Below are 144,179 nucleotides of genomic sequence, written 5' to 3'. Positions count from 1 at the left end.
GGGTGGTACAACCCCTGGCAAAAAGTGTGGAAACAAGTTGCACTTTGGAATGACCTTATTATTGCATCATGTTTTTTGATCCGAGTTTGTTCTGCAGAATAAAATGTCTGAATGAGTGTTCATCCCAGACTGGTGATTCTATACGTTTTGTTAGGGTTTGTAGAAGTGCCTCTCTCCCCTCACTGTCGTGGGGTTGGGGAAGTCCTGGCTGCTCTTCAGTCTCATTGCTGTTCCACCTGCAGAGGCTCTGTGCCAGCTTCACGCCTCCGTACTTGGCATGGCTGATCACAGAGCTGTGATTGCTCCTCTCCACCCCACTGAGCTCCATGCCTAGTCATAGCATGTGTGCCACTGTGCTCTTTCGGATCATTCTGTGTTTTAGCCTTCAAGTGTCCCAGTATATTTACTGGGACACTATCCTCCAGACTCCATCACAACAGGCAGCAGAGATGCGAATGCGGCGGGTACTAGCGGGTTGTAATCACGAGAGGGAGGGGTTAGAGTCATAGGTGAACAGTGGAGGGAGCCGAGGTGGTTAAGAAATTTTGAACAGTGCAGAGGCCCTGTAATGCCATGCTGAACAAACTGCAAGATAATGCACCAGAAATTGGAGAGGAGCCTAGACAAGCCACAGACGTTATTAAACCAGCATTTGGTTTTGCAGACACTGACTGCAATGATGGTGTATCTGCATGGTCATAATCTGTACACCATAACAGAGAATTTAAAAATACATTCTGCTGCTTTATGCAAGTAAGCCCCAATCTCTAATCCAGCGCAACTAGTTCAACCGACATTTTTCCTTCTATTCATTTTCTGACCTGAGGAATGCCGCTGGTAAATTATGGGGAAACTGCTGCTGGACCCGTTCAGAACTGCTAGTAAAAGGAGCACGAATGCTGTGAAGTCTCCACAAGCATATGTAAGGTTTGATAGCCCACTGAGAAACAGCCCCAGAAGGAGCCATATGGAGCTACTGGCAAACCCATCCTGTGGCTTGTGAGGAAAGTCTTAAAAACAAACCATTAAACAAATAAACAAAACAAGAAGAGAAACAGACATGGCAGTTCCAGCCAGGGGCTAGAGATGAAGCAAACAGTGAAGAAGAAAGAAGAAGAAACGGTGAACCCACCCACTGCCTCAAATGCCTCAGTAAGTAAATGTGCGTCATTCCTTTCCTATAGGCTGAGAAAAGCCCCTGACTTTTATTGTCCACTCCTGACTTCCCAGCACAGGTAGAGCTTGTTTTTACTGAAGAGGGAGTGAACCATATTCATGCCAGTGACTCAGTGGTTTTGCATTTCTATCCTAATTCTTTTTTCCCCCCATTTGAACTGTTCAATAGGATACACCTATGGAGGATAACTCAGACTTGCAGAAATTCAGTTACTAGGCATGCTGCAAAACTTTAAATAACTTGTATGTAATCCTATGATGATAGATTCCATTTACTCCAGCTATCTAATCAAATCATCAATCTAATCAAGCATTTAGCGAAATACCACCATAAACAACATGAAGAGTTTCTAAAGAAAACCGAAGACAAAAAGAAATGTCCTACACAACTAACACTGGCAGAAACGTTTGTAAAGCATAAAACTGCCACTTTTTAAAATACAATTTACAATATTATTTGCAGAGTTGTATAATTCAGGTTCAGAAAGTAAAAGTCCTCACCAGGATTTTGCTCAAGCTTGCTAGATTTTCTAATTGGTGCAATCCAGGTAAAATTTGTGGAATCAACACAATCCAGGAAGCCTGAGCAAAATCCTGGTGAGGACTTTTAATCTCTGAACCTGGATTATACAACTCCGATTATTTGCATTTATGGATTTTTACTGATTTACTGATGCCATTTCTGTTTATTTATTATTTTGTCTATTTTGAGTTTATTAATTGCTAAGTAAACAGGTCAGTTTCTCCTTACCAATCATTGTGTATTATTCAAACACACCTAATTCAGCTGGCTACTTGTTATCAAGAGTAAAACGCTTTTCAACATGAGTTTGACAACAAAGTAAGTTGGCTAAATAACTTTAAACTTTAATACATGCTCGGATAGGCCATTATCTGTATAGGCCAATATCGGTATCGGATCGGAAGTGCAAATAAATATCGGTATCGGATCGGAAGTTCAAAAAGCTGGATCGGGACATCCCTAATAACTATAATTCCATACATTTAGATACTCATTAGTGAGTCTCAATTATATTGTTTTTGTTTACAGTTGTGCAAGACAATTTCAAGCCCCCGTAGAAGAAACCCTAACCCTAGTGTTGCATCATTCACTTTATTTGCTTCAGATGCATACATTTTATAAAAACAAAAAATATAATTTTTTTTTATAATCAGTATAATTTTCAAGCACTATGTAACATGCCAAAAATATTCAAGTAAACCTTAGAATTTTCTTTTCATGAGTGAAAATTGAGACCAATTAATTTTCCAGGTGCATTTTGTAAGTTATTATATTAGTGTTACAAAAACCTCTTTTACTTTCTCTTCTCTGTATTCCATTTCCCTTCTGCCATGATTTCATTGAGGGACAAGAGATAAAAAAAATCCTAGCCATGGTTTAGTGATGTGTGACACTGATGTGTTTGTCTCCTTCTAGCCTTATCGTATCTGACCAACATCTATCCCCAACATCCATAGACGCATGAATAAAATGTACGGGTCATCTGTCTATTTACATACATGTCCACATGTATGACTCACACACACCATAGCTGGCCAGCTCATTTGGCCGCAGGACATCCTGTCTTTAGGCTACTATTAAAAGCCATTACTGGCACTTAATGCACATCCACGAATGTGCTAAAGGAAACACAACTGATGCGCAAATGCATTAAATAATGTGTTAGCATGAAAAGAGCAGACAGGGCCCCAAGAATAGATGTTTTGGCAGTGGTGGGGAAGGTAAAGGTCTCTGGTAGTGAACAAACCACTGGTGAGATGCAAAGGTTTGCAATCCAGGATGGATTATATGAAGATGTGCGATAGTGAACCAGTTTCACTGCACCAAAATTTCCAATTCTTAGGATTAACTGTGATAACATTTCTGACAATTGCTATTACAAAATGAATAAAATATTAGCTAAATGAACAGAAACCTTTAATTTGTTAAGAAAACATTAAACAAAATGAATAATCTTAATTGGATCAATCCTTCAAGATATTTAATGTTCACCTACATTGTTTTCTTTTAAGAAGTTTAGAGAATAGCATTATTTTAATTCTCAATCTGAATTAAAGTTGTGAAGTGCTTTAGCACCATTTCAACAAACTAACTTGCTCACGAGTATTAGGCAAGTTAAAGCCAGAAGAAAAGGATTTAGATTATCATGATCTAAGCCATTCACTTACATGCAGATACATGCAGCTAATAGAATTGGACACTTTTGGATGACTGAGGGTGAAAAGTGAATCCAAATCCACTTGTATATACAAGTATGCAATTCATAGCCCACCGCAGTGCAAATTAACATTGCTGGGTACCTTTCCTATGGACCATGTGTTACAAGCAATTCTCACCAGTTTTGTGCAATCCAATGTATATCCTGTCCTGTGGAAAGCCACAGTGATCCATCGTACTAGTACATCGCAATCTTCATGTGCAGACAAAGGCTGCAAGTCATTAAAAAAAGTGAGAGGCTCAATGTGACCACTACAGCTCACATATCCCATCCTTACCCCAGGCAGAGCAAAGCAGCCACACCACTATTCCTTATGCACTGAAGCAGTACTGGAGCCCCACGTGGTTGGATCAGTCATGCAGCAGTGTTGTCATTGGTCAGAGACCAGCTGCAGAGTAAAAAGCTCCTGGGTAAAATGGAAAATTCCTCACCTTTTGGTCTCACAACAATTAATGTTTTCAAATCTATTTCTGCCCTTCTCTTTAACAGTGCTTATGTGTCTATTGTACATTTACACTTGCGGTGTGTGTGTGTGTGTGTGTGTGTGTGTGTGTGTGTGTGTGTGTGTGTGTGTGTGTGTGTGTGTGTGGTTATTTTTCTATTACACCCCCCACAACAACAACTCCAGGTTATACCTGCAGTCGACTCAGTGCGTGGGTGGAGAATGAATATCTCACATAAAGTAATGTGCCTGCATTCCTCAATCTGCTTGTTGCTTGTGTGCAACAGTTTCTTGTAGGCCAACAGACATTTACTAGCAACTGCAGAGCAGGCAGCAGCCTTTGTGCATCACAGGAAATGCCCGAGCCAAACCGATCTGGAGGTTTATTATGCAGTGTGTGTGGAATGACTATGCAGTGTTTATTATGCAGTGTGTGTGAATGAATGTTGCAGCCACACATGAAGACATATGACTCAAGCATCTGCTCTGAAAAGACTTGTAAACCTGCTGTTGAACTCAAATGGTGGTACAAGTGGGGAGACTTTGTAAGCCTTGGGCTCTACAGGTGAAGATGCTAAATCTTCACCCATGCTAAATGCATAACTACTCTACTAAATGTTAGACCTAGAATCCATGACCTGAGCTCAAGATTATATATCATATATGGGCACATGCTGATGACTCTGATCTTGACATAAAGGAGACATGTACATATTCAAAATTCATATGTACAAAACACTCGTGCTCAACTTCAACTTGAGGCCCTAACATAGCTACATCTTTGTTGCTATTGCCCGAATTGAATATGGGGTTGTGCAGTATTAAATTTTTTACATACAATCATACTTCCTTCCACTATTCTCTGTTTGTATGTTTCAGGTGTGTTCCTGAGCTTTGCTTTACGTTTGGATTTCCTGTTGTAGTCTAGATATCTCTTTAGCTTCTGTCTAGCTTCTGTTCTAGCTTTTTTGTGTGCTGTTAATTCTCTTTCTAGTTTGTATTCGCTTGTTCATGTATTTTCCCATGTATGCCCTCTACTTTTACCTGGTTTGTTGTACTACGTTTGTCTTTCAGTTTTTTTTTTTCTTTAGCACAGTGGTGTGTCTTCATATTATTTTAATGATTAATTTTGTTTCATGTTTTAGTTTGCTTTCTTATTTGGTTTTTGCCTTGTCCATGTTCCTTGTTTCTGTTCATTATGCAACATCGATTCCATAAACCCAGTCCTTGATTGTATGTTGGAAATTTTACCATAGCCCGGTCTTCTTGTGCTTCAAGTGAATTTTGGTTACTTACCGCATTAGTGTAATACACAAAGTGTATTAGTGGATTTGGTTCTTAAGTATAGTCTGAATAATAAAAAAAAAAGTCAACTCTTTGCAACTCTGGATTATTTTATGCCAGAAGCACTAGTGCTACTGGATAAAATATTACCGTAAATCCCAGAGAGGAGTGAATTTATTTAAACCTGAAGCAGATGTAAAACAAATTTTAAAATAGGCCTGCATGTTCTAATTGTCACGTTGACAGCTCCGGACCCTTCACTGTGGGCGTGTCGTTATGTCGTCTGCGTGCCGTTATGTCCATGTATGTAGTTCTGTGGGTGTGGGCTGTGAGCATGTTCGTAGTCGCACCTGTGCCTTGTCTCAAGATCACGAGGGTATGTGTTAATCACGTATTTAATGTGCGTTCGCGCAATGTCTTGTGCTCGTCTTTGTCTAAAGTTTTGTGCCTGCGTGAGTGTCTGTCTATTCGTGCTTACTCTCCGCACGGAGCTTACATGTGTTATTTGTCAATTAAACGTTCTATGTTGCACCAGTCAACACTCATCGTGTCTCCTCCCTCGAGTGTTACAGAAAGATGAGCCCCAGGATGCCAGGCTACACTTCTGCTCGGAAGAAGGGGAAGAAGAGGGCTAAGTGCAGTCACACCTCTTCCCCTGCGCGTCGCCGCAAGGAGCAGGAACCAGAATTGGAGATGCAGCAGGATCCAGTGTGTGCGAGCCTGCTGCGTCAAGCTCAGGCGGCCGACACTGAGTCGGGAGCAGAGTGCTTCCAGCTGGCCGCTGAGCGAATATGGAGCAAAAGGCGCAGCGCTCCGCCTCTGGCATTCCAAGAAGAGGAGTCTAGTGCGCCCATCATTGTGGGTACAGGTGTCTTTGCCCTGACCCCCCCCTGAGTTCGAGTTTGGGGGCGAGGAGGAGAGTCCGCCTTCCTCCGTAGACTCGGAGGAGGAGAGCGAGGGCAAGGCCAGCTGCTCTCCCTCCGTATCAGCGGCTCCCAAGACTAGGGAAGAGGTCAGCCCCCCCCGTCTTCGTTGTGCTCTGCACCAATGGAGCACTACGGTGAGGAAGAAGAGGAAGCCTGCCACACACATTTACTCGGCCCCCACCGAGTATTACGGGGAGGAGGAAGATGCCAGCTACCCTCCGTCCATTTACTCGGAGCCTACCGAGTATTACGGGGAAGAGGAAGACGCAAGCCACCCTCCATCCATTTACTCGGAGCCCACCAAGTATTACAGGGAGGAGGAAGACGAAAGCCACCCTCCACCGTTTACTCTGAGCCCACCGAGTATTACGGGGAGGAGGAAGACGAAAGCCACCCTCCATCCGTTTGCTCAGAGCCGACAGAGTATTACGGGGAGGAGGAAGACACCAGCTACCCTCCGTCCGTTTCCTCTCCCCCCTCCGAGCGTGACAGCGAGGGCTCGGAGGAAGACAGCGCCTCGGTACGCACAGAGGAGACCGTTCTGTCGGAGAAGGGGTGCCGGAGAGGAGAGGAGGTTCCCTATTCCCTCTCGGAGGGAAGCAGTATGCTCTTCTCACCCGTCCCGTCCACGGAGGAGCCCATGTCGCTAGACCGGGGTGACTCTGTGCAGGATGAAGAGATAGAGACGTCAAGGGGCGAGGCGGCACTGTCCCACGGAGCGCGAGCGGGCGCCGGTCCGGTTCGCGGCCCGATGTGGGGGTTCAGGGTGCCCGTAGAGGCACCTCTAAGAGGAGCCGGTAAGTGGCAGAAAGTCAGCCCTCCGGTGGTGCCCAGAAGAGCAGCGAGAACGCCCAGAGCTAAGCAGGAGGGTGCACGCTCGCCTGGGAGGCCAACCAGCGCCGCACACGTGGGGGACTTGGTCCCAAAGACCGGAGGGACTCCGCCTCCTGTCGGTCCTGCGACCCTAGGAGAGTTCGCACTGCTGGCTGCCTTCTGGCAAGCGGCCAGAGCCATGTCGTGGCTGCCTGTACCTGTCTGTTTGTCTGTCCCCGTGTTTCTCCCTAACCCCCTTTTCCCTCTTGTGCCATTCGTGTTCAATGTCCCTGTATGTGTGGTTGTGAACATGCCTGTGTTTAATGTATTTTCCCCTGTCTTCCCAGGGAGGGTGTTCTAGAGCTGTTCGCGGCGGTTCTCGCCGTCGGGGGAGACGGCTCTCGGAGGCTCGTGATCCCGGCGGCTCCGGATCTACCCGTCGGTGTAGGTTCGGGACTTTCCAGCTACGCGGGACGCTCCAGGAGTAGCGAGCCCCTGGTGGCGGGCTCTGTCACGGTGACAGCTCCAAACCCTTCCCTGTGGGCGTGTCGTTATGTCGTCTGCGTGCCGTTATGTCCATGTATGTAGTTCCGTGGGTGTGGGTTGTCTGTGAGCATGTTCATAGTCGCACCTGTGCCTTGTCTTGTCTTGTGCTCGTCTTTGTCTAAAGATTCGTGCCTGCGTGAGTGTCTGTCTATTCGTGCTTACTCTCCGCACGGAGCTTACACGTTATTTGTCAATTAAACGTTCTATGTTGCACCAGTCAACACTCGTCGTGTCACTTCCCTCGAGTGTTACACTAAATACACTGTAACTCTACTATCCATGAAACTGCTCCATTTTATTAGTTGCAACCATGCAACTATGGTGCATATACAATGAGGAAAATAAATATTTGAACACCCTGCGACTTTGCAAGTTCTCCCACTTAGAAATCATGGAGGGCTCTGAAATTTTCTTCTTGAGTACATGTCCACTGTGAGAGACAAAAAAAAAAAACCCGGAAATCACAATTTATGTTTTAATAATTTCTTTGTGTGTTACTGCTGCAAATAATTATTTGAACACCTGTAAAAATCAATGTTAATATCTGGTACAGTATTTCCTGTACATTTCCTGTAGTTTTTCACCAGGTTTCTGGGCTGTCACTGAGAAACACAGAGTTTGAGCTCCCTCCAAAGATGTTCTATAGAGTTTAGGTCTGGAGACTGGCTAGGCCACTCCAGAACCTTGATATGCTTCTTACGGAGCCACTCCTTGGTTATCCTGGCTGTATGATTTGGGTCATTGTCATGTAAGTAAGTAAGTAAAACTGTATTTATATAGCACTTATCTAGATTTTATCACAAAGTGCTTTACAAAGGTAGATAGCAATAAAATACAACACGATCATAATAATACAATAAAATCCTACTTAGGGTAGAAATTAAATAAAATACTCAAAAATACAATACTGAAAACATCGATCAAACACTGTTAAACGCAAGAGAGTAAAAATGTGTTTTTAAACGTTTTTTAAAAATCAGAACCGACTCGGAAAGTCTGACATTAACAGGGAGATTGTTCCACAGTTTTGGGGCATAAACTGCAAAAGCCCGGTCCCCCTTAGATGTTAATTTTGTACGGGGGACAGTTGGCAACCCCTGATCTGAAGACGGCCTGACAAGTAAGCATTAAAATTTTAAAATCTATTCTGTAGCCTACCGGTAACCAGTGTAAGGAAGCCAATATGGGTGTAATATGTTCCGCTTAGTCCTAGTGAGGAGACGGGCAGCTGCATTCTGAACCAGCTGAAGACGAGCCACCTCTCTCTTACTCAAACAAGTAAATAAGGCATTACAGTAATCCAAGCAGGTAGAGACAAAAGAATGAATAATTTTCTCCATTTCAGAAAATGGCAAGAAATTCCTAGCTTTACTGATGTTTCTTAGATGGAAAAAGCAAGTTTGAAGAAGTCTCTTAACGTGTAGTGAGAAACTAAGCTGGGAGTCGAAAATCACACCGAGAACGGGCGTTGCCTTTAAGCCAATACAGTCAAGAGATGACTGTACCTTCTTGCACATTACCTCTGAACCCACTATTAAAACCTCTGTCTTTTCATCATTAAGTTTAAGAAAATTTTGAGACATCCAGATTTTTATAGCTGCCATACAATTGGTAAGATTAGCCAATCTTCCAGTATCATTTCGCTTGACAGATAAATAGATCTGTGTGTCGTCGGCATAAAAATGAAAAGAAACATTAAAACTTCGAATCAGGTTTCCTAAAGGCAGCATGTATAAAGAAAATAAAAGAGGGCCCAAGATAGACCCTTGAGGGACCCCACTGCTAAGGGGTGCAGGATCAGACACCATGTCGCCCACAGACACCACAAATGACCTTTTAGTTAAATAAGAACCAAACCATTTTAATGCTGTCCCGGAAATTCCAGCCCACTGATTTAACATTTCCAATAAAATACCATGATCAATGGTATCAAAGGCTGCACTAATATCCAAAAGAATTAGGAGTGATACCTCACCAGAGTCAGCATGCATTAAGAGGTCATTTAAAACTCTTAAAAGAGCAGTCTCAGTACTATGCTTTGGGCGAAACCCAGACTGAAATTTTTCCAGGATGGCATTATCCTTAAAAAACTGAAGTTTGAATTGAGGCTATCTTCTCTAAAATCTTGGAAATAAAATGTAATTTAGAAATCGGCCTATAAAGCACAAACTGATGAATCAAGGTTTGGTTTCTTAAGAAAAGGTACAACACAAGCTTGTTTAAAAGAATCAGGAAAACAGCCTGAAATAAGAGATGCATTTGTAATCTGCAGTAAACATGGAGCAATAGTTGGCAAAACCTTTTTAAAAAAGTGAGATGGCATAATATCAAAAGGAGAGGAGGCTGGACGAAGGCTGTGCACGATTGAAACTAAAACCTCCAAAGAAATTGGTTCAAATTGATTAAAAAGAACCAAATTAGAAGGAGGAGAAAAGAGCACTGGACTATTGGATGGCAGAACAATACTAGCTTTTAGATCCCTAACCTTATTTACAAAAAAATCTAAAAATTTCCCACAGTCAATATTAGAAGCTGAACTATTAAAACGGGCCCCATTCATCAGTCGGTCAATGGTAGCAAACAAAAATCTGGGATTACGCTTATTATCATCAATTAATTTTTTTAAATAATCTCCTCTTGCGTCTCTAATGCGTGTATTAAAAACAGTTAGTAGGTCTTTTAAATAAAGATAATCAACCTGCAATTTCGATTGCTTCCATCTACGCTCAGCTTGCCTGCGTTTTTTCTTCAGAGCTATAAGTTCCTCATTTAACCAAGGAGAAGAATTAATCATAGATTTAACTCTGGTTCGAATAGGGGCAATCTCATCTAGCACTGTGGTGCACAAATCATTAAAACAGCTGACCAGATCATTCACCTGTTCACAATGAGTCATGGAATTATATGCATCGGAAAAAAAGCTTGTAAAAGTATGCACAGCATCATTATTTAGGAAGCGAGAGCGGATAGTACGCTTAGGTTTTGCAGCAGGAGCCTGAAGCTCTGTATGAAACAGAACACTACTGTGGTCTGACATTACAAAGTCCACGCATACAGAGTACACAGGCAGATCCAAAGTCAACACCAGATCTAACGTGTGGCCTTTAGCGTGGGTGGGGCCCACAATATGCTGGCGAAAATTAAAGGATTCTGTAAGGCTTAAAAATTGAGAGGCAAGCACATTAGCATCATCGTCAACATGTATATTAAAATCACCAACAATTAGAACCCAATCAAACTTAATAACAATCTCTGACAGTAAGTCAGCTAACTCATGTAAGAGTGCACTGTTTGCTTTAGGAGGGCGGTAAACAATAACACACAACACTGGGTCTGCACACAACTTTAAATGCTAGGATTTCAAAACTCGAATATTGTCCAAAACTGACCAACGAGCATTTTATGCTGTCTCTGTACACTGCAGCTACACCGCCTCCCCGACCACCGCTCCTCGGCAGGCTTAAATACCGGTAATCCTGAGGATATAGTTCAATAAGCTAGATATTTTCTCCTGCTTTAAGCCAAGTTTAAAATAAAATATCCAGTTTTTGTGAAAGTATAAAATCATTTATAAGAAATTTTTTATTTGATAAAGACCTTGTATTTAATAAAGCCAATTTACAAAGTCTCTTATCGTTTTTTTGAGAGCGAGGAATGATGTGCAGATTCGCAGGGTTTACACCCCTACGTTTAGCAGCAAGTTTCGCTGGTGTAAAGTGTTTGGAATGCGCACATCCGTATGCACCGGTCCAGCAATCTGCGGCTTCACCTGCTGGGTAAACAACCCGAAGCCATACATACTGGTCATCCCATGAGCGCGGGGCGATGTGGTAGCCTTCAAGGTCATCTGCCTCTACCGAGATTGCAGGATCATCCAGCAGCCGCCGCTTCAGCCGCACGAGAACACCAGCTCTCCTACCACGCTTCCTTTTTCGCCGACGCCGGCAGCCAGCTAATCCTCCGGGGAAGTCACAGTTTACTGGAAGCTCCGGTAGTACCAGTGAGCGACGAATGTGCTCAAACTCAGCTCCCAAATTAAACTTGGGGTCAGGTATAACAAAGGATTGAATGTGCAGTAATGTTTCTTTATCATAGACATATACAGCATGTATTTGAGTAAGTAACGATAAAAGTAAAACAGTTATAAACAACACAGGTAAAAACACGCCCAATGGCGCCATCTTGTTGGACCTGAACATGTGCATGTTGAAATACCCAGCCACAACCCATCTTCAATGCTCTAAGTGAGGGAAGGAGGTTGATATAAGGAGGAGGTTATATAACTATATGACCCTTGACAAAGTGTTTCAGGTCTGCACGCATGCAAATTTTCCTCCGTTGTCACCACTGGCGAAATCTGACTTGTTAGAGTCCTTCTAGCATTCATTACAGCATTTTACACTGAGCAGTTGTACACAATTTATGCTGCACTCCAGGGTCACATGTCTTATTTTGATATAGAGAAGCTCAGGGAAGAACAGACCTATAGGCAGGCATATGAAGGATCTGTCTGAAACATCCTGCTTCTCACTTGTTTCTCATGTGTTATGAATTAATTTTATGATTTTTTTTTCTTTCTTCATGTGTCTTCTATTAATTTGTGAAAAGAAACTCCACTAACAAAAAAATGTTTGTAAGCTTGTTTACTTAGCCATTGCAGGACATGGGTACAATCTATAAACAACATGTATTCTGCAGTAGCCAAAAGGCAGGTGGAGAGGACGTCTGTATCCTGTACCCCTGGAGGGGAATGATCTGTCCTCTCCATCTCTTATACACACAGCCTGTCAATGTGAACTTGCCCTCAGTCCCCTGCAGAATATCACTAATAGTCCTGTGTGATGTTTTGGCAGTCTGTTTAACTGCACCAGATAAGAGCGGACACAGACACCTACACACAAACATTCACACACAACCAACACCTGCTGAGCAGACAGATGTGATAAATACTTCATGCTCCTCACACCTGTGAGAGCACACCTACTTCCTGGTGCATAACTCAAGGAGAAGTAATGAAGCCAGAAAGGCCTTCTAAATCTTTACAACAGGGTGATTAGGGAGAACGCTTAAGAAGGAAAGCCACATACACTAAACTCCACAAAGCTCCAGGGAACTACAGTCTGGTACCTGCTAGCCTGGAGCCTTGCAGACTGAAGTACAATTAGACAGAAGGACACCTTATCCAACAACTTCCTGTTAACACAATTTCTAACTTGGCTTACCCAGCTTATGCCAGACAGTTTTATAATAGGAACTATCTTGACCTGAAAGGAGCTCTACTGCACCTTCCCAAAATGTGTGATCATCTTCGTCTCCTTCCTGATCTGCTCTCGATCAGTCCTATGTAGGGGTGCACAATATGACTATATAAAATCGTGAATTGCAATAACGAGTGGAGAATCGCAGGCGATCTAGCAAATTAGAGAAATCGTATAGATCGCTTTTGCCAATCAGCGCAATTACTTTTTTTTAAGCCGATTCCCGCCGATGCGGCCGACGTAGGGCGTAGGACTGACCAATCACAGCGAACTGTGCGTCTTCCACGCCTCCATGTTTTGTGGCATCCCAAGTAATATGCCGAAAGTGAAACAATGTGGGCAGCGGGGGCAGCCATCTCACAAGTGACCATAGCGCGCGACTCCGCCACACCTCGCGCGATCAATATGTGGTAGTATAAAGAAGGAACATTTACTTGACGAATTTTAATGTTGCTTTGTGTTTCAGGTTTGAAAAGTGCTGGAATTTAGGCTACGTAGCCTACTTGAAAATGCTTGAAATTGTAACTACTTCCTTTCACAACAAATAGCTGTCTGACTGAACAGTTCTCTTGTATTACATTAACAAATACGAGCCTCTTGTAATTCCAGGACGAAACACAAGAAAACGTGAAGACGTTAAGATTGGGCGTTTTGAAAATAAACAACCATTAAAGAATGTAATAAAGCGAATTATATTGAATCATTTCGACTATATGTATAAATATTTAACTTTAAGTTTAACGTGCTGGGAAATATTTAGGGCAATAGTGCACTTTAACAGTGTAACGTACTGCATGACGCAGAGCAAGGAAGCGGACACAAACGCTGAGAAGAGCGAGATTTATTGAATGAAATTCCAATGGCAGAGTCGTAATACGGGGCAGGGGTCATAACAGGTAGGCAGTCCGAACATGAAATATAAATGGGCATGGTGGCACAAAACAAAACAAGACAGGGGAAACAAAGACTAGGCTGAACGTACTTACGACGAAGACAAAACAGAAACAGTTAAATCCACTAGAGCACGAACGAGGCAAGAGAAAAACAGGTAAGTAGCACAAAATAACCGATACAGACATGGGAGACACGGGGACTATAAATACATTGAACTAGACTAGAAACAGGTGAAGAGAATAACGACATGGGCGTGGCGGACGTGGGGAAACCATAGAAACAGACAACAAGGCGGGCTCAAGGAGCAGGGAACAACAGACACGAGAAACAGGGAAACCGGAGTGACAGCTAGGAGAGGGGGGCGTAGCCCTACGTGACAAACAGTGTCACGTGTGTTGTTTACATTTTTTGTTTACAATGTTTGCACATGGAAAATTGCAATATCATATCATTCATTTAAATCTGCTTAAAAAGAAAGCTTTGTAGCCCCAAATTTTTTTGGATGGAAGATCGTGATCAAAAATCGAAATCGTGATTTTATGAAAAAAAATCGTGATACATTTTTTCCCCATATCACCCACCCCTAGTCCTATGTATCTCATCTGGCTTTGGGAACCAGCCAGGCACCCTGGAACCCAGGACTTTTAACCAGATGTGTTCGTGCTTTAGTCAAGGTAAACAGGACATAGCAGGGAGCCAGCAGGGTGAGAAAAACAGCATAAAATGGTTGTGAATACTTCACCTGAAGAGATGGTCTAATATATATATATATATATATATATATATATATATATATATATCTTGTATAAATAAACTTCGTCCTGGGAATTCGCCAACCTCATAATCTCATTTGCCGTTTCTAGTAAAATGTCAGCCATGTTGCTGTGTGCTGCCCTCTCTGGATTTCACGGGAGGTTATGTAGTTGTAGCTCCGCCTACTGTTAATTTACATGTATTTGCATGCTGGTGAAGTTGAAAACGAAAAAGAAAAGTGGAAAATGAAAAAGAAAAGTGGAAAATGAAAAAGACAACCACCAGCAGGTAGCGCCAATCCTCCTTTTTTATTTTAATTTTATTTTTGTCACGTATAACCTGTGCTCGAGTGAAACATTAAATTGCAAATTAAGTGATTTCATTTTATTTTTAATTTTGTAATAATATTATTTTCACACATCATGTCATAATATTTTCACACATGTATGGAAAAAGAAATGGCAAAACGGTATTTTCATTTTCATTTTAGTGTTTTCATTTCAGTTTTAATATTGGCAGGATCTACCTTCCATAAAAAAACAAGCACAAAATGAATGTCAAAACAGACATAGGTGCTCAAATCAATGCAATACCTACAAAAACATTCCACCAGGTGTATACAAGTGCAGTCTTTAGTTTACCGTCCAATAGACTCTCAGGTTACCATCGGCATTATCTTGAAGGGTTCATGTAACTGACGGGCAATGAATTCAGTGATGCAGTCCTTTGACATTGCTTCCACAAATTCTCCACAAACTCATACAAACCACACACACTCAAATGACAAACTCTAAATTTATATTACACATCAAATGTTTTTTGGGCAGTTATGTTCTGTCAATTCTCCCTGTGTTTTTCATTAGAACAAACACATTTTATTTGGTGTTACTTAAAAGGGGTGTGGTGACGCAACAATTAATTTTTAATAGATCAAATGTTGCGAATGCACTCGACAGCAAAATTCTTAATCTTCACTTGACAGCTATAATAAACTTTGTTTTTACCTTTTAAGTGTGGGTTAAGTGTGGGTTACCAACATACCCTTAGGGTCAAGTTCTTTGCAGTTTAGTTAAGTGGCTGAATTTGATATTTGACTAGCTAGCTAGCTAACTTTAAATCCCCCCACGTTAGCAAACTATACTAGCTAGTTTAGCAAATTGGACAATATGGAGTTGAAGTCCTTCACATTAAAGTTCATCAAACAAAAGTCCTTTCACTTTTTAACCTCTTTGACAATTTGCGCCCCCTAGTGATCCCGTCGCCGGGCAAAATCTGTTTATCCACACAAAATAATTAATATCGCCAAAAATTCTTAAAACGCAAACACAACACACTGATTGTATTTTTTTAACTAGTATAACATCCTGCATACCGATTTTCAGCCATCTACAAGCAACTGTTCAAGAAATCCCCTTCTGGACACACCGTGTTTGCAACATGTGGTTTACACGTGCAACTTGACTCGCCATTTAAATTGTCCTTTTAAAAAGTATACGAAGTAAGATGACTTCATGTTTTGTCACCTAAAAATCGTGTACTAATAAGGCTTAATTTAAAACCTTAACATCGTATATCCGTTGTGGATAAATACCTTAAAAAGCTTGCTCACCTCACTGCAAAATTTTGCGTAATCCACTTCCTGAATGAGACGCTCCGACAAATCTGCCCCCTAAGCATCACCGAAGCGTTTTGAAAGTTGATTTGTCCTCTTATTACAAAGCTGAAGGGGTTCTGCTTTGATTTGAGTGTTTTTTATTGGTCAGAAGGGGGGTAGTGACTTTGAATGACAGATTTTACAACCTCTCCCCCGGCGAGGTGCGAAGTGGGGGTGTGAACCTATAAGCCCACAGAGACAAGCTGGAGCCTTAGAAGTGATTTAAAGCTGTTCTAACCAATAGTTTACTTCCTTCTGAAGCTAACCAGCCCTCATTTGCCATGATTGGTCAATTATATTTTTACTAACCCTAGCCCACGGAAAGTCGCCGTTCATTGCCAATGTCGGTCCGCTAGCATAGCAACATAAGCTAACCTTTGCACCCCAGAACACACTGTTCGGCGAAACTGAAGCAGCCGTGGAATATTTTGTTCGTTTTTATTCCGATTGCGGATACTTTCGAACATAAAAGGATTACTTTGTATAGAATATGAGCAATTTTCGGAATTTTCGCCAACCCGGAAGTGAGACGGTACACCCGCATGTTAGCTTGGTTGGCTAAGGGTGTGTATCGGGTAGGGTTGCAACGGTATGAGATTTTCACGGTATGATAACCGTCTCAGAAAATACCGCGGTATCACGGTTATCATGGTATCACAGTTAGTTTGTATATTATTAAAAGATACACCCTTAAAGAAATTACAAGTTTTTTTTGTTCAATTAACTATTTATTGTAGAAACCTGCAACTATTGTATACAAAATGTCTCCTTTAAAAAAATATGCTGTAAACATGTTTATATAAATACTGCAAAATTAGAGAAACCTAAATCATGGATTTCAGTACAATTATTTAAGTTTAAATTATTTAGTATCTGATAAACTCAGCCTGGGTCAGTGATCAACAACTGTTGTAAACGTCCGTTGTACTGCCAAGTTAGAATATAACCAGATACTGCAGAAAGAGATGATTTATTTCTGACATCATCACAATAGAGATTTTTATTTTAAGGCTTTCACCCCGAGTCTGGTTTTAACATATGAAAAACAGGCACGTTAGAGTTTGAAAATGAACGCATGTAAATTAATGGTGTCTTTCACGTCCAGTGAAAGCAAGGACCATAAAAAGCTAGATTTATACTTTCATAGTGACCGTAGCGCGCGACTCCGCACAGTTCTTTTGTATAACGTTAACAAATACGAGCCTCTTGTAATTCCAGGACGAAACGAGAGAACGTGAAGACGTTAAGATTGGGCGTTTTGAAAATAAACAACCATTAAATAATGTGACGAAAAAGTGAATTATTTCGAGTATATGTATAAATATTTAACTTTATTAAGTTTAAGGTGCTGGGAAATATTGAAACGGACCTTTAAATGACGTACAAGTGCTTTAATTCCACCTTATAAAGGTGTATGAACCCTGCAAATATGACTTTGTTCATTGCGCTGAGGCGCGGCGCGAGCAAAGTTACAAAATTCGAGAGGTGCACGACCTCGCTAATCGACAGCGCGTGAGACCCTCGCGCACGGGCGGAGCCACCGCGATTACGTCATTTTCGCCGCTGACATTAGTTTAGCTTTTTTTTGTTAAAAAATGTGTTAAGTCTGATACACTTTCTGCCATTCTCACCGCTGTGCTGAGTAGCTGAACCGGAGTGGAGTTGCGCATGCGCGGGTCAGTTTCTCCGCTGGCTTGCTTTTTACCGGTAATAAGCAAACGCACACGGTATGATAACCGTGCATTTTAATACCGTGGTATACCGTGAAACCGGTTACCGCTGCAACCCTAGTATCGGGTGTGGCATATTTGAACAGGGTGTGGTGAACTTGACATTCCTTGGAACAACTTTGCAATGCTTGCATGGATTTGCTTCATTTTTTCTGCATTATTAGAAAAGACCATAGCGGAATATATTGCAAATTTATAGACCGTATTGAATAACTATGTGAATATACATGCTTGTGATGCTCAAGTTCAAGTGTGCATTTCTGACATTCCTGGCATATTTGCATGTGCGATAGAGGTTCAAAATTAAAACAAACCAAGGAATATGATATTGAAGTGTATCAATATATTCCCCCAACTGTCTACTTCAGTTTGAGCCATGAATGATCATTTTCATATATGTACAACTTGAGATATCTAGTTTTATAGTGGACTATGTCGGGCATCTGAGGAATTTTAAAAATGGCCGCTGGAATGTAGCTGCACAAAGGGGTTAAAACTTTTATATCTTTTTATATTTGACTCTGTTAGCCAATACCTTTATTCACTTCTACATTTTTTAAGTGAAACAATATCTGTTGTTCAGCAGTAGCCGGCTAGCTTAGTTCTAACAGACCCTCTGGCTTAGTTAGTGCAACTACATGTATTAGTGATCGGGGGTTGGGGCGGATATACTGTCCAACCTAGTTTCTAATGAACATGCTCTGGCTCCAATTTTCATCAGCGCAAGCGCATCCAAGATGGCAGCTCCTATAATTACCATCTTGGTGGCTTCAAAAATTTACAGTTGGAGTCAATGGCGATGTACCATCTATGGTTCCTACGGATTTTACTTCAGTTAGATATCCTCCACAATACACTGTCCCAAAAATAAGGAAACACATATAAAGTGAACATATTCTATGAAGAAATGTTGCTTGTGCTAATATTCAGCCATATGTGTTTTGGTGAAAGTTTATCTGGAATGCAAGAAACGGGAAGTCTCAACACTCATTTCATTTTGTATGGACGATTCCTGACTTCAACAGCGAGTTAGATACTGGAGACTACAGGTATAATGCCAGCTGAGTGTCTGTTGACCTCTGTGACCTGCATAAGGCCCTTTAAACACTGGATTTGGGAGATGCAAATTTTTGAGGCTTATTTTCAGCATCAGCACAAGATGAGCTCCAAAGGCACACAGACAAATCATACAAAGGGGCTCCAGGGCGTTTTTGCCATTGTGGACAATATCCTTATCTATGGTCGCAGCAAAGAAGAACGTGATGCCAAACTGTGATCTGCAATTGGTAGATCCCAAGAAAAGGGAAATTAAATTGAACCCAAATAAAAGTGTAATTCACATACCAGATGTGGACGAAACCAAAAAGGCATCATGGACATATCCTTAGAAAAAAAAAGAGCTTCCTTACAACAAAGCCAAGCTTGAAACCATGATAGGGATGGTCACCCATCTTTCCACATTCGCCCACAGACTGCATGAAGCTTTCTAGAATGGTCTAGATGCAGATTTGATTAATTTGCGAGTAATATAATTAATTTACTCAACAGTGGCAAGAGGTGCCAAAATAGCATTATTACCATTTTTATGGGGAACTATTATTTGCCAATGGAAAGAATTTTTCATTTTCTTTGAGTTTGTATTTTAAACGTTAACTGATAGGCTACATTTGCGCCCAGCCACATGTACATGTTTGCCTATCAAAAAAGCATGCATGCTCATGAGAAATCGACCAACAAAATGACTCAAAGTAGCGTAGCTGAGCCTTTAGCAATAAGCTTTATTGCTTAACTTTTTTATTTTTTCACACAACAGAAAGACAGGGTTACCACACCTTGGTTAACATCAAATTCAAGGCCCTTTCAATGACTTTCCAGAACCAATTTCCTCAAATTCAAGGACTGCACCTGGCACCATTTACCTACTGTTACCCCTGAATATGCTACACATACGTTAACTACATACAGGAAACACTAGCTTTCGGTGCTGAACAAACAGGAGAATGACCAAACTTTTGCAAAGTAAAAGTCAGCATAGGCCCTGTAGATATCAATATAATTTTAAATTAACTTGTGCAAAATAATGATACGTTGACAGTAGACAAATAATAATAACAACAATACACATATGCATATACAGGGTTCTTGCAGGTTTCAGTAAGTTAAATTTAAGACTTTTTTAAGACCTTTTAAGACCATTCTCAGTGAAATTTAAGACCAACACAACATATTACCACAAACAATCCAATGATCCCAGAAACTCTTAAAACATTTTATTTTGATTAATTTAGTTACAGGATTACATTAATTCAATATTAAAACAGATAATCAAAATAGTAACATTCTCAACCCAAGCAACCTTACCAACACAACACTAGCATATCTACATACAACCTCACCCTACATATCTCTGACTTCTTCCTTTTCAGTACCAATCTCAGGGCATTTGACTTGGAAAGGAGCTGAGCCATCTTGGATCCAGCCTTGCCCTCAGCTTCTTCTGCAAGAGAATTTGCCACTCTAGCAAGACAAGTGGACACGTCTTCCAAGCTTTTCTTCCTTTTCTTAAGGTACTCTAAAGACTGCTCAGTCAGCTCTCTTTTCTGGCTCTGGGATTCCTTTTCTTTCCTGATTCATTCCTGATCCAGAAAGAGTCAGTATTTTGACCGTGCTGCACCCACAGATGCTAAGAGTTCCTTGGTGAGGGGAACCTGTGACCCCTCCATGCATTGTGACAGTCACATATGAGTCTGTGTGTGCCAGTTGTGTCCTCTTGCATGTTTTCTGCCTCCACCTCCTTGTTGGAAAATAAGAAATAAAAAGAGAGACGTACACCATCAAATTAAATAATCATACACACATTATACATTTAACAACATGTAGACTCAGCCTATCTTCAAGTATGTCTAAGGCATGGTTTGACCAAAATCCTCACACCCTGCAGCTGATAAAATTTATTAAATGTTACATTTTGGTTAAATTACTGAAATAAATGAAATTATAAAATTAACTAATTAAATAAAGGCTCAGAATTTTCGTTCCCCAGGCCATCCGTATCTTAAAACACACAAAACTTTTTTAACCCCCTACCTTCTTTTCTATTTATTATCCCGATGAAACCAACTTACTTTGTCTAGCCATGCTGAATATGAATTTGAATGTTAACATTGAAAACGTTGGGACACACTACCTGTTTTTACCCTATGTATATATGCCCACTAAAAGGCAATACATCAGTACAATGTAAATAAAACCATGTGCAATCCATGAAACAGAGCATGGGACAGTGGAACATGTTTCAAAACATGACATAACCCATCTACAGGGCATAGTTGTTTTTTTTTTTTTACATTTTACATGATTTAACACAGTAAATATATTTTTATTTCCTCTAGCTGGGATTTAGCATGCATTGAAACATTTCTCTAACTCAATGCCATGGACAGTACATGGTTCTGAGATGTTTTTGTATTGTAGCCTAATTGTATAAAATGGTTAACACATTGAAAAGAAGACTGTGGAGCATAAGTAAGGATCACTTACTTTGATAAGTTTTGGTAGGTCCTGCGCTGTTTCATGGCCCATGAAATGAGAGCCCATGTACCTCGATTGCACATATCCATTGCTCCAGAACCGAACATGAAGATCCAGCTGTTTGGATTTTGTGGTTGAATTAAAGCTTTCATCGAACATTAACACATACGGCCCGGTAAGAGCGTATCAACTCTCTCTTGATGAAGTCTGCCAAGCCAAATCTAGCTATATATGCGATTTGTTTAGTCCACACGAAAACTTTTTCGCGATATTCGAACCAGGGAACATTGCCGTCACTCTATCCAAATGTAGCCCGAATATCATTAGCCGAAGCACTAGTGATACTGCGGTGGAGTCCGGCGGGACCCGGCACTGACGATAGCGAAGACGGCGGGGATGAGGCACAAAATTGCGTGAAGGCTTTTCGTGACAAGGGCCGTTTCCTGCCTGCGGTTATTATGGGTTTTGTAGTTTAATTAATTAACACGTACCAACACCTGTAGCCCCGCACAAACACAGACAACACAGAACTGACTTCCGGACGTTTCGATTAAACTACACTTTTCTAAAATTAACTAAAGGTAAAATTTTAAGACCTGACTAAATTAAATTTAAGACCTTGGATGAAAATCTGGCTGTTTTTTAAGTCTTTTAAGGCCTTAAATTTAAAGTTTTGAATTTCAGACATTTTAAGACTTTTTAAGACCCCGCGGGAACCCTGATATACACATACAGTACATACATAAAACAGAGGAGCAAAGCCATATAATGAGATTAGAACTATAGATTTCTAGAGAAATCTGGTGAGATGATTCTAGCATTAATCTACTTAATGAAGAATAATATGAATTTAATTCATTCATAAAGAGAAAAGAAGGATTTTAACCACTACACTTACTGTAGCGAATGTGGTATTTTGCTAAAAGTACGACTACATTTATGGCATCAGAGAAATCCGAACTTAAGTTTTCCGCATAAAGTAAAATGGAATCAAAAGAAAGAAATGTTAAGTTTGAGATTAATCGAGTTTCTAGTGTCCATGCAAAAACTTTGTGAATGTTGACATGAAAAAACAAATGCTCCTTGAATTCATCTTCTGACTTACAAAAAGGTACATGAATCCACATACACTACCGTTCAAAAGTTTGGGGTCACTTAGAAATGTTCTTATTTTTTAAAGAAAAGCAGTTTTTTTTTTATTTAGCTAACATTAAATGCATCAAAAATACACTCTAGACATTATTAATGTGGTAAATGACTATTCTAGCTGTAAACATCTGGTTTTTAATGCAATATCTACATAGATGTATGGAGACCCATTTCCAACAACCATCACTCCAGTGTTCTAATGGTACATTGTGTTTGCTAATTCTGTAAGGAGGCTATTGGATATTTAGAAAACCCTTGAAAACCCTTGTGCAAGTAGGTTAGCACAGCTGAAAACAGTTTTGCTGATTAGAGAAGCTATAAAACTGACCTTCCTTTGAGCTAGTTGAGAATCTGGAGCATTACAATTGTTGTTTCGATTAAACTCACAAAATGGCCAGAAAAAAACAACTTTCAATTGAAACTCGACAGTCTATTCTTGTTCTGAGAAATGAAGTCTATTCCATGCGAGACATTGCCAAGAAACTGAAGATTTCCTACAATGGTGTGTACTACTCACTTCAGAGGAGAGCACAGACAGGCTCTAACCAGAGTAGAAGGAGAAGTGGAAGGCCCCGCTGCACAACTGAGCAAGAAGACAAGTACATTAGAGTCTCCAGTTTGAGAAATCGACGCCTCACAGGTCCTCAACTGGCAGCTTCATTAAATAGTACTCGCAAAACGCCAGTGTCAATGTCTACAGTGAAGAGGCGACTCCGGGATGCTGGCCTTCAGGGCAGAGTGGCAAAGAAAAAGCCATATCTGGCTAATAAAAGAAAAAGATTAATATGGGCAAAAGAACACAGACATTGGACAGAGGAAGATTGGAAAAAAGTGTTATGGACAGATGAATCAAAGTTTGAGGTGTTTGGATCACACAGACGAACATTTGTGAGACGCAGAGCAACTGAAAAGATGCTGGAAGAGTGCCTGACACCATCTGTCAAACATGGTGGAGGTAATGTGATGGTCGGGGGTGCTGGTAAAGTGGGAGATTTGAACAAGGTAAAAGGGATTTTGAATAAGGAAGGCTATCACTCCATTTTGCAACACCATGCCATACCCTGTGGACAGCGCTTGATTGGAGCCAATTTCATCCTGCAACAGGACAATGACCCAAAGCACACCTCCAAATTATGCACAAACTATTTAAAGAAGAAGCAGGCAGCTGGTGTTTTATCGGTAATGGAGTGGCCAGCGCAGTCACCAGATCTCAACCCCATTGAGCTGTTGTGGGAGCAGCTTGACCGTATGGTACGAAAAAAGTGTCCATCAACCCAATCAAACTTGTGGGAGCGGCTTCTGGAAGCATGGGGTGAAATTTCTCCAGATTACCTCAGCAAATTAACAGCTAGAATGCCAAAGGTCTGCAATGCTGTAATTGCTGCTAAGGGAGCATTCTTTGACGAAAGCAAAGTTTAAAGTAAAATAAAATTATTTCAAAAAAAAAAAAAAAAAAAAAAAAAAAAAAAATTATTTCTACCTTGTCAATGTCTGGACTATATTTCTATTCATTTTGCAACTCATTTGATAAATAAAAGTATGAGATTTCAGGGAAAACAATTGTCTAGGTGACCCCAAACTTTTGAACGGTAGTGTAAAGTTTAAATCTTCTTTCAAGAAACATGGCTACAGGATATCTTATTTATTACCTTATTTATTATTTTGAAATGGGTCTCTTTTACTTTAGAGGATATGGGCCATTTAACAAGCCATTGTGGTTTTATAATTTGCATTAGGATATTTCTTGAAAGAATCTCTATTACATCTTTTGTCTCATACCATCAGTGATAATCTTGTTATTACACTTGAAGTCAACCAAGTTAGTCATTCACTTTTAACATGGGCATCGAAACAGTCAACTCTTAATATAAAATGACATTTTTGATTAATTGAATTAATGCTAAAGGAATCACTTACCAGACTTTCTTAAAATCTTTATAACAACCATCATATCAGATCATATTTTTCAACAAAGGATGAGAAATTTAAAACATCATGACAACCATTTTCATAGCAATCTTTTGTAAATATTGACTTCCTACCAACTGTGCCCTATTATTCCTTGACTGCGGTCTTCATCCATGTGAAATTTAAACCCCCCAATATATTCAAGGATGGCTGTCTTTTATGCCTGTTTAACTTATTTTTTCAGATTCACAAACTTTCAAGGACCCGTGGGAACCCTGGAATGACTATTATTATTATTATTATTATTATTATTTGGTGGCTATAAAAAAGTTACCACCTGATTTTTTCATTCTAGGAGCCACTGGCTCATTGAGTAAATGTTTTGTCTGGAACCATGTTACTGATTTTGAACAAGCCCTTGCCTAATCCCTACAGCTAAAGATACTATGTAGCGATACCTACAGTTAAAGAAAATCCATCCAACATCGCAGTATTGGATAAGAACACCAATAAAACAGACATGTTTACATTTACAGACATTTACAGAGCTAATTTTCCCTGTTTTATTTTCTTCACATGGCTGCCCGCCTACTCGAGGAACACTAAGATGAGGAGAGACAAGCCTTTTCCAGAGATCCTGGGCCGGCCACCTCCTGCCTAACCGGATATGCCTACACCAAAATGGACATTACATGTCTAAATCTGTTCTTCTGTCCAAGTTGTTGTCATTGGCATGGTGACTGGCGTCGGCCAGAGGAGGATGTCTCCCCCCCGAGTCTTGGTTCCTCTCAAGGTTGCCCTTGGCTTGCTCACTGGGGGCTAGGACTCAGACACTTGTAAAGCTGCTTTGTGACAACAACTGTTGTAAAAAGCGCTATATAAATAAAATTTCATTTGATTTGATAAAAAAGTGAACGTTTTTTTTTCCAAAAAGTGAAAAAAGGGTTCACTAACACAGAACTAAAATTCTCTCGTGTACACACAGGACACCTAGGGTGAGACATCTTGTATTTTGACCAGTGATGGGTAGGCAAACTGAAGCATTAATGGCATCGTGGCACACGTGTTGGGAGCAACGTAATTTAGACAACAAAGAAAGAACCAATGATTCCAAACCCAATTCCTGTACAACCATGTCAAGTAATTCCCACCAACATGTTCACATGGAACATGATGGACTATATAGTATCCATTGACCATTACGGTTGCTATTCTGGAGGTGAAGAAACTGTACAATTTGATTACATCAGTTATTAACAAGCCTACAGCCATGCTTACACAATGTGGAATACCAGAGATAGTAATTAGTGATAAAGTGCCTTGCTTTATTTTGTGTAAGTCTAGAAACTTCACTCATGCCTGGAGTTTCATCCAAACCACAAGAAACCAGCTATTGCATCAGAACAGTGGGTTAGCAGAGAAAACGGTCACTCATGAAAAAAGGTTAAGATTAAGCTACCAATTTGTGATTTTACCAACAGATCAGTACAGTGCACACATGCCCAGAACAGCTGGGGTTAAGTACCTTGCTCAACATCACTTCAGTCATGGCCTAGCTGGGAATCAAACCCACGTCCTTCTGACTGCACAAAGCACATGCAGAAAGAGATAATATTTACCTCAGTCTGCTAGAATAGAGAAACACACAGTAAATGGCCTTATGTCACCAGCCCAGTTCCTCAGATGACTTTGCTCCATCCTCCCAACTACAGGTTAACAGCTGTAACATCTGTATTGCAACTGGAGCTACAAACCATGTTGAGCATCCAGACAGGCACTGGAAAGCTGCCACTGTCATCAAGCCTGCAGGTACATCTAGACCATATAAGCATCACCTTCTGCAACAGCATGCAAACAATGTAACATCAGATGACCACAAGGAGGTGCCAGAAGACAGAAACAGAGTCCCAACAAAGGGCCAAAAGCTGAGAACCATAAAAAAGTCAGTGCTTAGGTATCCAATCAGATTGTATTGTAAAACCAAGGGACATACTAGACCCAATAGCATTTGAGGAATATCAACCCCAAAGGACAAAATGCCAAAGATTGAAAACATGTAACACATGTAAACAAGTAATGTTATAATGTAATCTTTGACTGTTGTATTTATAGGAGGCATGCAATAGGTTGGGATTTTCTTATTGATACAAGAGCAAAGACATAGAAAGAGTAGCCAAGTGCTGCATAATATCCCATAAGGTATCAACAGGGTGCTGAACAATGTTTATAAACATATATGCACGGAAGTCAGAGATTCAAGTCAGTGCCAAGTTACTGAAATGTATCTTGCATAATATCCTTGTATGTACAGAGTCAGTTCATGTTTTTTCTTTACATTTCTGTATATTCCGTATCTTCTTCTTCTTTTGGCAATTCCCATTTAGGGGTCGCCACAGCGGATCAAACTCCTCCATCTAGCCCTGTCCTGAGTGTCCGCCACTGACACACCAGCCACTCTCATATCCTCTACCACTGCATCCATAATTAAAATGGAATTTCCGTATATTCCGTGTATTGTATATTATTCTGAGTCACCTTCAGTCTTCAGCCAATGGGTAATCATAATTTAGATATGTCTGTGGTGCGAGTACACAGTAAGAAGCTGCTAATTAATAACATTAGTATTCATCCTCTCCAAGTCTTAGCAGTCTATTCATTTGTATATACCAAGTGACACAAATAGTGGCACATAAATAAGGAAATGCTACAAACAGTATATTCATGTAATAATTTTTCCTTTGAAAAACTGTTTCTACACCTAGAATTGCTAGCTAGAAGATTCTGCACTCATTGATCCTACTTTGTTCTCCTAGGGAAGATAGCGTTGTAATGGACCTTTTATTTATGGCCAACATTCAGGTCCCTAATGTGATGTATGTATTCACAGTTCTCACAAGCATTTATGTCACCTTGAAGAGAGACTGAGACCTTAAAATAAGTTTCCGTATAATGTCACATTTTGTTTTAAACAAAAAAGCATAGTACATCGAAAAAATCTATGGCTTTTAAGAATGTGAGCGGCTATGCTATAACAGTAATGATTGAACTTCTTCACTCCATAGCCAGGATCAGTTTAAAATATCTATTATAAGCAAAGTTCCTTATTCATAATCAATTTTCCACATAAAAGAAACAGTAATATTCACTGTGCTGATAGGCCAATATATATTGTTCATGGCTCATTTAGAACAGTCCAGTGAAATCAAACAGATTGCACAGTCATACTGGTGCAGAGCAGCAAAAACACGATTCATGTAATTATCACATGCTGAAATTAAGCCAAAAGCATTAAGTCAAAGAAAATACTGATTTATCAAGAAAACATGTTATCCCATAAAACAGCATGTTGCATCACGACATAACATTAGGAACATTAGTATTTTGTGTGCCAGCTCACTAACTGCAAAGAAAGAACCCGATTTCTCTTGACGGTGCTTTCTCGCTCAACAACTTACTGCACCAAAACCCTGCAACCTGCGCCTACCTTCTCTTCCTTGGCCATATGCCCAAACCCTGAGCAAATCCGTCCCAGAATGAGCTGCAACTCTGCTTTGAGCAAGTGACACAGGCAATGCTGTGGAACCCCTGCATTCTGATATGATGAGCAATGTAGTAATCACATCGTGAAGATTCATGCAGTCACAATGGGCTGTATGTAGTTTGGAAACATCAAAAGCTGAATTGTGTTGCATAAAAGCAGCATTTGTAGGCAAGAGACAGGCACTGCAGCAGGTAGAATGAGGATACATTACCTCTGGTTGACAAATGTCAGCTGAAGAGTTGATTTTCATGCAGCTAGGTTGTAAGATAAGTCATTCTTGTGCCCAAACATACATTAAAGAGGACGGCTTGCATTAAATGCGAAACACTCAAGGGTACAGGCAGACAAAAATAACTGCCGGTGCAATACGGTATGCAGGTATGCCTCAGTGCAGCAGCTACAACCAAAGGTTGAGAGCAAGAGAATGGTAATGACAGAGACCGACAGCCCTCTCTCTGCACAGCATATGTCCTTTACATGCGGGAACACATACACACGCACACACCCCTTCAGACTCACGCTCAGACAGACATGGGGGGTGGGGGGGGGGGATTGGGGGGGGAGGAAAAAACGAGGGAAGAGTGACGACAGATCCATTCGTGGTTCTCGATTACCCACCTCTGTCTTCTGCCGATGCCTGATGCAGCGCTCCCCTCTCGGCAGGGTTGGAGTGCTGGGCGGCCTTAGCCGTGTCGCTGCGATTGAGTAGCAGGAACGGCCGCGAGAGACAAGAGAGAGGCAGGGAGGGGGACAAAGTAGAGCTGTGAGCGGGTTCGGTCTCACTGCACTGTGCTCCCGTCAGTGTGTGTGCGCCTATGAGCCTGAGTGAATGCGAATGTGCAGGACGGAGGGAGGGAGGGAGGGAGGGAGGGAGATGAGAATGCAACAGAGGAAGGAAATAGCAGAAGGGCAGAGATGAGGAGAGACAGAAAGGGCAAGAAAGACAGACGAGAGATTGTGGCGGGTGAGTCTGAGGAGTGCACGTCACTGACTAGAGTGCAGAGCAGATACATTAAAGGCAGGCTCACACCCCTTCGCATGACACAAACACACCTCTCAGCACTGTCAGCGCAAGAGTAAGCATATGGAGGAACAGTAGGCGTAAGACACAGAGATGGATGCGAGGAAATGGAGGAAAGCTGCTCTATTTTGAAGGCTTTCTGGTGAAAGTCCCATTTTAAGCAGCCTCCTGAATTGAGCGATCATACCACTCCAGCAAAACAGTATATTTTCATAAATGAATCTAGGAATTTGGGATGCTTCATGTTTACCAAGGTAAGGTAAAACTGTCCAGAAAGCACTTGGAAATGCTTATGAAAAAGCCTAATTTTTTTCAATTCATTTGGAGAATTTAATTTAGTTCAGGATGGGATGCGTGAGAGCAATAGTGTTGTGTCCAAACAATTCCTTTATACTTGTTAAGCATCCCCTAAGCTCCTCACACACAAAGCTAATCCAGTGGTGCTGGGACACATGACTGTTTTCAGAACATATAATTTCACTTGAATCAAAACTCATGAAAGTAACCCTACAGCATTCAGCAATGTTCAAAAGGCTCCAAACCTGCTAGAAAGCACCCACCTTGGACAACTTGATAATTGCAACCTTCTATTCCATTAAGAACCCAGGGTTATAGTGTCCATCCCACAGGCTACAGTAGTGTGCACCTCTCTGCTAGTCTTGGCCCAGAGCCGTGGTGACTACATCAGCTCCAGCATGGCATGCTGCTGCGTGTTACTGGACTCTGGCTGTAGACCATCTCACCGCTCCGCCTCTCTTTCGCCTGCTCTTGCAGTGGCCTGTCCACGTGAACTCTGTGACACCAAAGCTGGCACTGGTATGCTGTCCTCAGCAATTGGACAAAAAGTTCAGAGTCAGGATTTTTCATACTCTGCAACAAGGCAAATGAGGTGATGTAAGGCTTAAAGCAATCAGATCTAGCCCGATCTAGATTTCCTCATTTTATAATGAGCTGGATACTACAAACTTGAGGAAACAAGTATACAAAATATAAAATACAGAGATGTAGTCACAGTTAGGCAATAATCAATTGTATCATTTTAGCCTCATCCCAAATCATGCTCGGTGTCCAGATTTTAGTTTTTAATATACATTTTATATGTTTTGCTGGACATACAAAGCTAACGGAGTTTACAAGTGAGAGAAGCTTGTAAAAGACCAATTAACACTGAAAACTGTATGTGAACACACCTCACTTAGTATGCAGTTGTTCAGTAATATCAAAAACTATATGATATGTTATATATAGAGTAAATTTAATTAAATTTTGGCTTAAGGATGGCTGCAAAAACAGACATCATGGTGACTCAGTGAGGAGTACTGAGCTAAGTAACTCCTATTACTATGACTATTTTTATCCATTTTCGATTTTTTCCTATCAAAAGGTTCCATAGACATACATACACTCCAAGGTTTCTTTCTACAGACCTACAATCTCATATTATTCATGTCAAGTTTTCCTTCTTTTCATGATCTTAGGGAGACTAATCATCACAATGCCTGTAAAATCTGTTCTGTTATGTTCTGTAAAGTCAAGAATTACCAATTGATTACTAGTATTATTTTTTATTAATGGAGGATTTTGTATTAATGGCTACATTCTACAATTCACTGCGGTTCCTGCAAGTACTGACTAGGGATGCAAATGATTAATCGACTTTCGATTAATTGTCGATTAAGACGTTACTCGATCAAAATGTATTAATCACGATTAATCATTAGAGAGCGCTCCTGTATTAACTTGAACAGAGCGTAAGAACGAGAGGTGAACACGTGTCGCGAAAGACCAGAGTGGAAAACAAAATGAAGCGGGCGAAAAGACGTGCGGTGTGGGACCATTTTGAAGCGTGTTAGGGAAACGAGGCAGAAACTGCGTAATCCAGAAAATCCCAAGGAGGGAAACTTTATTTTCCACGCAACTCAAACAACAGCACTGTTCTCTTCCCCTCCCCTGGCGCGCGCAGGCGCCGCTCTCCCAGTGTCACTTAAAGGGCCAAGTGCCTGTCTGTTAGGGAACTCGCTGCGAGGAGTAGTAGTCGCTACAATTTCAACATTGTTAATTTAGGCTAAGAAGTCAAATGTTCTGTGTGTAATGCGGTATTGAAGTACAACAGTTCCACTAGCTCACTCAATTATCATTTAAACACCATGCATGCAGCTGTCCTGCAGATCACCAGTGCACCTGGTCAACCTAAAATCACAGCTACACTGGGAAGGCGAGCGTTTTCGAAGCTCGCTACAAAAAAATACGAGTGAGCTAAAAACAAAGCTATCTACTGCTACTACTGTAGCCCTTACAACAGATTGTTGGACGGCTCTAACAACAGAAAGTTACATTACTGTGACGTGCCACTACACTGACGAGAACTGGCAGCTAAAATCTGCAGTGCTGATTACGACGAACATGTCGGATAGACACACCGCTGACAGTTTAACTGACAAGCTCAATGATGTTGTGGAAACTTGGGCACTCTCCGGTCGCATTACAGCATGTGTTCACTACAAAGCTAGAAACATTGTCCAAACATGGGCTCAATAATATTCTGTTTGGCTCTCTATTTAATTTCTTCTTTTTTTAAACATTTTTTAAAATGTCTAATGTTTCAAATTGAACTGAGCCAGTCCTTAATTTATTCCTTTTTTAAAATGAAAGAATGTATTTTGTTATACCATAAAAATTTCCTCATGCATAATTACTTGAGCAATATATAATATAATACAATATAATTATCATAATATAATATATACTTTTTGAACAAAGTGTTTTAACTACACTGCTCAAAAAAATAAAGGGAACACTTAAACAACACAATGTAACTCCAAGTCATCCACACTTCGTGTTCAGATAGGAAGCAACACTGATTGTGAATCAATTTCAACTGCTCTTGTGCAAATGGAACAGACAACATGTAGAAATGAGAGATTTTCAACTGATTTCAAAGATTTTTATTAATTGAGATCTAGGATGTGTTATTTTAGTGTTCCCTTAATTTTTTTGAGCAGTATATTTAGCTGATATTTTTAAAAGCCCTATTGAAACACTGAAATTCAGGTGAAAAACGCCGCTTATCGATTAATCGAAAGTCGATCGATAAGATCAGTCAACTAACGATTAATGAATTAATCAATAATTTGCATCCCTAGTACTGACTATACTGTGCTTTCATATTGTATACCCCAAACCTCAGAAAACATTTCTGATCAATGAGTGATACACAAGCGACAGTACCCATAGAGATTACATTACTTATGGCTCTGGGCCAGACAGCTGTTCCTGACTCATGTTAAGACTCCATACACCTTAGTACCAGATGTGCAATTAAAAAGGACAAGAAGAAAAAAATTAACACCAATCAATTATAATAAATCTCTGTACCACCAGACACACTGAGACACAGTTGAGACTGCAACCTGGAGCAACATCAACATGGTTTCTAACATTAGAAGAAGAAGCTACAATTAGAACACTATATAGGAGAGCTGGGCATTGTACACATTCAGCCCTCTGACCATCTCAGACTGGCCCTCATGAGATGGTTGGTAAATTAGTTGGTCAAAAGTAAATGTGCAACTATAACACATTACATTGTTATATTATTATGTATTACATATTATTTTTTACATTTTATTTTTATGGCAAATGTTTTTTTATATTTCTGCCTGTCCGGTCAATCAAACGTGTCAGCGAATGTTGGGTGGCTTTCAAGATAGCTGTTAGCTTTTCATAATATCAGGTAACATTAAAAAAATGAAAGATTGGTGCAGAATGCAAATTTTTTTTTTTACAAAAAAACGCAAGTCAAAGTTTACTGAACTTTACTGAAGTTAAAGGTAAGGTTGTGTGCTTGGTGTTCTGGAAAACAGGATTGAGGATTTGAGGATTACAATTTGAATCATCGTTACAATTAGGGCTGAACGATTTTGGAAAATAATCTAATTGCAATTTTTTATCTATAAATTGCGATTGCGATTTAAAATCGCGATATTTTCCAACTGTTTTCAGGAAACTTTCGGCATTTCGGCATTTTTTTATACAGCTCAGATACAGGGTTGTCAACTTTTCAAGATTGCTTGGAGTGAGACTTGAACCTGGAGTGGGTGGCGAACGTAATTTGTTGTTATGGGGGGGTGTAAAATGGACTAAATGTAAATATTATTATTATATCGTGATCGATCGCCTGTGGTTGGCGCCAGAGCGAACTAGTAACTTTTTAGTCTAAGACGCTCAATGCGTAAGAGTTGGCAACCCTGCAGGTATAGCAACTTGGCTAAAATATGTGCGTGAGGGCATTTGGTAGCGCATATCCAGTGTGTTTAACAAAGCCATGAAGCCGGGCTTGTTCACTATATTAAAGGACATGTCTTTCACTCCGTTACTGCCAGAGTTATTTCAGCGTGCCGCTTCGAATTATATCCATAAGGAGTTACGCTTTCAAACGGTTCGGTTAGTGAAGCCTGTCTGCTGGACCGCGGTTAAGCTATCCGCGCTTTTGCGATTCATCCGTGCTTTGAATCGTATTGCGCCTATATGCGTGATTTTACGGTATTTCGCTGCTCACCGCATACTAAGGCTGTATAAGCGCAGATAAACACTTGCATATTTGAAGATGCAGCACTGGTCGTTGGCATTTTAGCCTTACAAATATCATACGAGGCTTTGTGGTGTTTTTTTTTTTTATGCTGAAGAAGGTTTGTAGTGTTACCTCGCGTCGTAGCAACAGTAGCAAGGCACGTTTTGCAGGGTACCTGACGTTGAGCAGCATCTTTTTAAAAGCCAAAGTAATTTCACACAACTGATGTGCTGCCCCTCTTTGGTATCAGACTTTCAGTTGTGTCAGCTTCTGTCAAGCCTGAAGCCATTGTGCAACAAGTTAAAGTGCGCTGTGTTAACTTCACTTCTCCACCTCCCTGCCTCCTGCTCGGGTTTGCTCCGTTCGTCCTCGGCTCGCTCCCAAGTCACATGACCAGTTTAAATCCCAGCCTGTGCGATTAGAGAATCGCGCTTTAAAATATCGCTAGATTATCGCAAATGCAATTAATCGTTCAGCCCTAGTTACAATAACATGCAGAGAAATACAAGACTCATGCAGAGCAGGCACAGGCATCTGAAGATTTAATGCAAAGGCAGCAAGGACTTTTTACAAAGCTCCACTCAACCAGAGATGTAGCAGTCAGGACTATCTTTGTAATATCCCATAAAATTTAATAAAATAAAAAGACACCGTAAGCCACTCTTTGATGGGGGTTTGTCAAAGAATGTTCGGTGGACTCTGTAGCGCCAATTTAAAACAAAACATTTGCAATGTATGTCTCTCTAGGCGAGCTGTAATGAGAGGGGTCGAGGACATCGCATGAATGTGGAGCTTCAGCTGCAAAACAAAGTGGATAATTTTTACTTTTTTCCCTTGGCTCTGGACAAGAGCTTTGATGTCAATAACACAGCCTTGTTACAGATCTGTATACGAAAAACTTTGATATTACAGAGGAGCTGTACATATACACTATACAGCATATATGTATTGAGCACAATGGAGTACATTAGTCTGGCCCTCTAAAACCATTCCAATTTGACACGTGGCTCTACGGGGAAATAAATTGCCCACCCTTGCACTATAGCATAGTTAATTACCATCAAGAATAGGTAGAGGTATTTTAGCCTTTGCTAGGTAGTGTATGGATGTGATTTGCTGGAACAGAGAACTTGAAATAATTATCAGTCTTGCCCAACATGATCATTCACAGGGTCCTTTGGGGAATAAACTTTTAAACCATCGTCACATAAACCATCAACAGAACTCCATCTCAGTCTGAAATTACTATACACAAACAAAAGTATCAAGCTTACAAAAGAAATGTCTCTGAAATCTTGTCTATACATTTGCTATGAAATTTTTGTTCTCAATTGCGCTTTCTGACTAAGTAGTAACTAATTGCTGACTGTTTTGATAATAAATCCAACAAATTCTGCTTCAATTAATCCTTCCATTTAAATGTATTTAATTTTCAAACAAAAAGCCAAACTTCATCTTCCACATTGATGCATCATCATGTGCAGAGTGCTCCTAAGTTCTGAATATTTATTTTGTTCTAGCATGGTTAGAATTACACAATTGTAGATTTTTAAGTTGTCCTTTTAAAGATACTGAATCTTTATGATTTTTGCTTAAGTGTGGACAAATAAACATACGAAAACACATTTGAGCATTTACAGTACAATAACCCAAGATTGAAATTGATACAGAATTATGCCAGAGCAGTTATTGTCACGGAGCAGCTCCGGACCCCTCCTTTTGGTCATGTGTTTATGTTGTCTGCGTCTGGTTAGGTCCGTATATGTATTTCCGTGGGTGTGGATTGTAAGAGAGCATGTTCATCTGTCTCACCTGTGACTCGTCTCGTGATCACTGGGGATTGTGTAGTTCATCTATTTAAGGTGTGTTTGCGCAATGTCCCATGCTCATCTTTGTCAAAACCGTGTGTACGTTTGTGTTTAAAGGTCAGTGCTGTGCGCTATCCGCGCTGGACGGAGAGAGGAATTCCACGCACTGCTGAGGGAATTATCTCCCCTGGCAGATCTGGAGGAAGGCACAGAGGAACCATCGGTGTTGGGTGCAGGTGTATGGGACCCCCCCCCCTCCTAGGTGTTACCCCCCCGAGTTCGAGTTGGGGAGTGAGGAATCAGGAGGGGAGGACAGTCCGCCACCCTCCAAGTGCTTGAAAGGGGAAAGCGCGAAAGGGGATTGCTCTGACCAGAGACCCGTTGTGCAGGTTCTGTGCCTCTGGGGGCGCCCCAGAGGAGCGAATTACAAGTGGCAACAGGCAAGCCTTCCGGTGGCGCCCAGAGGAACTGCAGCCGTGCCTGCAGAGCGAAGGAGGCTGGTGTGCATTCCCCTGGAGCGCCAAGTCTTCCCAAGGAGGGTGTTCTAGAGGAGTTTGCGGCGGGCCACGCCATTGGAGGAAGATTACTCCCGGAGGCTTGTGGTTCCGGCAGCTCCGGATCCGCCAGGGACTTACAGCTACGTTGGACACTCCGGGAGTAGCGGGCCCCTGGTGGGGGGCTCTGTCACAAAGCAGCTCCAGACCCTTCCTCTAGGACGTGTGTATGTCGTGTCTGGTAATGTCCGTATATGTATTTCTGTGGGTGTGGATTGTAAGTCAGCTTGTTCGTCGGTCTCACCTGTGTCTCGTCTCGTGTCCCATGCTCATCTTTGTCAGAAGCCTGTGTACGTTTGTGTTTAAATGTCAAGAGTGCTGTACGCTATCCGCACTGGACTGCAACGTGTGTGAATTAAACATCTGTGTGTTACACAACACTTGCCTCGTCGTGCCTACTTCAATCACTGTTACAGTTATTTGCATAAAGAAAACAACATTTAACAACCCAACTATCATTTGAAATTATTTAATCGGTTACCTTTTTAAAAATTATGCAAAACAAGTGCAATGCATAAACATGCTTCTGCGTTTACATAGGTACAACCTTCTTTTTTTATTACAAAAAGAAGTTTTACTTCTAAAACAGTGTTATAATGTCTTCACTCCTTGATCAGCAAGAAATGTTTCAGTGCATCAATAAATGGAATGACATCTGCTACTGTCAATAAGGAGGAGCTGACTTCTTGATCCTACTAGACCTAGTTGAAGGGCTTTCAAGAGATGTCTCCAATTAGTCCTCATTGGTTTGCATTAAGGCAGGGGTGGGCAATTAATTTTCCCACATGGGAAACTGGAATGGCTTTAGAGGGCTAGACTAATATACTTAACTTGTTTCTGCACTAGTGTTGTCAAAAAAAAAATAAAATAAAATAAAATAAAAAAATTAAAAAATCGATATATCGATATGTATCGATACTGAACATTCTGAAACAGTACAATACTCATTTCTCTTAAGTATCGATTCTTTTTACATAAAATGCGCTTTCGTTTGAGCCACCCAAGCTGCCGTAATGCACAGGACAGTTTGTAATGCTAAAATGGCAGCTAAAGCAAACGCAGTGCTGTTGGATTCGAAGCACATTCAGATGGAAAACCGAAGGACACGAACAAGCCAGTTTGCAAGCGGTGCTTTTGGAACATTTCAACGAAGGGCGCTAAAGCCTGGTTGAGTGACCATAGCGCTCGACTTCGGCCACCTCGCGCGAAACTCCGCAAGCAGTGGAGGCATTTATACTTTCCGCTTTGCAGTGTTGTCCGAAACTATATGTGGTAGTATAAAAGAAACACCCCTCAACAAAAGGGGAATGAACACTTACCTGACGAATTTTAATGCTGCTTTGTTTCAGGTTTGAAGGTGCTGGAATGTAGGCTAGAGTACTTTAAAATGCTTGAAATTGTAACTACTTCGTTTCACAACAAATATCTGTCTGACTGAACAGTTCACTTGCATTACGTTAACGTAATTCCAGGACGAAACATGAAGAGACAACGTGAAGACATTAAGATTGGGCGTTTTGAAAATAAACAACCATTAAATAATGTGGTAAAAAGCGCAATATTTCGAATCATTTCGAGTACATGTATAAATATTTAACTTAATTAAGTTTAACGTGCTCGGAAATATTGGTACAAGCGCTTGAATTCCACTGTAACGTCTACTCCGCCCCAACCTATGTGAGATCTTCGTGTTTCCCTTAGTTATGTTTTTTAGTTGAATCTCCATAGCGTTCTCCTGTCATGCCCCTTGATCTCGCCACCCATTGTTAGTCTTGATCAGCTGTTTATGTTTAACTCCTTGATGTGTTTGGTTTATATTCCCATGTGCCCAGTCTTTCCTTGTAAGTCCATTTCTGGTATTCATTGTTGCGAGAGTTGTATGTTCTGTTCCCCGTGTTTGTTATGGATCTGCCCTTGGTGTTTAACTTTGATCATTGTATGTTCAGCGTTTGGTCCTTTCGATTAGATTTGTTTCGAGTTGTTTCGCAGATCATCCTATGTTTGGTTTTGTACTCTTTATTGAGTCAACGAGTTATTGTTTCCTGATGGTTCGTTAGTGAAGTTAGTTGATTTCGCCAGGTCTGTTTTGCATTAGCAAACATGACTTTGTATTGTCCTTTTTGAATGAGTTTGTTTGTTTACTGTTTGTGTAATAACTCGTTCATATTTTTGTATTCCTTGTCATGTCAGAGGTGTTGGGTAACTAGTCTGTGTACTATTGTTCACTCAATGAGTTTTACCATTGCATTCGCAGTATTTCGTTGTCTGAAGCTCCGAGTGTTAATGTAAATGAAATGCCTCGCCATTCAAGAGCGATTCGAGCCGATCAGGTTAGGAGACGGAAACTCCTACTCCTACCAATAAATCTGACTCTCAGCAGCATCTGTGTCCTTCTCCTAGTTCTTGCATGTTACATCCACCTTATGAAGGTGTATGAACCCTGCAAACATGACTGTTCATTGCGCTGAGGCGCGGCACGCACAAAGTTACAAAATTCGAGAGGTGCACGACCTCGTGCGCCGCGCTTCAGCGCAATGAACAAAGTCATGTTTGCAGGGTTCATACACCTTGTGGAATTCAAACACTTGTATGTCACTTTCAAGGTCCATTTCAATATTTCCCAGCACGAGCAAAGGCACTTCCTCAGACGTTCAAAAGACGTCTACTGAAAAGCCAGAACTAAAGTTTTTGCAACGTCTTTTTTAAACGTCTTTTGAACGTCTATTGCTGCCGTTCAGTTGCAGTTTTTGCACGTCCACTGACATCCAATAAAGGTCCTAGTCAGACGTTCAGATAGAAAACTAGTCATAGACGTCCATGTTAGGTTAAGGTCCTAGTCACACTGTCAGATTTTGAACCAGTTTTGAACGTCCACCAGACATGCAAAATGGGTCTGGACTGACCGACGTGATACAGACATGATTTTAACCTCTTTCTGATATCGCATGTTTGTTGGGATAAGTTAAATATTTATACATATACTCGAAATTATTCGCTTTTTTATCACATTATTTAATGGTTGTTTATTTTCAAAACGCCCAATCTTAACGTCTTCACGTTCTCTCATGTTTCGTCCTGGAATTACAAGAGGCTCGTATTTGTTAACGTCATATAAGTGAACTGATCAGTCAGACAGCTATTTGTTGTGAAATGAAGTTACACTTTCAAGCATTTTTAAACACAAAGCAACATTCATTTGTTTGTTTATAAAAAATAAAAAGGCTTTAAAATGGAAATTAGCACAGTATCTGACTTTGGTATCGAAAATGGTATCGAATTTCAATATTTTTTTAAGTATCGAAGTTGTAATTCTTAGTATCGTGACAAGCCTATTCTGCACTATACAAATACTGTATACACTATACATACTATATCTTAATAAAATAAACACTAAATGAAACATTATAATGATGCAATAAAAATGTTAATTAATGAAAATCATTAATTAACTTGTGATCAGTTTAGAAAGTATTTTTATCTGTAAAAAAAAAAAACTAGCATCACCGCACAGCTGCAGCTCCTCCATCATCTCAAAGTTTTATATTACCCCACCTATAAAGATCAGTAACTGGGCTGTATCATCACAGCACATATCCAGAGCCAGCACAAGAAAAGTAAATCTCTGCTTTGTTTTACAGCTGAATGTCCAAATTCCCCTCGACCATTTTGTTGTGGTTCGCATGAAGGACACATTTGCAATTCCTTTTTCTCAGGACAAATTAGCACTGCAAAGACCAAACATCCTTAGACAAACTCCATCAGAGAATGTCTTACTGTTTATTGCAATGTTGTGGGATACCACACAGCTGTTCTGACTGACATCCCTGGACGAGTGCAGCTCTGTAAAAAATCCTTGCTGTCTTTGCAGTTTCACTAGCAAATTTTCAGACACCCGTGTCGGTTATGCATCAGTCAAGTTCTTGTATTTCTTTGCACATTTATTCTCGTAATAGCGATTCAAATTGGAATGCTTAAACACAGCTAAAATTAGAATGTTCTGAACATTAATGTGTATGCAGTTCTGTGAGATAATGGACACTTACCAAGTTTGCCTTGAATGGCACACGTTTCATTTAGTGGTAATGAGTGCTCTCACAGCTCAGCATTAATTGCTGGAGTGGTGAGAATTGTTGGTTAAAACATGCACCTCTTGCATACTACCGTCTTCAGAACATGCACATACTTCCATCTGACTATCTTTGACCGGCCTGTGTGAAATTGTTGATAAGATAGAAGTCAAAAGTAAATGTGTGACTGACACCTATTACACTGTGATGAAATAAAACTTCACTGTTTTTATTTTTAAGGCAGCTGTTTTTGTCTTTAAATTTGTGTCTGTCCGGTTAGTTCGCTCATGCACCTTCACTGAAATGTCTCTGCAAATGTGTTGGACAGCTTTCAAGAAATTAGCTCTTAGCTCTGTATGTCAGCTAACAGTAATAAAGAATGATTGATACAAAATGCAGTTTTTATACAAGGAATGAACTTCTAAATATTCATTTACTGAAGTAAAATGTAAAGCTATAGATTGCGGGGGAAGACATTTTTGAGCCTCTTGTACTAGTACACTTTAACACTAGTTATCTCAAGTTGTACATGATAATTCAGGGCTCAAACTGAATTAGACGGTTGGGCCAACATATTTATTCACCTCCGGGCTTAAATTTCCATAATTTTGGTTATATTTGAGAGTGTCTAATACAGAAGTAAATGTCCAAAAAACATTGTACAGGTAATGTACAGTGGGGATGTAACCTACAGCAGATTTCTGGTCTCACTTTACTTGGCGTACCATCTTGAGAAACTCATAGTCACGTAATAATACTGTCAGTTTCAAACTAAAATCAATGTAATGTGTATTATTTTAAGCTGGACTACAACCATATTAATTAAATGACAAAGTGCATCAGTTATGTATAACTGACTCAAAGTACAAAGTGGCCAGGCATTATGAGTCTTCTTTTCTAATTGCACAAAGATCAGATGCCCAAATGTCAGATCCAGACGGTACTGTCACACTAATTCTCTTCATGGAATCATGGGTACATAAATATTGAAATTGGTAAATAATTAAAGTTGAAAATTTTGTAGTAACATCACAATTACAGGGTGAACTTTCAGGGACTCCTGGTGTTTCTGAAGCAGCTTCTCAAAAGTCCTGGTTGGCTTTCTCATATTTTTCAAAATATGGATAAGAATATTTTTGCTAATATGAAATGTGAATTTTGACTAGTTAGAATCTACATGGTAATAAGTAATATGCATCACGAGATTTGAAGTCAACATCAAGAAAACGTGATGCTGAATCCACCCAATTTAAAACAATTGCTGAATTGTTGTTATGGGTCAAAAGATTGTTTCACAACAGAGAAGCAACACAAATCAAAACTGTACCAATGGAGTAGGTGCGGAAGCACTCAATCGTAAATTCGTAAATTAGATTCGTTTTTTTTTTTTTTTTTTTGCACAAATTATTCCTTGGTAAGAAAAGATTTTGATGATTGGTAAGTACTTCCTTTACCTAGAAATGCATCTTCTAGTTTGAAACTAAATTATACAGAGCTTACAATTAAGGACAATTTGATGGCTATTGAAACTGCTAGCAAAGCTGATCTTATAAATAGTATGTTATAACTAGTGGTGGGACTTTAACGCGTTAATTTCGATTAATTAATTACAGGAAAATTAACGAACTAAAAAAATTAACGCATTTTAACGCATTTAACGCACGAGACACTTTTGCACCGTGGAATGTTTCTCAGTGCACGAGTTCCAGACGCTCAATAAGATGAGCATGATGGAGATGACTAAAGCAACAAGAATGATCTTGGTGTGACAGCTCATATTATAGATGATCCAGTCATTTGCTTTGAGCATGCAGAAGACCACTTCTAGGCACTATGGAGATGCCTGTGGCAGAGGCCTGGGAAATTTTTTAAAAAGTATACCATCTAAAATGGTATTAAAAACATATTCTGATTTACTTCAATTCTTCTTATTCTTCCAATATCCTGAGCAAAACTCCCAAAATTAAACATCATTTTTGGTCAGAATTTCCAGTGTTCTGAACACTGTTTGCTCTGTTTTCTGCACTCATCTATTGGTCTGTGTAGTAGACTGGTGGAAAAATCAATCAATCAATCAATCAAAGTTTATTTGTATAGCGCTTTTCACAACACATGTTGTCACAAAGCGCCTTACAGGATTTAAAAGGTTAACAATACTACGGGTCCAGAACCCGTAATAAACAAGATGTTAAAGTTTATGATTATGTTCATTGATTCATTCATCATTCAAACTTAAATTAGGGTAAGTGTACCCATTAAGTCCATGCACCCTTTAAGCCCACTTTCAACTTTGACGTCAATTTACAAACAAAGGAAAACATATATTTTGGCATCCATTACTTCATCTAATCAAATGGTTTGTTACTTCCATAACATTTTTTATTGCATACAAATTGCATTTTCCATTGTTGAGTTAGCCTAGCCCAAGTGTATACAGTCTAGAGACCCCTGACAGAAGACACTTAAAAACTTTGGTGGTTTGAGACCTGTCAGGAATCATCAATTTTCAGCTATTGTCAGCCATATCTTTGGTAAATACATTAATATAATGTCAAATAAGAGCTAAATGTACCTGTTTTGATATGTATATCATTAGAATTTTACCTAATTATACTATTTCCCTTCAAATGGAAATATGAGTTTCATGAGCTAGCAAACATAGCTAATCTCATGCTAACACCCCTAGCCCTGTTAATGCTATACTTCCACAAGAATTAAGGTTGTCAGCTACAAATAGTAAGCATTTTGTTATACATTTAACATTGATATTTAGATAAATGCATCATAAATTGTTCTGTGAAGCCGATTAATTTAATAAATTAGCTTTTTTTTCAGGTGGGCTTAAATGGTACATCCCATCAAAATGCATGCAAACTGCAGTGAGCACATGTTAATATTCAATGACAAAAACTTTATATCTCTGAATGTGGGCACAGTAGTAACTGCTTTAATGTTTGATGCAAACTATATTTAAGCTTCATGCATGGATTTGTGAGCATATCTTACATTTTAAAAGGAAATCATTGTCTTTTTTCAGCATGTTTACTTTAAAAACCAAATCATTAAACAAGTTTATTTAATCAAGGGCTTATTTGGAACACACATGGGTTTAAATGGTACTATGGTACCAATTAAGCCCATACCAGACTTGACGTTTTCCCTAAAATTTCTTAATTATGTATTTTGAAATGTACATTAACTAATTAATAAATATTCAAATGAGAGTTAAATCTTGCCCTTTAACAAATTATGTCACTTACAAATTATGTCAATATCTAGACAAATTTGCAAAACTTAGATATTGGTGGGCTTAATGGGTACACTTACCCTAATATTTCTCATGTTAAATGCTGAAATGCGATTAAAATGCGATTATTTCGATTAATTAATTACAAAGCTTCTGATTAATTCGATTAATTTTTTTTTATCGTGTCTCACCCCTAGTTATAACCTGTATAATTCTGTTATTAATGGTTGTTACTATGATACTAGTTAATTAGGACTAGCCTACTCATCATTGATTTCAATTGGGGCTACTTAATCATTTATTTCAATAACATCTAGGCTACATAATGAAAAACATTTTTGCAATCAAAGAAAGTTCAAAGTTACAGCTAGGCAATATGGCCAACAATGCTACCACGCTACATTTTTCGATATTTTGATCTCAATTATCACAATATAACTTTTCATAACACTGTCACAGCTTTTAAAGAATACATTTATATTTAAAAAGGCAGACTGAATGCATACAAGCACAGTATATGAAAATGCAAGTTCCATTGTGATTACCTTGCCCAAATGATAAAAACCTTACTTTTAACATTTTTATAGTAGGATGTTATGTGTGTTCTGGATCATGAAAACACTATTAGGGTTTTTTTCTTCTTTCGTACAGGGTGAAGGTCACCACTGTTGACTACTGTTTAGGGGAAACACCACTGTTTGATGGCTGGCTAGCACCCCTGTTTAGCGGCTGGCTAAAAAACATGTGAGCATAATTTTTTTACACTTTCTGTGTACTCAACTAGATGGTATTTTTTCCAAAGAAAATAAGTAATATTTCCAGACTTTGTTTGCACTGTACATTAGCATATTTTATATTTTGAGCTTAATTGCTCTCGATCAGACTTGAGATATCCAACCCACTTCCATAGGATGGATGTGAGGTTTCGTTTCTTTGTCATCAGAAGCCAGTGTGCTGTAATTGCATCATTTAAATCAATGACACTGGTGCTGAAGCTTGTGACCACATTACCACGTTAAACAAAACATTTTGATCGTATTTACTCAGATATGGTTATAATTTCAATTAAATATAAATTCAAAATGATTTTTTAAATATTTGAAAACATCTTAACATGTTTAATATACTGATATTTGATTTTCCAAACTAAACTTGGGTTAAACTCTCAGTCACATTACCCCTGCACCCATCCCTAGAGCTCAAGAGGCACTACAATACAAATTTTCAATACAAAATAAACTGTCAAATATTAAAGTGTTGAGTACAAGGTAAATTTTGGAGAACCTTCTAAAACAAGCACTTAGCTCTAATTGCCAGTGTCTAAATTCACCACTAGCAGACCATGACTAATAGCCTCTGTTTAGGTATTGTGTGCGTCAATACAGAATCTTATCAAGACCCCTTTTGTTAATCTATTTTCTTAAAGGATCATCGGTCAACAAGTTAACGGTTATGAGTAAAGCATATGATGGTAACAGCCGTACAGGGACAGGCCCCAATCAAAAATAAATATAATCAAATAAATGTACTCTCTTGTTTTTGAAGACACAACAAAACTCAAGACCCTGACTCTTTGGCCCCGACATGAAAAAAGCAAAAAAAAAAAAAAAAAAAAAAAAAACAACATTAAAAACCACAGACACCCAGAGTCTTCAGCGCGCAAATACAGACACAGCTACAGACATTTGTCCAGGACAAAACACCCGCACGCTCAGTACCTTGTCCTATTATTTCGTATATTTTTACATATAGCTAGTCAGTATGTCTGTGAAAAATCTTACTTTCCTTAAACACAATCATGTTGTTGGTTTGCTTGACACGGTTTCAGTCTAAAACACAACTTGTTCCGGACAACGACACGTCTATTTTTAGACCAGCCGCAAAGGACCGCGACTTCTCACTACGGAGATCTCTTGAACCGACTTTCCTGTGCAGAGCACTTCTCGGATTTTGTCAAGACGGCGGAGTAAAAAAATGCAGCCCCGCTTAGCTGAAGTGTGAAAACCAGCCACCGGCTTTCTTGACATCTTCAACCGCAACTCCCTGAAGGGGAGGGAGCTAGCCAGCTACTATGCTCGATATACATGTAACAGTTGGTACACACGACAAAGACAATTATTTGAGCTAGAAAGGTTAAAAAAGACCAACGTGTGAATGACAAAATTGTATTGAGTGAACTGGAATAAGGATCCAACACACAGCTGGTCAACTATGGCCATCGTCTTGGCCTCAGCTCACCCGTGTTAGCGGGCTTGCTACGGTGAGTGAGATTTGAAGCCCATGAACGAACCCAGAGAGCTCGCCTGTGCTCACGGGTGAGAAGGCGCTTACACAACGGCCACTTTGCTACGAACACGACCTCGCCGCCCCCCACTACAGCACGAAGCGGCGGTTAAATAAGACTCGGCGGAAACACCTGAACGAACACGTCACGAAACTAATAAATACGCGAGCTTGAGTGGCGGTTCGGCGTCGTTGTCTGGGTAACGGGAATATCTGCAGTAACGAAACGACAGCTAGCTAGCGGAGTTAGCCTACAAGAAACGGTCCAGGTCGTGATTGATAAGGACGGTGAAGTCAATGAATCGAATAGTATAACTTGCATAACACCTACCTTTCAAAACGACAATTCTCATTCAAAAGAGGACAGGATTCGCCGTTCCTTTCACAAATGAACGCCCGAGTCTGGAGGATGTAGCACCGACGGCGCGCAACGAGGACGACGGTGACTCTTGTTTTTGCCGCTTCACACCTTCCACGCGCGCCATAGAGTGCACGCGTGTTTTATACAGGCGCGTTCTCATTGGTCCGCTGTAATACACGACGACGAAGCGACGTGTTTCATTGGCCTTTTATTCTGCCTTTGCTTTAAAAAATATTTTTGACACGCGTTCGCTCCAGTAATTAGGTAAACAGGTAACACCATACCAAATTAGTATTACCTTACAATTTTCTTAATGCCTACTTCTTTTTTATGTGTACAACCACCGACTCCACTGAAAATCTACATTTTATAGTATGATTTATAGTAGGGGATATATTACGAAAACTAGATTTTTCAGTACATATGCACAGAAGTTCAAAATCACATGAGGATTTGATTACCTGAACTTCCATAAAAGCTATTTAATTTCATATGAAGTGGTCACCACATGTCACACCACAGGATATTTACATCATTGTGTCCATGTTGAATCCTTTCCATACATAAATGGAAATACAAAAATGACCCGCCACCACATTTAACTAAAGAAACTGTATACTCCTTAATGATCTTTTTTCAACATGAAATTTTACGATTTTCCTTTAGCGTTTCCAAGATTTGACAATGTTAACAATAACCTTTGTTAATTTTTCCATTAAAGCTATACACCTCCAGGGTACAAAGACTTTTCTTGGGGTAATTTTTGACCCGCCAGTTATAAAATTACTTACATTCCACAAAAACTACAAAAATGCACACTCAGGTTCACACACATGGACAGTCTTGTGCTAGTCCACATTAGACATAATCTAGCTCAGTTCATACTAAAATTTATTAGTTTATGTTCATTTTTTAAAAACAGTGCAGATCACACACAATGTAATCCAGTACAAGTCTGTCCACTTCTTGGGAAACAAAGGAAGCAGATCCCTTACACAATGCTGTGAGTTTCATTTGGGTGAATGAACTGTGCCCTTGTTACATTGTAGTTCTTAATTATTTCAACCCCTGAACATTAATCAAAATGCAAAATGCATATGCAAAATTGGGCCATATCTCATAACTCATTACATTGAACAGGTCTTAAGTAGAAAAGCTCTTTAAATGTACGGTAGCAAGGTAGCTATTTAGACAGAAAATAAGTTGTGTTAAATGGGATTTTTTTAATCAGGGTTTTTTTAAGCCTTAGTTTATGTCTAAATACCTACCTAGCTACGTTTACAGAGCATTTAGTTTATCCATGATATAAGCAGCTAAGGAAAAGTCAGAATTCAAAGTCATTTAAATTTCAATATCTAGTGAGACAGATATGCATTCCATATGTGCTATACTGTAGTCATAATTGGTTGAAGAATTTCTAAAGATGACTCAACAACACAACCAATAGTCATGCAGTTTTTCGCAAGCATTTCACAGGCTTTGGGCAATCTACATGAAACTAAACATGGAGGCACTTTCTAAAAGCCAATTAAATACCGTGGCTCAATCCCAAATGGCATACGTAAGCAGTACACACTAGATTTCAATGCAATATGTTCTGCTCAACCGTTAAAGCAGTACACTCTTTCAGCAGGTGACTGGGCAGTATGCATACAATCTTGGACACACTACGTCTGCCATTTATGTCACATGATCATAGTTAAATGCTCCAGTTGAATCTTAGAATAGGACAATTGCATACTTCAAAATGGCTCCCGATTCAGTAAGCCATCCAGGTATTTCTCACTTACTGTGTAATGAATTCTATGTATTTTGACATACTACCCTTTATTGCCTACTGCTTTTGTGTACTGTATAGGAGGGATGTACGGCATTTCAGACAGAGCCCATAACATTTTGCCAATTGAAGGAAATTATGTTGAAGTCATTATGAAAAACACACATATTTCTTAAAGTGCATCAGAGTAATCAGAATTGCTACCTAATGTCTAGGAATGCTGGTTAAATAATTGACCCAGGGTTAAATATTTCTCCATTTTACTGGATTTGCATAACAGCTACTTTTCTAAATTAGTTCTAGATTTTGGTTTCAATTCTCGCAAATTTAATATCCATAAATTCACAAAACACTGCCAATATCAATAAACATTCACATTTGTACACAGCCTGACCCACATATGTCAAAGGCAAGGCCCGCGGGCCAGATCCGGCCCGTGAATTGATTATCTATGGCCCCCTGGATGATATTTAATTACTGTTAGAACCGGCCCGCTGGCCACAGCCGCCCGCTGGTGTTTTGCACGCACAAACACTACATTCCCCACAATGCAACGGTAGCCCGCGAAGTCACTGCAGCGCGCACAAGCGGCGAGGGTCAGCGCGGCGAAAATAACGTAATCGCAGTGGCTCAGCTCGTGCGCGAGCGTCTCGCGCGCTGTCGATTCGCGAGGTCGTGCATCTCTCGAATTTTGTACTTTGCGCGCGCCGCGCCTCAGCGCAATGAACAAAGTCATGTTTGCAGGGTTCATACACCTTTACAAGGTGGAATTCAAGCACTTGTACGTCACTTTCAAGGTCCATTTCAATATTTCCCAGCACGTTAAACTTAATTAAGTTAAATATTTATACATGATTTGAAATAATTCGCTTTTTATTCACATTATTTAATGGTTGTTTATTTTCAACACGCCCAATATTAACGTCTTCACGTTCTCTCATATTTCGTCCTGGAATTACAAGAGGCTCGTATTTGTTAACGTAATAAAAGAGAACTGTTCAGTCAGATAGCTATTTGTTGTGAAACGAAGTAGTTACAATTTCAAGCATTTTCAAGTACTTTAGCTTAAATTCCAGCAATAAACCTTTATTACTTTATTCATGTTTGCTTGTTGAAAAATATTTTCACTTGAAATTACTGACAGATCCATAAGAAAATATTGCTTTATTCATTTAAGCATTAAATAATATACACTGTGTTAGGTCTTGGTTCAATAGGCTATGTGCAATCATTTTAATATGTTTTAATAAACATTGAACCAGTCCGGCCCTCGGCTTGTAGCAAATTTGTTTTTTTGGCCCTCGTTGTATTTGACTTTGACATCCGTGTCCTGACCTCTACATGACAGTCATTCCAAAGTGTGCAAGGTGTGTTCATGCAACAGCTATAAATTAGAAATTTGGATATTTTAGAAATTATTGACAGTAATTCTTTTTTTGTCTATATTGGTTGATCAAATGCACTGTTTAAACTAGTCATTATACTCAATAAATTGGACATCCTTATAAATAATTCTGACACAACCTGTTGATTTTTAACACAATATAGCTGCAAAACATCTAATTCCAAGAGCAAATTCCAAGGAGTGTGAGACTACCACCAAACTTAAATGTACAAACATTTGTACAAAAACACATGCAAAGTTTGGACTGAACATTTTGTTGACCTTTGGGAATACTATCATCCTCATCTAAATGACTGCCAAACTGATATTAAAAAAAACAGGAAACAAATGAATCCTTGATTATTGCTTTATAGCAATAAAACACCCCTCAGATACAAAACCCAAAAACACTGGTGAACCTGCATCAATATGGGCAGCTATCACAACTAGCAAAGACAAGCTACAACATGCATTTTATTTTGATGAAACTTGAGGATTATGGTATAAACATGTAAAAATCAAATGTAAAAAAGCATCGAATTGGATGCTTTATGTAGTTAGTCTGCATACAAAATTACTGTTCAGGGTCTGATTTGCCCTGTAGTTCATAATGGCAATGGAAAATGTAGCTGAAACTTTATATATAATCCATTTGTTTTTCTAAACTCAATAAGTAATGCAGTATTGACATGCACAGCTCGTTGTATTGCAGTGTAGTGGTTGTCTGTTTTACATGCCGAAACTCATGTACTGCATGGGGGTTTGAACCCCAGTGTAATAAGATAATATAATCCTATATAATTTATATAATCTTATATAATTTATTATACTCTAAAGACACAGGCCGAAGACATAAGGCTGGTGGTTCAAGGCTCCCAGCCAGCAGTAACCATATCTGAAGTGCCATTGAACAAAGTACCTAATCCCCCAACTGCTCCCTAGGTATCACTGCAGGTGGCTGCACTCTACTCTGTTTATGTGTGTATTCAGTCCAGATGGGTCAATTGCAGAGAGGGGATTAATAAAAGGTACTTATTCCTGACCACCTCTGTAAAAGAAAAAAAAATATATACACTATATTGCTAAAAGTATTCGCTCACCCATCCAAATTATCAGAATCAGGTGTTCCAATCACTTCCATGGCCACAGGTGTATAAAATTAAGCACTTGCTTGCAGAGTGTTTTTACAAACATTTGTGAAAGAATGGTTTGCTCTCAGGAGCTCAGTGAATTCCTGTGTGGAACTGTGATAGGATGCTACCTGTGCAATAAATCCAGTCGTGAATTTTCCTCACTGCTAAATATTCCAGTCAACTGTCATCTGTATTATAAAATAAATGGAATTGTTTGGGAATGACAACAACTCAGCCACGAAATGGTAGGCTACGTAAACTGATGGAGCAGGGTCAGTGGATGCTGAAGTGCATGATGTGAAGAGGTCACCACCTTTCTGCAGAGTAAATCACTACAGACATCCAAACTTCATGTGGCCTTCAGATTAGCTCAAGAACAGTGTGCAGAGCTTCATGGAAAGGGTTTCTATGGTCGAACAACTGCATCCAAGCCATACATCACCAAGTGCGATGCAAAGCGTTGGATGCTGTGGTGTAAAGCACGCCACCACTGGACTCTAAGAGTAGAGTGGAGGTGGAGGTGTGTTCTCTGGAGTGAGGAATCGCTCTTCTCATAATCTGATGGATGAGTCTGGGCTTGGTGGTTTCCAGGAGAATGGTACTTGTTTGATTACATTGTGCCAAGTGTAAAGCTTGGTGGAGGGGGGATTATGGTGTGGGGTTGTTTTTCAGGAGCTGGGCTTGGCCCCTTAGTTCCAGTGAAAGGAACTCCGAATGCTTCAGCATACCAAGACATTTTATACATCCAGCTTAAACAAAGCTTAATTTGGAGCCTGGTGAGCCTGGTGCTCTGCCATTTGTGAGCAAGCTCTGCAGTGGTGGTAAACAGTCTTGATGTTTGCTTGACTTTTTTGGGCCCCTGAAGCCTTCACTGCAACTGATCCACTCTCCTTAAAGCTCTTGCTGAATGGTTAAATGGATGATTGGGGAGCAAGTAGCAATGTCCTTGCCTGTGAAACCCTTTTGATGCAGTGATGACTGCACGTGTTTCTTTGACAGTAACAATTGAAGAAAAGGTAAAAGCACAACTACCTTTTTAAAGCAACCCACCTGCTCTTCGAATCAGCATGACAGAGTGGTCAGCGGTCTTGTCTTCTTTAACCTTTTCTTCTGAGTGAACGAGATCACCACTGAAATGATGTTAGCAGGCCTTTTTGTAGGGCTGAAATGCAGTCATTTTTGTGTTGGTAATTTAATGGACAGGGAACGACTCCAATTATTTGCAACTCATCTAATCACGCTACACAATCTAGAATTAATACAAATTGCCACCATAACAAACTTGGAGAAAACCAAAATGTGTGCCATTCTCAAAAAACCTTTGGCCATGACTGGACTTGCAGGCACATTTTTCTTCACCTTTTCATCATGCAAGGACGAATACAATTCTGTCAATTTATTTTGAGTTGAAAGATTACTTGACTCAGGTCACAAAACATTTTCACAGCAAAAAATAAGTTACACAGTTGTGCATCAAAATAAATGTATTTATTAAGATTAAGCTTTTACTCGATTTCATACATTTCTTCTGGGAAATCCAAGCCCTATGCCACATGGAGAGGGATGGCATAAGCATTTAGAATGAAAGGGTTGCTTCTCCATTTAATGGATCTGGAAACAGTATAGAGGCCTTGAAGTATGATTAATCCTTCAGGATCAGGGGTGCTTTGACCTGTGCTGCCACCTCAGCGCCCATAAGCTCCTCTACTATTGCTAGAGCAAATTCAAAGCTGGTGCCTGGGCCTCGACTAGTGATCAGCTGGCCGTCTTTCTGAACACGAGCCTCTGAGTACTTGTAGTGATCTGAAAAACATCAAAGCAGCAAATACTAAATCATACATGGGATTCAAGAATGGAAACAACTTCTCTTTTTTAAAGTTGCTGATTTCAAAGTTTAAACTTCCACCTAACCACCAAAGAGGTCCCTTTACTCACATGCCTACCAAAGAAATGCACGCTTAACCTGAGCTATCCCTTCTGTGTGATGTGTGCACATACAAAATAAATACAGGTATGTCCCTATGAGGACATATCCAGTTTGGCTAATTGGTTCATTTTTAGTTACCAGGGCTGCTGCTTTCCCCCCCTTCAAACCCAAACTCTAATCCCATTGTTAAATATAAATGTATACTTATAAATAATGAATTACAAAAAGACACACAATCATGTTTCTAGACTTTACAAATGTGTACATGTAGAAACAGATCATAATAAATAAGTCAGACATGAACATTACCTCCAGTCATCATCTTGTCTTTGGCACCTGGGTGGGTGGTGACTGTGCTGCCGTAAGCAATGCCATGAGCCAAAAGCGCAGTTGGCCCTGATGGCAAAAAAAAAAAAAAAAAAAGACATTATTACCACCAAGAATTACCAGTATATTCAATACATCAGTACAGTCATCTAAGTCACACTACTGTACTACTACTACTGTAAAATTCTGAGTCAGGACAAGAGTCTCAGTGGGCAACATTAGGGCTACAAAGTATTACAAATGTTATTCTCAAAAATTTGCTTGTTTTTTCCCGCTGAGTTAAAAAATACTGTCAATTAGTTCAAACTCAATACACTTAAGGAAATACCCAAACGTCTTACTGAAAGAGTGAATGTTTCAAATGCTATTTAAAAACATGAGTCAAGTCATCTTCGTACAGAGACAAAAGTGACCTCAAAGAGGCGCATAGCGTACGAGTATCAGCATAACACATTGATATGGTCTTTGCTAATATTTCTGACATATTCAGTTTCCATCCAGCTCTTTGGGCCATATTTAGAGTTGCTGTAAGCCCGGTTGATTACCATAGACACCATGCTGACTCTGCAGCAAGCTCGTCCAATGTCTTCATAAAAAATGGCCCTAAATATTGATTATGCGCCTTGGCAGTCACCCAGCGTATCCTAAATATTACAGTTTTCCCATCAGAGCAGATGCGCTCGAGTTTAAATCTCACTCCTCCTCTTACATCGCTCATTTATCTATGTCAAGTTTTCCCAAAGGTGACCAAGGACATAGAGAGCAACAAAAGCTACATCCTAAAGTGTAGGACCAAATATTCATTCCTCGGCAGCCAAAGAATACCTATTTGCCCGCCACCATTCATAGTTGAGTGTGTACGACTGCTTTTCCCTAGATGGTTTTACAGCTGAAGTGGCATATCAATACCAGGCTGTGGGAAATGAGCGCAACCTTGTGAAGGAACACCAAACGAGTCACTGCTCACTCATCAGAGATCCCTGCGGGGGCCTGAGTGGGTTTCTAGGACGCCCCTCTGTGCAGCCGTGCACATGGGCCTGACGGCCTCATTCACTGTGTCCTTCAGAACCCTTTTGCAGCACGGCACTGAACCTTTCTCATCAAAATGTACACACCTGGCACCTTTTTTCAACACTGGACGACTCTGTGCATGTGCTCAATTCCAAAAACATTAAATACACTAAATACATGTACACACATGTATGTACAAATACAATTACATATTTCTGTTCTAAAGGTCTCATTTCTTTGGAATCCTTATATATTTCACTGCAATCAGGACTAATATATCTCAATTTTTTCTCACATGCATATGTATTTACACAATTAACGCAAATGTCAAATCAACCAATCACATAGCATGGCCATGTAGACATGGCCAAGGCAATCTGCTGCAGTTCAAACCGAGCATCAGAATGGGGAAGAAAGGTGATTTAAGTGACTTTGAATGTGGCATGGTTGTTGGTGCCAGACGGGCTGGTCTAAGTATTTCAGAAACTGCTGATCTACTGGGATTTTCACACACAACCATCTTTAAGGTTTACAGAGTATGGTCTGAAAAAGAGAAAATATCCAGTGAGCAGCAGTTCTGTGGGCGCAAATGCCTTGTTGATGCTAAAGTTCAGAGGAGAATGGCCAGACAGTAAATCAAATAACCAGTCGTTACAACCGAGGCATGCAGAAGAGCATCTCTGAACGCAAAGTGCGTTGAACCTTGAGGCGGATGGGCTACAGCAGCAGAAGACCACACCGGGTGTCACTCCTGTCAGCTAAGAACAAGACACTGAGGCTACAATTTGCACAGGCTCACCAAAATTGGACAATAGAAGATTGGAAAAATGTTGCCTGGTCTGATGAGTCTCGATTTCTGCTGAGACATTCGGATGGTAGGGTCAGAATTTGGCGTCAACAACATGAAAGCATGGATCCATCATGCCTTGTATCAACAGTTCAGGCTAGTGGTGGTGGTGCAATGGTGTGAGGGACATTTTCCTGGCACACTTTGGGCCCATTAGTACCAATTGAGCATTGTGTCAACACTATAGCCTACCTGAGTATTGTTGCTGACCATGCACATTTATGACCACAGTGTACCCATCTTCTGATTGCTACTTCCAGCTGGATAACACGCCATGTCATAAAGCGTGAATCATTTCAGACTGGTTTCTTGAACATGATAATGAGTTCACTGTACTTAAATGGCCTCCACAGTCACCAGATCTCAATCCAATAGAGCACATTTGGGATGTTGTGGAACAGGAGATTTGCATCATGGATGTGCAGCCAACAAACCATCAGCAACTGCGTGATGCTATCATATCAATATGGACCAGACTCTCTGAGGAATGTTTCCATGTTTCCAGGAATGGTTCTGAAGGCAAAAGGGTCACCAACCAGGTACTAGCAAGGTGTACCTAATAAAGTGGCCGGTGAGTGTATATATACATACATACTGAGATTTTTATACATGCACAGTATTAAGATGGCAAGAAGAAAATTAATCATGTGTATGAATGTTTTTTGTTCCTATATGCATGCTTATCATGTGCAGTGAGCACAGTTGTTTGTCAGGGATGTTAATGTAAATAGGGAATTAAACAGTACCTGCACAGATGGCAGCAATCAGCCCCTTCCTGCTCTCCTGCTCCTTCAAAACCTCCTTCACAGCAGGAGACTGCACAAGTGATAAGGAAAAGACCATACACAATGAATCGCACCCACAATGGCATAAGTATGCTAAGCATCCAATGAGAGCACCCACATAACTGCACAAGCCTTACATGACTATGCATCAATTACGCCATTTTAAACATAGAGTAGAATCTGACTGACTTCATACCTCAGAAAGGTTCTGTGCACCAAGTGCTCCTCCGGGTAAAACAACCACATCAAATGGGCCCTAAAGTGTAAATAAGTAATTCATATCATCCCTCAGTTAATCAATAAAAACAATGTGGAGCTAAAGACGTAACTAAAGACACTAAACTGGCCATGCCAATTAATTGGACATGCACCATCCATGAGCTCATATGCTTTTAATCTGTAGATGCAAGGAAATGGTACATTTTGGTACCATTTAAACAAGAGACAAATTCTAATGTTTTTTGACAGATGAGAAAAGTTAAACATGTGTAATACATTATAAGGTATCAAAAAGCAATCATTTTAGAAAACATCCCAGTAAGGGTCTATTGAGAGCAAGACATGGTCCACACCTACAGCTCCAGACCCTGACGTGGTCCACACCTACAGCTCCAGACCCTGACGTGGTCCACACCTACAGCTCCAGACCCTGACGTGGTCCACACCTACAGCTCCAGACCCTGACGTGGTCCACACCTACAGCTCCAGACCCTGACATGGTCCACACCTACAGCTCCTACAGTCTAGTCTTATCAGTGAGGCTGAGGAAGACAACCTGAAATCATCACAAGTGGCTACATATGCAATCTACAGAATGGACCAACCCTCAGCCATCTCCTCTACATGGATGACATCAAGCTGTATGCCAGAAGTGAAAGACACACTGGCTCACTAATCCATCTCAACTGGATTTACAGCAACAATGTCAGAATGTCATTTAGACTGGATGTTTAATGGTTAGGAGGTCAGGTGGAAGTGAGGGGGATCGTACTACCTACATTTTACCAATCATCAGATGCCGTGCTGACATAATAAGATGGTGAAAGGAGGGGGCGCAAAGTAGAACTGACAAAGAAAAAAAAAGTTATCTCCTCACAATGCATGGAGAGTTTCACCCCAAATCCAGCACTGTACACCAATCTGAAGAAGGGGGCCAATGACTAGTGACTGAACTCATACAGATTTTTAGAACACTGACCTTTTTGGAGGCTTCCTCTAGGCTTGAATCTGGACAGATAACGACATTACGGCTACACTCAACTGGCTCCTTCCCTGTCAATCCTGCTACAATAACAGAAACCTGTGAAAGAGAAATAAAAGGCATAAGACAATGTGCATCACATTTAACAATGTAATCTAATAAACCTATGAATATAATTATGTGAAGAAACATTCCATTCAAGATTTAAACATACAATCAAGATTTATTTCAAAAAGTGTTCAAAAATCTCGTGTGCTAGCCGTTGTATTGTTTAGGCAAACCGATTCCATGCTTATTAGTCAGGCATCGGACAATAACGCAAGAGCAGGCCGACGGAGTAAGCCTCAGGAAAGTGGTTTGAACTGGCCAGAGATATTGGGAGGACATGCCTGCTATAAACAGCTGTCAATCACGCCATGCAGGGTCGATCAGACATGGTTTATGCCGATATATTCTATGATTCACATCGTGAAGAAAAGAATATCCTGCTTAAATGCTATGTTGTTAAATCGAGAAAGTGGTCGGGCTGACTGCCAACACGATAATGCCAAAGTCTATATCAGTGCTGCAGCAAACTTTGACATTTAGCTAGCTGGAGCGCACTCTCTCTGCAGGACTCCAGTCATGCGGCTCGTGTCCAGCCCCTTTGGCTACCTGGATACATATCAGCTGGCAATCTAACAAGCTTGACCAACATGTAAAAACAGATTGGCGAGGCGAGGCTTCTAGCTAGATACTTCTTACCGCTCCTGCGTCCGAAAATACATTAAGGTCAACTTGCACCAGCTCAGTCGTTCATGTTTAATCCTTGTACTAGATCAACTGCATAAGGGAAAGCCAGGCAGACAGCGGTATATCCGCAGGAAGGTGTGCGCACGTCTCGCTAGCCAACGGCTAGCTACATATTTGTAATAAACAGTGAGTAACGGAATCCAGTATCCACTTCTTTCACTATAAGAGCATATTCACGATAGTTAAGGCTAACTACCAACCCCAGCTCTACGCATGACGTCCACTGGTATAACGGTTTCCATCTCCTCTGCACCCTTCGACAAAATCACTAATGCTCGTTTTGCAGCCATAGCTGAAACGAAAACCTCAGAAACCCCGAGAGATCTGTGGCGCAACTAGCACAGTAGATTAAACAGAGCAAATAAAAGTACCGTTTCCGTGAGAGTGGAATTATGGGAAACCACTCTACAAAAATAAAGTCTTTTAGCTTGGTGTTGGTCTCTGGAATTCAAAGTCCGGGTCCTACAGATTTTCTACCTTTCCCTTACCTTGGAGTCAGGTGTGATGACAAAGTGCCCAACCAAGGCCATTCATCAACTACAAGGGATTAAAATATCCAGAACCTTATTAGAGGTCCAAATTTGATTATCACTGGTAGATATGTTTTTACTGTGTTAATTTTTTTAAAGAAATATTTAGCTGTCAATGTCTTTCATGGCCAGGGGCCTCTGACTGCCAGGGTCCACGAGGATCTCAGACCACAAGGCTCAAGACAGTTCAAAGAGTGCCAAAGCACAACTGCAGGTGTTTAAATTATCTAAATAAGTTAATTAAAATAAGAAATGTAATTTGTCCTCAAGTTAAGGGTTAGGGTTAGGGTTAGGAATAGGGTTAGTATTAGGGTTAGGATTATGCTTAGGGTTAGGGTTAGTGTTGGCCACCTTATCTGTCATCCACAGTCACTTAGACTATCACCAGATTAATTTTGTCATTCAGAATTAGGCCTACAATTAATTGTAGTGCATTCAAAAGGAAAAAGGAAAGGAAGCAAAGGAAGCAGTTTAGTTTAAAAAAAGTGAAATATTTTAGAAAGCTATGTAGAAAGCAAAAGTTATGATACCAATGAAACAGCAAAGTTTAACAAGAATGTTAACTGGAAGGTTTAGGTGATCAATTACACCATATATATATATATATATATATATATATATATATATATATATATATATATATATATATATATATATATATATATATATATATACATACTAACATACAAAATACTGTAGCTGACGTTCCAAAAGGATATTTTGGATAGTGTGTGATCATAGGATTAGACTCTCCTTATTAAATTTTAGAAAAAAATGTGTTGTGGGAGCTGGTGGGGAGGGGGGTCTAACTCATATAATAGTGGCTAATAGTGTCAGTGTAAGATAACCAAGAAGGCTGTGACATGTTCAGGCTGTTCTTATAATATATAAAGTTATGATTTTGGTACGGCATTAAAGTGTAATTTCTCCATCTTTTCCAACCACTAGAGTGCAGTGTTGGCTGAGATATAGAAAGTTCTTTATTCTGGTTTAGTAAACTGATCACACTTTGTGGACAAGTTGCCACACAGGTGTGTGGCCTTTGAAAAATGATATAAAATGTCATACATAGCCAAATTAATCTGTTTTTTAAGAACAATTTTTTTGAGTATTACAAGAGGTTGGGGTTATGGGTACATGTAATTAGATTAATGTGGTTTCAGCTGCTGCAAAGTAAAACGAATTAATGTTTTATAACATAGGTTACTTCTATGATAAGCATTACATGCAAATCAAATAGAGACTGGCTTCCATAACTGAAAGGCATATTGGATGATCTTAGACAATTTCCTACGCCAGATGAAGAGACAACTCCACAGAAAATTAATGGCACTTTCAAAGGTCTTTACAGAAGGTGTGATATCTCGAAGAGACATCTGTACTCACAGGTCAAATGAGACCCAGAAGAGTTTCTGGAGCATGAGTGAGAGGCTTCTGTTCTCAATGTACAGAGATGACACTGAGAGACGACAATGCAATACAGCAACAGACAATGGTGTTGGGTGGGAAAAAACCCGAAGTGTGTGGGACCAAGTTACTGTAGCTCATTTCTCTACATTTATGCTTATTTAATTGATTATTCCCTTCCACCCTTTATATAATACACACATGTACAATCACACTTACAAAATACCCATTAAAATGATTTGTAACACAGGTACCCTGGTGTGGCTTTCGATTAGTCTGTGAAGCACAGATGTTGCTAGAACCTCTGTATGGGTCTGGGATGGAGAATTAGCCTGGTGCTTATGCAGGAACCTCCAGGAACCAAGGAGAGACGAAAAAGCCCATTCAGGGTTTAGTGTGGACCACTGTGTTGGTGTTGGCTTTGTTGTGTGCTACTTGTTGTTTGACAGGGTTTCCTTAGTCTAGTTATGTGTAATCTCTAATACAACACCTCACTGTACCCTGAAATATTGAATCAGAATATCTCTTAAATTCTTACTACCATGTCTTAAGACAGGAACAGAAACAAAAATAAATTGATGTTATTGTTATTATTTTATTTTATTATTATTGCACATAAAACAGAAAGCGTTTTTGTATGTAGTTTGTTTATAAGAAATATTATTTTCACAGCAGAGAAGTATATAAGTGTAAAAAAATAAAGTCTTTAATATTATTATAATTATTTTGTTGTAACGGCAGCATTAGTGGTTTGTTTTGTATTTAGGATGGCTAAATTAAACATTACTTGAGTGGTTTATGGATTAAGATCTTTGACAACCAGCCAAGTAATTTTTCAGCAGATATCCGCCAATGTCAGTCACCTACAAAAGAGGAAGTGTGGACAGATAAGAGTCCCCAGAGCACACAGAAACATGTAGTCTGTTTCTGCTTAGCGGTTTGTGGAGTTCAGGAAAGAATCGAGGAAGTGTCAATGTGCCACGAGCACATGAGCGGAAGCCACAGTTCACTGACAGGCTTGGAGCCCTCCCAACAACATGTCCCACCAACACAGAGCTCAAGAGAACTAATACAAACCAGATTCAATGTGTAAAATCTGCAGAGAACGAACATGTAAGAAGGGACATGACAAGTGTCAGCGTATTTCATCTCCAATTGCCAGCCCTGCGAAACATGATGGCTTTTTCCTTTTCTTTTTATTACTTTTTTATTGCTGGTATTGTATGTGCTCTGTATGCAAGTGGTTGTATATGTTTGGCCAACTGAATTGCCATTTTTTTGTCTAATAGAAAAGGAGCACTCTTAGTGTTACTCATCGAAGTTTTGTAGTTCTTTGTCTGGTGCCTTCCTCTGTGGTTGCCAGACACTGTGCAGACTCAGCCTTATTTAGTGCAACACAAAGGTTTCCACTCTGGAATATAACCACTGGGGATCCTTTAATACTGTGGGACTTTTTAAAAAGAAGGCAACAAAGAGACATAAGAAGTCATGGAATTCCACAAATTCTTGTTTGTTACTGAGTAATCCTGTTACCAGGCATGTGAATAAGAAATGGTGTAAACATAGAAATAAACACTTTTGCTGTTTTTTTTTGCAGGGACAAAATGCATACGAGGGACCTGTTCTGTTAAGGAGACAGGCCTGTAATGATATCCTCACATAAGATTTCCCTCCAAAAGACAACACACTCCAAAAGTGTTTCAGTGCAGTTGGTTTACAAGAGCAAATTAAAATGTTACACTGACTTTAAAAGAAACTTGGGAAAACATTGATAAGATGGAAGTTTCACATCTGCTTCCACACTACAGCCAAAAAACGCTTTCCAATTATTGCAGTGATTTTTTTGGATTAGAAATCTTTCAGGCCATCTCATTTACAGAATGTGACACTAGCTGGATGAAGGTTTCAGAAGTTTTAATCAGTAGTTGGAACAAAACCTCCATTACACACAGAAATTGGCATATAGAAAATTACAAAGTAATGAAATATTATCCTTGGCTGTGTACTTTATAGAAACAATATATATTTTTATACACTTATGAAACTTAGTTTTTTTTTTAGCCATTTTCTTGAGTATTCCCATTATTTGCAGTGTACCATAAATCGATGTCTTGTGCATTGTGTGTGTACCATCAGTAGTCTGGTGTTGTTTTCAAGTATTAACATTGTTCCAAGGGCATTTGGGTTCATACTAAAATCCTAGCCAACAGACTATTGTGATCCCCCACACTGTAAGAGAGATTTAATGTACCCCCCCCCCCCCACCCCCCCATACCAGCTACCATTAGATCATTTAATACCATACGTGGCCCATCTTCAAACTTAGCTTCATGATGACATTCGGATCTAGAACATGACCTCTTCAACATGTGTTTCTGGAAGAGACAACATAAATGAAACAGATGGATTATTGTGGCAGGGCATAACTGACAGTGCCACACACCAGCTGGCTTTCTCCCTTACCTGAGTCTGTAAAACTCTCAATTATGATTGCCCATGTTCCTGAATCAGAGAATAGAACAGGCTAACCTGTGGTCATAGGACATTATTATCACCATCAAAGAAACAGAAACCCCTAGTTTACTAAGAGGCTTTTCCCCAATTTGCTCTTGTATCATATCACATCAACACAGTTACTGTTTAAAATTAAAAGTTGCAAAACCAGGAGAGGAGACCACACTTAGTCTCAAGAGTGGTTTGCCGCCAGCCTGTGTGTTGGATAGCGCTGATGAATAGCAGCATATGGGAGCAGTCAGGTGGGAGAGGCAGCTGTTTCATACGTTGTCCCTAAACAAGGAGCGTGACGGATCCTCACGTTCCACTCTTCCATGGCCGGGCCTCCTCATCTCACACTGGCCGTCTCAAGCCATGAAACGTGCCGGCTCCTAGTTGCCTGGCTAATGTAATTTGCTGTGGAAACCCCGGCACATGCACATATGGAGAACATCAGGCCCAACTCCCGCCACTCACTCCTTCCCCCATCCTCACGCCACCGACCACACTCTGTCTATGTGGTGAGGCTTCTCACAAAAAATCAGTTTGCTTTTGGCCTCGGTCATGCTAACAAGACTCACATGCTAGTTTTCATGGTCTGATTAGATAATACTTGGCTAAGTTTACATGTTCATTCACACTTGATTAGCAGAAACCAGTATTCTGTGTCCTTAATAAGGGTTACTTGAGACAATAGCAGTGGAATGCTGACAGGCTTTCACTGTGATTCACAACACACAGCTTTTAATTAAGTTTTAAAAATAAAAAAAGCATCCCTAAATAATCTCCCAGCATCAATGTCAAATACTTATATGAAGTCGTATGCAAAATGTACCCATATGGTAATTTTATGTTACCAGCATGCTGCAATAAACCATCAGTATTTGAAATGAAAACATGCCAGACTGCCTATGTAAGTACTATATAAATATTTTCACTTGTATTCCAAAAGCACTATGAGGAGAAAATATTCAACAGGCCTAAACAGAGGTGGGACTTTAAACCAAGAATTTCTGGACATGCTGCACAAGCGTGCTGATTGGAACCAATCAGATTACACTCCACTTAATTCCATATTGAAGCTACAGTAGTTGTAGTGGATCCAGATGTCTTTACGGACATCAAGACAGCTGAAAATGGGACGAGCGTTGCATGTAACTGTTTTGTAAGCTATTTTAACAATTATTGTGTTGCCTATGGTCTGCACTTTTTGTCACATGGTGTCATCCATGGCATTTGTGTAAACATACATATTTTCACCTTTTTAATACTTAGAGTTAATTAATTAATTAATTGTAAAATCAAGTTGGCTTACGCTTTTGGTGTGAAATAAAAAAAAATACATGATTATTGTCTCGTTGCAATTATATAGTCCTGTCCCATTGAAATGTTACATTCATTTAATAATCTCCACTGTCCAGCTCATTTTATTAACATAATAAATTCATTCATTTTCTAAATGAAATTTAAATTACTCACCACCAACCCAAGCACAGCAACACCAACAAAACATTTTTTTATCACTGATAGGAATCGTTCAGCCTAAAGAAGAATGTTCACTGCTATCATATACATATACAAACAGACGGCCCCATAATTCATTTATGTCTCCAGACTGCTCACCACATTTATGATTTCCACTTTAAAGGCCTGCATTATGCAAACATTCTGATTGGAAATTTTCAATGGTCTGACAGAAGAAGGTTTGTTGTCCAGTGCAGATAAGGCTATTCGTGTGTGATCCAAGCATCTGAAATGGGGGGGGGGGATAAAGAACTCAGTGACAGACAGTTCTGTCTTCTAGAGCACAGTGGGACAGGAAGGTAGATGAACGGAAGCCTTTGAGTGCAAAGCTCCTTTAATATCTCTGCCACTGTAACATCAGCCAGGTGACATTTCAGCTCCGCCATCAAGATCCAACAGTGGCCATGCTACTTCTGTAATCAGTTAGCCATGCATAACAGACCAGAGCTGTGTATGACATGAATGTGCCAAACAGCAGCCATGTCATCCTCCCAGTTTTTAAGGAAAAGGAGCCTCTTTTTCAAACTGGGAAGAAGATGAAGAAGAAGACGATGATGAAGAAGAAGAAGAAGTCAATGTCACAGGACTGGTGAGAAGAAAGGTGGAGAACCTGAGGCACAGAGGGAGAGGGAGACAGATATTATCTGTCTCTGGGAGACAGAGGGACAGGGAGTGCAGGATCCTCTCTGCCTCACTGCTCTAGCTTACCAGTAAAGACATCATCCTTCCAGTCAGAATCGCTGCCATGCTGTAAACAAAGTGAGCATAATCAGTGAAAACGATCAGCATTCATTTGGAGGTGGAACTTAATCCATGTCATTTCCGACAGCTGTGCTGCCTACATTATAACACTAATATATAATTCCCACCCTCCCTCAGTCATATACAAAACAGCTCTAGAAGACATCTCAGCTGCTGCATATGTTTACATCAATATTTGTTTGCTTTAATAGCAACAAATATTGCAAGCAACAAAAGTTTATGCCATTTCTTTCTTGCTTTGAATCACACATTTCAAATCATAATCAGCATCATAAGCAGCATCTTCGAATCTCTTACATAGATGGTTAGTGAAAAATGAATGACTTATTTGAGAATTGAATGTTACCCTCAGAGTTTTGTACCCTTCACTAATACGTGGAAATACATTTCATTTGGGCCTCACAAATAAATCAACTTCAGATGTTTTCCAGAAATTGTTTGATTAAGAGTTTGATTGAATTAAACTTTGAGAATGTAAAATCATTTTACAAGATCCCCTGAGGGATATTATAAAGAAGCCATGTATTATGAATATACCAAATTTATTTATGACCTCAGTGTCACATATACCGTGTACACCTCTTCAGTCTTGCAGAAAACCAGCCTGGGCAGATGCCAAGCAGCAAGAAAACCCCAGAAACAAACACCGGGAAAACACAGATCCCTTACTGACCCTGTACCTTAAACTGCTCTCTGCATTCTGGTCTTTTGGTGCTCTGAACTGCACTGAAACACAGCAGAACCTCCTCTGCTCCCACCACGTCAGATCTGTGCTGATTTCTGGCAGGCTTTCCTGCTACTGAGGCTTCTGCCATCCAGCGCTCTGGTAAGCTGCTCTCCTGAGACGAGCAGCGGCCGAACGCCCTGTGCTCCGATCCAGCTCCGCGCCCGGCGTGTTTAACAAACACCACCACTCTGCCTCTTCATTTCCATCTGTATGCTATCACAGAGCTGTCAGCGCTCATACTGGCCTGCAGTTCAGGGGATGAAAGGCAGAGGGAGATCCTGTTGAGTGAATAATCTCGGCAGTTTACAGAGCGAAGAGCTGGAGTCAACTTGACAGACTAAGAGTTGCACACAGGTTTGCAGATTCGTGAGCAATCCGCTAGTCTCTTTAAATCTGGACGAGTGAATGTGAAATCAATGGTACACCCATGTAAGAGTTCGCTTGTGTGGCCTTCATTGGCTTAGAAATGGAATAAAAGTCTCACATTTTTTAACCTTAAGGGATAAGGGATGGTATAAAATGGAGACCGAGCTTGCTTTTATGAATACAAAGTTGCATGGATATTTTGCATTGACTTGGCAAATCTCAGTATTCAGACACTGATGCCAGGAAAGAGCATGAACACTGTAAAGAAGAGACACAACAACACAGAAATCTAATGGGATGTCTAAGGAATATATACGTCCAAACGCTTGTGAATTACTGTTTTTCAAAAATGTCTAAAAACATATTTTACCTTGATTAAAAATAGGCACTGTTTTAAGAAAAACATCACATTTTTGGAAGAACAAATGTGTCCTCTTTACAAGTCTCACCGGCAGTTACATTTCAGGAGAATTAACAGTGAGTCAAAAAAACAAACAAAAAAAAAACCTTTGCAAGGTCTAGTCTGTAGGTGGCAGCATTACAAAATGCCTGATGTGCAACACTGAACAGAAGAGTACACAATAAAGGTTAACTATTCATATATATTGCCCACATGTCCATGTGTTTCTAGATTATAATACAATTGGTCTAAAGAAGTTGCAAATAACATAAATCTGTCCTCAGAAAACATCTGTTTCCCTGAACAGAGAGCAGAACTTTCACAACAGTAATAAAACTGCCTCGCGCTCTTCAGGCTTTGGAGACTTCACAAGTCTCTAACTTTAATTATTTGTACCAATTTAAACTATTTACATCTTATATTCTCATTATATGGGAAACAGGAGTGAAAAGTCTCATTCATGATCACAGATCATTTTTTGGCACTAGCCCCATGTCTCTCCACCTTTTAACAAAGAATGATAACCTGTGAGTGATAACCAGCCTTGCAGAACTCTCAGCATGAAGGCCACGGTCTTCAGCCTCTTTTGGAAGTGTAACAGCTCTACTGATACCCAGGCGAGCTGGAGCTAAGGGCACAGCGAGGAGAACAGCAGGGGCCTTGCCTTCCCTTGCCTTCGCAGAGCGGGCGTGCCTCACTGTGCCCGGGCTGAAGTTCACCCGCCCCTCAAAACCTGCAGTGACGTCAGCGGCAAAAGCAAGGGCCAAGTGTACAGCAGCATGTGTAATGAAGCATAATGCACTTACCTCAATGCCTTCGTTTGTGTTGAGCCTATCAAAGACAAAGCCAACAAATGTCGGTGTTCATGTTGGTTTGTGAAATAGCGAAGGGACGTGTCTTTTATGGGGTATATTGCTTTTTGTTCATTCATGCCAAAGAGAGAGAAGGACAGAGAGAGGTATACTGACCGAGTGTTAAACCGAGTGTGTGGAGCACACAACGCTAATAATAGGTCTGAAAAAAAACCTCTTCTACCATTACTAAAGCAAAAACAGCAGTTTAATAGAAGGCATTAATTATAGTGCAGGGATCCTGTTACATCTGTTAATTGATGAGAAATGAGGTTTCTAAGATACTGCACATTAAAGCATTCCTATATAGTCCCCTGTGAAAATGCCCTAAATGGGTTACATTCTTGCAAGTAAGAATGGCCTAAGATTCAGCACCAGTACTGCAGAAGCTATAGTGATCTAGGGAATCTCTTATTAAAGCAGCTCCGCACTGGGCCTGCAGGTAGCTTCCAGGGCTGTGCTAATGCCAAGCCTGTTTGGTTTCAGGGTTTTTTTATTAGAACGGATCGAGACTTAAGCTCCGTATCGGTGCCTCGGCCCCTCTCCCAGGCGCAGACACCCTTTCCGCTGCTCCCTGACCCAGCCCACAGTGAAATTATAGCAAAACAACTGGTCCATCAGAAACATGCCGCAGAGCTCTGAAGCTCCCTCCAGGCCCAATTCCAGAATCCTACTAGGCGGCCACCCACAGCATCTTACATCATCCGGGACCGCTTTCACCACGCGCTCCGCTGCTGCCAGCTGCCTGGCTGTGACATCACTTCCTCCCCCAGCTGTGTCAGGATGGTGGCACCTCCCACACCCCAAGCCCTCTCCCAGCATTTAACATCACTCCTAACAGACCAGGGAAGGCGGACAAATTGGTTGGCTTCTTCTGACTCATTTCACACCTTTGTCACCCATCTGGGGTGGCACTGGTCCCTTGTGCCCCTTCCATTCTGGGTGTGGGAGAACACAATGAACAGGCACTGGACCATGACAGGGCAGAGCAGAAGAGAGAGTGTGAGATCCAGCTGCTCACCATACTCACCTATTAGTGCAAAATGTCACTAATCACATATCCAAATTTTAGGTGTGTCAGAAGAGGTAAAGGTAATAGAAGTGCAGTTTGATTTGGAGAAAGATTTTTCACACATGGAAATACATTATCTCACAAATCCTTACATTTAAGATACACATCACTCTCATTACAGCAGCTCACAAGCAAAAACATATGATGGCAAGGGAGCAAGTAAATATATGAGAAAAAGTGAAATGTGTGATTTACTTCATGTGAGGACTCCCCATTTCTCAAAGTTCGCCACTTTCCTGAAACTTTGTAAAGTTAGCAATTTGCTTATTGTTCTAGGGTATGAAAATAACCCCCTAACACCCATACATTCTCATACTAGCAAAAGGTCTTAAAATGAGTCTTTATGTTTCATACACACAGCATCTCGGTTACTCCAATAATCCTGCAAATGAAATCGATTCCCACCCCTCTCCGTTTCTCCAATTCAGAGCCCAGCTGGGTTTCCCATATGTGCCAGTAATGGGCGGGTGGGGAAGGGCGGGGCTCGATCCCATCTACCGGCATACCTGCTAAAGCTGGAGCTCACCAGAACATCCAATCCTATTGTAATTACTTTCAATGCAAACAGACGCTTTCCATTACCCCACACGTATTTGAATAAAGCTACTGCGACTATAGCGACTGCATGTTGGGTTGCTATTGCCATAAATATGGATGCAAGAATCTAATGAAATTCATTACATGCCTCTCAGTGCTATGTGCTGACACTAAGGGAGGAAAAGCCAAGGGAAGCAAAAGAGTGTGTGATAGAAAGTAAACAGATATACAAGTTCGTTACACATGTTGTTATAAGATTATTGGTATCTTCTCGAATGTCTAAACCTGATGAACTTGGGAGCTAAGGGAGAAACAGCAGTAATCATTTACAACACATGGATGTGATATTTATTTAGAAATGCCATATTTTCTTGTTGTGGTTTCACTTTTTGAGTTAAAGAAACTGATTTTCCTCACAATTATTTGAAATGGTTTCTCACAATTGACTTGTTTTATGTACCTTCTCCAGCTGTTGTCATTATGAATAAACACTAGTTTTATGGCTAAGATGATAACTAAAATTAGATTAGATTATACTGGCCATCTTAGTGCCAGAGCAATACTTTCTGTGTCAAGTGAAGAAGATAAGATGAACCAACATTCCCTTGTGGTAAGTTTGCAGGATGTTTGTATATGTGTGTGTGTGTGTGTGTGTGAGAGAGAGAGAGAGAGAGAGAGAGAGAGAGAGAGAGAGAGAGAGAGAGAGAGAGAGAGAGTTGAACATACAGACTATTGAACATGTCTGTAATGGTGTGTTGATATTTGGTCTGGACTGATTTTACTCTCCAGTAAGAGTTAGAGTTCTGTATACTTTCCAATAAAGTCTTATATTAGTCTATTCCTTAGTTACCAAACGTATGCTGTTGTTATTTTATTTAGGGCTACATTTTGTTTTATTACACTCCTCTAATGAACATTCAGGAGTGTGTGCGTACTTTAGCGGGCGTGCGATGTCATCAGTGTGTCCGCTCAAGGGTGTCAGGTGTGTGTTATCTGGGTCATGGCCTCCGGGAGCTCTTCCACAGCAGTGCCCGTTAGTCCGTCCTGCTCTACTGCTGTAAATCACTCACTAAACAGTGCTGCATTCTGGGGGAAAAATCAATTATTTGACCCCACGTACATTTCACAGTGCATTTTAACATGCTGTAGTGAATTAAATCCTGCCAGGGACAAAAAACGCTATTTATGGTATTCCCACGATGACCTTCCTTGTGCCAAACTGCAGACGGTGAGTGTAACGCGCCCGGTAAGCCCACCTCTCTCTCTCCGCTCAAATCTCCTTTAATGCACTATAGGTGCCGCACGCTGACCCTGGGGAGAACTCCCCTCTGTTCACCGCACCGAGCGACCTCTTCGCCAGCTGATGACAGGGACTTGACAGCTTTAATGAAAGCTGATTACCGGGAGGCATCCATTAATTTGTCCTTAATCACGACAAAGAGAGAGGCAGCACTTAACAGCTGTGAAATGGCAGTCGCTATTCGGAAATGAGGCGCGGGAAAGGGAAAAAGGACGAGGACGAGGGGTTAGCGCCTTCGCTGTCATTACCTGTCCGCTATTGTAGTGCTCCTCCACCTGGCTTAGCTGCCGGTAACTTTATAGCGTCGTATTTGTCCGTCAATTCACCTGGACTCTTTGTGAGAGAGATCGACGGTGGAGAGACCCGTGGTGGTGGATGGTGGCGGGGGAAAGGGAATTGGTTAGCGGTAACTGTTGCAAAGCTCTTGTGATCCAGGTGAGAAGCTGACAGTAACAGGTTTAAGCGCACCCTATTTATCTGCTGCGTGTGAGGGATTGAGCTCTGATCCTGGATAGACTAAAGGAAAACAGGAAGTCCATCGGTGCTGGGGTGTTAGCCAAATAAAAGCACACCACTGACCTTTCACTAACAAAGGCCAGGAAAAGGGAGGAAACGTGAACAAGTGTAGGCCAAAAGATGCCTCCTGTTACCATGTGCCTCTCAGATGCAACAGTCAGTTATGGAAGGACACCAAATGTCAGGATTATGAAAAGAATACGCTCAGTCACGGAGCGCTGATCAATGGTCCGTTTCTAAGGAACCTAAAGCCAAGACTGCTAATGAATATTGTGCTGAGCTCCATCCAAATAGCCTTGTTATGTACAAACATTACAAGGCATCTCTAAGCCAATATTTGTGTACTGTCTGCAGTATTCAATAGCGGCCCTACTATACGAACCGCCCTACACTGTTTGAGTGGCTAATAGGTTTTATAGGACCCCTGGGAGTGTAAACGCATTGTGACTGTCACGAGGGCCTGTGAGCTTCCAGCGCAGAAAAACAAACTGAAACGAGACAAGGTGGATTTCGCGTTCTTGTAATTATCTCATTGTGTGGCGCTTGGGCAAGGAGATGGCCTCCATGTTATAAAGATGCAAAGGGAGAAAGAGAGCCTGCTAGTGTGCCACACACCCTCCACAATGACGGCACGCGCTAAATACACTGAATTCGCGAAATGCCAGCGCGCGCCAGCACGACGAAGGAGAAAATTCCGCTAGCTGGCAGCCGCCGGCACCCGCCGCGCCGTTACCTTTTATTACCGTCGTAATTAGCGACCCGCGGTGCCAGGCTGGTGGAGAAAGAGGCTTTTTGAAGTCATCCGCTCGCAGGGCGTCAGGAGGGACCGAGAGGAGGATCCAGAAAACGTTCAATTAATGGGGAAGAGAAAGCTGAGCTCGGAGCCGGAATAATATGACAAACAAGCCAGAACATTTCGTTTGGCGTCGTTTGAATTAATCAGTCAAACGGCAGTGAACGCGTTGGGCAAGCAGACGTTTGAGTCATTTTAGAGGGCCTGATGGGGGACAGTGATTAAATTAAGGAGCTCTCAAAACGTAACCAACGTGTCAGAGGGAAGAGACAGGCCTACGATGTCAGCAACGCTCGAAAGAAGAGCCCAATAGACACTGACAAGCAAATAGTCTGATGGTGTCTTTGGCCACTCTTAGTACAGAGCTAATTGCCTCGTTAATGATTGACAGAGCAAGTGCTTGTGATTGCCTATGACCATGAAACAGTCATACAGAGGTTTAGGGCTACCCCTAACACCAAGAACAACACGCATAAACCACCGTGTAGCTTTCATGCCAGTAGAGAAAACTATGTCAAGCTGAGCTGTTTAAACTCTATCCCAGATAAAATGTAGGTCTATAAACGAGTTATTCCATGTATTGGTTGCATCGTCACAGGTAAAAAACAACAAATGCACTAGTCAGATGTTGAGTTATCTTTTAACTTTATTTATTTCCAAAGTTGACCGAGAAGCTCTAAAGGTTACTGATCCATTCTGACATACACAAACAAATATGGATGGTTATCCTAGATAAACAGATGAGGGCAAATTATACCACACGCCTTATCATTCTGTGAGGAAAATTAATTATTACAAAAAATGAATCATTACTCAGCTCATTGACATTAATTATGCTTGATTCGTTCACTACTAGCTTCAGTTATGATTAAAAGTGCCTGCTTAGGTAAACACATTTCCTAATGTTGCTTCTCTCTGTCTCTGTCTCTCTCTGTCTCTCTCTCTCTCTCTCTCTCTCTCTCTCTCTCTCTCTCTCTCTCTCTCTCTCTCTCTCTCTCTCTCTCTCTCTCTCTCTCTCTCTCTCTCTCTGTATTATTTTGAAATAGGCTAGAGGATTAACTGTAGGTTATATGCTAACAAACTGCATGCAAAGGGCTCTGAGTTCTATTCTCAGTCTTGATCACAAACCTCATCATATTATGAACAAACATATTTGCCATCAGTAACTGAACTCCTGACTAGGTCGAGGGCAATATTTGCCTCTTTATTTTTTTCTGCACGCATTTGGTAGACCCACCTCCATGTTTCTCTCTCTCTCTATGTCTCTCTCTCACACATACAAGTTATGCTCCAAGCGCACTTGAGGACCCAGTAAGCCACTTAAGCCCTGTTACCATGGCATCCTCACAGAGGCTTTTCGTCAGCCTGCTGAGGTGTTGCTTCTGTGGCTGAAATCTGAGTTTGCACCTCAAATATTAATGAGCTAATTACATGAGCATACACCACGGCTGCTGTTTAGAAACACTGGATAATGACGCCTATTTACATAAGTTAATTACGAGAAACTGGGAAGTTAATACGCTATGTTATTTATGTATTTTTCAACTGTGCTAGACTGAATATTATGAATAGGAAATAGACTGTTTAAAAATGACCTTAAATACATAAACAGCTATTTAGCTCTTTTATTTACAGACCTTTCAGTTATTTTTAATCATTACTGGTTTGGGAGCTGCCCAAGATGGATGATGAAGTGTGTGTGTGTGTGTGTGTGTGTGTGTGTGTGTGTGTGTGTGTGTGTGTGTGTGTGTGTGTGTGCCTGTATGTGTGTGTGTGTGTGTTTGTGTGTGTGTGTGTGTGTGCATTGTTGCAAAGATGAAATGCCTATACCTCTACAGAATTCATATACATTAACTCCAGAAATACACATACACTCTCACTGGGAGAAGTGAGGGGGTAGAAGGCGAGGGAGGGCGCTACCCCTACGGAGGCCCCCATGCTGTGAACCCAGGCATTACATGTGAGGCAGCTTGAGACAATACACCCCCCCACCACCACCCCACCCTGCTAAGTTTGCAAAGTCCAATTTTTCAGCTAATACGGAGGTCGCGGCAGTGGCACGGAGGGCCTGGTAGGACATAATGGCTACGGAATTGTAAATATTGGTTGAAGACAGACCCAAATGGAGGGGCAGGCACAGAGAAATTTCCATTGAGTGTGCGGCACCTCCACTGGAGGCTTTTGCTGCGGTGGAATAGATTTTCCATTCTAGTGTGTCACATTAGATTTTCGGAGGTGCTGGGTGGCAGGTACATGGCATTAGTAACACTTTAGCACGGTAATGAACCTTTTTATTTATCCATTGCTGCTCTCATGAATGCATAAGGAGGCTCTCAGCTGCCCCCCACCCCAGGAGAGGGGCAGAGTGTGGGAAAGCATGCCGACGGCCTTTGGAGCATCTCCCACTAAATGGAGGATAGGGACCAGGGGACTAAAGGCTATAGGCATGACTGTGGAAACCTTAAATACACAAGATAAATACACACACACATGTACTCGCACACATTAGCGCACCTTCACCGCAGTGCCCAGGGGTGCTGATCCGACACTGTATTTATACACTCACTTACGGTCCTCTACTCCATCGGCACACCTGACAGCCACTTAAGCAACACATCACTCAGAGGAGCTCCAGCCCTTAGGCAAAAAGGGGGAAAACACAGTGGGAAGAAAATGGTAGTCCATCTGGGTTGTCTGTCGTGCCTACAGGCTGCTGGCCAACCAAAGCAAATGCTTCTTTAGAGGTTCTTATTCTTATGTGCAGTTTTTTTATATTGCAAATTTTCACAGACCTTAAGTTGATATTTGAAACACTAGTCATTTTTGCAGGCACAAATGAATGCACACGTGCATGAATGCACACACACACGCACACACACATGCACACACACACACGCGCACGCACGCAAAAGCACACGCACGGACATGCACGCGCGCACACACACACACACACACACACACACGGACAGACCATCAGATGTGGACATGAGTCCAGTGGCCCAGTGAAGCCATGACATAGTTTCACAGAAGCATTTAACTCCATGTAATTTTCCTGCACTGGGCTCTCAGATGCCTAGGGTCCTTTCCACCAGTTAAGCAGACATGGATTGGCACCTTAGCCCACTGTGGCCTTTTACAACTACAATGTTTATTTAAATGCATCGGCTCCATTGATTCAATCTTGCTGCAGTAATGAATTTTCCATTTGAACATTTTCACTTAACAATAATGAGAAGAATGAATTGATCAGTTTTCTTCCTGACCATGATATATGTGACATTTAATTTGAGATGGGAAAAAATAGTATCTCACATTAAATGTGACAATAAACACCAACATCAGAACACCAACAACTAGCATCATCATTTGAATTTCAGAAGTGGATCTGATCGTTTTCATTGGTCATTAACTCTCCGGCTAGTTGCAGACCCTCCAGCTCACTGCGGTGTTCCTCTGGAGGTCACCTCCCCATACCTCCACTCTGTGTCCCTTCCCAGAGTTCACTGAGGCAGGGCAGCAGCCTGGCTGGGGCCCCGTGCTCACCCCCAGCATCCTGCCCACTCATTTCCCTCTTTCATCTTTGGTGTGAAATTGTTGCTGGTGTGCTACTGACCCACAGCATTAAGAGGTCGGCTATTGAAATCTGATGTGTGCCTCTCGGTCGAGAGGATCCCACAGATTGGAGGGGGAAAGGAAGATGGGGGAGATCAGACTTTAATGGGCTCTCTCTGGGCATTGTAGTGTCAGTGCCTGTAGCACATATTGTCTGGTCATATGATCGGGCCGCGGGGGAGGGTGCACTCTGGTGACCTGTAATAACACCACTAGTCTTTGCTTTCTACTTTAACTGTTGTTAGCTTCGCTGCACTTTTCTTGCATATATAAACATGCTGTCTTTCAAAAGGTTTAGAGACACATTGCAGGTAATGTTAGATTTTCTTGTAAGAAAAAATACCTGCAAAATGCTAGCATAAAACAGCTAGTTGCTAAGCATCACACCCATCAGTGCTTTTGTTTTAGTAAACTGAAAATCAGAGCAGTAGTATGTACTTTAGTTACAGAATAATAATATAAACAGAACATGTGCCATGGGTTTCCTCAAAACAAACCTATTGTCGTTTTTATAGTGCTGAAATGTTTACTTATTGCACACCAACAAAGAAAAGTTTCAAAGATTAAAAACTCATTTCAAACATTAAAAACATTTTGAAAACCATTATTAATGTGGACCATGTATATGTTCCTAACATAGAGGGCAGGAGACTTTTTCAAATGGTTTAAAACAAATTATAAAACAATGTTTTATTGTGGTGTTTATGCACGGACGTAATTTTGGGGGGGGGGACGGGGGGGACATGTCCCCCCCACTTTTTCAAAAGCCGGTTTTGGTCCCCCCCAGTTTTTACAGTTAAAACCAAATATTTAAATAGCGACAAATCCATGTCCCCCCCACTTTTGAAATCAAAATTACGTCCATGTGTTTATGATTTATATTTGTACTGCATATGCTTGTAATAAAGTGCAAATCTAAATGTGTAAAAACTAGCTGTATAAATATGTTGTCATTTTTTATGCTATTATATGAAAAACGTGTTAAATAAGGCAGTGTTTACAGCAAGCTCATCAAAAAACACAAACAAAACAAATCAAAGAAAACAAAACAAAGTTGTAAATGTGAATCTTGCCAAACTTTGAGTCCCTGAAACCAAACGCACATTCATGTATCATTTATTCACAACACAGAAAGAGAGAAAGCATGTGCGGTGGGGGGCGTGGGCGAAGGGGGGTGGGTGGTACTGTCAGAGAAGCAGATAACTGCAAGATATGATTCTCCTGATAAGGGCCCATAATTTGGCTTTTAGAGATAGCTGCAGGGCTCACAGACCTGAACTATGCTGATTTACTGTGTGTTTGGCTGTGTACAAATGTACAAACGTGTTTGTGTGTGTGTGTGTGTGTGTGTGTGTTTTATTCTTCTTTTCCTTCACATTTTTTATCTCACCCATTGAAGAGCTTTTCATCTCTGATGATTTTCGCTTCGTTTTATGTTTTTTTTGCCCCCAGAAGGTGAGATCACACACCCACAGGAGCCAAGAGTGGCATGTTTTAAAGCGATGGACAAAATACAAATATTTGAAAATGTATTTCATGGTAATTATGTCAAGTTTCATGGCCTCGGCACAGTACTGAGGCACAGCCTGGATGCCTTAATTTGTATAGAAATTGTAATCATTTGTTCATTTCAAGGTGAAAATTGCATTTTTTAATTTAAATTGTATCCTGCATGATAGGCTATTATCTAGAAAAATTGTCTCTGTGTATGGTGGTCTATGCCCAGGAGTCACGCTTGTTAAGGGCTCACTCCCTTTCAGAGAGGGCTTATGTACATCTCCCTAACAAAACCCGGGTTTGTTCTTCACTTAGGGTCTCCCCTGTCTGGAGCTCATTTCCATTTTAGTTATTAATATTAATTAGTCTGCATGCCGAGCCAAGATTTTATATGTAAATCAAAACTGGTCTTCTCTGCGATTCTTATCACAGCTGAGTGTCTCTTAGATTTTCAACTTCAGTTGCTGTTTTTCCCTTCCTTATCTACTGAGAAGGAAAGATAGGTGTGTGTGTGTGTGTGTGTGTGTGTGTGTGTGTGTGTGTGTGTGTGTGTGTGAATGTGAGTGAAGGAAGAAGAAAGAAAGAATCTATATGAAATGCAAAAGCTGGTCATGTTCAGAACTTGTTTTGCAAAGTTATGACAGATATTCCAAGGGCAAAGTGAAAACATGTTATGACAATCAAGAGTCTTCTGTAAAGGAGAAAGTGATTTAAGTAGTGTCTTTGGTACCTGGATAAGATTTAAGGATGGGGACAAACCAATCAGAAACATTGTCTTTTATGATCCACCCTGAATGGCAGACATTCAAAATGAATCAGCTTGAATCAGAATCTTAATTCCACTTGCTTCCCAGAATTCCTTTAGCACATGATTAGAGCCATATTTTCTAAAAGCTAAATTAAGTAGTAAAAATGGAATATGTTCCTTTCAGATGAAAAAATCTCCTACTGCCAGACACGAGAATGAAATCCCTGCTTACAGAGACCTCCATTCTCGCAAAGCTGGAGTCAGAGTGGGAAGTCAGACAGGCCACGGCACAGGTACATTATGTATCCTGGAATAATTACAGGATTTAGGGAATTATGGGCCGTAAATGCTTTCAGTGTGACAGCCATGAGAGTCGGATGCAGAGACATATCCGTCATAAGCCCGGGAAAGAAGACCGGAGGTCTAATATGGCTGGATAATTCTCACCATTGCCGAGATATATGGAACATGTATATGTTCAGTCTTCACCCTTTGGTTCTTGCTTTTTTGCTAGTTTTTTGCTAGTTGTTGTTGACATTTCTGCTATGATTCAATATTAAATGCATAACAAAAATGCTAATGATTCTACTCCAGTAATGCAAAATGAAAAAGTGTTAAAGAGTACCCATAAGTTTACCACACAGACCACCTTTGCATTTCTGGGTCAAGAATTGCTTTGTTGAACACACAGGGCTGGTGTGCCACTATTTCCATTCCATGAGGTGAAATGCCAATCGTCCACACCTCACAATTTACCCACATGTGCAAAAGTTCACATCAGGAGATCGGAAACTGGAGCAGTAATGACTTCATTAAACCACCTTCACTGAACTCCATTTTGAGTCCAGCTCTCTCAGGTCCTGGCCAATCATGCTGGCTCGGGTGCCTCATTCTCCATGCCTGTCCAGTGCTGCTTCCTGGCACTTATTTTTTTCACCAGTGCCCGCTTTTCTTCATTAGATCCAAATCAAGGTCCCCTTCTCTCTCCCTCTCTCTCACGCGAGTGGCACACTCTCGAGGCTCAGCCCACGCCACAGGCCTGCCTCCCAGGAGATAGCAGCTCCACTGCGAGCGTCGCTCTCTCCTCTTGAAGCTCAGGAGTGATATTTCCATCCCTCTGATCTAAACAAGCCCATTACTGACAGGACACAGGGCCCCAGCCACTTGGAAGAAGCCGGAGAGCTAAGCTAGCGTGGCACCTCGCCACCTCCGCCGGCCGCACGTCTAAGTGCAAGCGACCGCTCAGAGTCCTGTGAGGCAGTGGCACTCTTTTTTTTATCAGAACCTTTGCAGGAGAGGCGAGCGGAATTGGCTCTTGTGGGTTCTGTTTATCCTTCCGCCTGTGCTCAATCAATTACGGCATCAAAGGAGGTGGAGAGGAGAGTGGAGCAATGGCGGAGCATGGCAGAGTGGTGCGCCTCCTTGTAGGGGAGGAACAGAGGGAAGAAGAGAGAAGAGGAGAGGACGTTGGGGGTGGAGGCCTCAGGATGCACGTTAGAGCAAAAGGGACAACCAGAACACATACTTGGGCCTAATCCTAGACACAGCGGAACAGAAAGCAGGAAAAAGAACAGTTGGATGTGCCACACAGAAACAGAAGCACACACATACATACAACCACACTTGAAGGACTGACCATAACTCAGAAACTGTACAAATAGATCGGGACATCAACACACAAATTCATCCGAGTATTATACCATTAAATCAGAATGAGTGATGTCTTACAACACACTGCCGTTTTATTAGCAATCTATTTTCCCGATCCATTTCCACAGAGGTATACATCATGTCTGATGCAGGGTTATCTACAAGAGATTACTGTAAATGAGTGATTAACACATCATTACCACCTACCATCCACAGATGCCATACATGTACTGCATACCCATTTGGCATGCCATTAGAAAAATGCACTTAGTGGTGATCGCATTATATGTGTGTTAAATGCATGGCAGCTGAGGCCTACACCCCAGAGTACTGGAATTCCTTGGTGTGCTCGGCATATCTGAGCGGTCTGGGGCGACTGCTGTCCCTGGCACCAGACCACGATGAGTGGAGACGGGCCAAGCCAGACAAATGTTAGTGGAGAGGGATTTCAGTGCTGGACACTGGTGCGATGAATAGCTTCCCACAGCTGTGCACAGCAGTGTTCCGGATCTGTTCCTCCAGCCCGTTTAGAAGCGCGCAGATAGTGGTCGAGACGGGAGGTCCCAAAATGAAATGCGTGGAAAACAAACGGCGTCAGGCTCGTAGGAGATCATCGTAACTTAAGAACCACGTCAGGAATCAGCAGAATGGCTGCGGTGCTGAGCCGTGGTGTAACTACTGGGGAGACTGGGGGGCATTCACGCAACGACTGGTACTTTCCATCAGGGCTTCTGCCAGGCATCTATATTTGACGAATGAACCCTTCACCTCCAACAGTGTGCCTCACCGTAGGGCCTAAACACACACTGCTTTCACACCCTCATGTTCATTCATGCTGCTCTCATTCACAATGTGTCTCATTCACACTAGACGATTCTTAAACCGATCTTTCAAACAGATTTTTTATTATGATATTTTAATTAATATGTTTAATAGAGCATTTTATCATTGTTATAAAATATTTATATTGCATAGTAAAGGGAAAATCATATTTGGCCAGTAGCTTGTTAGCTAAATATATTTACTGAAATTCCAAATAGGTAGTCTATAAGAAATGTTTTCTGAATTTTTATGTATTCTTTTAAAATATTTTTATGTGGAGTACTGGTGAGATCTGCTGTGAAGATCTGCACATAAATCCCCCCTTCCAAATGATAATGGATAATTGTGTGGTAGCTCAAATCAATCAAGAGTCATGCCCTAACCATCTCTTTCTCTCATGGTTCAGCATGCTAGAGATTTCCGCCTTTGCAAACAGCAAAAGTGTTTGATATATATTTATAAACTATAAATTTAACGGTTAAATTATGTAAAAACATATGTTAATGTGAATAATAAAAAAGAAAAAAGAATAATAAAAAAGGTTGCACAGATGTTATAAACTGATTCATTTTAAATGCTTAAATGCTTGTTATGTTTATATTGGTTGAAGGTAGTGCCCTTTGATGGACTGGCTCCAGATTTGGTTCCAACTCCTCCAGAGTTTACAAGATTAATGAATGAATATTAACATTAAAATATAAAGAAAATGTAATTATCAGTTTATTATCAATTATCCTCATATTATCAGTCATCAGCTGACCCATAGTATACCCATTGTAATTACTTTTTATTATTAATTTTAGCATTCTATGAAAACCATGATTGATTGGATAAATAACATTTCTTCAACATAATTCATTAAAAGCTGTTAAAAGTAATAACACACCCAAGTCTTGACTGTTTCAGAGCTTTAATTGGTAACATTTACGCCAGTGTTACAGGAAAGACACCAACAGGCTGAAGGTAGTAAATACCAAATACAAGTTTCCCACTACGCTACTACGTCATAGAGCAGAATAAATTATACCATGAGAATGTACACATACATGCTGAACAGAAATGGAAGAAAACACAGGGAGAAGGAGTGAGCGGTTTCAGAGTTTAGGGGCTCACAACAGGGCTGGCGATGTTGAGTAATACACTTTAGAATATCCAAATATTTATTAATGTTTGTATTAGCCAAAGTTTGTTCTACACTAGAAGCACTTTACTTGGTATACACATGCTTAGGTCAGTGCAGATCTTGTAAGCCTGTTTCTTAAGTTAAGCCCAAAGGAGGTTTGATTGTGATTACCCCGGTAGCATGGCGGATTACTGTGCTCCCCTGCAAACTCATTGGTCCAATAGAAAGCCGAGTCATGACTTTCTGATGAGTCATCACTCCTTTAGCATGAAAAGTCTGTATCATCTAAATTCTATTCACATATTTGTTTCAAGAAGAATAATCTGAGCGGTTTTCAACAAGGAGACAATACTCCATCTGTGGTCAATGGTGGTCAAATGTCAAAAATATGTTTCACAATTTTTTGGGAATTGAATTTTGATCTTAACAGGAACCAAAGATAATACACTCCTGTGTGTTCTAGTAGTGAATAATACATATCAATTAAAAGCAAAGGAAGAGAAACCAGGAAACACAAAAAGGAAAAGAAATACATTATAAGACAGATCCCTTATTTCATCTACCACTGAACATCATCTTTGTTTTAGTATAAAACATACTCTTTATAAACAAACAATAAACAATCTGGTCTACTGTACAATTCCATTTATAAGCAACTAAACTGACTGTGTTGCAGTGTGAACTAATAGGGCTACACAAAGATTGAAAATTCACAATTTTTTTAAAAGAATTTTGTACATGTGGATAAATGCAGGGGATTATCAGTTGAAGGAGAGTATGGATGTATGGAGGTCAGACAAACAGCACAAAAGAGGCAGAGTACTTGCCCCATGAGAGATGAAAAGAGAAAGAAAGAAAGAAAGAAAGAAAGAAAGAAAGAAAAAGAAAAAAACAGAGTTATGAGTGAGAGGTTGATGTTGTGTTACATGTGTCCCTTATCTGTTGTAAGGATTATTTGATTTGCCAAAATGCATGTGAATGCCACAGCCAGCTCTAATCTTCCCAGGGAGGGTAGGGGGTGATGGGAGTGCTTATAGGGTAGGGGGTGATGGGAGTGTTTTTAGGGTAGGGAGTGATGGAAGTGCTTATAGGGTAGGGGATTATGGGAGTGCTTATAAGGTAGGGGTGATGGGAGTGTTCATAAGGTGGAGGGTGAAGGGAGTGTTTATAGGGTAGGGGTGATTTGAGTGTTTATAGGGTAGGGGTGATGGGAGTGTTTATAGGGTATGGGGTGATGGGAGTGTTTATTGGGTGGGGGTGATGGGAGTGTTTATAGGGTAGGGGGTGATGGGAGTGTTTATAGGGTAGGGGTGATGGGAGTGTTTATAGGGTAGGGGTGATGGGAGTGTTTATAGGGTAGGGGGTGATGGGAGTGTTTATAGGGTAGGGGGTGATGGGAGTGTTTATAGGGTAGGGGGTGATAGGAGTGTTTATAGGGGAGGAGATTGTGGGAGTGTTTATAGGGTAGGGGTGATGGGAGTGTTTATAGGGTAGGGGTGATGGGAGTGTTTATAGGGTAGGGGGTGATGGGAGTGTTTATAGGGTAGGGGGTGATAGGAGTGTTTATAGGGGAGGAGATTGTGGGAGTGTTTATAGGGTAGGGGTGATGGGAGTGTTTATAGGGTAGGGGGTGATGGGAGTGTTTATAGGGGAGGAGATTGTGGGAGTGTTTATAGGATAGGGGGTGATGGGAGTGTTTATAGGGTAGGGGGTGATGGGAGTGCTCCCTGGCTGTGTCAGTATTCCACTTATAACAGGTTTGTGAGAGACACAATGTTTACCATTGATTTAAATCAAACTGCGATTTAACTTTAAGGCAGAATTTAGGGGATTGTGGACTTTGGTCTTCTTCTGCAACTAATAAACTAAAATGCACAATTTTCTCCTGTCCTCTTGCATTTTACCTGCTGGATGGCTAAGAACAGTGAGTAGTGATGGGAGGTTTGGGTGCTGGGTACAGAGAGGCATCTGTCTGCTCAGAGGAAGGTGATCTCCGTGAAACACCCCTAGCCAGATGTTTCACAGAGTGGCCAAGTTGGTACGGAATGTCAAGCGAAATATGAAAGTACAGAAGGTCGAATTGTTCAGGAACACAGTAGCCCAGGGATCCAGGAACGTGGAAAGAACATGGGCCACGTGTTTCGCAGCACACACACACACACACACACACACACACACACACACACACACACACACACACACATACACACACACACACACACACACACACACACACACACACACACGTGCACCCGCGCGCACAGACACACACACACACACACACACACACTGCTAGCAAGCGCTTCACATTAAGACTTCACATTCAAAGTGGGAGAGCAAGGAAATAATGCTACAGGTGTATTAAGAGAGCAAAGGAAATACAATAATCATAATTACAACAACTATGGAGCAGATAATTATAAGAACAATATCAATAGAAAAAAAACATTATCATTAACAATTTTAGCTCATTGAACTCATAGACAATTATATACAGCAAGGTGGGAATACAGCTGGAATTGGCTCCGAAGAGGTTGGAATTCTTGCTGATCACAGCAGTCATGGAAGTGCCTGTGGCCATTTGCTCTGTGCTCTCCAAGAGGAAATGAGGAAGAGGAGGAGCACAAGGGGCAGTGTGCCCGTGTGGAGAAGCATGGAGGTAACATCTCAGAGGGGCGTTCACTCATATAGCAGGACCCGCAGAGGGTGAAGCACTGCCTCCGCACACACACATGCACACGCGTGATGGAGGATTCGAACTGGTACTGGATATACCTGTGCATGGGTGGAGTGTGAGAGTGTGTGTGTGTGTGAGCTGCTAGGGTGGGGGCAGTTGTCAGTAGGCCTGTCCTGTCTCCACCTGTAGCAGCCCCAAAACAGCGGAGTGGTCGGCCAGCTTCATCCGCCTCTGGGTGGACAGGCTCACGTTCTTAGCCAGGTAGTCCACTGCACCTGCGTATTACACACACACACACACGCACACACGCACACACACACACACACACACACACACACACACACACACACACACACACACACAGTTGAGTAGGGAGTAGTCACAGTTCTCAATGTACATGACACAACTGCACAAATGCTACTAAATATACTGTATACTGTATGCACTGCCTTCATCGGTATAACAATTTGTGCTGTGTGAATGAATGAATAACGAATGAATAAAACCACAAAACTGCACATGTAGTTTTGTTCTGAGTCTATTCCTAGTGATGATCCTAGTCCTGAGTAGAAAGTCAAGGTGTCATGAAGTATGTGTGTGTGTGTGTGTGGTGTGTGTGTGTGTGTGTGTGTGTGTGTGTGTGTGTGTGCGTGTGTGTGTGTCACTCTTTATTACTCTTGGCATCTCAGATTTCATGCCTCATACACTCTTCATCCCCACCCTCTTTTTCCTCATCAAGCTCCTCTCATTCATCCTGCAGTCATTAAGAAGCCTGCGTCACTCAATCTCTCTGATTATAAACCTGACACCCGCCCGTCAGCTCAACCCCATCAGGCCCTGCTCCTTCATACTGATCCAACCATAACTCCTGTACACACACACACACACACACACACACACACACACACACACACATGCGCACACACGCGCACACACACACACACACACACACACACACACACACACACACACACACACACACACACACACACACACACACTGTTGCACATCACTGAGGAGTGCTGCTGTTTGCCCTCATAACAACATCAGCCACTGATTATGCTAATTTAATCAATCAGTCCTTTCCTGCCCTGCAGCATGTGTCCATGTGCGTGTGTGAGAGACGGGAGAAAGGTGGTTAAGAGGACAGGGTTCCCTCGGGGCGCCAGGCCTGCCTTTGAAGTGGCCCTGTGCCCACTTGCCCAGTGCGGCAGAGCTGGGTGTGACTAACCAGGAGGCCCTGGGCCACAGGCGAGCTCTTTATCAGGAGCATGTGTCTGCTCTGGGGGCCACAGGGGTCTCATCGGGGGTGGGGGTGGTGGTGGGGGGTGGTGGTGCTTACACACCGGTTGTCCGGAACTCACCACCTTGACTGTCGCCAAAGGAGGCAATCTGATTTCATGTTGGCCTAAACCAGTGATGGCCTTCATCAGGTGAAAGGTCACCAAATTAAAACCCTTTGCTGACTGATTCACCCAAGAAGAATAACCACATGTGAAAGGTGATGCACAGAAACTCTCTCTACACATACGCCCTGCTTATGACACAGAGTAATACAAACTCAGGCTATAGGATAGTGCTAATACCTGTATTGTTGGAGAATGTCTAAATGTTTGCTGTAAATGTTTCTAAGGCAACTCTTCACAGTATAAACACTATAAATAAATATTTGCTGGGTGATAGCCACAATTAACAGTGATTAATAAAGGATCTATCTACAAGCAATTTTTGGCATCCAAGTCAGGTTAAACCTCTAATCTCTAATTTGCCAAATCAAATCAAACTTGCATTAACACATTCCCCATTTCCCTAACACATTTACTTTTTCAAAAGCACACAAAGTAATGTGGTTAGAGCTGGACTTACTCTGGCCGTACTGGCTGTACTGGTAACCAGCAGCAACAGGGTCCACGCTGTAACTGGTGGCGCTGTAGGTGGGTGGGCAGTAGGACTGGGACGAGGCCAGGCTGTCGGCGCTCTTGATGGGATCGGACCGCTGGCTGCAGCTGGCTGAGATGGGGTTGGTGGTGTCAAGGCCGCCGTGCAGGGGGGAGATGGAGAAGTCGTGCTGAGGCTGGGAGGGCACAGCGCTGGGGTTACTCAGTATACTCATCACCTGCAGAGCGTGGAGAGAGAGAGGAGGAGAGTAAGAGAGAGAAGCGCTGGGGTTACTCAGTATACTCATCACCTGCAGAGCGTGGAGAGAGAGAGGAGGAGAGTAAGAGAGAGAAGCGCTGGGGTTACTCAGTATACTCATCACCTGCAGAGGGTGGAGAGAGAGAGGAGGAGAGTAAGAGAGAGAAGCGCTGGGGTTACTCAGTATACTCATCACCTGCAGAGCGTGGAGAGAGAGAGGAGGAGAGTAAGAGAGAGAAGCGCTGGGGTTACTCAGTATACTCATCACCTGCAGAGCATGGAGAGAGAGAGGAGGAGAGTAAGAGAGAGAAGCGCTGGGGTTACTCAGTATACTCATCACCTGCAGAGGGTGGAGAGAGAGAGGAGGAGAGTAAGAGAGAGAAGCGCTGGGGTTACTCAGTATACTCATCACCTGCAGAGGGTGGAGAGAGAGAGGAGGAGAGTAAGAGAGAGAAGGAGGGAGCAAGAGATGGAGAGAGAGAGGAGAGTGAGAGATAGAGAGAGAAGATTAAACAGACAGAAAGGGATGAAGAGATGAAGAAAGAGATGGTTAGGTCATAACTTTTTATTGATTTGAGTGACCTGATCATTTGGTCAGAGCCAGGAATAAACTGGACCTCATGACAGAGATTATTCTTCCTCTGTATTCAGAGTCCTCTTAGTGTTCAGTGAGAGAGAGAGAGAGAGAGAGAGAGAGAGAGAGAGAGAGAGAGAGAGAGAGAGAGAGAGAGAGAGAGAGAGAGAAAGAGAGAGCCAAGTGAGTCGAAAAGAGTGCCAGCCAGACAGCATGACCAGTGAGGACTTCTGGACTGACTAAGAGGGCCTGAGGGAGGAGAGGAGAGAGAATGAGTGGAAGAAGAGAAGGTGTAGGCCAGGCCCCTCACTCCCCATCAGTGGTGTGAGCCAGCCCCCTGTCCCAAGGGCTCCAGTAGAACACGCACTGAGGGAGACCCTAATCATGCCTGTCAGGCCTCCCCTGAGCCCAGCACTCATGAATAACAATCAGGCAGGAGTGTGAGCGCAGGCCCAGACCTGTGTAACCACCACGCGCCGCTCCGGACCCGACCTAGGCCAAAGCGCTTTACATAACCCATCACCACACAAACCCGCCTCAGCTCAGTTTCCCATTCATCCTGCTTTGTTCGATGAATAATTTGAACGTGATGAGAACAGGGATGCTTCACATTAACTCCCTGAACTTCACTGACTTTGCAGGGTCATTTATTTAATGAACTTTATCAAATCTGTCATATATCACTGAATGTTGAAAGTGGGTAAGAGATGTTCCAATGCTGAAAATCCACAGTGTATGATGTATGGGTGAGTAGTATGATGGAGGTGGGTACTGAGGTCAAATGATGCCAGATGCGGGAGAGGAAGCACTGAAATGTGGGTAAAATGTTCAGGTAGGCCAATAACACTGGAACTGTTCTACAAACAAGACAATAAATCTTTAACGTGCATTACACATCTGAGCATTTTTTAGCATTTTATGGGACTGGAATCCTGGGACGTGAGGTGTAGTGAGGGAGAGAGAGAGCTCAGGAAGGCAGGAAGAGGCACAAGATAGAGGCACGGAATCTCACACCATCCCCTCGGACTTTCTCTCCCCACATCAGGTTTGCGTTGTGTCTTGCTACGCTATGTTGGCCTTTGACCTCAATGGCTGCTAAACCAATTAGTGCATCACGATGCTCGTTAAACACACACTCACGCAGACCCAACCTGTATGCACTTCTCACCGCCACACACTGCCCTCGTTCAGCCCGGTCCGAGTTAGTTTAACCGCAGATCTCCACACTGACTATGCCATGCAAAATAGCCTGGAGGACGGAAAAAACATAGTGCCTGAGTGCCTTTGTGGTGGTGCATGCAGACGGCCCTGAGACACAGCAGGCCTGCACCACAGCAGATGGAATCACATTGTGATTAACGCAGTCACGTTGTGATTTGACAACTGCTTCTCCCAGGAAATGTGAAGCACTTGAGGAACATCAGAAACATAAAGCTGGTTAGCCACTTCCTCATATTAATTCTATCAGTGTGGAGGCCCCCTCAGCTCCTTCCTGACTCATCCACTCTCAGACACACACACACACACACACACGCACACACACACATGCACGCACACACACTCACAAACACACACGCGCACACACACGCACACACACACACACACACACACACAACACACACACACACACACACACACACACACACACACACACACACACACACACACTCGCAGAGTCCACATGTGACATGGATCCATAAGCTGGAGCTTCATGGCCCCTGCCTTAACTGCTCCACATATGATGTGCCCATATGGATTAGAGATTCATACATTTCCTGATTAAAATGGAGTAGTGAGTGGAAGAGCTCAAGTAGCCCTTGTAGCACTGCAACAATGGCCAAGAATGGAGGACCTTGGGGGTGGGGAAGTAGGTGAGGGTAGAGGAAGAAGCGAGGGTGTGGGAGGTGGTGAGGGTGGGGGAGGAGGTGAGGGTGTGGGAGGAGGTGAGGGTGGAGGAGGAGGTGAGGGTGTGGGAGGTGGTGAGGGTGGAGGAGGTGGTGAGGGTGTGGGAGTGTTGGGGGTGGTGAGGGTGGAGGAGGTGGTGAGGGTGTGGGAGGTGGTGAGGGTGGAGGAGGTGGTGAGGGTGTGGGAGGTGGTGAGGGTGGAGGAGGTGGTGAGGGTGGAGGAGGTGGTGAGGGTGTGGGAGTGTTGGGGGTGGTGAGGGTGGAGGAGGTGGTGAGGGTGTGGGAGGTGGTGAGGGTGGAGGAGGTGGTGAGGGTGGAGGAGGTGGTGAGGGTGTGGGAGGTGGTGAGGGTGGAGGAGGTGGTGAGGGTGTGGGAGTGTTGGGGGTGGTGAGGTGGTGAGGGTGGAGGAGGTGGTGAGGGTGTGGGAGTGTTGGGGGTGGTGAGGTGGTGAGGGTGGAGGAGGTGGTGAGGGTGTGGGAGTGTTGGGGGTGGTGAGGGTGGAGGAGGTGGTGAGGGTGTGGGAGGTGGTGAGGGTGGAGGAGGAGGTGAGGGTGTGGGAGTGTTGGGGGTGGTGAGGGTGGAGGAGGAGGTGAGGGTGTGGGAGTGTTGGGGGTGGTGAGGGTGGAGGAGGTGGTGAGGGTGTGGGAGGTGGTGAGGGTGTGGGAGGTGGTGAGGGTGGAGGAGGTGGTGAGGGTGTGGGAGTGTTGGGGGTGGTGAGGGTGTGGGAGGTGGTGAGGGTGGAGGAGGTGGTGAGGGTGTGGGAGGTGGTGAGGGTGGAGGAGGTGGTGAGGGTGGAGGAGGTGGTGAGGGTGTGGGAGGTGGTGAGGGTGGAGGAGGTGGTGAGGGTGTGGGAGGTGGTGAGGGTGGAGGAGGTGGTGAGGGTGTGGGAGTGTTGGGGGTGGTGAGGGTGGAGGAGGAGGTGAGGGTGGAGGAGGTGGTGAGGGTGTGGGAGGTGGTGAGGGTGGAGGAGGTGGTGAGGGTGTGGGAGTGTTGGGGGTGGTGAGGGTGGAGGAGGAGGTGAGGGTGTGGGAGTGTTGGGGGTGGTGAGGGTGGAGGAGGAGGTGAGGGTGTGGGAGTGTTGGGGGTGGTGAGGGTGGAGGAGGAGGTGAGGGTGTGGGAGTGTTGGGGGTGGTGAGGGTGGAGGAAGAGGTGAGGGTGTGGGAGTGTTGGGGGTGGTGAGGCTGACTTGTCGGGGGTCCAGGGGACAGCAGCTTGAGGGATGGGACAGATTTAGTCATCAGTTAATTGAAGCTTGATTACACTTCTTCCTCTTTTCATATGCACATTAAATTAAAAAGTGGTAGACAATCAAGAGCCCATGCCTCTATCAGCACTTCTAATTATAATGCAAAGATTTCTCTTGGAGTTCCTCAACAGGAGGTGGAAAAATAAGCTCCTTCAGAGAGAGAGAGAGAGTGACCAGGACTTTTGTAGCTTCACTGAGCGAGCTTTTGGTACACAGATAGTATAAAATGCCATAATTTCAATTCTGAAACCCTTTAACAACATGTCATTAATGATTTCTTATTCCAAATTATGACAGCAGGTTTTAATATGGCATGTATTAATGAATGAAAGAATTTTACCTTCTCAATGCACAGAAACATGGAAAAAGGCTCTTGGTCAAGTTCATTCTGTGCCCTTAGTAATACTCAGGAAGTCAATACTTATTTTTGAGACCTGTCCTAAGGGCAATTTGCACTTCAGATTCACTTTTCTGTCTGCTGTGAAACTGCAGAACATTCTTTGGAAGGTAGCAAGTGTTTGGGAGAGAAGGGGAGTTGGTTTAACCTTGGCATACCTTGGTCAAAAACACATAACTGCTGAACTCTTGCTGCAGGCGGGAGATTAGACCCTTAAACTGAGCTGAGATCCTATTACAAATCTGCTCACCTACCGGGACGCTAGTGTAGCTAAATGAACAAAAATCAATAGCATTCCCACTCTTAATCTGATATGAGCGTCAAGCGTAATCTGAAATATCTCCCAGCTGGAGTGGGAAAACACGCTCCTCATCCTGCCGGCAGCTATCGCTACCCTGACACTGATAAAAGCCACGCAGCGCAGACGACAGATGAGCCCCGTTCGTCGAGATAGTCCTCAGCAGGGCTGAGCAGCTCCTGGCTCGTCTGTCTTTTTCTCCGCTCCTCTCTCTCTCTTTCTCCTCTCCCTCCCTCTCTCTATCCGTCTCCATCGTCTGTAGCGTTCCTCATTTCGTTGCTTGACTCTGCATGTGCTGTGTGGAGCAGAGATAACCAGCGCCAGGACTCCAGTGTTGAAAGGACAGCACCTCAGGGCATCCCTGCCTCTCGCCTGGCTTGCTCCCAATAGACTGCTCAATAAATAGTAATAATAGTTAAAAAAAAAAAAAAAAAAAACCTAATTAATTCTCATAACTTCTGAGACCGTCCAGCCTCCGGCTCCCCAAATGCAGAACTGCAAATTGATACAATGTGCATCCTTTCAGATAAACAAACAGTTCATTCGTAGCGCACATAAGCATTTCTTTCATAGCCTCCTAATTCCCCTAACAGTCATATTATACATGTTTTTGTGCGCTTCCATGTTTGACGAGCGGCTCAGTACCAGAATACAGCCTGATGGCTGACAGTGTGAAAAGGAATCTGTTCAACATGGATGAGAAGGTTTCGAGAGGCAATTTTACCACAAGGCGAATGCTAAGTCTTTGTTACGAGTCTGAATACCCGCTAGGCTACATTTTTCCCAACCGAAGGTGAAGGAACATTGGTGGCTTCTCAAAACAGCTACTTTAAAAGCAAAGTTGAAAGTGAAACATTGAGAACATCCCAAAATGTAAAGTCACAAGGCCTTGAAACGTAACCACAAACTGCACAAAACTCCTAAGGAACAGTGACGAAAATTAGAACTCACATAAACACACAACACATAAAACGGCTTTGTGAGAGTATGGAAAGTACAATACCCAAATGCAATAAAACGTAAAAAATATGATAAGGGATGTGAAGTGGGGGAGGGGAGGCAGGAGGAAGACATGCAGTGAGTGGATGTGCAGCTGGAGGGGGTACTGGCGTGGGTGGAAAGCACAAAGCCTTCTGCAGGACTGAGTTAGCCTCAGGGCCTGCCTGCCTGCAGAGAAGATAGCAGAGACCTTAGTTCCCAATACCAGTCTGTGTGCCAAAACATGCACACACACACACACACACACACACACACACACACACACACACACACACACACACACACACACACACACACACACACACACACACACACACACACACACACACACACACACACACACACACCCTTCTAATCTGGCCCACAGTGGATTAAGGAGACCTTGTCACTGCTAGCTCCCCCGTCTGCCTGTGCCCTCCGGTGGTACCTTCAAGTTTAGCGCGGGTCAGAGAGGCAAACCGCAGAGAATGTGCCCTCTGAGTGTGTGTGAGCTGGTGAAAGTGTTTGTGTGTGTGTGTGTGTGTGTGTGTGTGTGTGTGTGTGTGTGTGTGTGTGTGTGCATTTTGTGTGTGAATTATCGAAGAGGAGCAGAATAACATCTCACACCCTCACTGATCTGATAGACTGATACCCGCTTAGCTGGAAATTGCAAAATACTTTTTTTCATAGTTCATATCTCAGGCCATAGTGGGTTGATGTTATAAAAGGGAGTCCTGAGGGGATGATTACTGTCAGGTGGGTGGGGGTTATTATGCTCATTTAATTCCATTCATTTATAAACCTGGACAACCAAAGCTCATCCTTCACAGTTGAGCTTTTTGTTAAAACAATGTATTCAGAATGCAAGACATATTTATATATTATATATTAACAACTAATTCTATCTGATAATGTGAGTTCTGTTAAATGTTACAAATATATCACACCAGTCAAGCCACAACATATTGGCTCTGTCCTGACATCGTCCATTTATCAACTGGTGATCAGGCATTTTGTTAGAAATCTGGACTCCCCTCCACCCCAATGTGGGCTGGCTGTCGTGGCCCAGCCCCCCATCTGAGGAGACAAAATGACTATTTAAAAATAACAGTGGTCGCATAAATTTGATTAGGGGGCTTTTGGTCATGGTGGAAGGCAAGTGCAGGCAATTAGCCAGGCGGGAACATGGAGCCAAGCCGGCTGGTGGCACAGAGCAGATGACGGGGCCGTGCCGGGTGTCACCGCTTTAATTGGCTGCAGCACATTAATCAAAAGTGAAAAGAAGCTTCCGTCTAGGGAAGAGAAATGGAGAGAGGTAGGATAGGTGGATAAAGGAATAGGGGTGTGGGAGGAGGGGGTGGTAGAGATGCAGAGGGAGAGAAGGACAGAAGGATGGGCCAATAGAGATGGAGAGAACAGAAGTAGAGAGAGGAGATAGAGAGAGCATGAGAGAGAGAGAATGCGAGGGAGACAGAGGTAGGGAGAAACGAAGTAATGAAATAGACACTGACCTGGGAGGTGCTGAAGGGATGAAGAGGAGGTGTGATAATTGCGTTCAATTAGGACTCTGATTGGCACTGACAGAATCTGGGCACTGACAAGCCCTGCACAGATGAGAGCGATTAGCAGGCACTGGAACAAGCCGTCACTCCTCCCAGCCTGATAACTGCATGAATCGGAGCACATATGGCTCCCCCTGAGCAGGGCTGTCTCTAGCTCTCTCCATCCTCCAACAGCCTCCTCCCAGCTCCACCAGTCCAATCTCCTACACTAACAAATGCTGAGGAACACAGGTAACCAAATCCCCATCACACTGTCCCCTTCAGTAATGGATCTCCACATCATTTTGCTCCTGTATCGATTAACTGCTGCCTACAGTTAACATACAAGGTCAAAGGCTGTGTCCCGGAACTGACAGAGCCCGCACAGGTTTGATCAAGGTGCAGTTCTTGTTTCCTTTCTTGGGGTGAGTGAGGAGGCAGCAGGGGTTACTAGCTGAGCTGCAGGAGCGCGAGAGGTTAACATGTCTGATAACGCAGTGCCACCATGAAACACGTGTGGGCCACAGTGCACTATTCTCTGCTAGTGAAACGCTTGAGTGGCTATGGGAAGGATTCACCACCTCACCTCAATGAAGTGCACCCACTCATATGTGCGCACACACACACACACACACACACACGCCTGCATGCACACACAGTATGCACACAACTTTTTCTTTGCACCAGTGCCTCAGCCAAATTAAACGGCACATTTTCTGATTCCAGACTAGTTTGTAAGCAATCAGGAGACAGAGAATAGGGTTGAGAGGGCTACAGCATGTGAGCTGGGGTGAGCTGGAGTCAGGGGTGTGTTTGTTGAAAACAGCAGGGGAGCATCCCAATGAAAAATGTCAGGTCAAATTGTTCTTGACAGTCCTAATATCTGCGCCTCATAGCAATAATTACATGTAAATAAATAGTGAAATAGCTCTCAGCTGGGGGCGGAGAGCAGAAGGCTGCCTCCATGAGCCAACCAGCTGGGTGCCTAACTAACACACACACACACATGCCCACACACACACGCCCACACACACACACACACACACACACACACACACACACACACACACACACACACACACACACACACACACACTTTTTTACACACAGAGAGGAAGAGAGAGAAGAGGGGAAGAGAGAGAAAAGAGCATAAGAACTTTGAGATATGATGATAAAATACCCAGTTTATACAATCAAATACAATTGGCTAATCTTTGTCTTGAACCTAGCACCTTATAATAGAATAGTAATATCAACCTTAAAATGGCCTTGTATCCTAATAGACCCTGTTAAATGTTACAGCCCCTTTAAGGAGAGCTATTTACCAGAATACATATTAGATATCACAGAAAGCTAGAATTAATCTGTGGGTATATTGCTCAGCTTTGTTTCTCATCTCAGAAGGGTGTCAAAGGGTAAAGTAGGGGCCTGTCGACTTCTAACAGTAGGGCGCCAGCATGTGCATAAGTGTGTGTGTGTGTGTGTGTGTGTGAGAGAGAGAGAGAGAGAGAGAGAGAGAGAGAGAGAGAGAGAGAGAGAGAGAGAGAGAGAGAGAGAGAGAACATGGGAGAGAACTCATTGCAGTATTAATCACGTCCGCGCACCTGTCAGAGTGGCATGTGGAACTAACAGGAAGCACATTGAAGAGGGACGCCGTCCAAGCTGGAGCTACCGGCGCAGGTTCATTCACTGCTGCTCCAGCCCACGGCGACCCTGCGACCCGCTGACCCGTTGAACCCGCGGCTTCGAGGGCACGGCCGGACCTCCCGACCTCCACCTGCCGGAACCCCACCGGAACATCAGAGTTTCGTGTCCGCTACAGGAAAATTACTCACAAATCCATGACTAGAGCTTTGCGTGTTAATGCTAATAAATGCTGCGCTTGGCTACGTATGTCCGCTAAACCTACAGTCGTGAACAATACTATAATTGTAAAAGGAATCGGCCTTCAGTGAAGGAGTCAACGTTTCAAATCTGGTCCAAACTGATGTTTAGTCCTGTAAATCTCACCAATATAACTTCTGCTGCATGTCACATGGCATTCATGATACGATCAATCCATGTGCGCTACACTTTCCTCCAATTCTCTAGGCATCTCCAGTTGCGTGGGACACACACCGTATGAATTGGTCTCAATCGTTTCCTACTATAAATCCCCGTCTTCTAGGATTTGCTGAAATTTATATTGGCTGCTTCTGCAAGATAAATGTAAATCGCATTCCCTTATATTTGCTATTTATCAGAATGCAGCAGCTCACTTTCGGCGAGGGAAAATATCTCTCACCCGCATACAAACAGCCTTGCATTTAAATAGCATTTTTATTGTCCGCCATAGCCTTTCATCCGAGCGGCGGGAAAAGCGCTTCCACCTCTCTAGGGGAGCAAGGGAAGAGAGAGAGAGAGAGAGAGAGAGAGAGAGAGAGAGAGAGAGAGAGAGAGAGAGAGAGAGAGAGAGAGAGGGAGAGAGGAGAGAGAGAGAGAGAGAGAGAGAGAGAGAGAGAGAGAGAGAGAGAGAGATGTGATGGAACGTGAAAAAGCATGCCAAAATAAATAAATAAATACGCATTCAAACTTTATATTGAAAGGTAACTGGACGAAATTGGAAAGGTAAGACCGGGGGTCTTGCGAAGGCTAAACGAATAGACAATGCGCTGCTGTTTATAATTAGACACCGGTGGTTTAGTGAAGTCTGGCTCGGCCCTGCGTTTGGCCTTCAAGTCAGTCAAAACAACATTTTGATCTATTGCCTTGGCAAATTGGCAAAAAATAAAAAATAAATAAAGCAGCTGTATGACGCACTCTGTTGAGCTCTCAAGCCATTATCAGTTTTGAATTGTAGGTGAAACAGGAGAAACATAACTTTTTCATCTTTCCATCTTTTAGACTTACAAGGCCTACAAAGAGAAAGCAAGACCCCCAAATAGGAAACCCTAATGTCAAACATACAGAATTTTTCGCCCATGGGTACGACTTTGGGTAACCTAACCGCATTTCGTACCAGCTATGCCCCCCCCCCCAAAAGCCTCTTACGCGTCTTTTTCTATTATAGCCAAATATAAACAGTATCAGCTTTAATGTGCCTTCTAATTATTAAGTATCTATTCCCCTCTCGCTTTGGGAGTGTTCAGGGGGGTACAGATATGTGCTGTGCGCTCATCCGCTTTGATTCGTTGTCAGGAGAGCTTGCCAGCTGACACCGTGCCCAGTCTACAGCTTAATGCACAAGTTTTTAATAATGCGGGGGACTACACGCGTCTCTCGCGCACATTGATATTCACCAGAATAATGTCTTGTCAGAAGTCAGTGAGGGAGTCGGAAGAAAGCTAGTGCTCAAAATTGTTTGTTAGGTTCCCTTCCATTTTCTGGCAACACCAGCACTGGCTTCTTAAACGTAATTTATCCCGTATTTTAAAAGAAGGGGCTGCGCGGCTAATGGGAGTGGGGAAAACGGTTGGAGTCTCTACTCCGTTATCTCTGTCAGACAGTTGCGAAGAGTGGCTGGCAAGGGTTGGTGTTAGCGCGCAGCGGCACGCGGCGCGGCGCAGGCAGGCAGGCCCGGGGACAGGGATCAAAGAGAAGCACGGGGGAGCGCCGCTTCTTCCTCTGATCCCCCCGGTGTCGGCCCAGCCTCGCTCGCGCAGCCCCACGCGCCCATCCAACCATCCCTCCATCGCTTACAGCGGCCCTTATTCCTCTGCACACTCGCACACTTTAACCAAGTAGTTCTTATACTGCATTATCCATGTCAGTGCCAATTTTTTTCACCCAGAACTTCTATTTATTTATTTATTTTTTTTTTTTACATTTTTGTGTATTTAAAAAATTGTGTAGACTTTTTTTTAAACACACACACTGAAAGTAATATTTCCCCATTCATATTTGCTATCTTATTTGCATATTCATACTTTATTATAAATTTATGGGAATTAAGGAAATGTATTTCCATCCATCTTTGACTGATCGAAGGCCAATTAATGATTAAAAAAACACTTTTCTTTACAAGAGTACACACACGCGCGCGCGGTGCAGCTTGCGCGCATATGAATGAGAGCACCATGAACACCAGCAGCTAAGCTGTTGTTTTTTCCCTCTCCCCCAGCAGGTGTCCCCGTCATACAATACAGAGGAATTTGCTGTGCCGCCTTTGCCAAGCAACACAGCTCCCGCGAGCGGAGTTTTAAAATCCCATTTAAAGGGACTTAATGGTGAGCACTGCTGCCCTATTACCTAACTTCTACACTGAGAATCAGCGAAGAAGGGAAGTCTCCTGTATGGCTTTACCGTCTATGTTCCTAGCTGATGGAAAGTAGCTTGTGCATATCTTCACTTTCAATCGATTTTCTGCTTAGTTTTACACGACATTGAACTATTACGTCCATTGCAATGGATATTTGAAAGGTCTTGTATGGGAGAAAAACACTGTTTTGCTCATAGAATTGTTGCCTTTACTCCACATTGGCAGCAGTGTGTTCATCCATACCATCAGCCCTACCACCAACTCCATCCCTCCAGGAAACAAGCCTGCTACTACAATGAAGGAAAGAGAGAAAATGTTTTCCTTGTTATTGTTCTGAATCATGCTTTCACTTTTGAGAGCCAGACCCATCTCCCTTTCTCCCATCTAACACCTGCTGTGCTACAAAATGAAAAGGGAATCAAAAGAGAGAGAGAAAGAAATAGGACCACACCTCTGGCCCAGCCAAGCACACCCAAATGGATGTCATTCTGACATCGCACCACTCCCAGTCCAGCCCGAACTTCTAACACGCAACGACAACAACAACTGCCGGTCGTCAGACGCGGATGATTTTTCCACCGGAGCGTAATGAGAAAATGTGCGGTGTCTGGATGGGTTAGGGAAAGGGATGGTAACAGCCATCCCAGGATCAGCAGGGCTCCATTACCACCAGCCACTGGGCCACCACAGACCATTTACTGGGAATCGTTGCATTTTGGTCAATCTTTACCGGCAACCACCAGCCCATCAAAAACAGACACGAGCAGAAATGGCTCACCCGCGGGCCTATCTCCTCTGAACAGATGTTGTCCGAAGAGGCTCAGGATAACAAGGATCTTTTTTTATCATGAAGAGTGGAGATGCACAACTTCTTTTTGAATTGGATTTTTTTTTAGCTTGGGTTATAGGCTAGTGGAAGGGAGAAAGGGAGAGAGGGGGGAGAGAGACAGAGACCCACATCAGAGGACATCTCATCCAGGTCAAACACAGACTTCTACCGAGTCACAGGGATGATGCATGGTGCTTTCTCTTGCAGCAAACTGCCTTAATTGGCAAACAGGAATGCCAGGCATGTGTTAAGTTATTGTGCAGGTTGGGCCCTGCAGTTCTTCACAGGCTTAGAGCTCAGCATCAGGAGAAAGGATGCAAAGTTCAGCGGTAAGTGACTGCAGCAGATGCTCCTGTGCCCCGTATGTGTGTGTGTGTGTGTGTGTGTGTGTGTGTGTGTGTGGTAGGGCAGTCCATGAAGCAAAGCCCCGAGCCACACGTTTCGTGTGAGCACACCAGCAGGGAGAGGGAGAGTCTGAGCTGGGACTGAACTATGACTCTGCTGTCAGGAAGGACATATATCTCCAGTCCAATGAGAGCCTGATTGCTCTTCCACATGGCAGAGACAGGGAAGAGAGAGAAAGAGAGTGAGGGAGAGAGAGAGAGAAAGAGAGAGCGTGAGAGAGAGAGAGAGAGAGAGAGAGAGAGAGAGCGTGAGAGAGAGGGGAGATAGGGAGAGAGAGAGATTAACCCATTACCCTCATCACCATTTCCCATCAGTCATTCTTAATATGAGGTAGAGGAACACACACAGGAGTGTAAACTCATCCTTCAAAGTACATCAGCATTTCATTTGGTTATAGCATTATAGCATTGGTTAAAGCATTAGCCTTTGAAAAGATTAGCCTCTGATGTAATAAAACAAACGAACCAATTTGCCCCACAGTGATCTAAATGTTTTGAAATAATCTTTTTTGATTAATAGAATTTTCTCTTTGATGTGAACCATGTGGAACAGTGTTAAATCATAGAAAATACAGGTGCCATTGTGTAAAATATTACAAGTGTTTCCAGAATTATCGACAAAACAGTTTCGTAATAAAAATTATCACCATAATGAATATCAAAAATTAATTTTCACTTCCTTTTCTAGCCCAAAGGCTGATGTCTTCATCTAGTGTTTTTAAAAAGTATTTTTAAAAGGCTGTGAGAAACTTTTGCTTGGTGAGCTAGTATTAAAGAAGCATGTTACCAGGAAAAAAGCTCTCTGTGTACCATGGCATTAACACAGGTTGAGCAGGAGAGCATTAGTGCTTAAAACCTCCATGCCACGATTAACAATCACACACACACACACACACACACACACACACACACACACACACACACACACACACACACACACACACACACACACACACTGCAAGGAGCCCATGTTATCCTTCTCACACTGGAGCAATGAGAGGAAAAGCTCTTTTTTGTCATCAAATCCTTAATTCTTTCTTCTCTGGGAATAAAGAGGGGTAATACTAAGAATGTTTCCCAATCTGCTTTGAGAAATGGGGAAAAAGGAAAGAGAAAAAGAGAGATAGAGAGAAAAAGAGATAGAGAGAAAAAGCCCCAGTAAAAAACACGTGTGAGCGAGGGGGTAATTGTGGACAAATGCAGCATTGAAATTCATTTTCAACTCTTTACACACCATTTCAATCTTATTTTCTGCTTGTTAGCCACATCTTGTTGGTGAGGGTGGGCAGGACTGCCCAGTATAGATGGATAATTGTGTATAATTCACTCTTCACATGCGATTTGCATCAATATACATCATTTTTCATTGGCCAGCATTTTAGAGAGAACCCAGAGAGTCTCTAGAAACCTTTAGTAAGGCGTCCAAAGAAGATAGGATGGGAGAATCCACACACAATCCAAAAAGTGCTCCTTCTAGCATTTTCCCACACACATACAGAAAAAAGGATGACAATCATCAATACAGCAACAACCAAACATCATCTACTGTATAAATGCACTATCACACACACACACACACACACACACACACACACACACACACACACACACACACACACACACACACACACACACACACAGAGTCAAGGCAGTGCAGAAGAGACTCTCAGTCAGAGGCTAATCTAACGCTGCCTATTGGCTCCAATGGCAATTAGCACCAAAGCGCTTTCAGTAATTCTCTCCTCTGTCCATTCAGAGGAGGCTGGTGAGGAAGAAAGAGCAGAGGAGAGTACACGTGTGCTTCCACACCCACAATTAGCACATACAACACACGCAGTTCACCACAATCCCAACATTGAGATGTAATGCATCAGGCTACAGTGTTTAGTGTTTTAAGAACACGTGACTGGAACTTTCCTTTCATCCTGTTTTTAGGACGCACTTTTGTGAAACAGTGTTAGTGCTGCGGACTTTGCTGCTCATCCTATAGCTTTGTGCAACATGTGCACTGTGTGTCATGAATTAGTGATGAATTCAGATTCCACATTCAGACAGATGGGAAACCCTGACTCTGGTACTATGGCAGCAGTACTGACCTGGGGGGAGAGGCCGTTGCTGACTGCGTTCATGTGGTTGCTCGAAGCTGATGGGCTCATGAAGGTGTCCGAATAGCTGGAGAAGGTGTGGCGATTGGATGAGAGGCCGTAGGCGGAGCTACTGTCGGCCGAGAGCCCACCCTGGTGCATGGAGGAGGGTGGGAGGGGCTGGGGCCGATGCAATGTGCTACTGCCATCTACAACATAAGTGTGTATTATGTTAGAATGATCCCAACCTTACAGGAATTAAATCCATTTGAAAGAATAATCATAGAGACATAGTAGGAGATTGGCTCTCACCCTGTGAGAGGGTGGCACTAGGGTAGGTGGTCTCTGGAAGTTGATAGGTTGGTAGAGTTGGCATTCCAGTAGGAGGAAAGCCTCCAGGTAACAGGTGGTTGAATGCTGCCAGTTGATTGGCTCCTGCTTGCTTGCGCCATCTGGCTCTTCGATTGCTAAACCACACCTAGGAGTGAAAAATAAAAGAACTGACTTTGACATACCTACCCGTCATTAACATTACCATTAAACAACAACAAAATGCTCCACAATAACATTAATGCTTGGAATAAATAATCACCATTTATGTTACTATTTCTAAAATCAATATAACAGTGTAACTGTTCCTTTGGCTTTGATGTGCACACAGGATTTGCATGAGTGAGGGACAGAGATGTATCTCTGTAGGAAAATGGTACCGAAGCGATCAGCCTGTACCCTGACGTGCTTGCGAAGTTGCTGAAACTGTCATCCATATAAACAAGCCTCCATGTGAGGTTGAGGTAGGCCGCACTGTTGCCAAGCACAAATCTCTGCTGTTTATGGGCCTTGAGAGACTTTCTCAAGACTCTGGTCATATAGAGACGGTCATATGCACACACTTTTTGCTCTCTCTCTCTCTTTTACACACACACACATACACACACACACACACACACACACACACACACACTTTGCACTCTCTCTCTCTATCTCACTCTCTCTCTCTCACACACACACACACACACACACACACAAACACACAAACACACACACACACACACACACACACACACACACACACACACACACACACTTAGGCTTTCTTTTTTAACTTATGAGTACACTCATGAGAAAATGAGTTCATAGAAAAAAATTTTTATTATTAAATAAGCAAGGCACATTTGTGTACCTAACTGGTCTGCCATCACAAGCCAAATCCTCTTTCCTCCATCTCACTGTTGTCAAACTACAAAATAAGCTCCCGCAGAAGCCGAGGTGACTCCAGACGGTCTTCTTTAGCTGGGCGTAATTTACACATTGTTAAAAAAAGGCTTCTGCTTCTTCAAAACATGAATATAATTAGAGGTGGTGAAAAGGCTTGCCTGGCTCAGACGGCAGCCTGCTCCATTTCCCTAGGACAAGGCCGGGGCCCCGCGTGGGCCAAAGGTTGCGCCATGCTGATCTACGCCATGCACTGCCAATTCAGCTGCGCTTAATACACTGTCAGCGCAGTTCATCTACTGTTGTGTTTCAAACGGGCCGGTCCATTGTGAGGCCAGATGAAAGAGGGGGAGGGGGCTGGAGGTGGGGGGCGGGACAAAGGCCTCTCAATACGGCAGACCGAACACTGGCCACAAAGAGTGGGCGTCCCTTTTTAAACAGTCCTTTAAGCGTTCCACTTTCATGGTATGCACACAAGGACGCGCTCTATTCGGAGGCAACGACACTGCAGACACACTCGACAAAACACACACGCACACAGATACTCGCGCGCACACACACACACACACACCATTGGCAGCCCCCCCCCTTCACAAAGTGGTATTTATATTGTCTGTGTGCAAAACTGTCAGGCCGCTAGCAGCTAGCATCTCATTCAGAACGGCTTCAATGGATCTTTAACGTTTGATGCGACTAAAGATGACTCTTACCCATCTGTCAAGTGTTGGGTTCAAACCCCTTTTTTCTTTACTTTCAGAGAGCAACAACCCCCCACCCCCCACTTTCAGCGCTGTCCCTAAAGCTTCTGAGGGGGGCTCCTTCCCCCTGATTCAGTCCCAAGCCTTAATCCAAGTGCCTCTGCTGGGGAAAAGGGAGCGAAGGCTGCCTCACGTCTCTGAGTGGCTCCGTATGGGTTCGCTGGAGCGGGTGGCTAAGCTTGAGCTGACCTCCTGCTGGGACTGGACAAACAGTTTGCCTGGCCCCAGGGCTGGGAGGCTGGGATGCACCACTTCCTTCCCCCAACAGACCCAAAAAGGCAGCCATCCCGGCTCTTCCACCTGACCTATGACCCCAGGACCCTACTCTTGACCCCGTTAGCCTTTCATCTCCACAGCAACTGTCTTCCTCCTTCTTCATGTGAGAAGGAGAGACATCATGGTTCTGGACTGACAGGGCTCACATAATATACCTAAAAAAAATTGGTTTTCACTTTTTTCTACCCCTCCTGTTTCTTCACTCTTGAGGCATTCTCGATCCTTCTCAGAAGTACACACACTTCCTGCTTCTTGCAAATGTACATCCACTCAGAGGCAAAAGCAACCCGGAAGAGTAAGACCACACAATCTGTAACATGCACAGCACACAGCAACCCTGGTCCATAATTCTATAAAGAGATTTGAAATCCTCTTCTCTCTTGCTCAGACGGAACACGTCATCCTTGCAGGCTGCTAGTTGAGACTACGTCTCCAGATCTTGTGCCCTGGCCATGAGCATGGCGTGGACAACCCTCTCCCTTAATCATAAGAGCTGCCTGGGAAGCCAATCCGTCTAAGTGAATTTGCCATGAGCCCTTTGAATTGCGAGCGGTGTCGCCACGGTGCACGAGTTAGCCTGATTGCCAGACACCCACTACCATCAAGTTAATGCTGCCAAGCATAGAGGCCTATGTACCCATATAAGAACTCCCCTGTTTACCTGATGGTAGACGGTGGTAAGTGAGGGGCTACATCACCAGATTACTCTGTGCATGTGGATATGTCGGAGGGTGCTGGCCGGGTCCAGATCACTTCAGCCCTTGTCTCTGAGCTGGATTTGGGGCTCTGCTCTGGATCCCGATCCCAATGTCACCTTGGACGGGCCCAGACTCCCCTCCCCCACGCACACACTCTACAATCCGGACTAATTCCTCCACAGAGGCTCATCTCATCCCTACCCCCAAAGAGGCCGCATGTGGAAGGACTTCAGTGTTGCCACCTAGTTTCCCTCAGCACTCCCTGTCTACTGAGACTGGTGCCCTGATGCTTTAGGACGACACCAAGTCTGGGTGATGAGCACAACGTGGCAGGGATGTTACACTACTGTAGAGACATCATATACCAGTACAACCAGTATTAGCTCATGGAAATGAACACTCTGATACACTGTTGCAACATCTGAATCTCCACAGCAGTGCAAACTGGTGTCGATGAGCCGAGACTACACTAATCCTTGCTGTAATTTGAACAAAGAAGACAGACATGTCTTAACTACCCTTCAAGAGGAGCTAGCTTTCATTTGTTTGTGATTAAAAGTGGTTTTGCATGAACATCTGTGTCTTTGTATGTGGATGTTTGCATGTGTAAGTCTCTGTGTGCATATGTGTGTGTGTGTTTGCATGTGTGTGTCTTGGTGTTCATCACTACCAAGAGGAACATGAACCTGTCCACCTCTGTCCGCCGCAGGCGTCTTTATGGAAATTTGTGTTTGCAGCATGCTGGAGTGACAGATAAACAGGATAATATTGCACCCACACACACCGCTTTTTCTATTCCTCCTTTGACGTGCTGTTTACAGTAGTCCCGTCTGTGGGAGGAGTAGCCGTTTGGTTCAGACACTCTGCACATACATAGCACTGTCTTTTCAGTGAACCTGGTTTCACTGTAAACAGGTTTCCTGAAATCCAGGAGGGTTTTGGACCATATCTAAGCTGTGATGTTTATACTGATCCTGAGGCACTTTACGTTATGAATGAAATAGGTTAGCTTTAAACAACATACATCAATTTAAGCATTTGTAATTGGTAATTATAGAATTTAGCCAACATTCTGACTTGCTGTGTGTGAGGACACGAAATCAAACATACAGTAATAACACTGTTATTAATAATAGTAGAAATAACCTTCTATGCTCTCTCTCTCTCTCTCTCTCTCTCTCTCTCTCTCTCTTCTTCCAGCAAGTCTGACACTATGCTAATTAATGTAGCTGGGAGTGCAAATCGCAGAGAGGAGAGTAGGATTAGCCTGATAAGTATCAAAGAATACAGGGCGACTGAAAGAAAGTCATTTAAATTCTAATAATAAGAAACTGTTCGAACATTCAGACCGATGCAGTGCAACAATTTTGCTCTCCTGCAATCTACATAAATCCTGTTTATCCTTTTATAGTGCATAAGCCCAGACTCCCAGGAATGGCGCTTGCCTGTTGGGCAGGGTGGGGATTCCTGTCGCGTTGCTTTCCTGCTCGACGTGCAAGCAATCACTCCACAATTCAGCATGTTCTTTCGTTAATCTGAATATTATTGAAATACTACTACATCATTTATTTGCTGGAAATAAACCTACCGCTGGTGCTAGCACAAATGCTAAATCATTACGTCCAAAATCTCTTAAAGGGACAGTAACTCCTATGTGTATTTCGATAGATTAAGATTTTTTAGCAGACTATTAGCACTTCAAGCTAATATAATGCTGTCCTGCTAAATTTGTTTTACAGTGATATAACAACTTCTGCCCACTGCTAGGATAAAGTTGCTAGAGCAACGTGCAGATAAAGGGAGGCTAACTCTTTGCCAAGTGAGCTTTTTAAGGTTCAGTAAATGCTATGCTTATACCTTATTAGGCTCCCCTATGACTTCATAGAAAATGTTCAATGTACTGAATGAGAATCTATGTGGCAGATGCAGAGAGCAAGCTAGTTCAGTACTTCTCAAATGAGTTCTGACTATAATCAGTCAGTGGTCTGCTCAGCCTCCTAAATAGTTCAGTCTCAATAAGAGCAAAATGTGATTCATTTTCAGTGGCTAAGGGACTGATTTACACGAGTCTCTCCGCCTCCTGCTCCCAGCCTTCCTCTCCTCCACAATCTTCCTTCCAAACACCTCACATTTTTATGTTTAACAGGCTAACATTTCAAAGGAAAGGAAAGAGGAGCCCACTCTCTCCTCCTCCTCCTCTTTCTCTCTTGTGCTCTCTCTCTCTCTCTCTCTCTCTCTCTCTCTCTCTCTCTCTCTCTCTCTCTCTCTCTCTCAGGGTCAGCTTAGTTGGAGCAGGCCAGGCCAAAGCTCCGACACCATGCTCTCGTTTCAGTCTCACAGCTCCCCACCACTCCAGCCTGGAAATGATATGGATCTGAGCTAGTGAGCCTCCTGCAGAGGCAATAAAGACACCGTAGGGTGCATGGAGGAGTTCTGGGGGCATGGGAGGGTCTTGACGAAGACGGATGGGAAGAGGACCAGACCTGACACCAAAGACGATGCTCCACAGTGAGTCAGGGCCTATAGAGTTATCAGAGCAGTCACCCATGATGTGTCTCTGTGGACATGCTATATAGATATGAAGCTGCATACTGATATGTGGAACACACCAATCTTATATGTTGAGCTGAGGTACAGTTACCGACTGACCCTTTTTGACATATAAGTGATGTGCAATAAAAACATTATATGCTAAGCAATCAGTGAATCTATGTAGGAGTCACTACAGAGGTCTCAAAAACCTTAATTTGGAATATGAACTAGCATTACTGTACAGACCACCAAATACCAAACACATCTGGAGAACAAATCCAGCCATTTACATGTGGAATGACATTATTCAACAGTTGTCCACCCATATGTAAGAGGAAGTCGGTCTGGTGTTGAGAGGTGCTGCAGAATCCTTGCCCTGATGTGTTATGAGCCTGGGGCAGATGAACCAGGGGGCAGAGGCCCCTCTTCTGCCCTCTCCCTCACCCTGCTGCCCTCTTCTCCAAGCCCACAAAACTGACATCTGCAGGACGGGTCTGCACAGCTGTGGAGGAGCAGCTCACAGCCTGGCCAAAGGTCTGTCCAAAAAGCCCAGCTGGGGAGAGCCAACCACATTAAAAACACACTGGCTTTGTTTTGAGCCAGACCAGTCAGATCAATTCTGCTACAGAAATCTCCCACTGTCTCTAGCTGCGTACAGGCATGTATGAGAATATTCTCATGACGCTTAAAGGACCAATGTGTTAAGTATAAAGGTCTTGTTCAAGCCTTGGGACGTATCTGTCTTACAGCAATACCTGCACACCTCGCCAAATCCACTGATTAGACGGGCACATTTCTGCACTCATCCCTTTTGAATTTAGTCCCAAGAAGCCATCTTGGCCCCAAACACCATCCAGTAGCATGAATGAGGTCAATATGTCTCTCTGGTGATTCCTTCAGATGGTCAGCTTCACCATGGGAGTGAAACAAACCCAACAGAATAAAAGGAAAATGACACGAGCAAGGTGAAACGGTGGGAATGTCTATAAAAGGAGGGGACATCCATAAAAGGACTCACCTCAACAGTCACTTATCCCACTCTCAGGCCACCAGTTCAACAGCAATGAACTGCAACTTGTTAAAAAAGTTTGAGTTGACCTTTGAAAACTTTCAAAGTGTCCCAGAATTAGATTATGAGGAAAACGGCATTAACAAATGATATCCATGACTATAGACCATGGCGTGCGTGTGCGTGCGTGCGTGCGTGCGTGTGGGTGCGTGCACGTGCGTGCGTCTGACCTGCACACCGACCTCAGGTTTTCAAATGACATCTTTAAACTCGGTTAGCCCTCAGGATGAAATCCTGTCCCTTCAGTCCCTCATCTTGCACAGTTTTTTCTTTGTGTTGTCATCTCTCATTTGCATCAATGGCCATAAACACATACACACTACCCACAGGGTCTTGATGCTGCACCTGAAATGTTTGACTGACTTACAAATTGTAGCTGAATATTCCTTATCAAACCCACAGGAACAAAGAAACATAGTGGCTTTCCTGTAACCGCTTGGCAGTCCAGTAACAGTGTGAGAGAAGAAGTCCATAAAAACAAAAAACAGCAACCATGTAGTTGACAGTGTTGCTAATGGCATATGCTAAAGGACCTAGATTTATGCAGGATAGGGGAATGACATTCCTGCTGACAAGGCACACACAAGCATTAAAATACTGTCTGCTCTCTGTTCTTTGTCCTCCTCGTTTTCTTCCATAATTCAAAATCAAGGGGACAATTTTGTCCCCTTGAGCATTTTTATTCACAGCAGTGCATATGTAGTGTTACGCCCTGTCGCCAGCATACCAGTCACTGTTCCGTGTAACAGATGAGGCAGATAGATTCAGGGCCAACGTGCATCTGGTCCCTGTGTTCACATTTGTCTAAGAGGACATCCTAAGTGTAGAGTATTATGAAAAATAAACAGCGGATAAATCTCTTTGCATCCTCCCATGAGCTGGGGGATACAGCCATTTAGACACATATGTCTTCTTTGCTGACCACTGGGAGACAAAGAGAGACATATGTGGAATCCGTTAGCCTGCCTGTGTGTCTGGTTTGATGGGGACTGTGAGCACATAGAACAGGTCCAGTGAGGGCAGAGAGGGGAGAGAGAGAGAGAGAGAGAGAGAGAGAGAGAGAGAGAGAGAGAGAGAGAGAGAGAATTTTTGGAGGAAATAAAGAACAGCGCTCCTGACCATCCTTGCTATTAATTTATATTTTCTTTTTCAAACCCTTGATTGATTAACGTTATAGAGGGAGTCTCCCACGAGCAAAAGAAATGGATGCTATGTGGAGCGGCTTTTAAGAACTAGGAAGAGATTATGGCCGAGTGGAGAGATGAGGAACCCATCAGGAATGCATTTCGTCTCTTTCTCTGTCTGTTTGCTCGCCTCACATCCCACCAGCGGACCCTCTTACACCGAGCAGCTGCTGCTATAACTCTACTGTATTTGCCTCTCGGTGTCCCATAAAATTAGAAGGTACAAAAGCTGTCAAAAAGCATTTCAGATGCTCAGGGTGTGAAAATGTTAGGTAAAACTATCTTCCAGAGTAATGGGTGTGCCACAGAGGGTCGTCCTTCCTGGAGGTAACAGAATGGTCAAAACAGACAGTCTCTCTCAGAAACATATGTGATAGGCAGAGTCACGGGAATAAATGAGAAAGCATGTCAAAAAGAAGGTTTCATACTCAAATATGTTTGCATAGCTAAGTGCTAATGTATTTGTATAGCATTTATGCAAATACTCTGTTTTGTTATTTGGTAACAACTTGACTTTTTAAAGAAAATAAACAGGTATGTAAAATCAAATCATGTTACTCTGAACTTCGATTGAAATGTATAAAGAACAGCTGAAGTTTCAAATCTCTTAATGAATTTGCTCCCAAATTATTAGACATTGTTAGTACAAATCTACTTGCAAAGCAATTATGGCAACTGGATCTGGAGCCACACCATGAAATGCAAAATGAACTGAGTTATAATGTTACTCAATGTAACACAATGTTACCATGGTAGCATGGTAACACAATGTTACTATGAACTGAGTTACAAAAAGATAGGCACCATCACTACTGAAAATGAGAAAACAGCATCATACAACATTAATGGAACTTATGAAATCAGAAATTGAATTTATTGGCAGTATTTTCAGAGCATTAAGTTGTAACGGATGCACATATATTAACTTCTAAAGGCCTACACGACAAACAGGCCTAAATGTTTGTTAATTTCAGTAACTAACACTGTAATAAGGCTGTGAATTTGAACTCCATTGACAATTGGTGAAAATGCACCTCTATGAGGTGCTACAGGAGCCTCCGGACTAAGACCACCAGGTACCGGAACAGTTTTATTCCCACAGCTGTTAGACTCCTGAACTCTGTTTCTTGATATCAGAATAACAACGATGGACTATGTCCTAACATACACCTATAACACACGGACTTACCTGCTCTTTCATCTGTTGTATATACTGCCCACTGTTGTATATACTGTGTAAATATCTAATCTGTCCATAAGTACATACTTATATTATTTATTATACTCTATACCTTTCATATTTATAACCTGCCCATAGCCTGTACATTCATAACCTGTATATATTTATACTTAGTCACAGCACACTCAAGTTACTGTACATCTCTAACATACATATTTATATTTTTGCTAGCAATTCTGGATGGATGCAAACTGCATTTCGTTGCTTTGTACTTGCGACATGTGCATTGACAATAAAGTTGAATTCTATTCTATTCTATTCTATTCTATTCTATTCTATTCTATTGCTCTAATGGTCTTAAAAGCTGGTAATACAGGATTTGCAGATTTGTGATTCTGACTCTTACTGTCTACCGGGTCTGTTACAGAAAGTAAGAGTATGAAACTCTGATAGATAACCAGCGGAAGTTTGAATAATTACTAGCGCAGCAGCTGCACACACCTGGCGGGAGCATGTGCTCCTGGTGAACTTTTAATCAAACACCAACTCGCTCTTCACAGATGCTGTATGTGGTGTATGGAGTAAAACACACAGGGGTGTATGGAACAGCATTCTTGCTTTTGATGCAAATCCAAATGGCCACATGTATTTGTGTGTGTTTATATTTAATATCTGTATATGGTAGTGGTTATGGCTGGTCAATGGCTTGTGATTTACATCATCACCTTAACTTGACTCCTGACTATTTGCTCAGAGCACCAATCATGCAGTTAGTATCTGTATGAGCAGTCAGGCATGTGTAGCAGTTGCTGAACTGGCACAAGTGGGCTTGTGTGTGTATGTGTGTGTACGTGTGTGTGTACGTGTGTGTGTGTGTGTGTGTGTGTGTGCATGTGTGTACGTGTGTGTGTGTGTGTGTGTGTGTGCATGTGTGCGCGTGTCTGACCTGCACACGGGCCTCTGTCAGCTTGGTCCTCTGGGCGAGCTCCTCTCGGGTGTAGATGTCGGGGTAGTGTGTTCTCTCGAAGGCTTTCTCCAGCTCCTCCAGCTGCTCGGCGGTGAATGTCGTACGGCTGCGTCGCTGTTTTCTCTTCAGCGGCAGGTCTGGCTCTGACTCCACATCCGAGCCCTCGTCCGTACGGTGACCTGCCATTTAGAAAGAGACATCAGGAAAAACTTCATGCCAATGTAAGTGTTAAACACACACACACACACACACATACGCGCACACATACACACAAACACACTTGACTTGTTGGCACAAAATTTATACAAAGAAAGCAAATATTCAAATATTTTGTACAACACAGCACATGAAAGTTATCTGATCAGCAAACTCTTTATATAATCAACTCTGAGACACAAAGAATTTAGAAGGAAATTCAGGAAGTGCAAATACAGCAGTATTAATACTCTGTTATCTTCAAATAGAGCCCAGGCCTTGATTCATATGGCTCTTATTCACATGCGTGGGGCCTTCACAAGCCTAATCCCTCCACTGAGCTCTCGAAGCCTGGGGATGTCACTGGGAGGGTTGGGGTAATCTACACAGGACACCTTACCATTCTGCAGCCCTGCCATTCTCCCCATACCGGCCTGAGGCTAGCAGCTAAGAGGCACCCGCTCCAAATAAGTATGATACTGTATTACTCCTGGGCCATTGAATTCCCCACTCTTTGTGTTTGGAGCTAGGGTTCAAAACATATTACAACAAATTGTACATTGCCCCCCCCCAAGGCTCTCCCCCCCCAAACACGCTGTCAAACATGAGTGCCGACTGCAGCTGGCGGTTCGTGTGTTAGCCAGGGATGTATTTGGCTGTGCAAACCCAGGCTCCATTACAGTTCAGGCCAAGAGGAGCATTTGTGAGTAGAGATACGGTGTGTGCTTGGTTATACTACTGCTACATATTACCATGATAATTGAGTCTAAAATTGCATCATGCGGTACTTGGGAGCCACGTCTGTATACCTATTCATGGAGCCAACGAGGCTTTTGAAAGGTCCTGTCATAAAAAATAAAATAAAAAATGCACTCGCACATTTGCCTGCTGTAAACGGCAAAGTGTTGACAAACAGCAGAACACGGGCGTGTTGCTCCAGGCCCTGCAGTCTTGCATCATCCACAGGGAGTGAGAGAAAGGCAGAACGAAGGAAGAGAGGAGAGAGAATGAGGGAGGTAAAGGGAGAGAGAGAGAGAGAGAGAGAGAGAGAGAGAGAGAGATAGAGAGAGAGAGAGGCTCTAAGCATTTTCATTCCCCCGCAATGCCTCAGCTGCCATGGAGGAGGCAAATCTCCTTTGAGCCGGCGTGTGCTCCCTTCCCACTACTGCATGGCAGCTTCCAGGCTGGACCACTTCACAACAGCCTTTCTGTTTGCCCACTTCCCTCCAGCCAGATCAGCTACGGAGCCGACGACCAGCACCCCCCAGCCCCCCATCCCCCATGACCAGCACCCCCCAGCCCCCACGACCAGCACCCCCAGCCCCCTCGACCAGCACCCCCCAGCCCCCACGACCAGCACCCCCAGCCCCCCAGCCCCACAACCAGCACCCCCCAGCCCCCACGACCAGCACCCCCAGCCCCCACGACCAGCACCCCAGCCCCCCCAGCCCCCCAGCCCCACAACCAGCACCCCCCAGCCCCCACAACCAGCACCCCCAGCCCCCACGACCAGCACCCCCCAGCCCCCATGACCAGCACCCCCAGCCCCCCAGCCCCCCAGCCCCACGACTAGCACCCCCCAGCCCCCACGACCAGCACACCCCAACCCCCACAACCAGCACCCCCAGCCCCCATGACCAGCACCCCCAGTCCCCCCGGCCACCAACCGCCAGCTCCACACACACCAACTCTCAGCCCCTTGGCCATCAACCCCTCCAGGACTAGTGCAGCATCCACGGCCCCAGCAAAGAATATGACAAAGAGGGCCTATCTGGATAGTGTTGTGTGTGTGTATGTGTGTGTGTTTGTGTGTGTGAGTCCGTCCATCAGTCTGTGCAAGTATGTTTTGAACATGGCCAAAAATTCACAGTAGGAATCCAAAGGAAATAAAACAACTATTAATAAAAGAACAACTGAACTGGCTTGGTCTCAAGGCCTGCTCTGGAGTTTAATTAAACAAGGAATTAGGGGATTATATGGAGACTATCATTACAGGCCACTCGAGAAGTCTTCGCCGACCGTCTTTTTTGTCTCCCTGAGCTCAGGCTCAATGATTCTCAACGGATTACATGCAGCTGCAGGACATGAGGCCGCATTCATTAAATCAGTTATTTCCTCTTCCCATCTTTTAATAAAGATTGATTTTTTTTCTCTCACCAGCAGCTCGCTAGCAAAAATATACCCTTGAACATACGAACTTGAATATGTACATATCTGGGAATATCTTTTTGTTGGTTTTCATGAGGATGCGGCACAGCGATTTGCCACTAACACGCCATGACTGCACTTGAGACCAGTGCAGTGGTCTACACAGATCACTTTCCAAAGTCACCTCAGCCTCCTGAGGGGGAGGGGAGTGAGCTCCCACCCCACCCCCCAGTGACCTCTGTGTGATGCTACATTCTGTTAGCTCAAGTAGGCTGCACATCACAGTGTGATTTCAATCTTTTTGGAGGTGTGTAAACTCACCTGGCTCCTCTGAGTTAATGAAGGTAACTGCAGTCCCACAGTCCACTTTATTATCCTGTAGCTTTAGGACTATGGCAACATACTCACATTCAGCTATGGCTGAAAGCTACACCAGATGTGGTGTGAGTAATGCTTATGGTGTAGCTTTTGGTAGCTCTGTGAAGTTTGGAAAACACGCCCAGGATTGAAGGTCAGCACCCCCCATTCTGCCCCACCCACGACAATGACCAAAGGATTATGGTAATGAAACAGACGCTAGCAGTGATAGAGCAGAAAGAGACGAGCAATACAAGCCCCGTCTCTGTCCCAACCAGATCTTCTGATTGGGATGCTGGGCTTTTATTCTGGTCATAGTTTGTTCTGGTTGTGACAGTCTAGAGTGGATTATGGCACACGGGTAATATGGCTAAAGCCTCAGACCCAGCTAAGCTGTGAGGAGAGCACTGGTCTGAATAACTGCCCACTTTGTGGATAGACAGCTGGAGTTTGAACCTGGATTTGTACTAGACTATCCAGAATTATGTAAGGCTGATACATTGCTTCTAAATCTGTTGGTGGGAACTGGAGCACTTTGATATATAAAGTGTGTAAATAACTGTTTTGAGGAAAATTATGTTGTTATTTAGGACAATTATGTATGCTTTGTGTCTCCTCCGTCTGTTGAAAGACATATCACAATATAATAAAATGGTGAATAATTATCACCTTCAGTGAAGCCAAATCCCTATGGATCCTAAGGTCAATTTGCAAACAGTTCGTCCTGTTTTAAAACAATAAGGTACATCCTGATTAATCCTTCACATAATGACTGTTCTGTAATTCCATTTAAAGGTTCTGGGAATATTGATAAAGTCGTCAAGCTGATGCCTGCTCACTTATCAGGCAATTAAAGCCTAATTATGTTCCTTTCAGACAGTGGTACTGCCAGAAAATGTTTTCCTTCAGGGTCCAAGTGTGGTCTTTAACTAAATATTGACATTGGGCAAAATTTAATTGGGGATAAGTCAGGTGCAAAGCAGATGTTCTGTCGAGATCATGCCTCGTTAAAGACAAACCCTTATGGACCAATAAGAGGTGGTGATAGATAAACTTGTGCCAAAAACAAAGAACTGTTTTATTGAATTGAATGTCATTAATTAACAGCAGGCCATTGGCTCCCCTGTGGGAATGTTTAGGCTGCTAACAATGCATGAATCACATAAAATGAATCTGTTTCAATTAAGCAACAGTATGAGGAAATACTGCTGACAAAATGAAGGCATGTGCATGTTCTAAGGAATCTTTTCAAAGGAAATGTAATAGGAGGACTATTTTCACATTGTCTCTGTAAGTGTATCCCTTTTAATCAAGAAATATAAAAATCTTTTAAAAGTATTTCTGATTGAAGTCACCAATAATTCATAATTTTAGTGCTCAAGGGGTCTCTGGCATACAGTGTCATTTAACAGTTCCACCCAAACACAAAAGCCACACAGACACTCTACAGGACTATCAAGGTAGCACACTAAACATTTTTTGAAAATTTTTTGAACATTTTATGAACCACTCCATCATTGCTTTATGTCCATCCCCCCAGGATCCATTACTGAGAAGCAACAGCCAGACATCATCTTGGCACCTCAAAGCGTCTCCCTGTTAGCTAAAAAACATTCAGTCCTGTTTAAGTCCATTAAACCAGTCGGTTAGCCCTTTGGTTAGTGCTGTGCATATGTTCTGCCCTGACTTGCGACAGATGGGATATCCATCACACCTTGAACATGGCCCTGCTCCCTGGCCCAGCCCTCCCCATTGTCTTTTTATGCTCCTCCTCTCACACCCACTCTGTCTCTCTGGGGGCCATTCAACAGGGCCCCCCGAGTGAAGCATGAAGCAATATGGCCTCGACTGACTCCACTTTGCAGACGGCCAGTTCATAAAAAGGCCTGCCAGCAGTGCACTTGGGCTCCATGGCTGTATTTATGTACTTTTGCTCCCTTACAAAGAGAATGTGCGGGTGCCACAGCTATCGTGGGTCTAGTGCACGTTCTTGATGCGGAGCGCAATGCTGTGGTTACGTAAGTTACTAGCACATGCAAAGGACGTAGATGGGAAAGCTCTTTACATACACCAGTGTACAGCCTTGAAAAACAAAGATCGACCTCATATGCAGATGTCAAATACATTTATTTCCGAGGTCCTAATAGGGTCTAATTCACACAGCTTCTTGGAGAGTCGGGATTATTATAATATTGCAGCTACCCTGTACCAAAAAAAGGGCGTCAATGATCTCTCTGTCAAAAATAAAAAAAAGAGGGACAATTGAATAGAACATTGGAACTGGAACTAAAAGTGAGATATTTTGACATCACCCGGAATCCTCTGTATTAGTCAGGGATAAAGGATGACAAAAAGCTTCCATGACATGGTGAGAGGGAGGTAGGAACAGCCTCAACCTCATCTGCTGTGACTGCCTTTGAATCAGTATTAGCTCAAAATTACGGCAAGATTCCATGGAGCCTTTTTTTAATACCGTGACCAATGGCCTCGATATCAGCTGTACCTTGCAAACTACCCAAGACAGAGGGACAAAACCAGTCAGGGCTTTCGCACTGCAGCATTAGCTCATAATGGCTCATTTTGAAAAGCATATTAGTTCCAGCATAATTACAATCAGGCCCTCACGCTCGCTATTTTACAGCCGTTCAAAAGGACCAGCCTTGGAGGAGCGAATGACACCAGTTGAGTGTTAATGACAACAACCCCCAACCCAACCCCACAGCCCCCACCCGTTATACACCCATAGGACAAAAATAACAGCACATCTCTTCCCATCTTAATTTTTTGTTTACAAGTTTATTTTATATGTACTTTTTGTCCGAGTTGCTGTAATTACACTTTTTGTCAGTCAGAGTAAAATGGGGTAGGGGTGGGTGAAGGCCATCATTGTACAAACAGTCCCCAAACCAAAGCGCAGTTGTGCCAAACGATCTAAATGATTGTGCTAAGGATATCTCTGACATACATCTCCCTCCTGCAGCAATCTCCCTGGCTCGCAGCCTGAATATAAAAACCCATTGCTCTTTCACTGTCTGCAGGTTTGTTTGGGGGATTGAATCTCAGATACCGGTGTGCCTACGGATGAAGAGGAAGGAGGAGGAAGGTATGGGGGGATCCACTGTGGGGATGTTGCAGTGAGATCAAATAACTGACGGAAAGAATTAGCATTTTTTGTTAGATTGCTCTCAGATCCAGTTTGCCATACTTAAAGTGTTTGTGCTAAAACTCTTGAGATATTGTTTTATATTCTTCTGCAGAAAAATCCAGTTCACAAACAAGTTTACATGCTACGAGACAAAATCGAACTTTGAAAATGCGATTTTCTTTCAAAAGGAAGAACATTAGCCTCATTGCTTTCTACATCAGACATCTACAGTACAGAAAGGGACAGTTCAAATACGTCCAGACACTTTCCATGGTTGTGTACTTGACACTCCAACACAACCCCCATTGAGTTGTGCTCATTCATCCATTCAACGGCTTCACTGCTGCTCAGTTGACCAGATGCTCACACACATCAGCTCAATGGACAAATCCTGTGTTCCTCTGTGAAGGCTAGCATTCCCTATTGAGAGTAGTTTAAGTGGTACTGCCTTCAAACAAGAGACTTGGAGAAGATATATATGACTAAGATTAAATATGCTTTGGACCTGGTACTAAAGTAAAGAAATGCTTAGTTGGAAAACTAATGTTAACCTCAATGGAACAATCTCATGAAAAACAATTTTAATATTCTGCTGCCTACAAACAAGTGAAGAGTTTTCCACCGCTACCTCAGGATAGCCGCCTCAAACTACCTTTCAGTGTCATTGTCAAAACTACTCCAACCTTTATGTACCTTCAGTCCTGAAGGAAATTCTACTTTACACTTTATTCTGCATTATTGATTCAAAACTCACATCCTTATGACAAATGAGCACCTGAGAAAAATCCTGAGAAAAAAACAGGAGAGAGAAAGAGTAAAAAAGTGGGAGGGTCTATAAACTTTGGCTCCCACAACAAACAATTAGACCTTCTTTTTCTTTCAGTGAGATAGAAAAAAAAGTTTTTTTGAAGGGGGGGGGGTGCAGAGGAGAAGAGAGGGACAGAGGAAGATCGAGTAGAGGAGGCACTGGCCTTTCATGGCTCCTGTCATGTGCACGGGGGCACGGCGTCGCCGTGGGAGCACACGCCTTGCCTCCAACAGTGGTGCGAGTCCCAGGGCCTCCCGGCTCCCTGAGCCCCTCATAGATGCCGCACCTCAGGGGGCCATTAGGGCCTGAATGGGGCTGTGACAGGGCCGCAGAGCTCGGCGGGGTATCGATAAACGCTGACATATTGCCTCCGCATGCCCAAGCACCAGGGGGACAGGCATGCGTGAATATGACAGCGTGAAGGGCTCAGAGGGCGGGATTATCCTCCGTCTGCAATTTTCAAACATCCAACAGCACCTTTCTGGAGGAGAATACGTTGAGGGGTTTTTTTTTGCTTTGGAAAACAGACTTTAAAGAGTGGACATTTCTAAAACAACCGCAACTTGATTATTTTGGGCCATCTTATCCTACTTTCCACTTGGACAAAAAAACCTTCAATTTCCAGTTGAACTGTACACAATGCCTCCAACTTCAGTAAAAATGAAAACAGTTTCGTTTTTGATAGGCTGAGTCTATGCTAATTAGGGGAACTCGGGTAAAGGAACTAAAATGAAAGGGCCTGAAGAGGAGAAGCAGCTCAGGAAATCAAACGCTAACATTGCAGCTCTGACTGAAGGCCACAAGGCAGGCCGGTTTATTTCTGCCTCAAGAATGTGCAGCATGAAGTTTGCCATGGAAACAGAACGCAGTGAGAAAAGGCGCGTATGTGTAGCTCACCTGCAAGAAAGGATGAAGCGAATGTATAGTATAATATTAGGATATTTACAATTTTTTACAAACAAAAATGCACATGTTTTATATTTATTTATGTGTTTGTTTGCTTTATATTTATTTGTTATTGTTATACAAGAGTTTTGTAATAAGGAAAAATACATCATAATAGTTAAAAATGTGTTTCATTATTTGATTATGCACAACGGTGGAAGGAACTTTCCGGAGAGAAATTCGTAGCAGTTCTTTCGCATTGTCATATTACCACATTGGCGCGAGAGGTGTGTCGTGGGCCTACTCCAGCCATTCGTCGTGGCTGATGGAAAGCTCGTGAAAATGTCTGCCTTTCAGGGTTACAGTAACCCGTCCTGGTGCTTGATATTTGCATCACAGATCAGTGTTGTACATTGCAGCTTTAAAATGTAAGAGGAAAATGAAAGTATTTCAAAATGAGAGCGCGCGTTCCCCGAGGAGACGGCGACAGACGATGCATAAATAAGCGCATTAGTTAAATATGGGAGGCGAGCCCTTTTCCGTTTGAAGTTACAGGACTCGCGCAAGCTGCTTTGGCCTCTAACGCTCGCGGTCTCTAAGCACACTGCCCACCGCCTGCGCATTTTTAACTTGGTGAAAAGAAAAAACACATTTCTGATTCGCAACACTCTAGGAACATGTTTATTGTCTTGGTGGTCGCCCCCCAAAAATGGCCACTTGTTAAATGAAAATAATGAAGATTCCACTTGTGAAGGAGATCAAAAGCATAAAATGGGCGATGTTATGGCCCTAAGTAGCATGCGCTAATGGTGATTTTAAAGCACCCGAGCATGGTGTGAATGACTCTAATTCATCAGTGTTCAGACTACGCGCACGGCTCCAAACTTAATTAGTGTTGCACATTATGTGGGGCATTTTCTCCATTGTAATGAAATTAGGGAGAAATGCCTGTTGTCTTTTCCAGTGCGCCTTGGTGGTAACGAGCGAAGCGCAATAATCCGGTACAGTGTCCCCATCCGTGCCAGCTGTCAAAACTTTGACATCTTTGGCAGGCAGCGAAAATCGAAGACGACAAAGTTCTAAATGATTTACAGAACTTTGCGAGCACATTGCGATCTATGATGAATCACTTCTTTGTTAAGTTCCTTAATAGGAAAAAAACTCATATGGTGCATATATCTCCTGAAAGACACTGCAAAGCGAAGAAAAGAGTATAAGTCTGATGGGTCAAATATTTTTCATCTTCACCACATACAAAATGCGTATAATTGAAAGACCAATTGCTGTTTAAAAGGGCGTTTTCATTGTCTACTGTATTTTATATGTTCATTTTATTTTTCATATAATTATCTTTATGTTTCTATATTTCACAATACATGCATAAGTGTTTTGTAGGCAGTAAGACACATACACACACAAAAAACTTGTCTGACAACATTGTGAGATCTGGAAAAAAGTTTTTTTTTTGATTACTTTTGTAAATAACTCTTTATACAGTTCTGAACAAAACAATATTTGCATAGAATAAGAAGAATAAGAAAAATATATATTTATCAGTTTCATGAAAAATTAATGATTTTTTTGTGAAAAAAGAAAAGGGTGGATTGGAACATATCAAGAAATTACAACCCCAAACATTTCAGCTTCAACAAAGGCATTTAAATCTAGAAGCCATTAAAAAAAACACAAGTATTCACAAAAAATGCAGCTTTCTTCAGTATAAATGGGTCTTTTCAGCACAAAGGAGCAATTTGGAGAAATAAGTGTCAAACTATACACAATAAATAGATTCCAAGCCCGGAAAAACAAGAGTCCCTTAATGAATGTGCATTGAAAATAGTGTTTCTGTCTTCATGTTTTAAAATTTCCAACAAGAGAAAATCATACAGGAAAAGTGAAATCATACAAGAGAGAATTTCTAATATCCAACCTATGGGATTTTTTTCAACCACAGACCAGCAAGATCTGGTTTGATGGCTGTATATATCCATATCTACTCAGAGCATGCAATATAATCAAAACACTCACTTTATGAGATGTGCTTCACACAAACCTGAGCAACAAGCCAAAGAGCCCTTTACTTTCTATTTGTTTTCTGAGAGATATTTTGAGTGGGTGGCAAGAAAACAGCTCTAAAACATCCAATTAAATCAGAACTGCCTCCCACTCCAGCAACAAATTCACCTTGGAGTTAAAACCCTTTAGAGGCCTAATTTGTGCCATTGACAACCCTTGTCCTGTCCGAAGACATGGTCCAGAATTACCAAGAGAGATGGCTAGACACAGAAATGGCCTTTGGAGACATTGTTTTCTCTTGTCAGGACAAACACCTACTTGAAAATGACAAAAGCTAGCAACCCCAATGTCACTTCATCCCTTTTGCAAACCCCCCTACACTCTTCAGTGAAAGCTTTGTCTAATGAAAGCAAAGACCTGTAATCCCACGAGCATATCGACCCGGCCCCTACCCAGTGCTGCACTGTCCCCAGAGAGTTTGGGCCCATCACAAAGTTTTAAGTGCACATATCTGAGGTCATTAGTTTACAAGTCCCTTAGGCTGTGGGCAGCTTGTTGAGCCGACCTCATCGTAAACAAATTATCAGCCAAATATCAGACTGGGCCTGCTACGACTCCAGTGTAAATTGGATCACCAATACCAACAAGAAGTGCCTCACAATATTAAAGAAGAAAACAACAATAAATAAGAAAAACACATCTCCAAGGGCCACAGCCATCAGAGCTCTGTTTCACCAACTAACACATTATTGATCTTTTCATCATCCTGTCTTTTTATTTTAGTTGTTTGTTTAAAGGAGCCTGGGCCCTGGTCTTTCAGTGTATGCCAGCTAGGTGTAGTTGTCCCTCCACCTTTTCACTACACCACACACAGCTGAAGTTATTCACTAGTGCTCTGGGAGCCAATTGTGTTGCTAATGTTGACACCTGCCAGATTGGGGCGGGGCTTGTTCATGGCTCACCATAGCCAACACCAGATCACCTATGCACTGGGCTCACACTTTAGGGAGATTATGAGCACATTAGTATGGTTGCAAATCACATGCCTCCCTATGATGGTGAAAGGCAAAGAAACAGAGAGGGTATGCTGACTTGAATGAGTGTAGTTTATATATATATATTTTTCCATTTACTGCAATGGTGAATCCCAGCTTGAGAGAATTTTCTCTAATTTGCCAAAAAAATAAATGTACTATTGCCAAAAGATTGAAAATATGACACTAATTTCACATCCAGTGAACATGTGTACATCCAGGAGTGAATAGCAGCAATGAACACACAACACCAAAAGGAGGTTGAGCTCACTTTGTAGATCTGACATGTTTGCATTGGTTCTTGTACTGAAGGAGTAAGTAAAGTTTGAAGTTTGAAAATTTAATCAATGGATACCCCGAAGTCTCTGGCCATGTACACTAAGGCAAATAGATGCCCTGCACTCTCTCATCTATCTCTTTCTCTCTCTCTCTTTCTCTCTCTCTCTCATCTCTCATCTCCCTCTCATTTTCCTTCCCTCTCTCTCATCTCTCTTTCTCCCCCCCCCTCTCATCTCTCTCAACCTCTATTTTCCATCTATCTCTCTCCTTTTAACATGTTGCTGTCCAGCCTGATCGTGTCAGTTTGAAGACCCCATTCACAAGTATTCATGCATCTGCCTCTGATGGACAATGGACGCTAGTTTATAAACTGTCTGCTGCCTAGCCCAGAGGCTTTAGTCCTCATTGTCTTCTTAGCCTTAATAAACTTTTTGAAGGAGTTCATCAACTCCATTGAATAGCCTGTGTGCAAAATCTCGAGACACAAAATAACAGAGGGCTCTTTTTTCTCCCTCCTCCCTTTTCTCTTTCTCTCTCTCTTTTTTCATAAGCACTTTGTCTGACAATGGAGAGAGGAGTCTGTCAGACTTCAGAGAGGTCGTAGGACCGACACAAGCAAAGGAAGGCAGCATTCAATTAAAGAACAAAATGCTTTTCATGAAAAAGAAGACAATTGAATTTTCTCTCCATTCAACCAGTATGGAGGATGGTTCAAGCAGTCCCCGATATCTTATTCAAAGAGCGAAAAACACACATTCAGACCCACACAAAGTGCAGAAAAGGAGAGTGCAAATAATGCAATTCACACAATGTCCACCCAAAGCACAGTCTTCCTTAATATTCACAGCAGTGTTTCCTATAAAAAAGAGCATTCTAAGAACCTATTTATTTGCCCAAGGAGGGAATGAAGTATAAAAATTATAGCAACGAACTCTGCAAAATCACGGAACAAAAAAACTACGTGAAAAAACGACAATCTATTTTGTTGAGTTCTTTTGACGGTAGACAGGCAGTATTACAATTTTTAAAACAGCAATAAATTTTAATATTGGCTATAAGCCATTAATCCACAGTTAGACCTTTAAATGCTTGAAACGTTAAGGTCTTAAAGGGACGTCTACCCTAATTAATTTCATACCCAATTAGAAGGGATCGACACTGAACACGATGGTTTGCCCTATAATCCCCACACATTTCTGAACAAACCTCCTCTAGTCATAAACTCTACTCTGCACGTCAACAGCAGGACTGGGAAGGGGTACAGCCGCTTTTCACCGCCTACTGTTTCTGAAGGGAGCATTTATGCGTTTAGAAGCTCTAATTGGATCTGACAGGTTCAACGCATTCGTTTCAGTAAAAGGAAGGCTGGTCAAGTTATGAGTTCCGAGTCAGACACAGCAGAAGCTCGCTGGATGGCGTATCCGTGTCAGCTTCAAATTCTCCGCCTAATTGAACGTTTAGTGAGATACATGCCACAAAGAACGACTGATGAACTCGCGCAGTCTGAATTTCTTTTGTGAAAGTAGCGCGCCTGGTCAATAACAAATTTTCACATCGAGAACAAATTAGTTGTACTATAATTATAAAAAAATTCTCAAATATGCAATTTCGTATAGCCTACGTACTTGTTTATATTTGTTTATTTGCTTTTTGTTTGTTTGTTTATCTATTGCTGTTTAGTTAATGACAAGCGTCCTGAAATGTTACTCGTGTTAAATATATTAGGTTCACTAAATGCAACGTTCAAACTGTTGATTTCACCATTTGTTACATTTTAAGACTCTTACCAATTAGGCCTACTTGTTGCTAAAACAGCTTTTTCGTCGACGATATGAGCTCCTTGGAGGTTGGTGAGGCGAGGTGATATCTTCAAGTGAGAGTCATTTTTGGACATCTTTTGGCAATTCTCCTGCAGCCCTGAATCCACTATTGTTGTTTAATAGGCACTTGAGCGGATCTTTCAATGGTGGCCAACGGGACCAAACGACAAATTATGTCCACTCGCCAGAAGCAGGCCTTTTATAAAACTGTAGGGAATAATTATGACGGGAGGACAACAATTATAATTGATGGTGCGTATGCATTCTGTGCAAATGACCGACGTGGGTACGCAAAAGAAACTGTTTTTTCTATACTTAAGTATTAGAAGACCGGTCTTCTAATATATCGGGAAAACATAGATCATATTTTAGACAGTGATCAGACTGACAAGACGGGCTGTTAAACTCAAGCTGCATATGTGCACGCTTGGATAGATGGCCTTTAAACGTAGACAATGTTCTGAATTTTGTAAGCATCGCTTAGATGCATCATTCGTTTTGTGGCAGACTGATTGCATTATATTATAATGTTTATATTATACTGATTGCATTATATCATACAGTGTTACTGTAAGTAGGCCTATAATCTACCCAAATAAAGCCAATATTTATTGACTTATTTACCTATTTATTTATACCACTATTTACATAATACTTATTTACATATTTTCTAAGTTATGCTGCTTACGTACGATATCGTTCATTGAATACTCGTCAAAGTGCTCACCTATTCACAATGTATTCTTATTCCGTTCATACCAGCATGCAGCCAACACCTCCAGACACACACACACACACACGCACGCACGCACGCACGCACGCACGCACGCACGCACACGCCGCTTAACGAGGCCAGAGCACAACGGCGTCGTTGCTTCTCGGTGTCAAGTATGATCCACCCTCACAAATCAAATATAAGAGGAGAGAGGCTAAGGCGGAGATCCACGCATGTCAAAATCAGTGGTGTGCACTGGTCCTCTGGAGCCATTATCAAAATATGAACGTGATAAACATAAACCCTACTTATTCATAAATTAATGAAGTTACTTTACCCCTAAACAAAACAAACAAATTATATATAGACGTGTGACATTTAAAGGACGTTAACCTTAGTAATATACTAATACAATTCAACACTTTCAAACAAACAGCAAAATCGAATAGAATGCATGAGAAGATTATCAACTCGCTTTTGTGCTTGAAACACATTTCTCAATCAGTAATAAGTAATAAGAATTCACTTTAACGGCTACAAAAATCTACATACTAAAAATGAAATAACTGTTCTCTAACATTTCTGCACAGGTACAAGCTGTGCTTGTCTGTTACAGTACGGCACGATTAATTAATTAATTGACCGACAGCCTTAAATATACCATTCTAATTCCGTAATACGAAGACCTCCCATCGTATCTGCCATCACAAATGGTTCTGATAAGTAAAAGCGTTCAAAGATCAAAAAGACTATGAGTGTCTCTATTTACTTTAACTGCCCTTACAACCTCACCTCCTGTGTTTTACTACTTATTCTTTAAGAACAGGTATTCAATGGTATTCAGACTACGATTAACAATCCGTTTTAAATTCCGATTTAGGCTATTATGGCTATATGGGCTACATCCATTGTAAATGTAAATGTTTTATATTTCAGTCTACATGCTATTTCAAAAGCAATTAATATAATTCGAAGCTGGTTAGGAAATCAATTTTTTCTTGGTGAACGTGGACAAGTCATGCTACGCAAACGTTTCGTTAATCTTTAAATCAATTATCTTTTCGAATAGAATTGTTATCAAAACAGACAAAAAGTGATGAAGATTTTGCACAATTATTATATATTTCAAAATTGCCATATGCAGACGTACAGGTTGCACTTAAATCTCTGATATGAACAGGTAAAACAAAACAATAATTGTCATAATACCCTTTCAGCTTGAAAAATATGCTCTTTCAATATGTGCGCTTGAATCAACATCAGACGTAATTGTCGTTGCTTTATTATTTAATAATAATAATAATAATAATAATAATAATAATAATAATAATAATAATAATAATAATATAAACGCTTAAAATCATAAAGTTTATAGTTTATAGGGCTATTCTGTAAACGCTGGTAAATAAATGCTGCGATATAAGTTCCAGGGAAGAGTGGTGAGTGGTAAGAGACGGGAAAGGAGAGGTTAATCCGAGTTTAATGCAGTGATGCACAGCACAGGGTCCAGGCTGTGATGGTTGTGTTATCTCTCCCCAGCATTTGGGTCTCCCTCAATTTCAACCCCGCCAAATAGCTGCGAGAAAGTGCAGATGGAGTGACTCTCTGTGCCTGGGGGAAAATGATATTAATAGCTAAATAACTTCCTCATACTTTCACTAAATCTCTCTCTCTCGCGCTCACACATAATATTTTAGATGGATTTGTTTGAAGTTTTCGACCGCTTCACTCCCCTGTGCTTCTCTTTCGGGGAGGCTTTCGAAGTAGGGTATGCATATTATTTTATATAAATGGTCCACGTTTGGTTCACAAGAAGGACGGCGTATACGACGTGCGTTCACGTTAAGGTATTGGCGAAGATGGCTGACGAAGAACTAGTGATGAACGAGTGAAGACTGATTAAAAGCACATCGAACCAAGACTTGCAAGACGTTTGCGTTTAATAAATTTGATACAACATATGTAGACTAGCCTACTTATTACTCACAATCGATATTTTGCACGTTTTTTAAAGCAGAATGGTAAGCGTTCTCTGTTATGCTTAAGATATGACCGAGCGCCCAGGCAGTCTGTCCTGGTTAAATATGACCGAGCGCCCAGGCAGTCTGTCCTGGTTATATATGACCGAGAGTCCAGGCAGTCTGTCCTGGTTAAATATGACCGAGCGCCCAGGCAGTCTGTCCTGGTTAAATATGACCGAGAGTCCAGGCAGTCTGTTCTGGTTCTTCATGACAGTGATATCTGATTATTCAAACATTCCTTTGTCTCCTTTTTGTTGGAAATATCCTTAGGTTCCACCGCGACACTCTCTGTTTAATTGAATATGCACATTGAAACCGAGCCTGGAGCGTCGGACTGCCTGACACGGCACTATCTCTCTCCTGGCCCTCTGTCATTATCCACTCACAACACGACTAAATCCTGTCTGGTCTCTGTTTGATTAGATTGAGAACCTCAGGTAATCCTCCGATTTGCTGAAGTGTCCATCGTCTCTCTCTCTCTGACACGTCCTAACATACACGTTTGCCTGTGTAGCCGGTGCAGATGGTTCCTGATAAACGGACGTGCGGACACGTAGGACCCCCCACCACCGACACACGCACACGCACACACACACACACACACACACACACACACACACACACACACACACACACACACACACACACACACACGCACACGCACACGCACACGCACACACAACGTCCCCTTTGACTGGTTCTCACAAACAAAAGGAGGACCAGGTGAGCTGTCAGACAAGAGCTACCCGCCTCGGCATAACCTATTAGATACTAATTAAGCTTGACAGATTTTAGCAAACTCTCCCGACGCTCATAATTTGTGGGCTTCCGTAACGAGGACATCAGGTGAAGCCCACCGGGCGACTGAATTGTATCGGCCCCGACCATAAAATGTTAATATTTACACATTTGTCAATGTATAAATGAAGTGTAGTTTTTCAAAGACTGCATAAGCCTATGCCCACATTTATAACCTTTGTTTTTCATCGAATGTTAAATGGAATATATAAGATCGTTTAGAAGAACTGTAACAAACAAACACATACATATATATAGGCTATATATACATAAATGCATAAAATAAATTACAATTCTGTCCTATAAAATAAAATCTCATGAATGTATGCCCTGGGCAAGCCAGAGTACGCCGTTAGAGATGAAAGTGAAAAGAAAAGGCTCAGTTTAATCGGGCTTAAAACCCTTCAACATTACGTTTGTGCTTGAAACCCGATCGAGTCAGGGATGATTGAGGATAAACGCGTTTCCTAACATACCCGCGAGCTATTACGCCCCTCTCAAACACAGCCACCCATTCAAAAGACAGCATTTTCTCCACTAACTCTAATAGGTCTTAACATTATTAAGTGTTATCCGGATGGCAAACTTAAACGGGGGAATAGGAACCCTTTCAAGAATTTTACAGCACATTTAATTATATGGTGTAGACACGATGCTATTAAGACAGATATGTGAGAATAGTTAACACATGTAGTCTGCAACACCTCTGATAGCACACGCATAAAAAAGGAAAGCCAAGTCTGTTTGCATGATATATTGACCTAAAACAATTTTAAATAAAATCTACCGTAATTAATATACACCAACACACTAACATAAACACACTAAATAATTTTGTGGTTGCAAAGAACAAGTTTATCATTCTTAGTAACTGTATAATTATATTTCAAGCTTTGCATCAGACAAAACAACTACGTTCTACTTTCACAATCAGGATAATCGGTTGTGTTGCCCTTGGGTAGTTTTTTATTTTTGCTTAACGGAGCTATAATATGATAATTAAATATCTCAAAATATTATTCCAGTTGCACACGAATCTGCAGTTTACTAGTTATCATAACTTTCTCTGAAAGACAGCGTATGTAGAAAATAGTCCACGACACACGCAAAAGCACACTAAATAAAACGACTGTGTTACGGCACACTTTGCAAGATTAAAGCAAAAACAAGCTGTCATTTTCCTACACATGTACATCCTCTACACGCAGATACACATACTTTGTTTTCCCAAGGATTTTAAAAATAGTGAACAGACCCATTCACGTGTCAGTATTGCGAGGATTGTGCTGTTGCACCTCACTGTCCTGCAAAAGCCCAAAAGATCATGTTCGTATGCTGAAGTTCAGAAGAAGATGTGCTGAAGGTTTGCATGAACAACTATGACCATGGTTGGTGCACCAACTAATGAGCAGTTACACGGAACGTATACTCCAACTAATCTAACGGCCTTTCCGTTTGAGGACTAAATAACATGATGAAATAATTAAACAACTATAGACTATGATAAAAACGTTCATAACAATAATAAAATGTCAACAAACACTGTCATTATTATTAAATACTTCATGTAAAATACTCGTTAAATCAATAGAAAAACGACTTGTTCTTTATGATGATGATGATATTATTATTATTATTATTATTATTATTATTATTATTATTGTTACAGTGTTGACTTAAATGTCTTATTTTAAATTATAAACCTGTCATAAACGAAAGTCATAGCCCTGCTGATATATTTCATAATTCTTGCGGATGCTACCTTTGATGCTTGGTGCTAAGTTGCAGGGGTTAAAAGTTTTGCACTGGCCTACTTCCATGATTTTAAATGTTAAAGTGATATAAATAATGTCAACTGACAGCTGTCGACACTGGCAGGTAAAATACGCTAAATAGTAATGTGCTATCCAAATTAATTTACGGAGTCTAAATACTTAATATCACATAAATAATTTAGCAAGCACTGAGTAGCTAACCGCATGAAATCAGTGCTTTTTGCCAAAAAGTCTACTTATTTTCCGAAGGGACGCACTAATTCCTTCTGACGAAAACAAAGAACTGTAACTTTGAAACTGGATTATGCAAAATTTCACCTTTTTCAATAACAAGTAGAATAGAATAAACAACACATGCCCTGTTTATCTTTCGGTTTTGTCTTTTGTTAAAGCTAGCACTGTGATGAACATCGCTTACTGCCTTCATTTCACCACATAAATCAAGCAACCAATTTTCGGCGTATTAACGCACCTTTATCCCCAAGAATTCCGTCTATGCTGTGTTTAGTTTTCTTCTCCCCATCTTCATCTTTCTTGTCACATTCGTCATCATCATCCTTCTTGCCAAAACGTGCTCTCAAAACCCGGCTAATGGAACTCACTAAGATAAAGATAAACACACAAACACGCACATATATTTGAAAACAATATATATATATATATATATATATATATATATATATATATATATATATATATATATATATAATATAATATATTTACAGGGTTTCAACAGGGTTAGCTGTTAAATATTTTTATTTTTTTATGTCATGTATTTACTACGAACAATAAACAAGATCAACGGTTAAAGTAGGGGATAAGGTGCAGTGCACGCGCGTATAAAATCTGCATTTCGCAGTGTGTAGTCTCAGTAGAAAGGAAAGGGTGCTTACCGGATGAGGCCTCACCTGAAGGAACCGTGCTTCTGTCGCACACTCCGTCCTTCAGCAGTTTGTCACGAATCTCCCAACTGAACATTCCTGGATTCTCGCGTTTGTATTCCTCAATTCTCTTTTCAACGTCAGGCGTTGCCACCTGCTTTAGTATTAAACCATTTTGAACCAAAAACATGACAAAGAAGAGGAAAATACATTTTAATACATTTTTGTAAATATATATCATTAATATAACAACCCTACAATACTTATGCTGCGTTCTGCATTAATAAACTTTGGGCTAGGATGCATATAATAAGTTTGAGAGCTTAAAAGTTTTGTACAGGCCCAAGTCCATGATTTTACGTGTTTCAGCAACATTCAACACGGTGATGTTGCAAAATTGTCCACTCACCCTGGGTTTACTTCCACCTATTGCTCCAGGACGAATCGAACCCGTCTCCTGGTACCGACAAAGGATTTTAGACACGCAACCGTGGGAAACTCGCAGCTGTCGCGAGATTACGCAGGGTCGAATGCCGTGGTGAGCCATCTCGACTATCTTGTGTCGAATATGATTCGGTAGAGGCCTTCCATTGATGAACACTCCACCAAGCTGGTTGACTCGACCTTGGCCCAGGGGGGTTGATACTGTTCCATAACAAACATATTCAGGCCGATCCCAATTATAAAGTTATAATTACATGTAGGAAAATGGTCTGTACATTTGTTCTGGAATAGCCAATAGTTTTGCATTCGAATGTCTGCACCCCATTACCAGAGATTTTGTCATAGAATAAAATACTGTCGATTTGGCTAGATCTGTGCATTACTTATCAAGTAGCCTATCTTCTTATGCCACACTCTGCCACAACTAATGACAATTATAACATTTAATGCAATAGTCAAGACCTGGAACTGTTCAAAAACAAATACCTCCCTTCAGCACGAAGGGCATGACCACCGACCAGAGTCGCGTTAGGCTCACCCACTCTATTTGTCCTGTAACATGCATCATTTGAGGCAGTATAACACTTCAGTGCCCTGTTTGCCATTCAAGAGGCTCTGAAGATGTCACACTTTACACCTCGATTATTCCTAGTCATGCAGGACAAATATTGGCATGATCCGTTGAGCCATCTCTTAGCTGTGTGTTTTAGTTCCATTTGATGCTGCAGGACACTTGAGTAAATCCCACAGCTTGCGTGTAGTTGCAAGATTCATGAGTTTGAACATTTTCGTCAACGGCCCTTAAGCACGAGCCTTCTCGTTCTGCAAAGAGATCCCAGTCGGTGCTCTAGCTGAGCAAGCAGGTGTAAATGTAACTTTTGGCGTGTGCATTGTTATGAACATTTCAAAGGTTTGCAAAATAAATGACTCTCGAAAGGGGTATTTTTAAAAGTTAATACGCTAATAAATGATTTCATATTTATCTGAAATCTATTTTTGGTTTGAAAATTTGCGCATTTATGATTATCGTAGTTAGGCTAATTTAGATCACAGAACAGCTTTCAGGTTGATTCACTGACAATTCGAGCGTTTTATGTTTGGTGATATCTCAGGACTCACATGTATTGCCGTCTATAACATTTTGCATTTGCTTAACATTTTGCATTAAAATTATTGAATGAATTCAAAAGATCTCTAGAGCTCTAGTCTACAGACTGACGTAGAGGGGCTGTGTTTGGTAAGCAACATTTCCCTCCCCCCAAAATATGGCATGACAATCTTTGCAAAAGCAGTCATAAAAGATAGCATACCTTCCAATGGAAATCCAGTGCGGGGATAGTTCTGGCCTGGTGCTGGCCGAACCATTCTAGGAACTGTTCCTGGTAAAGTAGCCATTCCAGCTACTCAAAAAAAAAATAAAAAAATAAATAGTCTACTCAGTCAAACACCAGACACACAGATAGGTCCAGTCTTGCCTTCGCCGAGGAAACTACAACAGGTCCGATCTTTTTAACAAGCCATGCAGAAATCGACCCAGAAAACGAAATTCCAACAAGACACCAGTGGATATTATGCCCAGAAAACTGAAGAAAAAGTCAGACAACTTTGCATTCAGTTGCCTAGTGCTTTTCATTAAAAAAGCCAAGAACGCAGAGTGTAAAGTTTTTAAAGCGAAGTGTGCGGAAGGAAAGGGATTATAGCACTCTTATTAAACGAAGGTAAATTGTGTTTGTTTGCTTTGAATCAGTCAGAGGTCTGCTAGTTTTGATAAAATCCTCTGCTGGTGACTGGGAGTAGTTTAAGTGGCCAACTTTGGCGCACGTTATGGGAGGGGGCAGGCGCGCGCAACGATAGGCTCTCCGGCCTCTCTTTTATTCCTGTTGGAAAGACGGGGTAAAGCCTCGGACCTGGCGACCAATAGGAGTGAACGGTTAAGACCGCAGACAGACGTTTCGCTTTGAGCCTATATAACTGCTGCCCTCCCACCCTATTATAAGTCAAGACACAGGAAATGTTAAATGGAATTTTCATTCATCACTGATTTGAGATGTATGCTAAACGTTCGTTCTAATCAAGCGTTTTGTGAGGGCTCTCTTTTTTGCACCCCACCTCATTCTCTCTCTTTCTGTCTCGCTTTTTCACACACACACACACACACACACACACACACACACACACACACACACCTTGCCATAATTCATAACTTCTCTCTCTGTATTGATACTCCTCTTGCTTTCTTTCTTTCTGTAGATGTGAAGTATACAAACATCGTGAACATGTATTTGTTGAGAGTTTTGTCCTAACGCTAGTATAAAATATTACTTCTGTTGTATTATGAATTTATTTAATAATACTTGTTTTAATATGTAAATGTCTTGCTAACATTATGATAGTACCAATTATATTTAAAAAAATTGAATTATTAGGAAATCTAACTTTTTGAGTAAACTGGATCAAGACAACTAGAAGCCTACATCAGAAAACCAGTATCGCGCTCTGGCATTCAATAGCACCCAGTATCGGATTTGAACCATTTCACTCATTGCATCTGTATAAATAAACATTTTAATTATCAGACCAACCGTTTAGTAAAATTCATAAAGAAAGTATTTAAAAACACTAGACCAAGTATTCTAAGTATAGACACATCTATAGATATGTAGATATGTGTAAATATTTCTGAACACTTATTTGAAGACGTTCACATTGTCCTGCAGCGGAATGCAAATGTCCCACCATAAACTACAATTTGTTCCATTCTTACCCGGCGCATAACCCCCAAACCCTACCCCATGTTATGTGCAAGAATGATTGGTCATGACATTTATAATTCTTGTTAAGAACGGACAGTACAGATGGTCAACCACTAAAGCATAACATTTACTGCACGCGCTCTGACCCACAGTTAATTGACTAGGCCTGTTAAACTGAACGAAAGCCTTCAATAGTCATTTGGCGTCTGGACAAATACTCCGTGTGGACAAGATTGTTATCAGCATAACATTTTGAAAAAAGACCAAAAGTAGGCTACTACAGTTTGAAGGCTATTGAGAGCATTTGTTATATATATATATATATATATATATATATATATATATATATATATATATATATATATATATATAGTCGTTATAAAGGTACTTTTAATTTGCTTTATTAACACATACAAAAAACAAAAAATAAAGCAAAATAATAAATAATGCATGTTGTTGATATTGCAAATATGCTGAATGGTCCGGGCACGTGTATTAACTCTGTGGGACCGCCGTGCATAGAAAATTACGTGACAATTGCCGTGGAGAACACTCCTGGTGGAAAGCAATTTCACAAATAATTTTTACAACAATTAGGGAGTGTGCAGGGGTGAAATGGCGATTTCACATGCAGATGTGCCGGTGGGGAAGACCTGGTATCCAACTGCAAAGCTCTGACCCTCACTCTCTCGCTTTGGTTAGCTTCGCATGGGTTAGACAGACACAAAGAGGCAGACTCACCCTCCTGGGAAGATTCGCCAAGCTATGGATTAAGTCAAGCATCAATCAAGTGAAACCCTACTAGACCAGACCAGTATGGCTTTGATGGGAAACTTGCCTTTTTCCGCCGGTTTATGAAACTCTCCAAAGGAATCTCTCTCTCTCTCTCTCTCTCTCTCTCTCTCTCTCTCTCTCTCTGTCTGTCTGTCTGTCTCTCTCTCTCTCTCACACCATTTTCGTTAAAAGATTCGTGCGGGAAAATAACGTGTTGAACTAAGAAAAACTGAAAAACTGTAAAGTCACGAATTAACTTTTAGAGAGTTAGAGAGAGAGAAACGAACACAGGACATCTTAAAAGCGGTCAGCTTTCATATTATTGCGGCTGTCCAAGCAACAGCAATATTATCATCGTTTGTATTTTTGTTACAATAGCAACATGTCTCTGCAAACGGAGCTGCGCTGCTTATTTAGCTGAGGATGCTATTGGATTAGAACATGCTCTTTCATTGAAGAGTAATACGAAATATTTCGTTGATTTCAGCTTATTAGAAAGGGGGCACAATTTTATCACCCTTGATGACTTCAGTTACGAAGGACGACCACCATTAAAAATATTAATCAAATATTACAATCCTTTTGCTCCCCTGATCATAACAGAGCACAGGTTCGAGCACAGACTCTAAACGTAGTCACAGACTCTAAACTTAGTCACTAACTTAAACGTAGCGTGACCAATCACATTTACACCATTAAGTAATTCAAACGGACACCCAAACAAACCAATAGTTATTATTATTATTATAATATGCGTCTGTTCATCATATGTGTAGCCATTTTGTGACAACTATTTTCAAAGAGATGTAAAAAATGTATGTGGAAAGAATTCATAGCCAATGTTATTATTATGACCCATAGAGGGCGTTTGTGTAACTGTTTTTCTTGATTTATGTATGTTCTATTTCAAAAAGACACCATTGCCCAGAAATGCGAGCAAACAAATTGTGTTTTCTATCATAGAACAGAAAATGATGTAGCTAGAGCTAAAGATTTCTTATCAAAGCTCTGTATTATTCCTTTGTTGCAATCAACCAACAGGTTGCCTTAGCAACAATTCAGCTAGTACCAGATTTATAAAACAAATGAACGTGCAGGATCTTTGACATTCCCCTAATCACAAAATCAAATTGTACTTATAAATCACATTGTCCACTTCTCTGCAGGAGCTCGGTAGGTTTGACTTGCAAGGTTTACCCACAATTACACACCACCGTGTCAAGAAAGCTTCGCATGGACTCAAAGTTGAACTGCTGGTCAGACTCTATAGCCATCTCATCAGCATTGCCATGGCGACCGCTGCCGGCGGTCCTGGTGGATTCTTGTTAACGTGCAGAGGCACGCTTACATCTGCTGACAATTACGACGATGTGTTATTGCTTCCGCCATAGAGTGATTTGATCCTGCTGCCCAGTGTGGGGCCCAGTGTCATGTAGCCTAGAAGACGGTCGCTGCATGTTAGGATTCTCATTTACTTGAATAGCAGGGAATAGGACAGAATGCATAGCATAACAATGCTAATACAAAGATGCTATCATAGTGTGGCTTGCCTTGTCTGTGAGCAAGAACAGTGGGTTATTCAGGAATAAAACTGTACAGTAAACAGCACCAGACAGTACTGTGCAGTGAAATATAGTACAAGAAAGTTTACATTAAGCTTTTACCTTAAAGAGATTCCTAAAGATATTTCTACATTACAGTCCAACAAACACAGAACACAATTCCTTACTCTGAAATGCTAAAGTCTCTGAATTTCATTGTATTTGCTACAAATGTATGAAGAATTTTGATCATACTGATAGTGTGAATAAAGCAACCAGCATATAAGCACACAGATATAACCTATTTGAGAACATTTTCTATAATACAGGTGGTTTGGCAGCCGACTTGGTTTATATACATTATGTGTATATTATGTATATATTGGTATATTATATATTAGGTGATAGGTCATGCGAGAGGAGTGAATAATGAATATTGTTAATTTAAGTTAATTTAGATGATAATTAAACTCTAGAATCTGTGTTACTAATATAACTATTATAACTATCACTATTGATATTATTATTATAACGACTGCTCATGTGATTTCACCAATTTTGCATAAAATATTTGTTTTGTTAAAAACCTCATGTCCTATTTAATGAAAGTTTCTTAGTTATATTATTTATGCCATTATGGAAGATAGCAAGTGTATGTCTCCATTGCAATGGCTATATGAATATTGGAATATTCAAGCACACACTGTGACGCTTGAAGGAGGAGGCACGACGAGCGTCGAACGGTGCACATGAAACGTTTAATAACACAAATAACAGGTGTAAGCTTCGTGCGGAGGGCAAGCATATACAACTGACACTCACGCAGGCACGAAACTTTAGACAAAGACGAGCACAAGACATTGCGCGAACGCACATTAAATAGGTGATTAACACATATCCTCGTGATCTCGAGACAAGGCACAGGTGCGACTACGAACACGCTCACAAACTACCCACACCCACGGAACTACAAATATGGACATAACTGCACGCAGACGACATAACGACACGCCCACAGGGAAGGGTCCGGAGCTGTGACCGTGACACACACACACTCTCTCTCTCTCTCTCTCTCTCTCTCTCTCTCTCTCTCTCTCACACACACACACACACACACACACACACACACACACACACATCATATATACACATTATATTATATATATATATATTTTTCAATTTGAATATATATTAAATATTACACAGCTGATAAAGGACCTCTGACTGAAACATCCTGTTTCTCTGGCAACTTTGTGTACTTTATTACAATTTTTAATATCTCTCTCTCTCTTTTCCCAATTTTTAATCTTTCTCTTTCTCTCTCTCTCTCTCTTTCTAATAATATTAAATTATTATAGTATAAAATTATAACATTTGTATTTTATAAAATTATATTATTATAATATATTATATTCTATATACTATATTATTATAATATACTATATATATATATATATATACATATATATATATATATACTATATTATTATATTCATATAATAAGATGAACATGGATTGTGATTATTATTATTAATATATAAAACAAGATTACAATCAATTACATATAGTACCACATCACATACGTCCATAAAACATCTAATATCTAATAATATATTTAAAACAATAGCCAAAAATATAGCAAACATAATAAGTCTGCTAAGCAAAACCAACATAAAACCTCACTTAAATACTTTGTGAATTCGAGTCAGATCAATCCCAACACTGCACTATGGAGCAGACACCATTTCCCTGAAAATAAGTAATTTCTCTGACCAGTGTTGCACGGAAATTAAACTAGTATCAAGATCCATTGACCCGCATTAAGGCCCTGCTGGGTTCCTGATTACCCCTTTTGAAGTCCTTGCAGGGGGTTTAAACGGTCATTTTTGTAGAAATGAGCCAATTCTTCAAACCTCCCCAATCAGATAAGAACTGTTTTTCCTCACTAAATTATATCACAGAATCTAAAAACGCTGATGTACCTTTATAATGGATATAGCGACAGCCCATGGTTACCTCAATTACAGAATACTAAGCCATATGAATATACATGAAGACATTCTTCAGTCTCCTATTGTTCCACATATGGTTCTAACAATCATGTGTCTTTAGAAACAAATATTAACACTACTATACACAATCGGTGCAGCAAAAGGTGGTCAGTGTGTGCGCCCATCAAACATGCTGCTGCCCCCGTCCATGGTGTGCATGACGGTTATGGGCCACTTGCCCTTTCTGCCTGATCTCCTGACCCCTCCTGTGTGCACAAGGGACCAGACACTGCTGGGTGCAAGCAGGTCACGACCTGGCGAGAAGGCTACAGTCAGTTAGGTGTCCACCTCACACACAGGGGCTGAGGGCTCTTAACTATAATTGGGTATGACTATCATCCGCTAGCCCGGGTGTCCTGGCAACTCAAGGCAAAGGTCTCGGAAGAGAACATTTAGATCTCATCCAATCTGGCCAGCTCAGAAAAAGCCTTTTATGTGCAAAGGCCTTTTAAAGTCAATGAGGGTGATTTGTTTCCATGCTGCTGTGGGGCAAGTCTACATGCATAAGCCCACCTGCTTGGATTCGATCTGGGCTTCTCTGGGGCAAAAATGGCACTGCTTTATGGCTGAGACTAGGTACATATGGAGAGCCCTTTGCTTTGGAATTTGGAGCTTAAATACAATTGCAGATGTCAAACAAAATGACACAGTGACGGGGCATGTTTAACAAATTAGAACACACTAATGGATACAAGCTAGAAATTACTGTATGGACCTGTTTGGATCTATGCACTATATGCACTATGAGTGAATAATTGCTTGTTAATCCAAAGAGGTTTGCATTAAAATGTATTGTTATTATTGTTATGTATAAACTATTATATTATTAACAATGGATTTTTTTGTATTGTTAGTGCTTGTATAATGCATAATACTGTACAGTATGCATCTCAATATCATTTGACAAAATTGCTGTTGTTCTATAATCTGCTATCAAAATGCAAACATTTGATCCTAGTTCCCTGTGTCACTCAGAAATATGTCATGTTATTGAAAGCTAAATAGTCATGATTTCTATAGCAGAGGGGTGTGGCCCAGGGGTGTGGCCCAGCCTCTTCTGTGGGGCAGAGAGACAGCCTGGGTGAACTAGTAATTAAGATGGGTTGCACCTGTGTGTGGTTAACGGCACTCATTAATAATTAAACATTCTGTGTTCGATTCCTGCTTCCAAGGTCCTGTTTTTGTTTCTAGACCAGGAATATGTCACAGTAACCTTTTACACTGTGTTTTAAATTACCCAGAGAAAACTGTAATAGCTGAAGCAACACCATGCAGTAGAGGATTAAAGAAGCAGGAAACAAAATCAAGGAATTGGATCACTTGACTCTTGCCATGTGAAACAGATGAATGAGTATAATTTGAGATATTAATAGTCCAATTCTCTCATGGGCTTGGTCCTTATTTCTTCACTTAAAACCTGAGTTGACCAACAGGGTCCAGCATTCAGGCAGATATTCAACAGATTCCTGGGATATCCCATCTTCCACCATGATCCCACTTCCCAAGAAACTCTTACAGGCCTGAGTTATCTGCGTTCATGGAAACCTTTGAATGGTGTTGGCAAGGACACCCGCTGGACTGACAGCAGTTTACCTGCTGGACGAAAAGGACTGATCTTGCAACACCTTGACTACCAAACGCAATGATTCTGTTTTTGTACTTTAGCTTGGTGTTCAACACCATCATTCCAGAAATCCTCCCACTCCCCTGCCAGCGTTCGGTGGATCACCAGCATGCGAGGCTGGAGGAAGTTCCTTCTGGTACGGAGACAGTCAGCACTGCTGCTCCTCAGGGATGTCTTGTCCTTCTACAATGAGTCAATCCCCAAGGAACCAGCTGTTACACTCCTCACGTTTACAGGTAGTCTTTGGAGTCATGCAAAAAGGTGATGAGTCTTTATTTGAGCAGGGGGATGAACACATTTACATTTACGGCATTTAGCAGGCGCTCTTATCCAGAGCGACTTACAAAGTGCTTTGCATCCGAGCGCAGAATTCATCCTAGGAAATAATACAGATAGGCCAGAATTCAAGATACCATTGAGTCAGATTACTGCTACAGGAGTCAATGTCATTACCTAGTGTTTTGCAAGTTAGACATTTGCCAAGAAGCACAAATAACCATAGACAGACATACAATTTACAACAACGGCAAGTGGTATCAGCTGAGTTAGTGCTCTGGTAAGAACTCAACAAACAGGTGGGTCTTCAGTCTACGCTTGAAGATAGCAATAGACTGCAGTCCTAGCAGCTAATGGAAGATCGTTCCACCATTTTGGAGCCAGGACGGAGAATAGTCTGGAGCTTTGTCTTCCATGAGACTTTAAGCATGGAGTTTCGAGTCGAGCCAAGCTTGAGGTTCTGAGTGTTCGCTGTATGGAATGGCTTTTGACCATGGACATCATGTAGGGAGGGGCCAGTCCATTTTTGGCTTTGTAAGCAAGCACCAAGGTTTTATATCTGATGCATGCCGCTACTGGAAGCCAGTGAAGAGAGCGTAGCAGAGGAGTCACATGTGAGAACTTGGGTAGATTGAAGACCAGTTGTGCTGCAGCATTCTGAATTAGTTGTAGAGGTCTGATGATCCGTGGAGGAAGACCTGCAAGTAGGGAATTGCAGTAGTCCAGCTTAGAGATTACTAGAGACTGCACAAGCACTTGAGTAGCTTCCTGTGAAAGGAAGGGTCGTATTCTCCGTATGTTGCAGAGGAGAAATCTGCAGGATCGGGTCAGTTTTGAAACATGTGTTGAGAAGGACAACTCGTTGTCCAACGTTACACCCAGGCTTCGTGCAGTTTCTGATGGTGTTAACAAGGTGTTCTCGAAGGAAACTGTGAGGTTGTTGTTTGGGTTTGGGGTTCCTGGAATGTTCAATAATGTGGATATGACAGTGAACTTTAGAAGACACCCTTCAGCACTGCTCCATCTCAGAACATCCAACATCTCCTTGTCAATGATGGAGACCTTCAAGTTTCTAGGAACTACCATTTCCCAATACCTGAATTGAGAGACCAACGCCAACTCCATCCTCAAAACAGCCTATGCAGTGGGCTATTTTCAGTGGCAGTGGAGGAATATGGTCTACCACAGTCATCAAGTCTCTCCTGGAAACACCCATCACAGTCTGGTTCAGAGCAACTAAATATAACAGGAACAGAGTGCAGTAAACAGTAGGAAGAAGGAGGAGTCTCTTCCTTCATGCCAACACCTTTATAAATCACTATGACATAGCTAGTAATTTATTAATTGCATCCTGCTTCACATTTACTGTATTGTACAAATATTCTCGTAATTTAATTAATGTGCATTATTGTTTCTCTATGTTTAATGCATATAGTTTGTCTTCTGTATCATCTGATTTTTGCTTGTGTGTTGTGCATTGTCTGTATACTGTCTGTATTGCTTGTGAATCACCAATGGTAGGAATCAAATTTCTTGTATGTATTAGCATTTTTGGCCAATAAATTTTATTCTGTTTCCTCCAAATAAGGGATTTCCTCTGTCACATAAAATTTATGAAGCTAAATAGGAAGTAATAAAGTAAGAGAAGTATTGTATTTATCCTTTCAAAATGGACCTTGTACTGTAATGATGGACAATCATTACTGTCACAGGTGATCACAGGTGGAACACTGGTGTCCCAAAATGCACCAGGCACAAGTGGAGTCAGTGGTTAATGTTAGTGGAGTTAGTGGCTGTCAGTCCATTCATGTAAGATGCATTTGGTTTGCCCTGTAGCTTTTCAAAGTATCTTTTCATTCCCATGTTTATTTGTTCTCAAGAAGTACAAAACTACTGCTACATTCTTCTTCTTCCTCCTCCTCTTCTTCTTCCTTCTCTTCTCCTGAAAATATTTTTGTGTTTTCTGAATTTATGAGAAGCAGGATTTCACGTTTCCAGTTTTCCTGCTGAACAATAAATAACCTATAGAATCATTCTAATAATTCTTAATGTCAAAAAATTCTTAAAATAAATGAAGCAATAATATTCGTAATAAGAAAGAAACAAATAAAGAAAAAAAGAAAGAAACAATAAATAAAAAGAAAGAAAGAAAGACGTATCGAATTGAATTGTGAACCTTGAAAAGATGATGCACTATCACCATCTAGTGGACAATGTTTCGAACAACTATCTTCCTGAATTTCATTCAATTTCCGGTCCAAAGAAAAATGGCTGCGCCCTTGTAAATGTCATATTGTTGATATCTGCTGTGTTTCTTTGCTGCTACAAGATTTATCCAAGTTAAATTAAGATATTTTGATTTAATTACTACATGCACTGTCCAGATTTTTGAGGTATGTGAATGGAGAGATGTAAACTAGCAAAAGTCATATAAAGTATCACGTTCATAGTAACGCGATAGCTAGTATAGCATAGGCTAATATCCTTTAGTATACGATGTTATCTATATGCATATTGCATATCTGTAAGTCTTTCTAAAATGTTAAGGTAATTAATCTCTTTCTCCCATTTTCTCAGAGAGACACACAGAGAGAGATAAAGCAGACTATGGTCCATCTATGTAAGTAGCTGTTTACTTCGATGTCCTCGAGTCGAGTCTTCGATTTTCTTGACAGGATGCATATTGGCTCACTTGATACTAGTGTAGTAGTTTGTGATTTGTTAATAACTGGTTTACAACCAAGTACGTGAGAGGGGGGAAATTAGTTCGCTCGTCAACAGCACTTTTTGAAAGCGCATTTCTTTGTAGCTTTACTCGGTTTAAGTAACATTTTGACCTTATTTTGTCATATTATAACGGTGAAATTGTATGTGTGCTTGTCTATGTATGTGTACACGTGTGGGCATGCATGATGTTCTGAATCCAACAGCATCATTATTACTTAAGAAATACCACGGAGGTCATGTCGTTATCCGGATGGCACTCGGTGGCGCCACCAACAGGCCGTTTTACCGCATAGTGGCAGCCTACAACAAACGGTCACGAGATGGCAAATACATTGAGCAGCTGGGATCATACGACCCTCTCCCAAACATCTACAACGAGAAACTAGTCAGTTTCAACTACGACCGAATCAAATACTGGATGGGTTGTGGGGCTCATCCAACAAAGCCTGTGTCCAAACTCTTAGGTCAGTTTTCCTATCTTTGAAATACAACTTTATTCTCAAGTAATCATATTTTATAGGGCCGTGGTGAGCATCCATATGCATTAGTGAATGATGTTTCCATTTAAGATGGTTGCTGTGTTTTATTTTCCAATTGCAGATGTAATCAGTGTGTTTTTGAACTTGCAGGACTGGCTGGATTCTTCCCCTTGCATCCCATGACAGTAATGGAGGCTGAGCGACGTAGAAAAGCAGCACTGACCGAATCAAACGAGAGTGAAGACCAAGACGAGCAAGGAGCAGTGCAGTGAACCGAGTGCCATCTTTTCTTCTGGCTGTCTGTACAAACTGCTTACACCACCACAGTCAGTAACCCTGTGATTTGTTTAGTCTGAATTTCACTGTGTCTTCCTGTTGTCAATGTGCGTTTTGTAGCAGGGTTTAAAGAAGCTTTGTATTTTGTGCTTTTTTTTTGTATGAGAGAATAAAAAATTCACCAGTAACCGCCATCGTCTCAGAATGATTTTTTTAAACTTAAAAAATCTTTTCTCTTCCTCATTTTAGTGACATTCTGACTGAGCTGGCAATGAATGCATCACACTTTTGTTTGCTATATGATTTATGGTCTACAAATATCGTAAGCAAATACATAGAGAATTTGCTTTTGTTGAACCTGAAGCACTGTTGCACCCCCAGTTGTCTTTCATTATTCAGTTTATAAATAAAACTTGGTATCCTAGTTTCCTACAGTAAAAGTGCAAAAGTAGGATCAACTGGAATTTAATGTTAACTAATTATTTTATGATTACATTGTTGTAACTAACATCACAATACTGTTTTATCAGTTATTCAGACATGGAAACTAAAAGAAAGTTTTGGCTAGAGCTTTGTGTGTTTCCTGTCTCAATATCCTGTGATGTGAAGTTTTAAATCTCTGAAACATCACATTCCCTTGATATGGAAAGGTTATAAATCCCAATTGTAATCTTTCAGATGTATTTTTGGTCATTTTCATTAAACTACATTACAAGTATTGCGCCCTGAAGTGTAGAAACGAGGACTCGTCTGTCAGTAGATGCTCTAAATGTAAATGTAGATAGTCATGACCTTTGGACATCAAACTGATATAGTTAGGAAATCTTGATTATTTTATATTATGTTAAGAGGGGAGGAGTAGTTTCACCCCAGGTGTTTCCACCATTTCCTCACTTTCTACACACCTTGATGACATATCTATTACCTTTCTTAGGAGTAAAACAGTAAATGGGGATTCACTGCTGGTTTGAGAGTGGACATCTATCCAATAGATAAATAAACAATTCATAAAACAGATTTCTGTGGTCAGAATTTGGTCATTTGGCAGCAGGGGACAGTAGAGGCTAAAGTTCACATATCTATGAATGCATCTGTATAAGTGCATCTATAAATTATTGGTTGTAACAATAAGGGTACTCTCATTTGAACTTGCAATGAACAGGACCCAAAGAGAATATATGCCCAATGCACCCAATGGTGCAGAACTGTATCACTGCTGGTGATGAACATGGGGAAGTCAGGACCTTAGTCCTGCTCGACTGGATGGTGATAGTCATCAAGCCTACGTCACTTATATTTTCAAAGTGTATTTCAGAGGCGTGCCATCCTGTTTACATAGTGCCTCACTGGACAGACCTACATCTTTTGGAATGACCAGAAACACTCCCTACCTGTCTAGTCAAGGAAGTGACATACATAAATTGATTGGCCTGTCTATGCTTTAGTTTCATAAAATTTAAGTGAGGCAAACTGACCAGAAGCAAAACAGCAACCACTGCTGCTGACAAATACTGAATACAGAATACAGCTGCTGATGAAGGCCAGATCTGCATTGGTAATTAAAACTTTAACTGGTGCTATGTGTTATTCACATGTAGAATGTAAGTATTCCAACATAGAATTTAATATGCAAAGGTCATTTCAGCAATTTAAATGTACATTGGATTGGTTGATGTAGATTTTTCCTGACAAAACTGGCCAGATAACATTTAACATATACTACTGCACACCTGATAAAAGATTATTACGTTAGCAGAACAATACGTCATTCCATTCCATCATTCTGGTTTCAAGGTGCAATAAAATGAAATGTTGATTAAAGCATTGGTCAATCATTGCAGCAGGCCAGCTGAAACTGGTCTTTTGTTTGATATAAAATGAGAATTAATACAAGGAAATATTCCTTTACTCCTAGGCAAGACATATTTTGAGATCAGTATCAAATGAACAAACAGAGGTGTGAATGAAGTGAGTAGAAGAGAATATAATGACCACTATTCAGGGTCCGTATTTCCTTCTATTGACCATTATCTTTGAGGGCTTAAAGTGAATGTCACTCTAACAGAAACATTATGTACTATAACAAAGTACCTTTGCTGCATAAGGTAATCTGACTTATAACAGTCCAATGGCCTGTTGATAGAGCCAGCATAGGACTGGTCAGCCCATTAAATACAAATGCTGATTCACTGGTTAATTGACATGGCATTACTTAAAACTAGGGGTGAGTTCTAACATTGGGTAAGCAATAACATTCATCTGTGAGAAATTCTGCTAAATGTGCTGTGTGATGAAATAGTTCAAAACCAAAAAATGTTGGACAGTTGACTTTTGCACCATTATTTTGCTTTCCAGGATCAAGATCAGTGGTTAAAATCAAAATGTGTAAAAAAAACCTGCATAAATATAAAACATGCTTTTAAAATCACTAACAACATGTTTACATATTTTTGATTATATAATGAGTTGCACAATTTTCCAGATATACTTACTCATTTTGTCTTACTATGCTGAGAGAAAATTCTGTAATTCTCAATTCTGTAAATGAATACACAATGAAAATGTAGTGGTGTCATGGTGAGCCGGGCCCAACGGACAAGGGAGACGCCCCCCCCCCCCCCACACACACACACCTTCTGTCACCCCCACTCCCACACACACACGCCCTCTGTCACTCCCACTGAAGCACACACACGCCATCCGTCACGCAGACTACCACACACACATGTGGCCTCTGTCACTCCTACTCCCACACACACCTTCTTTCACGCCCACTTCCACACACACGCCCTTTGTCACTCCTTTGCTCACTATCCCCCACCTACTAACACTTCCATCACACCATTTCTCACGTTGCTTGTCTGCAGCATTTAAGCCCACATGTCCTGACATCCAGTGCTGCACATTGAGCCATACTGAGTGGAGCACTCAACATGCAGGACTCTTGTTCTACAAATGCTGCATCGTGTGAGAGAGGAGCTTTGAGCGCTTTTCTGGTTTCATGTCACCTAACCCGAGTGCTTTACTTAGAGACTTTGCTTCACATTAAAAGACTGCATTTCATTTTGTGTGACTTAATGTATCTGTCTTCACTATGGAAAGTAAAGACACTCCAATGCCATGTCTGCTGTTTTCTTTGATATAATGCCTCTAGCGTTACAAATGGGTTTTAAAAAGTGATTTGTCCTCTTCTTTATGGTTCATAGAGTCACTTACTTTTCTGCTGGCTTTGCACACCTAGATGGAAAAAAAATTGAGGCAAGTTGCAATAAATTGCTCTCCTTCCACTGATTTTGTGTGCAATGTGCAATGATCTATAGTGGGGCATTTCTTTCAGAGGAGACTTCTTTCTTGCTACCCTTCTTGCCAGCTTTGTCAAATGTTTGTGACTGTCTAGGTGTCACACTTTTATGGCTGTCACTTGTGGATTAATATCATCTGGAAACTCATCTGGAATACTCATTTGTCCCTTATTTTTGTCCTCTAAAGTATACATTCGTAAG

General features: G+C 41.7%; 4 protein-coding genes and 1 long non-coding RNA gene across 13 annotated transcripts in view; 1 reads left to right on the top strand and 4 right to left on the bottom strand.

Annotated features, from left to right (window-relative positions):
• Positions 1–45,878, bottom strand: part of kcnab2a (potassium voltage-gated channel subfamily A regulatory beta subunit 2a) — a 137,015-nt gene extending 91,137 nt beyond the window's left edge. Inside the window, exons 1-2 of one of the 8 annotated variants that reach the window (XM_076986456.1) lie at positions 45,727–45,878; positions 28,464–28,540 (exon numbers count right to left, since the gene is read on the bottom strand). The gene's annotated coding sequence lies outside the window, so the exon portion shown is untranslated. Of the gene's footprint in view, positions 1–28,056; positions 28,315–28,463; positions 28,815–29,426; positions 29,568–45,726 lie in introns of those variants that run through there. The other 7 variants (XM_076986546.1, XM_076986625.1, XM_076986857.1 and 4 more) reach the window with 7 other exon arrangements.
• On the bottom strand, positions 19,965–22,273 carry LOC143486880 (uncharacterized). Its single transcript, XR_013123798.1, has 2 exons — positions 21,257–22,273; positions 19,965–20,510 (listed from the first exon to the last, which is right to left on the bottom strand). It is a non-coding gene; the product is annotated as an uncharacterized LOC143486880 (long non-coding RNA).
• Positions 45,879–51,516: 5,638 nt separating the features above from the next.
• On the bottom strand, positions 51,517–57,299 carry park7 (parkinson protein 7). The gene is made up of 6 exons (XM_076986241.1): positions 57,141–57,299; positions 56,146–56,247; positions 55,144–55,203; positions 54,909–54,978; positions 52,287–52,373; positions 51,517–51,853 (listed from the first exon to the last, which is right to left on the bottom strand). The coding sequence occupies exons 1-6, from the start codon at positions 57,228–57,230 to the stop codon at positions 51,693–51,695; spliced, it is 570 nt and encodes a 189-aa protein (XP_076842356.1). The 5' UTR covers positions 57,231–57,299; the 3' UTR covers positions 51,517–51,692.
• Positions 57,300–79,470: 22,171 nt separating this feature from the next.
• pax7a (paired box 7a) lies at positions 79,471–129,987 on the bottom strand. Of its 2 annotated transcripts, none has more exons than XM_076986049.1 (9): positions 129,486–129,987; positions 128,141–128,376; positions 127,744–127,888; positions 127,323–127,451; positions 108,834–109,033; positions 99,288–99,453; positions 98,988–99,184; positions 84,214–84,463; positions 79,471–82,622 (listed from the first exon to the last, which is right to left on the bottom strand). In XM_076986049.1, the coding sequence occupies exons 1-9, from the start codon at positions 129,568–129,570 to the stop codon at positions 82,507–82,509; spliced, it is 1,524 nt and encodes a 507-aa protein (XP_076842164.1). In that variant the 5' UTR covers positions 129,571–129,987; the 3' UTR covers positions 79,471–82,506. The 2 variants fall into 2 exon arrangements, with proteins under 2 accessions (XP_076842164.1, XP_076842244.1); XM_076986129.1 differs by having other exon boundaries at positions 127,759–127,888.
• Positions 129,988–139,429: 9,442 nt separating this feature from the next.
• On the top strand, positions 139,430–140,872 carry mrps16 (mitochondrial ribosomal protein S16). Its single transcript, XM_077021175.1, has 4 exons — positions 139,430–139,587; positions 139,772–139,814; positions 140,125–140,385; positions 140,551–140,872. Exons 2-4 carry the CDS (start codon positions 139,802–139,804, stop codon positions 140,670–140,672), a joined length of 396 nt encoding a protein of 131 aa, XP_076877290.1. The 5' UTR covers positions 139,430–139,587; positions 139,772–139,801; the 3' UTR covers positions 140,673–140,872.
• Positions 140,873–144,179: the final 3,307 nt, after the last annotated feature.

This window comes from Brachyhypopomus gauderio, chromosome 1 (genome assembly GCF_052324685.1).
Source record: "Brachyhypopomus gauderio isolate BG-103 chromosome 1, BGAUD_0.2, whole genome shotgun sequence".
In the NCBI taxonomy this organism is placed as follows: domain Eukaryota; kingdom Metazoa; phylum Chordata; class Actinopteri; order Gymnotiformes; family Hypopomidae; genus Brachyhypopomus; species Brachyhypopomus gauderio.
The sequence above is the reverse complement of the archived record's forward strand: the minus strand, read 5'-3'. Positions and strand labels throughout refer to the sequence as shown.

Coding starts and splice junctions, on each gene's coding strand:
- pax7a (XM_076986049.1), bottom strand. CDS start 129,570: ATGGCTACTTTACCAGGAACAGTTCCTAGAATGGTTCGGCCAGCACCA. Junction 127,889..128,140: donor TAGGTGGAAGTAAACCCAGG/GTGAGTGGACAA, acceptor TTAATACTAAAG/CAGGTGGCAACGCCTGACGT. Junction 109,034..127,322: donor CGGAATTCTTGGGGATAAAG/GTGCGTTAATAC, acceptor TCTAAATGGCAG/GTCACCGTACGGACGAGGGC.
- park7 (XM_076986241.1), bottom strand. CDS start 57,230: ATGGCTGCAAAACGAGCATTAGTGATTTTGTCGAAGGGTGCAGAGGAG. Junction 52,374..54,908: donor GATTGCTGCCATCTGTGCAG/GTACTGTTTAAT, acceptor TTTTGCCATCAG/GGCCAACTGCGCTTTTGGCT. Junction 51,854..52,286: donor AGACAAGATGATGACTGGAG/GTAATGTTCATG, acceptor GATGTTTTTCAG/ATCACTACAAGTACTCAGAG.
- mrps16 (XM_077021175.1), top strand. Junction 140,386..140,550: donor GCCTGTGTCCAAACTCTTAG/GTCAGTTTTCCT, acceptor TTGAACTTGCAG/GACTGGCTGGATTCTTCCCC.